Here is a 134,810-nt window from a genome sequence, read left to right as displayed (position 1 = left end):
CTAATAAAATAATGAGTTGTTGTAATAACAAAAACACATATATTAAGAAAATATGGATCATACATCGATTTAAGAAGTAATGAAAAAAATTAAATCTTACAAAAAGAAAATTATATGAAGAAAGAAAACAGTTATATGTGATGAGAGAGAGAAAACTTTCATTATATTTATAAGAAAAATGAAAGACTAAATAAATAAAGAAAAATAAAATTTAAAATCTACTAATTAAATCAGAGATTTACAGAATGGATATTTAAAATAGAAATCATTGATGTCCGAATTATTTATCAATGTTGATCAAATTAATATATCTAAATTCGAGAAAGAACAATGAAAATAATAGATTACATATTTAAGAGAAAAAGAAAGGTTAATTTAGAGTTTTTTTTAACTTTAATAATTATTTATTTTAGGTGTGGTGAACATGTTGAAATGATTACAAGCTTTTGCTATGTCTGGCATTCTGCTTTACCTAATAAGATTTGTGGCCTCAAAGGACCAAAGTCATGTTGTCGATAACTGGCATGTGGGTCTGGTTGCCGGTCAAGGAAAACGAAGCATGCCTCACCTGATGAGATGTACCTTTGACCAATAAATATAATTATCATTATCAATTGATTTTTTTAAAAAATAAAATAGTAGTAACAATTAAAAAGAAAATGTTAAGAACGAAAATCAAATTCATTTATTTTATTGTATTTTGGGAGTTCTGCTTTACGACACTTAAAAAATGCTAAAAAATAACGTGACTGGTTAAATAAGTGATCGGTTAAATAAGTGATCGGTTAAAATTTACATCGATTATGTTATATCATTTAACCGGAAATATTATCAAGTACAATAACATATTAGGTAGCACTTATATAATGTAATAGGTATCGCTTATATAATAAAATAAGCATTTAACCGGAAATATTATCAAGTACAATAACATATTAGGTAACGCTTATATAATGTAATAGGTAGAGCTTATATAATAAAATACGTATTTAACCGTAAATATTATCAAGTACAATAACATATTAGGTAGCGCTTAGGTAGCGCTTATATTGACCTAATTTCTAACTAAACTGGTATATTTATACTGTTAATATTACAAATTTACCTATTACATTATAATTATCGGTTTCGATGTTTTTGGGATCAATACAGTTTTAAATGTATCAACACTTTATGTGTGCACCTCGTTGGACATTCATTCTGAAAAAAAATATCGACACAAATTTAAAACGTGTCGATACATTATGTATACCTATTTTCTCATAAAATCGGTATATTCCTGCCGGGTACATTGTAAATTTACCTATTACATTGTAATTATCGGTTCGATGTTTTTGAGATCGATACTTTTAATAAATGTATCGACACTTTATGTGTGCACCTCGTTTGGCATTCATTCTGGACAAAATGTATCAACAATTTTTAAATTTGTGTCGATACATTATGTTGACCTATTCTATCATAAAACCGGTATATTTATACCGGTTACATTGTAAATTTACCTATTACATTATAATTATCGGTTTCGATATTTTTGGGGTCGATACTTTTAGAAAATGTATCGACACATATGTTTACCTATTCTCTCATTAAACTGGTATATTTTACTTATTATTTTATAATAATTGGCTTCGATGTTTTGATGATCGATATTTACAATAAATGTATCGACACTGTTTTGGAAACTTTATGTTTAAGAACCATACTAGACAAAATGTTGGAAACAAATCTTTGTATTTACTAATTTTGTCATTAAAAAAGTATATTTTTACCGGTTTTGTTATTGTTGGTTATAACAAAACCGGTAAAAATTACCTAAAACATTATTATTTCTACCTAAAACATCAATGTTTTTTAATATTTCCGGTAAAATGCCCAACAATAACAAAACCGGAAAATAAATAACAAAACCGGTAGCACTTTTACCGGTTTTATTAAGAAACCCGATAAAATGCCAAAATAATAACAAAACCGGTAGAAATAATGATATTTTCGGTATTTTTTACCTGTTTTTTATGCACAACAATAACAAAACCGGTAGCGCTTTTACCGATTTTGTTAAGAAACCCGGTTAAATGCCAAAATAATAATAAAACCGGTAGAAATAATGACGTTTTCGATAATTTTTACCGACTTTGTTATGCACAACAATAACAAAACCGGTACCGCCTTTTTTTAACCGTATATTAAGCGCCGCACGTGAGCCTTTAGCATTTTATTGGACACTATTATATACAGTTGGTTCTGTGATGTGATAGTCTAATTTAAGAGTAATTTAAAATAATTATAATTTAATATGCTATTATATTTAACTTTAAATTACATAAATTTATAATATTTTCTATTGCAAGAAAAAAGTTATATTGTGAGGATTTAAAGCTTATAACAGAAAATATTATGAGTAATGTGATATTTTCGGTTGTAAAATGCAACTTTACATACTGGAATGCAAAAGTCGATCCCTTGCGAAAAGGGATCCATCCCTTCGCTATTTGCTCGATGAAGAATGATAAAATTTAATTCATTAGAGGAACTAAGTGTTTTAAGTCTTAGTTTAATCATATGATGTTTATGTGAGATCAAAATGGTCCAAAAAATAAATTGTTAATTAATATCTGGTCTAATTTGATGAAACTTGTCATGTCATCTTTTAATGTACTAAAATACATAATGAAAGCGTCAAGTGCATGCTTGTCGTTCATATGTAACTTTTGTATTATTTACATTTTAGTCTTTGGATGCACATGTTCAATTAGGTCACCGAATTGTGTCCGGTTGATCTAAATTTTTCCATGTATCTAATTGTGTGTTAATAAATATTATTGGTGAGTTCAGTTTATATTATTGACATTGAATCAATAATGGTATGTGAAATGACTGATTTATCCTTATGTTGTGTAATATTGTTTTCTTCGCAATGTATGATTGGATGTTTGTTGAAAGTTTGATTTTGTACTATTATGTTATTGTGTGTTGCATGTTGAATGTTTACATTAATTGTTTTCACTTAGTATGCATGATTATGGTTTTGTCTATCCGATTCGCTTTGGATTCAAATGTGCACTCAGAATGCTTGCGTTATCTTACGTGACCAAGTATAGGGTGTTACAATTATATAATACATATATACTTTGAATTCATCCTTTTTATAATAAATTATATATTTTTAATTTAGTCCCTTAACTTTTATGATTTCCTTATTTCTTCAATTCATCCTTGTTAGGTATGGCTCATAAATATATAGGTAAAGTACAAAGAAAGTCTCGTAGTGAGGATTACGATTATGTGGATTGGGGGTGTGGGGGAGCAGCCCTGTAACATCCTCCATATCGGTTAGTGATTAAATTGTAAAGTTTTAGAATTTGGTGATTAAAGTAGAATGATGGAAAAGTTCAATGACTTATTTGAGCTATTTTGTGTAGGATTAAATTATAAAGAATGAGGATTAGAAGGACAAAATGGTATTTTTATAGTAAGATAATTATTGGGGTTAGTATTATATTAAACCACGTGGAAGTATAGGAAACCAAACAAGCTTCCAGAGTTTTCTTATTCTTCTTCTTCATACGTGAGACCCAAGCTAAAGGTAAGATCTCTTGTTAGTGAATTTCTTGATGAATCTATGGTTGATTTATGACCATTATGTAATAGTTAAGCTTAAAGGAAGTTTAATTTGTTTTAAAACCTCAAGATGAGAAGTATATGAGGATTTGAATAAATGAAGTAGAAAAGTGAAATCTTGGATTAGAGTTCATAATAAGAGTTGAAAGTGAGATTTGACTTGTCATCAAGTTAATTAAGGGATATGAAGTGCTAGAATAGGAATTTGAGCATGGTGCAAAACTAATATAATTTTTCAATTACATAAGAAGGATTAGATTTGGAGTTTAAAGAAGTGATTATGGAGTAGAAATGAGTTTAAGTATGTGTATGAAAATTAGGAATATTAAAGGGAGTAAAATATGAAGGTTTGAGCTGAAATAAGGTGATTTTCTAGCTCAAAATGGGATTTCTGGGCTAGGGGAATCGGTACCCATTCAAGGGGAATTGATACCCCTCAAACGAATATGAAATTCCAGAATGCCAGAGGGGAATCGATACCCCCACAGGGGGGAACCGATTCCCCCTAAAGGAAAAATGAAATATCAATTCCTTAAATTTGTTTAAGCTATTAGAGTTTAATTGCAAGACCTAGGCATCTGATAATCATCTTGAAAATTATGTTTATGTAGATATTGAGCCTAATCGAGTTATGGAACAATCGACAAGTAAGATCGATCGAAGAAAAAACAAGGAAATATAGGTGAGTGCATATGCATAGCATGAATATAGTATTATATTCAGTTCTAGACTTGTGATAAGTCTAGATTCAATATTTGATACATGATCACATTCCATATTATGATACTTGACATGAATTCATATTATATGCATTATGTGACATGAATATGCAGGAAAAGTTATATGAATCATGTGATAAAGGTATGAAAATGATATGTCTATGCGATATAAATTATGTGAATTGTAAAAGCCCATGTTCTGTAGATGAGAACTATAGGTATAGTTGGCATGCCAAGGGTAGAGGGTCTACGCGGTCCTTCGGGATATATATATATATTCTTTGGAACATTTGTGAGGTCTTTTGAGACACATAATTGATCCTTGGCATATGTATATGATTCTTAAGGAATTTATATGTAGTCATTCGGGATAAATTCTACGCGGTCCTTCGGGACAAATTCTACGCGGTCCTTCGGGACAAATTTCTACACAGTACTTCGGTGCAATTTATACGAGCTGTGGTGATAGCATAGTGCACAACCTCATAATACTCACATACCTTAGGTTCTCAGTATGGTATCATGGGCCAATAATTTATTAATACAAATTCGTGAATGCTAATATAATATGCTTACGGGTAAGGATCATGGTGATATAAACTACATTGATTAAGTATATGATTTCATCTCATTTCATATCATTATGGCATTTTCATTACAGTTCATTGCTATTATTATTACATTGCCTCACTAAGTCGATGACTTAGCGTGTGAGTGTTTCATGCGTAGGATCTGAGAAAGTAAAAGATACAGGTTAAGCAGCTGACAACATTACTCCTGCAACTATCAGATCAGAAGCAACCTAATCAGTAGGTCATTTTGTTATGTAAATGGGTGTTGGCATGTAACTAAAGGGTTAAGTTGTGTATGCTCTGAGTATTTTGGTAAACTTGTATTAATATATGTATATTATCATATTTTCTTAATATAATTTTAAGTATTTTTTTATTATTTGTTAAGAGTAATGTTTTAAAAAGGTAATGTGACATCTCGGACTCGTATCCGAGTCGGGTACGGGTTGGGGGTGTTACATTTAATGGTATCAGAGCTATGGTTTAGCCGATTCTAGGCATAAACCAGAGTCTATAGAGTCTTTAAATAAAATACATGCCAACAAAAAAGTGAGAACTTCTGATCTGGTATAGTATGATTATGTTGTTTTGCTAATAGAGCGATATGTTTATTCTTATTAGATGTTCGGACATAGTAGCTCCCGAAGTGAAGCGGGAGAAGATAGGTTTGCTGAAAGCAGTAATTCACCTGCCCTGGCCAGGCAAGGTGAAGAAAATACATCTCAAGGAGTGTCTATGCAAGACCAGGATACGTTCTTCAGAACGTTAGACATTATTCTGACGCGTCTTCAACCTCCTACTCCACCAACTCAAAGAATGAATGTAGCAAAAGAGTTGAGAGGTTTAGGAGCTCCCAAATTTAAGGGAGAAGCCGAGAAAGGTCCGGTTGCAACAGATCTTTGGTTAAATGATTTGAAAATCATGTTGGATGTTCTCCACTGCTCTGAAGTGGAGAAATTAGATGGAGCTGTCTCGTTACTGAGGGGTCAGGCGAGGATATGGTGGATGAACGTCACCATGAGGATGTCAAATGACCAGTTGACTTGGTCCTTGTTTTTAGAAGAATTCAAAAACAAGTACATTGGAGATCAGTTCATTCGGAAAATGAAGCAAGAGTTTTTGAATTTGAAGCAATTGAACCGCTCTGTGTATAAGTATGAATGTGAGTCAACAAGCTTAGTCGGTTTGCATCTGAGCTGGTACCAACTGAAAAAGAGGCTTGTGAATGGTTTGTGGAGGGCTTACGCCCTAGATTAAAAGAGATGCTGATAGTATTGAATTTGTCCTCATTCCAAGAGGTGATTAATCGTGCCAAAGCTCTTGAAAGAGCTCAGAATAAGAGATTCGGGGACTTTAGAGTTCATACATCAAAGAGGACAGGTGTTTCTTCCAGCTCAACACCACCAAAAAGAGGAATAGACTCAGGATTTCGATCACAAGCTAGATTCGAATCAGTTGCATCCTCAACTAGAGGAGCAAGTCAAGTGAGGCCTAGACAGACATAATCAGTAGGATCTGGTGATGGGAGATCCACTCAGAGTCAAGCGAGACAGTGTCAGCATTGTGGGAAGAATCATTTTGGGTCATGTCGGATAGCTTCTGGAGCTTGTTTTTGATGTGGAAACGCCAGACATTTTATTCGGTATTGCCCGTTATTGGTTGGTGAGCCTGCTTCATCTGATAGAGTTGGCTCTACCTCACAGAGAGGACGAGGAAGAGGCAGAGAAAGAAACCAGTCTGAATCCTCTGCACAACATGAAGTTCGCTCAACTGCTCGGGTATACAATTTAAAGACAAGTGAAGATCGGGATGATCATGATATTATAACAGGTACTTTTTAGCTGTATGATAAATTAGTATTGGTATTGATTGATCTGGGTTATAATTATTCCTACATTACAAGTAAATTAGTAAAGAAATTGAGGATTCCCTTAGAAGCCACGAGTAATGAAATTATAGTAACTAATCATTTAGGCCATAGTGCTCGAGTAAACAAAGTCTATAAGGTGTGTTCCATAAAGATTCAGGGAATTGAATTCCCTGCTAATCTGATGGAATTACCCTTTGACGAGTTTGAAGTGATTCTGGGAATGGATTGGTTGTGTTTCTATGGGGATGTTAACTGCAGATCAAAAAAGGTAACCCTGAAGAGTCTAGGAGGAATAGAAATAAGTGTGATCAGTGAAAGGTTTAATCCTTTAGCAAATGTAATATCATTAATGTCTGCTAAGAAGCTATTGTACAAGGATGTCAAGGTTTTCTTGCAAATGTGAAAGATACAAGAGCTATAGAGAAAGGATTATATGAGATTTCAATAGTTCGGGAATTCCCTGATGTTTTCCCTGCTGAGTTGCCAGGATTACCTCCAGATAGAGAGGTAGAATTTTAAATTGAAGTAATGTCGGGAACCGCTCCAATTGCAATGACACCTTATCGGATGGCTCTGAAATAATTGCAAGAGTTAAATAATCAATTGCAAGAGTTGTTGTCTTTGGGAACTCCGGTGTTATTCGTTAATAAGAAAGATGGATCAATGCGTCTCTGCATGGACTATCGACAACTCAATAAGGTGACAATCAAAAATAAATATCCCCTCCCACACATTAATGATTTGTTTGATCAGTTAAAAGGAGCTTCGATATTCTCGAATATTGACTTACGTTCTGGTTATCATCAATTGAAGATTCAGGAAATGGACATTCTAAAGACTGCTTTTAGAACGAGATATGGTCATTATGAATTCATTGTAATGCCTTTCGGAGTAACGAATGCACCTGCTGCTTTCATGGATCTCATAAACATAATTTTTCAGCCCTATTTGAACCAGTTTGTTGTTATCTTTATCGATGACATATTGGTTTACTCGAAGTCCATTGAAGAGCATAGTGTATATTTACAAATAGTTTTACAAATTCTCAGAGATAAGAAGCTTTATGTCAAATGGTCCAAATGTGAATTTTGGCTTAATGAAGTGATTTTCTTGGGGCATGTGATCTCTGTATATGGGATTCGGGTGGACCCTCAAAAGATAAAAGCTATAATGGTCTGGGAAGTTCCAAAGAATGTATCAGAAGTTTGGAGTTTTCTTGGACTTGCCGGTTATTATCGAAGATTCGTTAAGAATTTTTCGATAATAATGCTGCCTTTAACGAAGCTGGTGAGAAAGAATGTACCGTTTGTTTGGAATCCTGAATGTCAAGATAGTTTTGAAGCTTTAAAGAGAATTTTGACAGAAGCTCCTGTATTGGTTCAACCAGAAGAATTTTATAGTATTCAGTGACGCATCTCATAATGGTTTGGGTTGTGTATTAATGCAAGAAGGAAAATAGTAGCGTATGCATCGAGACAGTTGAAACCACATGAAAAGAATTACCCCACCCATGATTTAGAAATGGCTGCAGTGGTGTTTGCTCTCAAGATTTGGCGTCATTATTTGTATGAAGAATGATGTTACTTGTATACAGACCATAAGAGCCTGAAATATCTGATGACTCAAAAAGAGCCTAATTTGAGGCAAAGGAGATGTGTTGAGTTTTTGAGAGATTATGATATAATAATTGACTATCATCATGGGAATGCTAACATGGTAGCAGATGCTTTGAGTAGAAAGACGTTTGTAGCTTTACGAGCGATGGGTGCAAGGTTATATTTGAATAGAGATGGTGGTCTATGTGCAGAGTTAAAACTTATACCAGCATGGTTGGAAAGAATAGGAGAATTGCAAAGTAAAGATGAAAGGTGTTTGGAAATAATTGAGCAAGTAAAAAGTAAAGAGATTAAAGACTTTGAGGTTAAGTCAGATGGAAATTTGTATTATAAAGGAAGAATTGTGATACCAGACGATGAAGAGTTAAAGAAAGATTTATTGGCAGAGGTTCATTGCAGTCCATTGACGATGCACCCGGGTGGAACCAAGATGTATATGGATTTAAAAGATCGGTATTGGTGGCCAGGGATGAAGCGAAGCATTACTGAATTTGTGTCAAAGTGTTTGATATGTCAACAAGTTAAAGTTGAGCATCAAGTTCTGTCAGGATTATTGCAACCGCTTTACATTCTTAAATGGAAATGGGAAAATGTGACGATGGATTTTGTTTTGGGGTTACCCTTGACTCCGAACACAAGAGATTCAATCTAGGTAATTATTGATCGATTGACTAAGTCAGTGCATTTCCTTCCGTTTAGAACATATTTCTCTATGGAAAAATATGCAGAACTGTATATTAGAGAAATTATTATATTGCATGGAGTGCATGTTTCCATAGTTTCTGATCGAGACCCTCGATTCACTTCGAGATTCTGGAAATATTTGTATGGAGCGTTGGGAACTCGTTTAAACTTTAGTACGTTTTTTCATCCTCAGTCTGACAGACAATCAGAGAGAACTATTCATATATTTGAATATATGTTGAGAGCATGCGTAATGGATTTTAAAGGATCATGGGAAAAGTATTTACCTCTGGCAGAGTTCGCTTACAACAATAGTTATCAGTCTAGTATCAAAATGGCCCCATATGAAGCATTATATGAGATGAAATGTCGTACTCCATTAAATTGGTATAACTCAAAGATCGAAGTGTTCTTGGGACGGATTTGATTCAAGATGTAGAAAAGAAAGTTCGAGAAATTCAGCATAACCTCAAAGTGGCATCTGATCGGTAAAAGTCTGAACTTAAAAGAAATGAGATTGAATTTAAAGTTTGGGATAAAGTGTTTTTAAAGGTATCTCCATGGAAGAAGGTACTGAGGTTTGGTCGGAAAGGAAAGTTAAGTCCTCGGTTTATTGGATCATATGAGATTGTAAAAAGAGTGGGATCAGTAGCATACCAATTGACTTTACCACCAGAGATGGAAAAGATTCACAATATATTCCATGTCTCAATGCTTCGGAGATATCGATCGGATCACTCCCATATCGTAACCCTAGAAGAGATCGAGGTACAACCGGATTTGACTTATGAGGAAGAACCGATTCAAATTTTAGCTCATGAGGTTAAGCAATTGAGGAACAAGACTATCTCATTGGTTAAAGTTTTATGGAAGAATCATAAAGTAGATGAAGCAACATGGGAGTGTGAGGAGGATATGAGGAATCAACATCCCCATATATTTTCTTATTGAAAATTCAAGGACGAATTTTCTTAAGGGGGAGATTTGTAACATCCTCCATATCAGGTTAGTGATTAAATTGTAAAGTTTCAGAATTTGGTGATTAAAGTTGAATGATGGAAAAATTCAATGACTTATTTGAGCTATTTTGTGTAGGACTAAATTATAAAGAATGAGGATTAGAAGGACAAAATGGTCTTTTCATAGCAAGATAATTATTGGGGTTAGTATTATATTAAACCACATGGAAGTATAGGAAACCAAAACAAGCTTCCAGAGTTTTCTTCTTCTTCATACGTGAGACCCAAGCTAAAGGTAAGATCTCTTGTTAGTGAATTTCTTGATGAATTTATGGTTGATTTATGACCATTAGGTAATAGTTAAACTTAAAAGAAGTTTAATTTGTTTTAAAACCTCAAGATGAGAAGTATATGAGGATTTGAATAAATGAAGTAGAAAAGTGAAATCTTGGATTAGAGTTCATAATAAGAATTGGAAGTGAGAATTGACTTGTCATCAAGTTAATTAAGGGATGGGAAGTGTTAGAATAGAAATTTGAGCATGTTGTAAAACTAGTATAATTTTTCAATTATATAGGAATGATTAGATTTAGAGTTTAAAGAAGTGTTTATGGAGTAGAAATGAGTTTAAGTATGTGTATGAAAGTTAGGAATATTAAAGGGAGTAAAATATGAAAGTTTGAGCTGAAATAAGGTGATTTTCGAGCTCAAAATGGGATTTCTGGGCTAGGGGAATCGATATTCCTCAAACGAATATGAAATTCTAGAATGCCAGAGGGGAATCGATACCCCCATAGGGGGGAACCGATTCCCCCTAAAGGAAAAATGAAATATCAATTCCTTAAATTTGTTTAAGTTATTAGAGGTTAATTGCAAGACTTAGGCATCTGATAATCATCTTGAAAATTATGTTTATGTAGATATTGTGCCTAATCGAGTTCTGGAACAATCGATAAGTAAGATCGATCGAGGAAAAAGCAAGGAAATATAGGTGAGTGCATATGCATAGCATGATTATAGTATTATATTCATATCTAGACTTGTGATAAGTCTAGATTGAATATTTGATACATTATCACATTCCATATTATGACACTTGACATGAATTCATATTATATACATTATGTGACATGAATATGCAGGAAAAGTTATATGAATCATGCGATAAAGGTATGGAAATGATATGTCTATGCGATATAAATTATGTGAATTGTAAAAGCCCATGTTCTGTAGATGAGAACTATAGGTATAGTTGGCATGCCAAGGGTAGAGGGTCTACGCGGTCATTCGAGATATATATATATATATTCTTTGAAACATTTGTGAGGTCTTTTGAGACACATAATTGATCCTTGGCATATGTATATGATTCTTAAGGAATTTATATGTAGTCATTCGGGATAAATTCTACGCGGTCCTTCAGGACAAATTTCTACACGACACTTCGGTGTAATGTATACGAGCTGTGGTGACAACATAGTGCACAACCTCACAATACTCACGTACCTTAGGTTCTCAGTATGGTATCATGGGCCAATATCTTATTAATACAAATTCGTGAATGCTAATGTAATATGCTTACGGGTAAGGATCATGGTGATATAAACTACATTGATTAAGTATACGATTTCATCTCATTTCATATCATTATGGCATTTTCATTACTGTTCCTTGCTATTATTATTACATTGCCTCACTAAGTCGATGACTTAACATGTGAGTGTTTCACGCGTAGGATCCGAGAAAGTAGAAGATACAGGTTAAGCAGCTGACAGCATTACTCCTGCAACTATCATATTAGAAGCAACCTAATCAGTAGGTCATTTTCTTATGTAAATGGGTGTTGGCATGTAACTAAAGGGTTAAGTTGTGTATGCTCTAAGTATTTTAGTAAACTTGTATTAATATATATATATTATCGTATTTTCTTAATATAATTTTAAGTATTTTTTTATTATTTGTTAAGAGTAATGTTTTAAAAAGGTAATGTGACATCTCGGACTCGTATTCGGGTCGGGTACGGGTTGGGGGTGTTACAAGCCCCGCGATACGGTACAGAGTTATTTCGTAAATATGTATCAGGGTTTATTTATTATAAAAGGAGATGTAACCTAAACATATGAGACATTGAATTGAATAAAATTCTAGCACCGCCTAGGGTACCGAGGATGTAAGCACATTGCTGAACCTCGTTAAAATTATTGTGTTTTTTCCGTTTTCTTTACCCGATTATTCAACAATTGGTATCAGATGTCAGGAGCCAAATTTGAAGTTACGAAATTCAATGGTCAGGGTAACTTCGAATTATGGCAAACAAGGGTGAATGATCTGTTGGCGCAGTAAGGGATCCTAAAGGCTTTGCGACCTACAAAGCCGGCGTCGATAGAGGAGGAAGATTAGGAAGAATTACAGCAACGAGTGGCAGGAACTATACGATTATGTTTGGCGGACGAGGTCATGCATCTTTCGTCATACATCTGTTAGTAAAGTTTGTAAGTACATTTCTATACCTCGTAAGCAACATTGGGAAGCAATTAAGTGGATCTTTAGGTACTTAAAGGGTACTGTAGGACATGGAATTGTTTTTGGTAGTCAGCGAGATAATCCTTTGGTTGTAGGATATGTGGATTCAAACTATGCGGATGACTTGGATAATAGAAGTTCTACGACAGGGTATGTCTTTACTCTTGGTGGATGGTCTATTTGTTGGAAGTCTACTGTTCAATCTGTTGTGGCATTATCTACAACTGAAGTTGAATACATGGCAGCGGCTAAAGCTGCAAAATAAGCTTTATAGCTTACTGGTTTAGTGAAGGAGTTGGGTGTTCAGCAATGGAGTTCAGTTGCTTTGTGAAAAACAAAGTACTATTCACTTAGATAAGAATCATGTATATCGTGCTAGAACTAAGCATATTGATGTAAGGTTTTACAAGATCATAGAGTTGGTTGTATCTGGAGAGATTTTTTTCCAGAAGGTATATACTGATGAGAATGCCGCTGATATGTTCACCAAGCCGGTTACGACAGACAAGTTCATGCATTGCTTGGACTTGTTGAATGTTTCGAGTTGTTAAAGAAGTAAAGTAACCCAACCCACATTGAATGTTTCCTAAGGGGCAGGATATTCGCCAATGTGGTGATTTGTTAGGTATGACTCATAAATATATCGGTAAAGTACAAAGAAAGCCTCGTAGTGGGGGTTACGATTATGTGGGTTGGAGGTGCGGGGGCGCAGCCCTGCGGTATGGTATAGGGTTATTTTGTAAATATGTACTAAGGTTTATTTATTATAAAAGGAGATGTAACCTAAACTTATGAGACATTAAATTAAATAAAATTATAGCGCCGCCTAGGGTACCGATGACGTAAGCACATTGCTGAACCTCGTTAAAATTCTTGTGTTATTTCCGTTATCTTTACCCGATTAATCAACAATCCTTCATTTTAATCCTGTTGTGACCAAATTCGAACCACATGCTCCTCTACCACTGTAGAATGTCTATGTAATTGTTTTTTATTATTAAAAATCTACCTTTTTCAATTTAGTTCCGTTAACTTTGCATTTTACTAAATTTAGAATTTGGTTTTTTTAACTTTAACCGTTTCATTTTTTTCTTCTTATCAATTTCCTCATTCCTTTATACTTTTATCAACACTTTACCCTCAAAATATCTTCTTTGACATGTAATATTCTAAACATATTTTATAAAATTAGATTATGTTTGATTTATTAAATAACATTATAATGTGAAAACAATACGAGTATATATATATATATATTTACATATATATTATATGATTACCTTTTTTTTTGAAAATTTGGAATGAATCGATATCATAATACTATACATAATTACAATTAAAAATTTGTATATAAACTCGAACAACTCTAATCGATTCGACTCGACTCAAAAATTTCAAGTCAAGTTCGAATTACAAAATATGACTCGTAAACTCGAATATCTCAAAATATTTTTACTTGACAGGACTCGACTCAATCGAATATTCATCCCTAAATTGATAGTGGTTGATCGAATGATATACAATTCTAAAAAAAAGAATTAAGATCTTCAAAAGTTTCAATAGACAAAATTTCGAACAGATTGATATACTTCTTAAGTCATATTAGATTGATTAAAAACCGACCCATGGTCGTCCCTATTAAAGCCCAAAATGGAGAATGAAACTTGTGTTACTTGAACTTGAACGCAAGGGCAGTTTTGGAATGTTAGTATTGTTATCAACCAGTCTTCCCGTTCGCTGAAAAATATATCAATTTCGTTTTCTCAAAAAACAAAACAAATAAAATCAACAGCTACATCGTTTTTATATTCTTTTATAATCGCTGTATTCTTTAACCAAAGATTTAAAAAATATCTCATAATTTTCCTGCAATTACTGAAAATCGTATTAGGATCTCGAATTCGATCCAATGGCTTCTCGTCGGCGTATGCTTCTAAAGGTCATAATTCTCGGCGACAGCGGGTAAGCTTTATAATCATTTTCTCTCGTTTTAGTGTTCTTTATTTTACATGTTAGAATTTGAAGATTTTATTAATTATTGTGCATTTCCAATATGATTACAAATATTTTGATGTTATTTTTGTCTAATATACATTTTCTTTTGATTCTTGTTTTTGTTTCTAGGGTTGGGAAGACTTCTCTCATGAATCAGTAAGCTTTGAAACTGGAATCCTTAAATTTCCTTTTTCTCTTTATTTAACTCTTGAATTTTGCATGTTCAATTGCCGGTTCCGATGTATTAGTTGCTGTTAATTTTATTGGAATCAGGTATGTTAATCGTAAGTTCAGTAATCAGTACAAAGCAACGATTGGAGCCGATTTTCTGACAAAAGAGGTTCAGTTTGAAGATAGACTGTTTACATTGCAGGTACAAAAAATTTTAATTTCTTTTTTTTTTAATTATTTGTTGATTGTTTTATGTTTATGTTTATGTTTGCAATAGAATTTGGTTTCTGTTGTGCCTAATGATGATAATGCAATGTGAATTTTAGCAACTGTTTAAGCATATTCTCTGATTTTGCCATCCTTGAGTGGCTATCGTCAATGGTAGAAACTATGCCTACCTTTTTCTGTACTTTTAAAATTTTCTGTTTGGTTGAGAATAGAGGTAATGAGCTTTATATACTCTTCTTAGTGCTGATGCTCGTTTTTCTGCTTGTGTGCATAGATATGGGATACTGCTGGGCAGGAAAGGTTTCAAAGTTTAGGTGTGGCTTTCTATCGGGGTGCTGATTGCTGTGTACTTGTGCATGATGTTAATGTCATGAAGTCCTTTGATAATCTTAACAACTGGCGAGAAGAGTTTCTGATTCAGGTAATTTATATCCAATGGCGTGTAGAATATCATAATTGGAAGAATGACTAATGTTATTTTTTTGGTCGAGTGTTCAGGCGAGTCCATCTGACCCTGAAAACTTTCCGTTTGTTGTGCTGGGAAACAAGGTTGATGTTGATGGTGGCAACAGTCGAGTGGTAAGATGTATTCCAACCTTCTGACATGCCTTTCTCCCCTCCGTTTTTTGCCCTTCAGATTTCTTAGTATCATATGGCAGAGAATGTATTTTCTTAGTGTTGAATGAGGTTATTTCTCTTTGGTTTAGGTTTCTGAAAAGAAAGCAAAGGCATGGTGTGCTTCAAAGGGAGATATTCCTTACTTTGAGACCTCTGCAAAAGAAGGATTCAATGTCGATGCTGCATTTGAGTGCATAGCCAAAAATGCTCTCAAGAATGAACCTGAAGAAGAAATGTAAGTATTTGCATAAATCTATGTTTTCTTAAAAGAAAGAAGCAGCCTTATAAAATGTTTACACGGATGCATCTATCTTCAAAGAAATATAATAAAATATTAAAGCAGCAATTAACAGAGAGTAAATTGACACTAGGAGATGTATCTGACCTTCTATGATGGACAAGCTTACTTCTTCTATTGGAATTGAATGCTTGTTAGATCAAGACATTTGTTTGGAACTTATTTAGTGCACTGAATCTGAACAATGAATGGGGCCTATGTGTAGCAATTGACATCAATATTGGAGTAACATGATTCTGTTTTTGAACTGCTTGGTTGTTAGAGTTTATAGTTCTTCCTTGGAGAGTCTTTGATAATTGTTTTTATTTCAATGCTTGGTCTTTTTGATGATTAAAGCTACCTTCCCGAAACCATCGATGTTGCTAGTGGCGGACGAGCACAGAGATCTACAGGCTGTGAATGTTAAACGAGTCATCAGGTGCAGCTTCATTTTATCAAAATGCACAAACAGCTGCAGTAGATTTCTCATTTCTATCAGTTAAAGTTGCAGGGTCTGACAATTAGTAATAAACTAGTCATGTTAAAAAGTAATTGTACCATGCCTCCCACTTCCCTTGTTATGCATTCTGGAATAAATATGGAACTTCTGTTGTATTCCTTTCAATCCATTCTCTTGAGTTATTCGTATGTTATACATTAACTTTAATTTGGTGCAATTATGAAATACTATACATGAAATTTTGATTTCATTCAAGTTTCACAAGTTATTAAAACTGCTATCGACTTAACATCATTTTGCGTTTATATATTGTGTATACAAAAAATTATATCTTTCTAATATGAAAATAAATGAAACTAATTTATTTTTAAATTGAATATAATTGAATCAAAATCAAGGTTTCATATGTACAATTAAACCAAAATTAAAGTTACATGTATATAATCGCAACAGATCAAAATTTAGGTATCATAGCATGGTATATATTTGAACGAACAGTAACATTCAGTATTAAAAAAATTAAAAAAAATTTCTTCCATCCTACTTCGTCCTTCAGCGTTTATTAAAATAATTATTTTAATTTATATTTTTTAAAGCATTTTACTCTCAATATTTTATTTTATGATAAAAGGCACTTAATATTTGACCAAATAATTATTTTTGACTCTTATTCTTTCTTTTGAACATTTTGCCATCAACGTTTAATTTTAAGATAAAAATCTCTACTTTATAATGTTAATAATTATTATTTATTAAGAAAATATATTGTCTCAAAATAAAATGTTGAGATTAAAATGATTAAAGGAAGGAAAAAAAGTTTTAAGTGAATATAATTAGGCAACTTTTTTTTATGCAAAATCAAAATTTCATTTGTCTTTAAATCAAGGTTTCATGTCATTCTATATTTTCCAATTACAAAATCCCGTTCTTCTCTTTGAAGTTTCAGGCTCATTCTTCTCAAACATTCTGAAAAAGGGTTTCATGGATGCCACGAGAGGGCGAGAATCCACGGGGTTACTCGACGAGATCCTCCCTCCACGCCTCGAAGACGCGGGTCTTGAGGATTGCGCTCTTCCGCCGGATTCCATACACGAGGCCTTCCTCAAAGCTGCCTCCGCCGTCAATTCACGTTCCGATACCCTCTACCATTCCGATGATGAAGTTGAAGCCGGATTCGTAGACGGCGATCCATTCCCTAACGCAGTGGTGGTTGTAGGGTCTTCCCACCCTCCCTCGGACTCGGAGGAAGCGAACGAAAGGGTGGTTCTGGGTGGAGAACCGGTGGTCGGAAAGGGTTGTCTAGATGATGAACTGAAGTGTTTGAAGATCGAAGAGAAAGAGACAAAAGAAGAATAAAAATCAAGAGGATGATGAGAGGAGAAAGGAAAACCCAATTATGGGCCAAGTTTTTTGTGTGTAAGATCCTTCTTGATGCTTAATCTAGCTCCTGTGTTTGTACAATTTTTCCCGAATAGTTTAGATCTAGCTGGTGTCTGCATTAGCTTAAAGCCATGGAAATCTACGCAAACAATGTCTTTGCTCTTACGGTGTACTAGAGTTTCACTCAGATTCGATCACTTTTTATTTAAAATCTTACGTTTATTTTATTGTGTGATCACATTGTTTACTCTATTTTGTTTGAAATCTGTATCGACATTCCTAAGCAAAATCAAGCACAGAGAACCTCTTAGGTCGTCTATACATTTGTTTTATTTCAAGGAACAGCTCAAAAGACCAAGCAAAACACTAAATAAATTACACCCAAACAAAAGGAGATTGCGAATCAACATCTTGACCATGACTTTCAGTCATATGTGCATGCGTTTTTCTTGAACTTAATGAGCTTGGTTTTCATAGAATCGATTACCAGAGGGCAAGAAATTTGTTTCCGGTGCTTCGTTCTCACGAGTTTTCCAACCACGTTCCCTCGTGACCGGACTTCGAACTTCAGTATCAATGGAACTTCAGCAGCACCATTCTGTGTAAACGTCAAGCTTGATCCAGCTCCATAAAGTGGCACCTTTTGACCATGACTTTCATCATTATGTGCATGCGTTTTTCTTGAACTTAATGAGCTTGGTTTTCATAGAATCGATTACCAGAGGGCAAGAAATTTGTTTCCGGTGCTTCGTTCTCACGAGTTTTCCAACCACGTTCCCTCGTGACCGGACTTCGAACTTCAGTATCAATGGAACTTCAGCAGCACCATTCTGTGTAAACGTCAAGCTTGATCCAGCTCCATAAAGTGGCACCTTTTCCCCCTCCAACGCCACTGATACGGTCCTATGGCTCTTCCTTGGCTGATAATATTTCAGCTGCAATCCATTCGATACAGACTTTAATGTCATTGCATTACAAGCTTACAATCGAAACATGCTCGGGATTTCGACGAATCCTACCTGGCCGGTTGCGACGTTGATTTCCGAGTACGCGAGTTTGACGGGGTTGGAACTGACGTGAATGCCGAACAACGTAGCGGGGTTGTATACACTCATCTTCAAGGTGCCATTGATAGTCAGCATTCTTGTTGGAACCCCCGAGAAATCTGAGCCTTCACCAACAAAAACGTTGTGCACTGCAAAGCTCTGCAGGACTCCCATTTTTCTTCATCAATTGTTTTGTTTTTCTAATTCAGATTCGGATAAGATCGGTTGGGCATACATAAGCAAAATTCTACTCCATACAAAAAATAATAATTTTTTTACTCGACTCGATTTTTTTTAAATTCGAGCCAAGTTACAAAATAGAAATTGTATAGCTAAAATTTTTTACTAATTAATTGACTGATTTTTAAGTTCGAGTTGAATTTCTTTAACTCTATATGATATATGTATAACACATTAAAAAATTTATAGAAATATATGTGTATCATATACGGTTATAAAAAAATAGTTAAATTATAATCAAATAGTATCATAGCATTATCAATATTTACAACGAAATTCAAACTCAGACCCGAGCACTTCGACTTGACTCGAATTTCATAAACTTAACTCGACTTGAAAAAATTCAAATAAAGTTTGAGTTATAAAATAAGAACAACTCGACTAATTCAATTTTTTTACCAAACTCGGCTCGATCAAATACTCAACCTCAATTGAATAGAATTGAATTCAAATTTAAAATGAAAAAAATCCGATCCACATAAAATTATAATTATTCATTATATATTTATAGATAATTACAATAATAATATTTTTTATATTATTATTATTAATTACTTATTTTATCTAATAAAAACGAATTTTTATGTATATTTGGGTTGCTCGGATACTTAGTTTTGACTTGTGACCTAAAAAGTCTGATCGAGTTTCAAATTTGATGAATCTCCTACATCGAATTAAATCAAATACAAATGAAGTGGTTTAATTATTGAATTGGATCAACTATAAACTGGACCTAATCTAATCCATGACTATTCTTATTATCAAGTGTAATGAATTTCTTGTAAATGGAATTCGAAATGTGAAGTAGATGATTGTATGATTCACAAATGTTTGAAGATAAAGCATGATTAGCGAATGAACATACCTTGACCAGGATTTCAGCTTTGCAAGGCCTACTGGCGCCCCAAATGATGAGACAAAACACTGTAAACAAAACAACAAAAGTGAAAAGGGAAATCAAGGCCTGGAAACGCCTAATGAAGGCCTTATCCTCAAACTCATCATACGACCCTTCTTCCACTATCACCCCACACTCAGGCCACCCTTTATCATTCCTCTTCCGTCCACCTTTCCTCCCGGACGACGACCGGAATATCCCCGAGAATCGGCTAGCCGACGAGTTCCTCGAATGACGTCCCACGGAGGAAGGGTGCGAAGGCGACTCCATGGGACTCGCTTGCATTGTCGACGACTTGTCGCCGTCGTGAGAGTCTCGAGATGGACTTTGAACATAGTATACTGGACGTTTTGGTGACCTTGACGGCGATGATGGAGCTAGGCTTGTGACATCTGATTCCGATTTCGTAGACAACATCTTGCTTTGGTTAAGGAAAAAAAAACTCTCAGAATTCGAGTTAGAAAAAGATGATGAAAGAAGCAACAAATCAGTTCACTCTGTTTCTGTCTGGCTTTTAAGCTTGCATACATACAATAAAAGTAATCCAGAGAAAGACAACTTTTTTCCTTTTTTTTAAATATTACCCTTAAATATAATTAATTTTTACATTTCCATTACATTTGAATTCATAATATTCAAATAATAAATAACTAAAATTTTATATTATTTATGTAATCAGATTGTTGATATAGAGATGGGCGTGAGTCGGATTTTTGGTCCACCCAATTTATTCAAGAACAAGAGAGTCTCCACCTGAGATCTGACCAAAAAAAATTCACCCGACCCGAAACTAACCCGATATATAGCTTAGAAACCCGACTCAACCAGAAATAATAATAAATATTATTTTTATTCAATAAAAGCAGTGACTTAATTGAAACAATTTATATATAGAGAAGTATTATTGTAATTATTCTATATATATAAGGTAAAAATATATATTTTTGTCGGGTCGGGTTGAGTATTTTTCACCCTAAACCCGACCCGACCCGAACATAACACTTAAAAAAACTCGATCTGACTCAACTCCGATTTCTTTTAAGAAAACTTGACCCGATCGAGTCGGATCGAAACTCGTCGGGTTCGGATCTCATGCCCATCCCTAGTTGAGTATATTAAAATTTATTATATTTAATCATGTTTGTCATATTACTTTTATGTTCATATGTTTTATTCAATATTTTTATATTCGTTAAATATAAGCCTTTTTTATTTAATATTTTTATATGTATTTAAAGCCGTTAGTTTTTTTATATATAAAATTATTTTTTTGAAAAAATATGTAAAATTAAAATAAATAAATAAAGGATGATGAAATTGATGAAGAGGTTTGGGTTTGGGACCGTAGCAAGCACTTCGCACTGCCACTGAGTTGTAGGTTCGGGAATAAGTGTCGGCAGCAAATAGTTTTTGTATTTTGAGATTAAATTAAAATATTGTTTTGGACATATATATATATATATAATCGAGGGTAAATTTCATGTTTAGTATTCTAACTATTACTTTAGTACTGTTTTGGTCACCTAACTAATTTTTTTTAAATCATGCTTAATATTATGTTTTGATTTCATTTTGGTCACTCATCGTTAAAAAATAATAGAACTACCAACATTATATATATATTTTTAAATGATAATATGACATTATCTTATTGTGACATGTCAGCATCACCGTATTTTTTAATGACGGATGATAAAAATGAAACTAAAGCTAAATAATAGGTATGATTTAAAAAAAAAATTAAATGACCAAAAAAAAAAAGTGATAGTTGATGTACTAAATATGTAGTTGTACCCTATAGTTTATTGTATTTGTATATATTAAAGTAGCTGTACCAATATATATTTTATCAATTTGTAAATGTAATTTGATACCAAATTTTTTGTGAGGTTAGGTTTATAAATCTGATAATGTCTAATTTGGTATTTAAATTTTTATAATCTAATAAATATCTAAATTTGATTTTAATTTTATATTGATATTTGATTTTAGCTTTATAATTTAGATATGTATAAGTTATTTACTGTAAATATTAGATTGAACAAAAATGATGTTTAGATACTAATTTAAACAAAGAAACTCAAATTCAATTATCTAATTAGATTAAAAAATTTAAATATTTAATTGTATCAGAAAAGTTTAAGATCTTGTACAATTTTAAAAAAGAATTAAAAGGTATATGAAACATTCAAACTACCTACTTTTGATTAGATTCCTTTACTTAACTACTTTTACCCTTGTTTCTTCTTCCAACTCGAACGAAACTATATTAATTAATTAATTATCTTGACAAATTGCTTTATTATATTATTTTTAGGGTAAAGTTGGTGCATTGATTAATTAATTTTATTCCAGACTTTTAGTCTATTATCGGGTGTTTAATTTAACACCACAAATAAAAAAAATACTCCTCGCCACGCAAACTTTTGATAAAGGTTCTCGAGCCCACTATTATTTTAGGGTAAATTATAAATTTCATCACTTAACTTTATCTCTCCTATTTTGTTCAATGAACTATAAAAGTTTTCAATTTTGTCACTAAACTTAATACATTATTTTTTATCACTCAACCATTTTATCACTAACGGCGTTATAAATGAGTTGTTATATAAATGCAAAACAACATCATTTTGGTGTATTTTTTTTTCAAAACAACGTCATTTAATGCCGTTAACTATTTAACGGTGGAGTGACAAAAAATCCAATGTATTAAATTCAGTGAGGAAATTAAAAACTTTTAAAGTTTAATAAGCAAAGTAGGAGAGAGAGTCAAGTTCAGCAGTGAAATTTGTAATTTACCATTATTTTAATATAAAATTTAAATAATTTATTCTATTCAAATCATTTTTATTTTCTAGAATTAATTATATCACATGTCCTCAAAGTATGACCCCATTTTAAATTGGCCTCTAAAATTTTAAATATTCCAATCTATGATTACCATTATAAATTAGTCCTCAAACTTCTAAACATTTCAATTTCATCCTCATGATATGATCTTCATTTTAAATTGATCCCCAAGCTTTTTTAACATTCCTATTTCATCCCAAACTATATGTATATGATAATCACATCCATTTTTTATTAAATCATTAGGCTAAGTTATATTATTATATGTTTGAAAAAAATTAGGTTAAATTATGGTTGAAACTAATTACATATTTGAATGAATTTGGGAATAAAATTAAAATATTCAAGAGTTTGGTGACCAATTTAAAAAGAGGGTCATAGTTTAGAGATGAAATTATAATGTTTAAAGTTTAAGGACTAATTTAAAATGAGATTCATAATTTAAGGATGAAATTGAAATATTCAAAAGTTTAAAGACCAATTTAAAATGAAGGTTATAGTTTGGAGACATATAAACTATTGATTCTATTTTCTATTAGGGTTCATTTTAATACGCAACCTTGTTTCATTTTTATTTTTTATTTGTTTTAATATGCAACCTTATTTTATAGTTTATAAGTAATATATGTTCAGAATCTTAGTTATTGGTAGTATATACATATTCTGCAGACATAGTTATTCGAATTCAAAATTTAAAAAAAAACAATATATCCTTTTACCATAAAACCGCTTAATAAATTTTATCATCGAGTTAATAACACATGATATCCCCAAAATAGTATTATAGATATATTACATAATTTCAAACGCTTTAATTTATTAAATATTATAAATTTTATTTTACATGTGTAATATATATATATTATGATTAAAGAGTCAATAAATTAAAACTAATCAATATCATAATATTATAAATAATTTATACCAAAAAATAATAATATAAATAATTATATTTAAATATAAATATAAATTCGAATATATATTTGATTTGATTCACTCAAATTTTATAAATTAAATATGACTATTTTTTTAAATAGAATGTGAATAATAAGATAAAACTCGTAAACTATTATTTTAGTTAATTTTTTAAACTTGATTCAATCAAATATTTACCCCTACTTTAATCGACAATTAAATAAAAACAAGTAGGCAATGGGAGAAAAGGGGTTATCCTTGTGGGCAATGAAAAGTAAATAAAAGAAAACGGAAGGATAAAAAAGGGCTTACAGAGGGATAAGCACAAAAGCGTTGGCAAAATGTAGCAGCCTACCACCCTAATATTACCATGTTTGTACTTAATATATGCCCTGAAAAATATTAAAAAAGCCCTTCATCTTTTGCTACTTTTGGAACTGAATTTGAGGCAAAAAATCCCAAAGCAGGAATCTTTGTTTCTTTGTGAGACAAAAGAGAAGTAGAGGAAAGATGGGAAGGGAAGGGAAGGGAAGGCATTGGTGGAAGACACAGATATGCCATTGGAGATGCAAATCCATGCTATGTCTTCTGCTTCTCAAGCTTTGATCACCATGATGTATCTGACTACAAATCAATTGCTGGATACATCAAAAGGTCTTCTTCTTCTTTTTTGTACGTCTTCTGTGTATTTTTTTGCATGGTTTGAAGTTGATTGAATATTTTGGGATGACAGGAGTTTGACAGCAAATATGGGGATGGATGGCAATGTGTGGTGGGTTCAAAATTTGGGTGTTATTTCTCTCATTCTAGAGGGACTTTCATATACTTTTCAAAGGAGATTCTCAACTTCCTTATCTTCAAAATGGCTTCATCGTCAACCTCCTTATCTCATTGATGTTCAGCCGTGTAATTTACATTTTTTCTATCAAAATAAATATAAAGTTTTCAATTAAAGTGTCTAAAATTTTATTTCGTTATCATTTTAAGGTTATACTATCGATGATATTATGAAAATTCGTCAAAAATTCGTCAACCAACAAGTTACTTGACATGTGATATAATAATTTTCTAAAAAATTGAATTTCAAAATTTCTAAAAAACCATAAATTATCTAATTTCTCAAATCCATAATTCATAAATCCATAAATAACCTTAAAGATTAGACCAGGCGACGAAAGGCGGTTAAAGGTTCCGACGACGGTGTAACCTAAACGATGAAAATGAACATGTGATGGGATGAAAAAATGATTTTATATGACAAGATTTATGGGCCGACTATCGATCAATAGGAATCCAACGATAGAAGATTACCGATGGTAGTTGATTCGACTATATCATATGAGATTTAGAGATTTAGGGCTAGAAATTTTAAAATTCTTTAGTAATTTAGGAATTTTAGGATTCCTTAGGATTTTTTGAAAAAATAAAATTAAAAAATGTTACAGGTCCACACTGATTGGATAATGAATTTTTAACGGTTGTTAACGTCCAAACTCCTTAAATAATATATTTGAAAACATTATGCATCCACTTTAATCAGGAAATTTTTAATAACCCAAGATAAAAATAAAATAAAATTATATGGATACTTATTTTTCAATTAATCCTATATATTTTAATATAATATGAAGGGATAAGATATGTTACAATATAAAACTATTTTAGTTTTACACAGATTCAAGACTGTTGGATGAGTGGAAATAAATGGTTGAGATTAACAATAGGAATAAGAAGATATTCAATGGGAAAAAAAGCAAGGAGTCAATCCCAACCATTTGTTTTCACTTATCCAGCAGTCTTAAACCTGTGTAAAACTAAAAAGTTTTACATTGTGTAAGTGGATCCTAACCCTAATATGGATAAAATCCTATTACACAATGTAAAACTATTTTAGTTTTACACATATTTATGACTATTAGATGAGTGGAAATAGATGGTTGAGATTAACAGTAAGAAATGAGAAGATATTCACTGAAAAAAATAAGGAGTCGATCCAACATTTGTTTTCACTTATCCAAAGGCTCTAAATCTATGTAAAACTAAAAGAGTTTTACACTATGTAAGTGGATCCTAACCCTAATAGGGATAAGATCGTATTACACAATGTAAAACTATTTTAGTTTTACAGATATTTAAGACTGTTGGATGAGTGAAAGTAGATGACTGAGATTAACAGTAGGAAATGAGAAGATATTCACTGGAAAAAAACAAAACAATGAGTCAATCCCAACCATTTGTTTTCACTTATCCAAGGATGCTAAATCTGTATAAAGCTAAAAGAATTTTAAATTGTGTAAGTGAACCTAACCCTAATAGAGATAAGATTCTGTTACACAATGTAAAACTATTTTACTGTTACATAGATTTATGACTGTTAAATAAGTTATAACATATGACTGAAATTAACAATAAAAAGTGAGAAAATTGCACTTCATGAACTACCCAATGTTGTCCACATTGAACATTCATATGTTAAATGCTGAGTTTAACTACAAGATCACACAACTTATTCAATGTTTGATTCTAACTCTTCAGTTTACTCCAGTGTCGATATGCATCGATATCGACTCGGCTGTTTGCATTCCGATTGCTTAACCAATGCTGCAAATCAGTCGGAAAAAAAAATAAAACGACATAGTTTCCTCGATCACTAAGGCAATCAATAACACTAAGATTCCGTTTGTTTCATTGAAAACGTTTTCGGAAAATGTTTTCCGTAAAATGAATTATATTTTCTGAAAAATATTTTTTGAAAAACGTTTTACGATGTTTGGCAGATATTGTTTAAACATTTTTTCCGCTAGTTGATGATTTTTTTAAAAAAAATTATTTATTACAAATATTAAATACAATAAATAATATTATTTATCATAAAACTTAATATTATTATTTTAAAATATTAAAATAATTTATTTATTATTAAAATTTTACTTTTATAATTTTATTAATAAAAATATTAATATTGGTATATTTTATTGAAATAAAAATATTATAAATTATATTAATAATTTATTAAAGTAATAGTGTTATATTATATTTTAAAAATATAAATTAATATATTTTAAATATCTTTATTAAAATCTCAAATACCCAATCCATAAATCCTAATCAATAATCGTCAGTCGTCGACGAATATTTGGGTGGAAACAACGAACATGTTATCTCCACATTCATTTTTGCTGTTGGTGGTAGTCGATCGATAACGTTGGTGGCGGGCAAGATCAATAAGGGATTGAAATTAAAAATTTTAAAATGTTTTTGAGTGTTTTTGAGATCTTAGAATTTTTTTAGACTTTTTTAAATAATAATATTTTTATATTTAAAAAAAATAATATTTCAAAAAATATAAACACGACACATGTTTGATAATAGATTTTTTTAACGTATGTTACGATCAAAACACTTAAAATATTAACTTTTGAAATTTACATTAATAAAAATAAATTTAAACCACCTAAATAAAAAATGAAATATAGTTTGAATATTTATTAGAAATAAAGTAGGCAAAGAAAGATATGCTTAAAGACCATATATTTATAAGTGATTAAAAGGAGTATTATTATTATAAATTTTGAGTTTAAACAACTGTGTTTACAAGATATGTATATATTATTAATAATTAAGATATATTTTAAACAAATTCTACATTATAATCTTCTCAAACTATTTAATATTTATACATATATTAATTTCGAGAGGAGATATAGTGATGATGAGACATATTTATTTATTTTATAAATTTACTTATGTAAATATAATATTTTACAGATTGTATTTTCATTATTAATCATTCATCAATTGAGATCTTTAAAAGAATTCGTCTGTTGATCAAAGTCTCTGTAATTTTTGAAGCCTTCATAGTTTTATATTCTTCAAACATCCACAATCGTTTAACATGACCACTAATAGACTCAAGTAATATATTAGAGCAAAATTTGATATATGAAATATATCTATTTGTCATGGTTGGAGAAGAGATTCATAACTCTCGTCAACAATTTCAATATTCACTATCTTTTTTATTTATTTTGTTCTTTATCTCTTTCATAAAATTATTAATTGCGACTCTTCATCTAAATTTTAAAAAGTGAATAGTCAATAATTGTGACAATTATATTTTAATATCAACATCTTAAGGATGTTTATGAAAGTTTTTCATTAACAATATATTAAATAATCATCTTTAATTTATAATAATATTATTTATAAATAAAATAGTTTTTATTTTATAGATTAAATTTAATTATACTTAAACTATTTAAATTCCCGAGTTGAAGAGTTATACTTATGCGTGACCTTTAAATATTTGTGGAATTATTATATTTAGTTTTTTTAATAGTTATTATATTGAATTGAATTATAAAACTTTAAATATTTAAGTTACCAAAAATTATGTAAAATAATTAAAATTTGGCTACTTTGATTAACCTGTTTAATAAATCTAAATAGTTTCAGTTTGATCAGTTTATATTTTATTAAATTTATATTTTTAAAGAAAATTGGTTAATGGTTATTCAATTAATTTACTAATGGAATTAAACAAACGAATACCCATAGTTTTGAGTCACAGGAAATTCTTTAAGAATTCTCCAATTCTTCAGTCTCATGAAAACAAACAACAATATCTCATTTATCTCTCAGCTACACATTTCAAACCAGAATTTTGTTCCCATTGTTCATGTAAACCAAATATCAGTTCAATATCAATCAAATGTTTGGGACAAGTGGTTGAATACTCGAATTCAAATTTCTGTTTTTTCTTTTTAATTTTGGACTTTCAGACTCCCTTACTTAATAAGACCTGTAAATGTGCAACACCAGGCCAAATGCTTATACTAGTTTGTGCCTTGTTTGTCAAGTCAATCGGAGCTGGGGGCATCAGGCCATGTTCGATGCCGTTCGGTGCAGATCAGTTGAGCAACAAAAGCCAAAAGAGCCTCGAGAGCTACGTTGGCTGGTATTATGCCGCTGCATCCCTCGGTGGTTCTCTTGGTTTGACAGTTGTCGTTTATATTATACAGACATATGGGTGGACCGTGGGCTATGGAATATGCACTTTTATAATGTTTCTTGCAGCTGTGGCGTTTTACATTGCTTCTCCGCTCTATGTTAAGCAGAAAGCTAGCACCAGCCTCTTCACTGGTTTTCTGCAAGTTCTTGTGGTTTCTTATAAGAATGGAAAACTCCCAATCCCATCTGAAAATTCAGGTTACCATCATGGAGCCAATTCAAAGATTACCGTGCCGAGTGAGAAACTAAGGTTTTTGAACAAAGCGTGCATCATCAGAGATGCCGATCGCTCGTTTGGATCAACCTTGGATGACCCTTGGAGAGTCTGCACCGCGCAGAAAGTCGAAGAGCTTAAAGCACTTCTTAAGGTCATACCGATATGGTCTACAGGGATCATGATGTCAATAGCCGGAAGCCAACACTCGTTTCCCGTGCTCCAAGCTAGTACTATGAATAGGGAATTTTACGGAGGCTTCAACATACCAGCAGCCTCATTAACCGTCTTCATCTATGTAACAATTATGTTCTGGGTTGTCCTGTATGAACGTGCTATAATTCCGTTCGCGTCGAAGATCAAGGGTAAACAAGTATATCTCAGTGTCTACTTGAGGATGGGATTGGGTCTTTTACTCTCTGTCATAGCCATGGGACTAACTGCAATGGTTGAGAATGTAAGATTACACAAAGCAAACCACGAGGGTCTAGTAAAATATCCTGATGCAATGGTAAACATGTCTGCAATGTGGCTTCTCCCGCAGTACATCGTGATGGGGGATCGCCGAGGCTTGAGTATGCTCGGGCAGTTCGAGTTTTATCACCTAGTGTTCCCGAAGACCATGTCTAGCATTGCTAATTCACTGTTCTTTCTGTCCTTGTCGTTGGCTCACATGTTTAGTGTTCTGTTTAACATAGTGAACCACACTAGCGCAAGAGGTGGGAACCCCGGTTTGGTTGCGGAGAACCTTAACGAGGCTCGATTCGACTATATTACTTGCTTCTTTCAGGGTTGAGTTTCCTCAATGTGTTGTATTACATCATTTGTAGCAGATCTTATGGATCGACCTCGGATGTCGTCGATGAAGATTATGTATAAGAAGAGGAGCAATAAACCTGACACAGTGCTAACATTTGGAGATGGACTAATTTCGGCCTTGGATTTGCCTGCCTCGTTTTTGTTTTGGCAATATCTATTGTCGGAGATTTTTCTTTTTCACCTTTAATTTGAATTGATTTAATTGTCTTTTAAAAAAATTCAACTCGAACCTTTAACTTTATAGAGCAGTGTCGGAACACGTTGAGTGAGGGCCCATGTCCATTCATTGAGGTGAGCATTAATCGAGTTGAGTCGATTGAAAAAAACTGAGTTAGTTAAGTTTACGAATATCAATTTATATTCAAATTTAAATGTAATTATTTATAATATTATGATACTCATTGATTTTAATTTAAACAATCCTCTCTAATCATATAATATATATATATATTGAGTTTTTCACATGTCTAAGCATGATTTGTAATATTTTTTAATAAATCAAATATAATATAAAAACATATAATATATATAATGTTATTTTTCATATGAAAGAAAAATGAAAATTTCAAGATAAGTTATTGATAGGAATATAAAAGAGTCAATGAATTACCGTGGATAAAGGATCAAATTAAACAAAATATAAAGTTGAGAGAATAAATTATAAAAACAGAAAATATGTTGTAAAAAAATTAAAATTACATAGATATTCAATAATGAGAAAGACACGTGTGATACAAATTTGATCAAACAAAAAAAATTTGAAGAAATTAAAAAAAATATTTAAAATAAAAAAATATTATCGAAAAGAAGAAATAAAACTATATAAATATTTTATCTTGAATGTGATTCAATTTGATAAAAAATAAATTATCCTAAAACAAAGAAGGGATCAAAGAGACTAGAAAATCAAGGATTCAAATTATATAGTTACAGACCAAAACAATCAGGGACAAAATTAATATATCAGTTCAAGTAGATAAAGTATATTTTACCGAAAAAAAGTATAAATTATAATTAAACATAAAAATGAAAGGGCAAAATCAAAATAAATTAAAATTAAAAGGTCTAATTTAATTTTACTCGAGTATATTTTTAAATTATAAAAAAATAAGGAGAGTGTTGTAAATTTATGTTTTGCAGAAGAGTAATCCATATCCATAGATTCCATATTCCTATAATCCTATTGTTTTAAACTATAGCAATGACCACATTATTCATGATGGTAGATGTAAAGAAACATAAATATTAAGGGTGGATTCTCAAAGCTTACTGGCAGTAGTGATGGCGAAATTATTCAAAGCCACCCACATTTTTCCCAAAGCAATTAGCTCACCATTTCCTTTCATTCGAGCCTCCATCATCACCTGTACAACCTTGCCGTGATTTCCCACAACCTTCGCTTCCACCACTACCTCATCCTGCACAACCAAAATCTCTTTATGGATGACATGTATAAATTACGGTTACAGTTGTGGTCTTGGATATTATAAACATTACGAATTGATTTATTTCTTAAAATAACTATATCTTTATGTTATATATATGATTCGTGGTATCATGATAATCTTGAAAGATATTACAATAAGATCATTACATAGTGTTACAACCACAATTTAATACTATGACGATATGATACATGCCATATAATAACTTTAGGATGATATGATATGTATTATATCATCATTTTGATTAAATGTAATATATGATTTGTTAATAATTAAGTATATGTGAAAATAAGATGTCAATGATATCATGTATTAACAGTTAGTTAATTAAATTTTTTTATTTAATACGAAATATTTTGACTTAATATTTAAATATTAAAAAATAAATATTAAAGTAATATTTAGATAAACTAAAAAATATGTCTAACCGAATTAACTCACCTGAATCTTAGCCGTCGAGTAATGCGAAATGCTGAAATCAACTGATTTGACGACATGATGGAAAGCTGAATAAACAGCAACCGCTCCCACGGCATCCATCAAGATCGCAATAGCTCCTCCATGCCAATTCCCTTCAACATCCTAAAAAAATGAGAAAAAAAAGGTATAGATACTGAAGAAAACAAATCGAAAGCTATTGTGTAGTTGAGATCGGATTATTTTTACAGCGGCGAGACTGGGTACGGCGAACTCGGATCGTAAAAATCCTTTCCTAGCATGTGTGATGCGCAGTCCTTGGAGAGATCGGGTTTCCAATTCTTGGCCGATGGTTCCGTCGACGATATCCTGAAACCATCCGATGAGTTGCTTCAGGATATCATCGTCTTCGATTTCTTGCAAGGTTTCTCTCAGTTTCTGATGCATTTTTCCCTCTTTGACGATGAGGAGGGAGGTGTTGGAGGGTTCAACGAATTTAACATTAATTTCTTGGATACGTGGTCGGTAAAGACCAAGACTTGTTTGGCAATGGAGTCCATCGTTGAAGCGAAGACCAATGACTTTTCTTGCGAAGGTACTCGATCTATAAGAAGACCATAATCAGTTACGCTATAATCTAATCTATAAAATATAAGGCTTAAATTATACAAATGATCACTTAACTTTGATAAAATAGTCTTTTTAGCTACTGAAGTTTCAGAAGCTATAAAATGATTATTAAACTTATCGAAATTTATTACTATTTCATAATATAATATATTCGTTTCATAACAATTCCATAAATTTAATAATTATTTCAAAACTTTTAAAATTTTAATAACCAAAAAAATCATTTTATTCTAATTTAATTTCTCTATATAAAATTTGTTACACTATTGTATTTAAGTTCACATAATTTTTGAACCCATTGAATGACCTTTGGTAAAAGAAAATATAATTCTTTCTAAGAGATACAAATTCGAGTAGTTTTGCCTACAAAATATATGCGTTGTCAATTAATTAAGAAAGTTACAAACATATATTACATTATAATCATCTCAAACTATTAAAAATTCACATGATTTCTCATAATATTTCGACATACATTTTTTTATATTTTATCAAGATTATTTAATTTTAATTTTATGATTTATTTAAAAAATAATTATTTCATTTGAAAAATTAATATAATATATATCTAAGTTCAAAATTTTACTTTAGTTTTTAAAAAGTAAAACATGCATAATCTAGTTATAATGAATCTCTTGTCCCTATCATCTAAATTAGGATTGTTTATGAAAGTTTCTTTCGACTAATTTTAAATTTAATTCTAATATTATATAGAGGGAATGAAAGAGAAACTTTAGACGAAGAAAGAAGAGCGCTCTTGGTGGATTTAAAACCCATAACCTAAAAAATATGAGAGAATAAAGATGAACAACTTAATCAATTAGTCAAATATGCTTACTCAAATTGAATTAAATACAATATAATATAAAAATGATGATAAAATAATGTTTTTTATGTGAATCATTTGTGTTCTTTATCTATTCATTCAACAATTTTAATATAAAATAATCTTTTTTATTCGAAAATAAAATCCTAAGACTACGAAACTCGATTCATTTGTGTTCCTTGTGTATGATAATTTGTTGAATTACTTTCTATAAAAATATTTCTATATAAAATATTTTCCTTCACCTACTTCACGAATATAAAATAATATAATATAAATAAAACTAAAATTCACTATTAAACTTAAAATTTATAAAATATATTCAAGAAAATTAGTTAAATCGTGTTTAATTTAAATTGGGCTTGAATTATTTTATTGGACTCAAAATACTCGGTTTGTCCTTCTTTGGTGATAAAAGGGGGGATAGTATGGGTATGGAAGCCCAAACTTTATTTTCTTTTAGAGTAAACTACACTCATAGTCACTAAAGTTCTAATGCATTTTCATTTTAGTCATTAAAATTTTAAATGTAAAGCTATTGTCATTAAAATTATTGATAAAAAAAACCAATCAAGTGAATTTAGTGGTTAACACATTTAATCACCAAAATAATCTATATTATATACAAACTAAAAAAATTAAGAATCTATCTTAACTTAAATTTCTTGATTACGTTGGAAAGAGTTGATCAAGAAGATGGCTTCAACTTTGAAAATCCTCTTGTTTGTTCTTTTGATTCAATCTGCCATATTGACTGAATCTTCTCGACACTCCAAATCGAAGAAGAAGAAGATTGATGTCGATACATTTAACGTCATCGACTTTGGAGCTATCGTAGTGGAATTAATGATGATTCTCATGTTTGCTTTTTCGTTTTCTTTTTATGTTTATATGTCTGATACTGAAAGCAACTATCTTATTATAAACTATATGTGTGTTTGTATAAAATATAGAGCTTTATGCAAGCATGGCATGTTGCTTGCGATTCCTCAGCTTCGTCACCAACGCTACTTGTACCTCAAGGAAAGACGTTCCTGCTGCAGCCCTTAAGTTTCAATGCCAAATATTGCAATTCCAATAATATTACTTTCCAGGTACGTATTCCCCTCTCTTGGATTCAATGTGTTAATTACAAACTGTTTCTTAGGATTTGAGAAAACTCTGTGCTGTAGATTGATGGCAAAATCATAACCCCAAGCAAACCGTCTGCATGGCAATGCAGGCCAGATTGTGATCATTGGATTAGCTTCAAAAAATTCGATGGTCTCTCAATTCAAGGATCTGGTATCATCAATGGCCAGGGTTCTAAATGGTGGACAATTTCTTGCAAAAATAAGAATAAAAACTGTCCAAGTCAAAAACCCACAGTAAGTGTTCGAATATCAAGTTTTTAAACATGATTTATGGAAGATAGATTCTGTGGTTACATGAAAATCACGTGGGATTTCTTCCCTTTCTTAGGGTTTAGGGTTTGGTGATATATGACAGATATATTCTCACGTGGGTTTCTTGTTTTTAGGGTTTGGTGATTGCAGACTCTAATAATGTAAAAATTAGTGGATTAACCTTTGAAGACAGTCCACAAAAGCACATAGCATTGGAAAGATCTACTTTGGTTCATGCTACTAAGCTTACTATAGCCCCCAAGACAAGTCCCAACACCGATGGCATTCATATTCAACATTCCACCATTATTTCTATTCAAAATTCCAACATTCAAACTGGTTTGTTTGTTTATTTACTCATTTTATTCCATTATATACATATTCTAGTGTTGGTGTTTTGTCTATTAATATAGGTGACGATTGTATCTCAATCGGAAATGGTTCTAAATACATTAACATTACTAAAATCGAGTGTGGTCCGGGTCATGGAATTAGGTAAGAAAGTTTCAGGTTTCTTTTTGCAATGATCTTTCTTTTCTTAATGAAATTAATTTCTAACATTTTTTTGAGATATGAAGCATTGGAAGTCTTGGGATTAATGGAAGAACCAAAGAAGTTGAATATGTTCACATAAAGAATATTACTTTTCATAAAACAACTAATGGAGTCAGAATAAAAACGTGACAGGTATAAGTAATTACTTTATTGTTTTTTTAGAATGTATTCATAATTATTATATTACTTGGTTAATAGGTTTACAAGAAAACTTGTATGTAATGATTTTTTATGTCGTTTGTGAAGTTAAAATCCTATCATATATGAATTAAATATAAAATACTTTTAATTTTAATGATTATTTGCAGACATCGAATGTGGAGATTAACAATGTAACGTATGAAGACATCCGTGGCACATCAAATAAAAAAATAGCAGTTGAAATTTCATGCAGCGAATCCGTCCCATGCAAAAATATCATCATGAAAGACATCAATTTGAAATATAAAGATGAAAATGCCCACACTTCATGCCTCAATGCTCATGGCTTTAAAAATAGAAGGGTTGAACCAGATGTACCATGTTTACAAAAACATGATAATTTATAGGTTTTTCTTTTTTTATCTTATTTTTGTTATAAATTTTAGGATTCAGTAGTATTTTAAGGATATTTTCTAAATTGTTATATAATTCATGTTATTTAGTATAATAAATTTTAATTTTAGTTGGTATATAATTATAACAATTTAAGTGATAATTAATCGAAAATAATAATGATTAATTAAGTAATTATTGATATGATTTTATCTATATCATAATAATTAAAATTTTAATTATTTATGTTATAAAAAAATTATTAATGTACAAATACATATAATTATATTAAAGTCTTAAATAAGAATTTATTTTAACATAAAATTTGATATATTCATTTTGATCATTACATATCCTATTAGAAATGACCATCCAACTCAGTTGGTAGAGCACAAGGTTCTTAACCTTGAGGTCGTGGTATTGAGTTCCACGGAGGGCATTTCATAATTCAAGGTCTCCTGTAACACCCCAACCGTATCCGACCCGGATCCGAGTCTGAAGTGTCACATTGACTTTTCAAAAACCTTTACTTGTATAAAATAGTGAGTAATTTAAAATTTATTATTACATATAACTTATTCAAAACCTTTATCGAACTATTCATAGCTTATACAATATATTATCTTGAATACATGCCAACTAGAAATTTATGTATTAAAATACATATTATTCACCTTTCTTTGATCTGACCTTTGGTAAGAAGAACTGACATGTCTTGCTCCACATTGCTCTTTACTCTCTCACTTTGGTAACCTACGTGTGAAACAATCACACGCTAAGTCGATGACTTAGTGAGGCAATAAACATAAAATATAAACTATAGCTTGTAATCATGTATGAACCATTACTACTATCACTCATACCCTTATTCATGTAACAAATCCCTATAACACATATGCAATATATATATCATTACATATAAAAACATATACACACATATATTCCTCACTCATCATTTCTATCATTAGCCTTATTTCACTATTCATATTACTATCATTTATCTATGTTGATCATATCCTATTGAACTTAACCTTGTTAACCAACACATGCTTCGTGTAACCAAACAATACACATATCATCATATGACTCGTGCAATACACATATCAACATATATCACAAAAGCATATTTTTCACATGTAATATATTTATTGTTATATCTTTGTCTAGCCCATGTACATTTCTGAGAACTATAGATATGTGAGTTTATAGAGGTTGTGCACTAATGCTCTCACCACAGCTCATATAAATGCACCGAAGTGCCACGTAGAATTTCACCGTAGTGCCATGTAGAAATGCACCGAAGTGCCATATAAGGTTGTCCCTAAGGACCACATATCATTCCTTAAGAATCATATACATATGCCAAGGATCAACTATGTGTCTCAAAAGACCTCACACATGTTCCGAAGAATACATATATGTCCCGAAGGACCGCGTAGACCCTCGACTCTTGGCATGCCAACTATACCTCTAGCTCTCATGACACATAACATGGGCATTAATCTTTATGTTATCACACATTCACATATACACAGTCTTTTTATTACATTTTTATAAGATCACATGTAGTCAAGTAGTTCATTTCCATATAAATCACACATACACGTAGAACATCTTTATATAATCATTTGATTCACTTTCACTTATCATATATACTTTTTCTTTCATATATCTCATGGCATATATCACATGGCTCTTTATTTCATTCTCATATGATCACATAATCATGTAGTTCCCTTCTCCTATCACTTTGCATGGTTTTACATAAACATATATCATACCTTATTCATATATATATATCCTCAAATACATGTAAGCCCATATTTTTTATCTTATAAGTTACGTTACATATGCATGTAATCTTATAACTTATTGTTAAATAACTCAAATAACATTGTATTATTACATACTTTGTTCCATAACCATATATTTACATACCTTATACTTTCCTAGTTTACTCTATTTCACACATAGTCACATAATCACGTAATTTACTTACACCTAGATCATTTCCATACCTAAATCATATAACACTCAATTCTTCCCCATAAAGTTATATTTTATATTCATATAATATCATATTATCCTATAAGTAAATACTTATCTTATGGTTTGGTATCATCATTTATACTCAATTTCCTTCACTAATATATTATTCTTATATTACTCTATAGTCTAATCTTATTTAACTCATCACCTTTCTCATGTAGTCATATAAATCTATTATATTGATTCTTATAATTGATCACGTATACTATTAACATGTATGGTCACCTATCATATAACCTATTTCACATTCCCATGTAATCATATAGACCATTCATATTAATTCCTATACTTATCACAATACATGTATTCACACAATCATTTAACACATATTGTAATATATATCACATATACCCAAATCAAACATATGCCTATGATCATAAATTAATGCATTCTAATATAGGTAATAGACTCGTCGCAAGTCTTATTTCCATTAAACATCATAAACTAACTTGTATGCACTCACCTGAGCCTCACTAAGTTCCAATCCACTTTTATGCTTTCATCTCTTTCGATCGAATCTTGACTTGATAATCGTTCTGGGACTTGTTCGTGCTCGATATCTATATGATCATACATTGATACATATCAGTATCCAATTGATATACTCCAATCTATCATTTTGTAGACCAAAAGAAAGGTATAATTCTATTTCCCTTGAAGTGCATCGATGCATTCCTTATACATCGATGCATAAATTGCATTCGATGTTTCCATTTTTAAGGGTGCATCGATGCACTTCCTGTGCATCGATACACACTGAACAATTTCTGGAAATTTACCCTTGATGCATCGGTGCACCTTGAATGTGCATCGATGCACATAGCCCATAAATCCAATTTATGTCCGAAAATCCCCTCTTTTCAACTTAATTACTTCATATATCATTCCATTTCGTATTCTTAACTTACTTACTCCTATTTAAACTCATTTATATTCATTTATCTCGTCTTGAACCTTAATATCCTCTCCTCTTTATTAACTTCAGGAATTATACCAGATTTCCAACATGTTTCAAAACTCATTTTATCACTTCATATATCTTAATTTAACCCTTGACAAGTCAAATTTATCTTCCAATTTGAGTAATGAACTTTATTTCAAGATTTTATCCAAGAACCCCAAATCTTTAATCCCTCCTAACTCCATCATACTTTGATTTTAAGATAACTTAAGCTTTCCTTAAGCTTAGTTATCATCTAATAATCAAAACCTAACCTTAAAATCAACAATTAACCCATAAACAAAGAAACTCACTTTTGAGCTTGGAGATACGGGAGGAGGAAGAAGAAGAAAGAAAACTCTGGATAATTCTCATTTTCCACGTGGTTTCTTATCTTATAAAAGAAATATAAAAATTTTACTTGTCAATTGATCATTTTACCCTTTAATTCATTCCATAATTACTAAATAACCTTCATCATATTTCCAATAAATCATTAAACTATTCAATTATCCTACTTTAATCACCAATTTCTAAAACTTTACAATTTGGTCACTAACCCGGTATTGAGATGTTATATCTCCTACGAAAGTTGCTCTCAACCTGGTATTGGGGGCAACCTACTATCTTACCTCCCCTACCCTATACATATGGGAAAAAAGGGACAGCCAGCCAGCCACAATGGTATGGCCGACGCTATGGCAAAAGCGGGATTGACAAGTTATTCTCTAGATGGTGGTCATTTATTTTTTATGCCGCACGGGCACGGCCTTTGGTGAGGTGCATTGCTGCTGATCCGATGAATGCTGCATCACTTTTGAGACGAGAATGCGGATCCAATGAATGGAAATGGGTCGGTTGAGTTAGGAATTCCATCAATTCGATCTAACTGATAAAATTGCATCTTTTACCCAAAATTTAATTTAATTTAATTTAAATTTAGTGTAGTTTCACCAGTGTTGTAAATGAGACGAGACAGATCGCAAGTTATTCAATATTAACTCGTTCAAATCTCAGTCAACTCTCAGTCTCGATTTGAGTTCGAACTCAATTCGAATTCTTAACGAGCCGAAGTGAGCTATTTGATACCCGACTCGAAAAAAATTGTAAACAACTCGAAAAACAAAATAATAAATTTTTATATTTTTTAAATTAAATTATTATCAATATTAACATTTATATGTTATTTTAAAAAAATATAATATAAGGCTTTTATATATTGAAATTGAGCTTTAATCAAACAAAGTCTTTTGAGTTTAAGTTTTTTGAGCTTAAAACGAACTTCAATTTTTTATTTTGAGTTCGAGTCGAGCTTGACAATTTTAAACTCGTAGATTTTTAGTTGAGTCGAGCTTAATTTTATACTTTTCGAGTCAAGTCAACTCAACATACTCAAACTCAGCTCGACTCGTCTATGGCCCTAGCTTCACCTGACCCAAAATCTTACCTATCTTTTAAAATAAAATTTGCATCCGATCCAAACTTTTTTTAATTAAAAAGAGCAACCCAGTAAAATCGAATTGAGTCAAAACTTATCCATTTCGAATTCTGTGTACATCCCTAGTTCTGTGTCTGTCTATTCATAGTGCAGTGTGGTTCTGTTTATTGGTGTATCAGTCAGCTCATTTATGTATTCACCTATTTTGTATTCATCTTGTATAGTGGTAAATTTCTAATAACACAACTTCTAGATTTGTACTTTCATCAATTAAAAGTTTTTTTTTAATTTACATGAAAATTGATATCAAATTCAATAATTTAATTTGATGAAATGAAAAGTTAACGATTTATGAAATGACCATCCAAGTTGGTAGAGCACAAGGTTCTTAACCTTGAGGTCGTGAGATCGAGTCTCATGGAGAGCATTTCATAATTTGGAGGTCTCCTACGGAAGCTGCTTTCAACCTAGTGTTGGGACATCCTACTATCTTACATCTCCTTACCCATTACATATGAGAACAAAGGACATTCATTTTTTTTAAAAGTTAACGATTTATACAAAAAGTTGATATTAAATTTAGTGACTTTAATGTAAATTATTGAATACCATTCAAATCATTTAATTGTATCATAATGGATGTTAAACGATTAAGTGTTTGATTGATATATATATTATACCGAATTCTTTACTGTCGCACAAAATTTCATCGCTACAGTATTTAACCATTTTCATAAAAAAAAAAAAGTTACATTTGATCCTTTATTTTTTTAAAAAAATCAAATCGATATTTTTAAATATAAATACAAATTAAAACGCTACAAGTAGTATGGTATACAACATGATAGTTCATATATACTTTAAATATTTTGTTTTGATTTTTTTAAATTTAAATTATTTATTAATGTGATCATAAAATAAATACTGTATTATTAATATAAAATATATATATATTATAACATGAATGATCACCTCAAAAAATTTAAAATACTTTAATAAATATTTTGGTTAAATAAATCATTAGAGCCAAAATTTGGTATTACGCGAAAGAATGAATCCATAGTAAATTGTTAGAGCTTAGCTTGAGGCTGAGGTGATCGATAGTCATTAGCAGCCGTCCACTGAGTAGCAATTGCAATCAACCGTCCATTGTTCGACTTGTTTCGAACCTCGATCACCACTGATGTCAGCTTTCCTCTGTCTCCGTTTACCTTTGCTTCTATCTCTACTTCTTCCTGCATTTAATTATTCATTAAAACCAACGTTTGTTTTACGTTAAACTGAGATTAATCTTAATGGTCACAAGTAAGATAGAAGAAAATGAAACCTGAATCTTAGCCGTAGAATGATATTGAATGTTGAAATTGACGGTGACTTTTAGATGGTGACCGGTGGAGTATATGGCGGCGCCACCAACGTTGTCGATTATTGTGGCTATGGCTCCTATATGCCGATTCCCATTCATATCCTGCATAATAAACGAGTCATTTTTTCTTTACTTGGAAAAACAGGAATTAAAATGGAAACTCAATGAGGCGAAATGAAATCATCTCTAAATTTGAAATAGACAGAAGAGTATTTGTTACGTATACGTAATTCAAAGTCATAAGAAAAAGAGAAGAGAGATTACGGAAGCGGTGGCGGGAACGATGAAGCTACAACGTAAGAAACCGGTCTGAGCTTTGATGACCTGAAGACCACGAAGGCTTCGAGCCTCGAGCTCGTAACCGATGGCACCATTCGTGACTTCATCGAGCCATTTTAGAGATCTCTGTAACTGCAAATGCGTCCGCGCAATGCTTTGATCTTCTTCCATCGAGTTCTCGGCCATGGTCTTTCTCTAGTCACTCTCTCTCTCACGAACAAGACTCTCTTGTTACAATATATATGTAATTGAGTATGACAGCTAAGGAAAAAATCGATGGGAGAAGCCACCGAATTCGAAACGATAGCGCCGGCGGTGGACGCGATAAAAGTCATTTTCTTACGTACCTTATTTGATTAGAAGCATAGAAGAGTTTGCGTACCTTATTTGACTTTGTTTTCATTCATGTGGAATTCCAATGTGCTTTTTCCATTTTCTAAAACCAAGTGTTTAATGGCGGGGGTTACCGTGTTCTATTTTGAATTCAACATTGCTTATCCGGTTCATCAGTATTGGAATTGATTGTCCCATTTTGACTTTATGGAAAGCATTATGCTATATTAGCTACTTGTATTCTAATAGGTAGTATATAATGATCATTTAATCATATAGAAATTTCAATTCAATTATTAATTCATTAATTTCATTAATCAAATAATTTAAATATTTAAATTATATCAATTAAATAATCTATTAAAATGCTAACGGAAAACAAATATATCATATTTTAAAATTTAATATATATATATATTTTATTCTTTACATATTTATTGATTTAATTTTAATTTAATAATTATATATATATATACAAAATTATATTAAAAATAGGATTGTATTAAAAATAAAATTAACAAACCCAAACTCACTAACATAACATAAATCACAATAAATTTATAATTTGAATGTTAGATTTATGTACAAGTAATAATCAAAATCTACTATACCAGTTTCAGTTATCCATTAAATGTTGATGACAAGTAATTTAATTTATATTATTTAAATAATTAACTTGATTAATAAAATTAATAAATTAGTAATGAAATTAGAACCTCGAATGTAGGGATATTTATCAAACGAGTCGATCGCGAATTGGACAATGGTCGACTCGTGCTCATTAAAAAAATTTATTTCTCGACTCTACTCTATGCTCATTAAAATTTTGCTTGACTCGTACTCATTAAAAAACTTTTTACTCTACTCATTGCTCATTAAGCTCGTTAAACTCAGTAAAATTTTTACCATATTTTTTAACTATAGGTAAAATATGTTAATACTATATAGAATATAAACATAAGTTAATAAATTTAATCAAAATTTATCAAAAGAGTATATGAAGTAATTTTAAAACCTAAACTTCAAAGCAACAATACACAAATACATTAAAATAATAATTATAATTTGATTTAAATAATAATTATTAATTAATAAGTTAACATTTTTATTATTATTTATTAGAAAATCAATAGATTAATAATTTATCATCTTTTTTACTACCTAATAATAAATTAATAATTTTTTAAATGAAATAAATTTTTAGGATAATTACTAAAAAAATAACGAACGCTTGCGAACTTATGGGTCGAGTTGACCTTTACCCGTGTTAACTCGTTAAGATCTCAAGTCGAACTCGAGTTTGAGTTGCTACTTACGAGCTGCTCAACTCATTAAGCACCTTACTCGAATGTAGTTCTCTCTGGCTCTCTCTCTCTCTAAACATGGATGTTTTATTTCTAACAATGCTAATGCACCATAAAATGGAATAATTAGTAGTATTTGGTTAACTCAAATTTAAAATTTAAAAAATAAAATAAAATAAAATTGGAGAACAAATAATAATACGATTAAGAAATTGAACCGATCGAATAAAAATTAATCAGTGCGTCTCAAATTAATCATTTCAAGTCCGATCATCGATATGTAATTATTGCGTTCAGAATAAAGATTGCTTACTTTTCATCACCCAACTGTCTCTTCAGCTCTTTCTTATTCACCTGCAAATTTAACAAAAGCATATATGTCAAATAAATAATAATAAAAAACTCATTGTGATTCTTGCCTAACACGTTAACCAGCATAATGATAATGTTAAACGATTTACTTGCTTGCAACAAAAGTCAAAGAAGAAACTCACTTTTCCCATCGCATTACGAGGAAGAGAATCCCACAACATTAATCGTGTTGGAAGCTGGAAAAGAGACAATTGTGATTATTATGTTAATGCTCAGGCCATGGTTCACAAAATGCAATCAGTTCATATCACACATTAATCCACGAGAGGGAGAATGAGGTCATCGATCGATCTACAATTGATTTTTAGCTCATATAAAGATATAGAGAGGGAGTCTCTGGTGTGCTTGGCTTGCATTGAATCGACAGACCCAGATTGCATGATTCGGTATTCAGCATTAGAAACTGAATTCGTGAAAGATAGAAATGTGCTATTGTACCTTGTATGGAGCAAGTTTATCTTTAGCCCAGTTGCAAAGATCCTCCAAACTGAAAGCAGAGTTCGACTCTTCTAGTTTCCTTTTTCGTTCGGACTCCAGCACCACTATTGCAGATACAGCTTCTCCATAAAACTTGTCCGGTAAGCCAAACACACAGCATTCTGCTATATCAGGGTGCTGCACAAAAAATTAATTCAGCCTACCGATGATCGTTTAATCATCCCCCCCTGTCCCCGTCAAGGGCGGTCTTTTGTTTCAGTTTTCCCGGAAAGGAAATCAAAGAACAAATGTTTAAAAAAAAAAGGGGTTTCATGACTTGGAATAGGAATATAGAGAGGACGAGTTTACCTGTAGAAGTACTGATTCAATTTCCAAGGCAGACAATTTGTATCCACCAACCTTCATTATATCAGCACTTGTACCTGAAAATTACACATGAATACATAAAGGACATGATCTGAACATGAAATTTGAAGCTAAACTGCTGGAGTTCAACCAAACAGAGAAAGCAATTGAACATATTCCATATCCAACAGGACGTAAGGCAAAATGTATTGGCAGTAACAACCAGAAGGATCATATGATGAGGAACATTGAGTGTTCTGAAAGTGCTTAAATGCATGTCATTATCACCAATTTTTTATACGAAAGAGAAATGACGAAGATTACAAAGGGTATGTCGGCATAAGTCATCACAAACAAATGAACACTGAAAAATCAACAAAAAAACTAGATCTCCTTACGTCCCAAAATGACATAGTATCCATCTTCATCCACTCTACAAGCATCCCCAGTCTTGAAGAACCCATCATCCGTAAACGATTCCTTGGTTACCTATTTTTAGGAAATTAATGAATTTAGCATTTACTGTCAGTGAATTTAATGCATAATATGCATAACATATCTAGGATATGTCTCTACCCCAAAATTTGAATACAGGTCTTAGTCCTTGACTAAGAGAAAAGGAAGGGAGCACCATTTCCCTAAATTCAAGAACAGAAAAGAAACAGCACTGAGAACTAAATTCCAGCAAAGCATAAAATCCTAAAAAGACAATTTTTTTTGAAAGACCTAACAAGACATTTTAGTATAAAAACAATTGAGATTTGTTTTTTCATGATTCAAGAGCAATGACTAGATTTGATAAATTTGAGCAATTTTTTCATGATTCCAAGGCAATTACAATATTTGATAAAATAGAAATGCAAAACTGGAGCCTCGGAGATTATTCCATTAGATTACAAGAAAATTTCAGATGATAAAAGGAGATACCTGAGGAAGTTTCCAGTATTCCTTAAACAATGAAGGACTTTTAACACAAAGCTCACCCTCACCCGTTGTACCACCCCCGCTTTTATCTTCAGCAATCCTGACCTATTAGAAATAAATAAACGAAAAAGAATTCTCTAAACATGTCAAGGAATAAAAGTTGTACAGTCACCCTTTTGAAAGGGGAAAAAATATTCCACTATAATACTTATTCTGTGCTCAGTACTGGAAAAACGTTTTTTAACTATCATATGTGTTCTGGTCAACATTCTCTACTTCATTGTCCATATATGAAACAATGTTTTCTCTAGTAATATAGAAAAGTATATAATATGGGGGGGGGGGAATCAAATATATTCCCTGGAACATGCAAAACAGGTTTTCTATGAGGCAAAAAGTTGTTTCTCAAACAAGTTTCTACTCGATGTCTATTTTTTGAAAACATTTTTGGAGAAAAATCTAACTTTTTTTGGCTATATTCAAGAGTTCAATGGCAAGAAGCGACCATTTTCAAATGACATATCTAAAGGCCCCGACCATAACCAATGAAACCCTGCTAACCTGCACACCAGGAAATGGCTTGCCAACCGTGCCTGCCTTCCGAGCACCCCTTAATGGATTTGAAATTGCCATGACAAACTGAATTTATCCAATACAACAAAACAGCATAACCACCACATTTCCGACAGACAGCATAAATAAGATGTAGCATGAAGCAAAGAAATAACTAAAAAATTGGTCTTAGTTTGAGTTTGCTCACCTCAGTCATTCCATATCGTTCTAAAAGGTAATGTCCAGTGATGGTTTCCCATTCGTGCATGACAGGCTGAGGAAGTGCAGAAGAGCCACACATCTGAAAAATATAAACAGTTTACCTTCTTTTAGAATATTATCACAATGTTTAGCCATATTCTGTGCCATAAACAGATTGTCAAGCATTAATCAGACGGCAGAAAGAAAACCTTACAAATCTACCCACATTTTTATGAACATGTTATGACAAAAATTTCCAGAAAGTTTACCATAAGACGCAGCTGTCGTGCAGCAGAGGCAGATGCAGCTTGTTGCTCTGGATCCATTGCATGATAACCTTGTATCAATCTGGTATACATTGTTGGAACCTTGATCATAACAAAGACAACATAAATTATTAGCATTCTACTGAGACTATTTTTCCTGAATAAGAATGAAAAACTAGAATGTTATATGACACACATGGTCATGCAACGAAAAAAATGCCATTGTCCCTAAAACTAGCATGCTACGGATATAATGGTCCAAGAAAAAGCAGTGTATGAATTAAGATTCTGAAGAACTTAAAAAGGGAGCAGCATTTTCACAATTGGACTTGAGTATGGATGTTGAGCACATGGCTACATCCAACCACAGATCTATTCAATTCCTCGTATTTAAATGACGATAACTAAATAACATTAAATTTAGGTGTTTTACATTTTTTTGATACAGGTAATCTAAAATAAAATCAGGAGTCAGCACCATGAGCTTCTACATTCTATTCAGGCAAGATTAAACCATATAAGACTTAAAATACAAAAATGTTTAAGGTGCAAATCACACTTACCCCTGTAAAAACAGTAATGGCATCATCAGCCTTATTCCCATTTATCGGGTATGATTCACGCCATCTTTGCCAAATACTCCTTACACTAAACTTTGGCATAAATTCAACCTTCAACAAAAGAACAAGTTGTATTAAAACAATAATGCTTGTTAAATAATCTGTCCCAAAATAATACAATAAGAACTACTATACTCCAGCTGAAGAACAACAGTCAAATAGCACTTTTGTTGTTTAAATAAGTGGTTGAACGAGAAATATATAACTTAACGAAGAAAAGAACAAGGAACTCCACAAATCAGAAAATGGGAAATAAATTAGTATTGCTTACTGATGCGCCAGCATACAGAGGGGCAAGTAGAGCATTAAAAAGCCCATGAACATGTATGGTATGAGTTAAGGAGATCAAAGTAAAGAATATTCTCAAATTAGGTATTCAGCATCGGCACTAAGAAGGTAAAACAGCTTCAAGGAAGAATGCTAGACCCATGGCCATAATATCCAGGAATTCATTCTATTATGATTATATAAATGCTTGTTGATGGATATGATGTAGTGGTAGACAATGCAGAAACTGATCAGTAGATGTATACTCCCAGGCATCAGCCAGCATTTTCACCTGAAATAAAGAAAAACTTGTCAAAAGGTAAATCCAATTCAAGAGTTAAAAAAAGAACAGAATAATAAGGAAATCCAGAATGTCAAGAAGTTCACTATTGCATTATCTACTACTCTGCTCATTGCATATGGTAGTAGTTTCAAAAAATATTAATATTATTATTTCCAAATATATATCATTCGCAACTTACATGCAAAGATAGTTAGGAGTCTCTGATCTAAGAATTGATTTGGAAAACAGTTAGACGAAGGAAAAATGTTCCTCTTTTATTTTAATTGCATAGGATATTGTATAGGATATTAATATATACATCTCATTAATTAAGCTTCTATATTGTATTGGATATTATAATTGAGGACCTAAATAAAGAACAGATACAAAATTTTAGAAGAATACCTGCGCAGAGATGCTCTTGTGGGTATGAACTACCCCTTTAGGTTTACCTGTTGTACCACTGGTATAGACTATCAATGCCGGATTTTCATCTGCACATTGAAAACGAAAACAAGGAGTATGAACAGAAAGATTTGTCCAAAAAAAAGGACAATACTTCTGCAAATTATCATAAAGATTAACCATTAGCACAACCAGAGTTCTATATATTACCCATCTCTCCAATTTGTGATTCATCAGTCGTATTTGAGGACGAGGAAGTGCTGGAAACAGGAGGAATAAGAGAGTACGGTGCTGCACATCTAGTGGCAACACTTTGCATAGATTCACTGTAGTCTTCAGTACTCAATACAACCGATATATCCTGATACAGTAACAAAAAACAAATTGAGTAACATTACGCATTTAAAAAATAAAAAGTTAATAAATTCCAAGTGAGAGAATGCACCGGGCACAAAAGGAAATAACTCCCAGCATTCATAGGGTATTTAGCACTAGTCATCTGCCATTAAATGGATACTGCGTCTAATACTTTAAGTCTATTACAAGTATATTAAAGTCGTATACAATCTAACACCAATAATTATTCTGAATCCAGCTACAGAATACTATTTGGAAAGCTTACAAAGACCACGGTTAGAGACTAAATGCAAATGAGAGCTGAAGAAAGATACCCGATCTGGGTTCCTAGTTTATGGACAAAGACACAAGTTCTTTAAGCTAAAGGACTAGTTTATTCTCAATAAAGTAGATTAAATTTGAAAAACAAAAATCGATAAGCAATTTAAAGAAATGGAAAATACAGATAACTACAGGGGATACCGAATCATTCATAACATGCATGAGCTCAGCCTCAGGATGGCTGAGAGCTAGTGGAACAACAACACCTCCACCAAGCCAAGTACCCAGCACTCCAGCCACGAACTCAGCAGAAGGTTTAGCAACAATACCAACTCTAGCTCCACCAAGCTTTCCATGTCCACTAGCGCCTTTATTATTCTGAAATCACCAAAAAAAGTATGAAAAAACTACCCAAAAATTCAATAGATATATTTGTTCAAATGAAATGGCACCAAGCGCATACAATTTCGATGTTGGTGCTGGATAACAGTCTAGATATGTTGCATGCAGAGGAAAGGAGCTGCGTGTAAGTATAGCTCTTTTGATCAGCTCGAATTGCTATTCTATCTGCAACAGATGGCCTCCAAGCAGCTTTGATCACCTCCATGAATGAACCCAGTTCTGATTCCACTTCCAAAAGACAACCCGAAACAAAACAATTTAAAGGGTATTTAATAACAGAACAACAACGAACAAAAGCTTAGCCACCCATTTCCTCGAACAAAAAAAAGGCAATCAACACAAAGCAAAAAGAAAAACCCAACAAATAAAAAGAGAGAGAACTTACATGATTGAGAGGGGGACGAGGAAGAGAAGGAAGCGTTGATGAAAGGGGGTCTGAGAAAAGGATTAAAATAATAGAAGCGATGGCCATTAAAAGCCGAGGGGCGAAGTAGCAAGACATAGTTGAGACCTTTAAATGAGTAGTTGATGATTGTTGGCATTTTTTACCCACTTTTTCTTCCTGTATTAAATTCGGATGCCGAATCTGTGTCCTGCTAATGTACATTTCTTTTTTAATGAACTGACAAATCTGTTACGGTATAAATTCCAAGTGGTAATTTTCGAAAACTACTGCTTACAGATAATACGAGAAATGACGACGAGTTTTTGGTTTCTAGCGGCGGATTGTGATCCCACGGAAGACTTTGGACGACGATGGTGACGGTGACCGGTAATTAATAAGCTTAGAAAAAGGCTCCTAACGCCTAGCTAATGCTCGGAGTTCATCCAATTAAGAAAAATAGAAAATTAGATCAAGTTTTAAATTTAAAAAACTGAATATCAAAACATGGTTTTGATATTAAATATAATAATTAGTTAATAAAAATAAACAAATATGTTTATTTATCGAATGTGAGCAACTGAATAAAAATCAAATTTTATTATTTATTTATATTAAAATTAATTTTTTTTAAGACGACACATCTTCTAATTACATCTAAAAATATGTATAAAGAATTGTTCACCACTCAAGTAGAGCAACTCCCCAACGCTATCTCCATCTTTAACCACTTTGATAATTTTGTATGACATTTAATTCACATAATATAATATTATTTTTAAAAGTATAATTAAAATTAAATATATAAAATTACCTTTTACATTTTAAAACTTACATTTGAAAATTACTTAAAATTAAAAATTTAGATAATATTATATTTTGTGAATCAAATATAGATAAATATAATATTATTTTTAAAAATATGATAAATTTATCAAAAATTTAACGAGAACACTTTTAAAACTTATATTAAAATTATTAATTTTTTTTAATTGTCCTTAGAAAATGTTAAAACGAAATATTCTTTTAAAAAATTATTTTTCAAATTGGCAATGTTGCAAAAGTTGAATCTCCAATGATAGAGCGGTAGTTCCATTTCACAAGCAGATTAACATAGTTTGATTTTAAGTTAATCTGATAGTTACTAATGATGGATTGAAAAATATGAATTTTTGATTTTTAATGCATGCATGCATGCTATGTATATATGCAGTTAATCATTTGGTGGAGCGAAAACAAGAGAGATTAACATTCATATATGGATGTATTAGTAGAGTGGTCATCATAGTATAGTTGGTAGATAAGAAAGTTGTCCATTTTATTTCTTTGCAATGATTTGTGGGGGAATACATATAAAATCAGAAACGCTTTCATTGAAAACACAAAAGCACATGAAAAATGAAATTGGAGAAAGGCTCATTGCCTGCCCACTAATGGAACATATCATCTCAAGTGACAAAACCTGTTAATTGCTCTTAGAATTTTACATGAAGGTGTTCAAATCTATGACAGTTGACATCATTTACCAAAGTCTGTATCTTTCGGATTAGATGCAAGACACATTGGTGCAAGCAATGGCATACTTGCATTCAGCAGAGCCCTGAAAAATAATCATATGGCCAACAAAATCAGGTTGAATGATAAACTACTGCAAGAAGAAACTTATAGTATGTTTATAAATTCAGAATGCAAGAAGAAACTTGTATACCTCTATTCTTATTGAAGAAGTGACATTTCGATCTCTTGAAGTGATTTTCCTTTGGTTTCCAACACATTTTTCCTTACAAAAACTACTGCCACCAGACAAAACATACCGAAAATTGAATTCAGGACTAACGGTCCGATCTGCTCCAGCAACCGCAAAAATAACAGGCCAACAAAGAAATTTACCATCTGTTACAAACACCAAAGTCAAAGATAAGGAAATCCGGACAAACAAAAGAGAAATTGCCCAATATTCAAGTGCTTGTTACCCAATGGAAAGCCATGCAAATTGACACAGCATTTGCCCTAACCCGACCAGGAAACATTTCTGATAGGAGAATACTAGGGACTGGTCCAGCTCCAATAGCAAAGGCCAAGACAAACCTGCATTGACGCATCATTAAGACTTCGGTTGACAGAATGCCACCATGCAAACTGAAGTTACTAAATATAGAATGCTTTCTTCTGTAACTTTCATACAAGTACGTAATAAAGGACACCTTAAACAGAGTCTACGGAACCAAACTGAATTAGAAAAAAATATATTAGGCAGATTCATTTTTCTCAGGTAGCATATTGTATTTTGCAATTTATGATGGATTAAGCGGAAATCCTCAATATGTATACTGACACTAAGCCACACAAGTTTAATAAACTTATCTCCACTCTGAAAACAAACATTTTGAAATTCAAAGGATTAACTACTTACAAAAGCATGCCTCCAACAGAGAGATAAACCGCACTGCTTCTTGACACTAAGGAAGTGGCTGAAATTGCCTGAAGACCCATTGCCACTACCTGAAGCACCAAAGCATACATTGAAAATTGACTAGTGCGTCAAAATTGTATTGAAAATTATACAAGTTGTTAGGGTGAAGTCCAAAGTCAGAAATATATGTACCGCGATATTAGCACGATACGAAAATGGTTAGGTTCAAGTATAATAGGGAAAATGTGTACCACACAAACAACACAATATTAGCATATTAGGAACTTTGATATCATATATATGCTCATGGCATGAACCAAATACTAAAATACCAGCAAAAAACTTTCTTCCTTACCATGCCTGAAAAACTTCCAATAAGAAGTACCTTCCTTCCCAGTTTATCAATCAAAATCATTGCAACAAATGATCCTGAAGACATAAATAACATAGTTAGTGTAACACTCCACAATGATGCACAAGTTGGATACTTGATAATGTAGCCATTTATACCTAACAAATTAGCAACTCCCACGCACATGTTTGCAGACTCTGAAGGTACACCAGCGCTTTTAAAGACGGTCGATGAGAAATAGAAAACAGCATTTATACCAGAGAGCTGTTGTAAAGCAAAAAGGGTAGACCCCATGAAAACAACTGCAAATGGAGAAGTTAACAAGTAATCGTTCAGAAAGTATATATAATACAACTGAAATCTTTAGTGAAAATTATTAGTATGTTCACCTTTACGATGATGGCCATAAAGTAGCTCTGAGAACTTGAATGTATCAGCATCTTCCCCTCTATCTGACTTTGACAATTCAGCCATAGCACTTTTGACATATGGTCCTCCCAAAAGTTTTTCATACTCAGCTTCAGCTTCAACACCTCTTCCTCTCTGAAGCAAGTTTATAAAGCTTATAATAGTTCATTGAGAAAAAAAGATACTTGAAGATAATCAAAGGGAAAGGATATGAAACTGTTCATATATTTTTCCCTATTATAGATAATGGTGAAGTAAGAATATGTTGAGATGATGTTAGGGTATATTAGCCGTAAGAATAATCCACAACTCAGCAATGAACCTAGCTTTCCATGTTAGTATGTTACATTCTCCATAAAATTAAAATTTCAGGCTCAGAAGAGATTTTTAAAACAATATGATGAGTCTTTTGTCCTATCTCAGTTTGTAGATGCTTCTAAAATCTAAAATATCCAATTCATCTAGACTATATCCATGCACTGAAATTTGATTGTTATACGATTGAATATTTCTTTACAGAAATGCTCAACTGCATAACAACTTCATATTCAGATCTTAACTCAAATTGCACTAGAAATCTTAGTATTTTAAATGGTTGAAGTTAATGCATGGTATAATTAAAGCTAATTGTTCAAAATTCCAGAGAATATAACAATATAAAATTTGAACTTTTTTTTTTTTTTGCTTTTTCATAATTTTTAATATCATTAGTCTACCCGGGTCTAAATTTTATTAGGAGAAGGTGAAACTTAACTGATGCTGACCATGTAAATGGAAAGTGTAAAATTATTATTGCTTTTCTATTTGTGAAAAAATATTATTACTGAGTATGAAGGAAGAGCAAATCACCTTGAAAAGCCAATGGGGACTCTCCGCACAGAACTCCATAAAAAGAGCAAGAATGGCAGCAGGAGCAACAGATGCCCAGAAACACATGCGCCACCTGGGAACATCATCAAGTTATGAAATATGTTATCACTTTATGAATCCGCAAAGCACAATCTCGAGTTGCTAAAATTGCTGTTTTGATGGCACTTTAGAAACAGAAAGTAACAACCATGCACATCATCCAACGGTGGTGACGTCTTAAAATTTGCTTCAAATAAAAATGAAAAACATATTAAAACAACTTTTTATTGATTATCATTTTCAAAGCATTTCTTACCAACCCTCAATTTCCTTGGCAGGGAATCCAATGAATAGAGAACCCAGCAATCCTAGCCCTGTTGCAATTTGAGTGAAGCTTCCATATGTACCTCTTACATAAGCTGGAGAAACCTGTACATGGATCATCTTACTATGTGAAAAAGGGAGGAAAAAGAAGATGTTGAAAATCACAGAAAAATAGTCTATTAATCATCTCTTAGATACCTCTGTCACGTAAAGAGCTGCCACAGGCGGGCCAGTACCCATTCCAGTCCCTACAAATAACCTCCCTAGAAGCATGCCCCAAAGGTTTTGTGCGGTTGCACTGCAATAATAATTTTGGAATTATATATGTAAAAGGAAAAACTTATTAAGATTATCAGTTTAAAAGACTACAACCGTGATGCCAAAGAGAACCCCTAAATTAATCTCTAAAACTTAATTTTCTTATGAAAACTATAAGAGAAAGGTAGAAGGAAGTCAATATCTCTTAACAAAATGGCTCAGGGACCCTAAAATTAACAAGATAGATGTATCAGCTGAACTCAATTTTTTCCTTGTGAAAATTAGTATGTGCTAAAATCCAAAAAGGAAAACTTTTGAACAAACCCTCAAAGACATTAGCATATAAAAACATTTAAACATAATGGAACAGCCTGTTTGAGATAAATTCAAAAGGAAAAGTTCTAGAACTTAAAGTAGATGAAATAATATTGCAATTACCTCATTGAAGCCCCAATTATCATAGGCAAAGCACATAGCTGGAATGCCCTGCGACGCCCAACCCCATCTGCAATCAAACCACCTAACAACGATCCAACAAAGGCACCCCCTAAACATGTACTTACAACTAGACCTTGATTTAAACAGAATACAACACATTAGAACACTTTCTAAAATAAGACAAGAACAACAAGTTTATTGGCTTCAGTACCTTCAGCCATGGTATCCCCATGAAAACCAAGGTCACGTGAAATACTTTCTAGTGTTTCATTAACTACTCTGCATTAATAACAACAAGCATTAAGAATACCTTATAGCCAGAATTCCAATAAATAACGAGAAAAAGGATTCCCAAGAGGAACACACCCAAGATGATAACCATAGAGGAATGAAGATAATATTGCCACGAGTACATGCGGGAGTGAACGCTTCCAAGAAGGGTTTCCAATATCTTTGCCCACTCCAGTCAGCAAACGATCTTAAAAGCCCATATAAAGATTCAGCAAAATGTCAAACTTAATATTATCTGTGTTTTAAAAGGCGCGAGGCGCTCCAAGGCGATTAGCTACCCGAAAGCCTCAATTTTTGAGGCGCTTTGAGGCGAGGGATTCACGTACACGAGGCGCTTAATTTTACAAAACATTTGTAAATATTTTATAACTATATCTCAAACACAAAACAACTTAATAATTAACTTAATAAGCAAAAACACCAAGAAGCATATGTCATATTGTATCTCAAAAAGACAAATAAAAAACATCATCAATAATCAAAATGCCTAAAACTCATCTTCATCATCATCGTCATCAACATCAATCCCAAGCAGCTCCTCCTCCCCATCATCTTCGGAAAGTCCAATATCTTGTTCTATCTCTTCATCGTCTTCATCAATCAAATTTAGTCCAGTAGGACCTTCTACGAGTGGAGGTTTGGGCAACACCCTTTCCTCTATCTCTTGATGACTTGATGTAGATGTTCTTCTAGTGGAATAAGTAGCTTGAGATGCCCCGGAAGCTTTAGCAACAGCATACCATGTTAAATCATCTCCATCAAAGACAAAGTCGTCCTCCTCACCATCTTCATCGTCCATATGGCCCATCAACCACTCGTTGCTTTCATCTATTTCCTTCAAAGAATAGGATCTGTGGTGTCCTTTCTTTGATATCTCCGTCGCAAAGCACAATTAAACTTGGCATACACCATGCCATTTAAACGACTTTGTGCCAATCTATTTCTTCTTTTTGAATGAAGTTGTTGAAAAACGCTCCAGTTCCTCTCGCAACCCGTAGCACTACAAGTTAGGCTAAGAACTCGGATTGCAAATTTCTGTAACTCCGGTGCTGAGGCTCCATATACAAACCACCAATCCGCTATTAACATATAAATAAATCAAGATTTAATTTTGTGAGGTATGATATATATATAATATATATATATATATATAATATACTGTTGTGTAAAATAAAGCAAGATTTAATTTTACACAACATCAATGATTGTTTAATCCGTAATATAAATAAATTAATCTTAATTTCCAAAATAAAAATAAGAATCATGAATATTATTTTAGTGTAAATTATATTATATAGTTTTTATACTATAAAAAATAACCTCGTAAGCCATCATTTAATTTTTTTAACAAGATAAAAACTGTTAATTTATTAAAAATAAAAAAATTAAATTATAATAAAAATTTTTAATCACAGCCGTTTAAAATATAAAAAAATTATAATTACAATCGCAAATTAAAACACATGACAATTAATATTTTTTTATAATTATTAACCCTTAACATCACACACAGATTATATAAGAAAAACATTAAAAAATTAATTAAATAGACTCGAATAAAATATACGAACAGATTTGGTGTGAATCACCATCTTTGAAACAGAGTTACCCAGATAAATCATTACCACTTTTTTTTATTTTTGCTTTTAGTATTCTCGCTCTCTTCCATCACAATCCCGGTAGGAGGCACTAGGGGTTCAGCCTCTGGTCTCTTGAAAGTGAAACCAACAGTTCCTTGTGTGTGGGTTCCCCTTCTTTGCTTTTAAAGTATCAGCAACACTACAAATCTAAAAAATGGAGTCTCCCCAATCTCAACAACAACAACAACCAAAGAAGAGAGGTCGAAAACCCAAGCCAAAGGATGAGAAAGAACAGCAACAGCAAAGCGCTGCTAAAATGAAAGAAGGAAAGAAATGGGTCATTGTACGTGAATCGCCAAAAGCATCGCCTCGTCGCCTCTCGCCGCCTCTGACAACTGAATCGCCGCCTCATGTACTCGCCGCCGCCTTAGTGGTCGGAGGCTTTCTTCTAAACGCCTCGCCTCGCCTAGCGCCTCAAAGCGCCTCAGGCGCGCTTTTTAAAACACAGAATATTATTGAAACTAATAAAGAGTGCCTTCACTCATTTAAAAATGACTTCGAAACTGTCAAACGTATAAATGCTCCCCGTCTTAATTGGTTTGAATCAAAAATGACTTTTATATTACTTGGAAGAGGCATTAGCCTGATACAAATATGTTCAATATTTTCTGAGTTTTCCATGTATTTGGAAAGCGCTCACTGGTACTTCACGAAAAACGAAGGGTTGAGACATCATAGCTGTCAAGCGCAGGAAATTATTTGGCCTTGAATCGGTATATTCAGGAAGAACAGGCTCAACCAGAGAAAATAATGCATGCTAGCGATGAGGTACTAAAACCCAGAACATAAGAATGCAAAAACATAGCTTTCACGTTTCAACTTCATGCAACTTGCACTTTTTTTTAAAAGGTTATTATATAAAATATAAATTGCTTCCTAATTAGTTTTTATTAACTATTTTTATCATCTCAATCACAGAAAAAAAATATACAACTTGCAGCTTCCAAATTAAGAGACAGAATAATAATGAGAACTTTATTTGCATGCCTCACAAATAAATTCATGACCTAAACCCAAAATTAACCTCATAAAAGGAGAGAGAAAAATATAAAATGAAGAATACCTGAACCCTGCTCCTTGTCATAGGCATCGAAAGAATGGTCTCTGATACCGCGCTTGTACATGGAATAAGCATCGTGTCGTCCCCGCATTGGCACTGCCACAGATTATTATAAACACCCACTCAAGAATTGAAACAGAAAATAGAAAATTTTGCTCCGACTGCTCTGCAAAATTAATTGAAATAGAAGTTGATCTAATTAATCCAAGTTTTTTTAATCTTTAAATAATGTAAGTAAAGGACTAAATTGAGAGATCAACAAATTACGGAGCTTAGAAATTTAAAACATATATATTTAACTCTACTTGATATGCGGCGGTTAGAAACAACCAGAACGTCGACGTTTCTCATGGATCAAGCAATGGAGAAAAAAAGATAACAGGTCAAATAGATCAATGATTGAGAAACAGAGCAGAGGAGGATTTAGCTGAGAAACGGAAACGTATTGGAAAGATCAAGTGTTAAAGAACTTAATATTTAGGGATTCGGCATTAAAGAAGGAGACAGATTTCAGATTCAAGAAGACCATGGAAATTGGAAAGCACTAATGGAACGGCATCGTTTGCGAAGGATCGATGAATATAGATAGAACGCAATCAATGGTTGAGAAACAGAGCAGAGGTGGATTTAGCAATTGAAAAGATCGGAAGGTTAAAGAAATCGCCATTTAGTGGTTCGGCATTGAAAGAAAGAAACAGATTCAAGGAGAAGAAAATAAGCATAACAGAAACGCCACGTCGTCTAAGGAAGAACAAAGAGAATACCTGTAATTAGCTACGAGAGCATTAGTTTTTGAAGGATGATCCGATAATGGCGAAAATTATTAGAGATTATAGAGCTTTGAGAAAAGAGAGATGGTAACAGAGTAACAGACAGGAGAGTAAAATGAGCCGAGAAGGGATGTGTCTGATGATTGTTGCTAACGTACGCACTTTCAACCTTTTTGTATTTTTAGATTTTTTTGGGGGAGAAAAGTGTCAGCTTCTTTCTGAGTGAGAACAAAGCAAAGGAAATCCACGCAACTATTTCGAATCGAAAACGCCTTCTTTTCTGGAGACATATGAAAGTCTACGATGCTAACGCGCGCGTTTGAAATGCCACGTGTCAGAACGTATAACACAAAACACTCCAAATGTATTCTTTTATTGGTTTATTTTTTTAATAGATTCCCAGAGTTCTCACTGGCAAAATCAACGAGATAATGCGTTGAAATTTTTTTTTTCACGAGATAGTGCCCTCGCCAGATTAATTGCTCAGATAGGGTGATCTCTACAGTCCCTGGGTAGGTCGCCATGCACGCCCAACGACCTACCAGGTCGCCATGCACGCCCCAACACGCTGGGCATCCGAGGCCATCCGACCGAGGCCATCCGAACGAGCTATGCGAGAGAATCCGAGGGCAACCGAGCGAGCTATGCGAGGGAATCCGAGGGCAACCGAGCGAGGGTAGGTCGCCCGGAGTACATGGCGACCTTGTACTCATGGCGACCTACCCTCGCTCGGTTGCTCGGATTCCCTCGCATAGCTCGCTCGGTTGTCCTCGGATGCCCTCGCATAGCTCGTTCGGATGCCCTCACATAGCTCGTTCGGATGGCCTCGGATGCTCTCGGATGGCATCGGATGCTTTCGGATGGCCTCGGTCGGATGGCCTCAGATGCCCAACGTGTTGGGACGTGCATGGCGACCTACAACAACGTTTCACGCTGGACATTCCAATACAAATGCTAGACTTCATAATTAATCTTTTTTCTCTAAATTCAATAATAAATTTCTATATATACACACAACTCTGTTAATCTTAAAAATTAAACAGAGAAACAAATATGCCTAAAGGTATATTATAAATAAATGTAAATAAAATACAATAATAGACTAAAAATGCTTTAAAAATTGAATCTGAAAACACCACACTATTTGATTGTATGACGACCTACACCTGGTCCTTTGCAAAACACCTCACAGGTCGCTCGGATGCCATGACGACCTCCAAGGTCGCCCGGATGTCATGGCGACCTCCAAGGTCGCCCGGATGCCATGGCGACCTCCAAGGTCGCCCGGATGCCATGGCGACCTCCAAGTTCACTGTAGAATTCACCCCATTTCAGCAATTAATCTGGGATGTGCATTATCTCGTGAATAAAAAAGTTCGAGAACATTATCTCGTGGGATTCACCCCTTCTCACTATGTATGTAATAATAAATGTAAGGGTGAAATACACTCGTGGTACTTTTTATTTTTAGTCTGTTTTATTTAAGTCACCCATTTTGAAAAGTTACGTTTTGGATACTATATTTTTTATATCTCTTATTTTAGTCATTGAGACGTTAACTCTCGTTAGTTTAGTTACATGTAAGTCAATAAAAATATTTTAATTTTAATTTGATCTCTGAATTTTAGATAGAATATTAATTTGAACTTACACTTTAGTTAAAATACTAATTTGACCATTGAACTTTAGATAAAATATCAAATTGATCTCTAAATTCATTCAAAATCCCCTGTCATCAATTGTTGGTTACCGTTACCGGTCACCGCTATCAAGATGGTTGTTGGATCTTAATTTTTTTAGTTCATTCCTTTCTAACCTTCTGAACGCGAATCTGATGTTTGTTTCACCGAAAATGTATCAAAATCCACAAACTAAGTCTATAACTTTTTTTGCATGAACCAAGAGACCTTAGTGTAAAAGGAATTGTTATCATATCTAGAGATCTCAAGTTCGAGAAGACGCCTACAAGGGGGTTTGAGCATTCATTGTCAAATGGTTGAGAGTCTTCCGAGCACATACTACCTTATAATCATTCTAGAGCAATAGGAAAAAAGCCTAGAACTTTAAAAATCTTTTAAAAATAAATTACAATAATAAATTTATCATTAAATTCCTTTAAAAATAAGGACAACAAAAATCTAAATTTGTATCATACCATGTTCATATTATACTGATAAATAATTTAATTGATATAGATTTTAGTAAATAGTATATTACATATAACCTCAACTTCACATTAACATGAAATTAGAAATTAACATATTCAACTTTCTCGGTTTTTCTGTTAATCCCAAGACTTCCAATGCTTCATATCACACACAAAAAAATAGAAATTAAGACTAGTACACGTTTAATTTCATCAATAAAAGAAAGACCATTGCAAAAGAAACATGAAATTTTCTTACCTAATTCCATGACGAGGACCGCATTCGATTTTGGTAATGTTAATATATTTAGAACCATTTCCGATAGAGATACAATCAACACCTATATTAATAGATAAAACAATAATGTTAAAAAGTATATATAATGAAATAAAAAACAACATATAAATAACAAACAAACCGGTTTGAATGTTGGAGTTGTGAATAAAAACATTGGTGGAATGTTGAATATGAATGCCATCGGTGTTGGGACTTGTCTTGGGGGCTATGATAGTAAGCTTAGTAGCATGAACCGAAGTAGACCTTTCCAATGCAATGTGCTTTTGTGGACTGTCTTCAAAGGTTAATCCATTATTTTTTACATTGTTGGAGTCTGCTATCACCAAACACTAAAAACAAGAAACCACACATGAGAATATATCTCTCACATATCACCAAACCCTAAACCCTAAAAAAGGGAAGAAACCCCACATGATTTTCATGTAACCGGAGAATATATCTGCCATAAATCATGTTTAAGAACATGAAATTCGAACACTTACTGTGGGTTTTCGACTTGGACAGTTTTTATTCTTATTTTTGCAAGAAATTGTCCACCATTTAGAACCCTGGCCATTGATGATACCAGATCCTTGAATGGAGAGACCATCAAATCTTTTGAAGCTAATCCAATGCTCACAATCTGGTCTGCATTGCCATGCTGAAGGTTTGCTTGGAGCTATGATTTTGCCATCAATCTGCAGCACAGAGTTTTCTCAAAAACTAATAATATAAGAAACAGTTTGTAATTAACACATTTGAATCCAAGAGAAAGATGGGAATACCTGGAAAGTAATGTTATGAATACCATACATGCACAAATAGTGCCAAAAGTACACAAGGGTACTGATACAGAAATGCAACATATGTATTAAACAAAATTTATCGATAACCACACATAATGCCGAAAGTACACAAAGGTACTTATACGAAAATGCAACATATGCATTAAACAAAATCGACCGATAACCATAATCCTCCAAGTATGTCAAAATGCATCTATGACTCTCAATGCACATACAATAGGCCTTTAAATCAAATTCACATACTAAACATTTATTCTGAAACGTTGATAGATGTTAAAATAATATAAAAGTTTATCCATCTATTTTAAGGCAGTTAATACCCTAAAATCACCATAAATCATTTTCATAAATCTTATGAAAATATTTCAATATACGGTAAAACATGTTTTTATAAAAACATTCGAGGTTGACTTATCGCAAGTCGTCCTCATATTATATATGAACATAATAAATGCACTCACCTGGTATACCTCACTATTATACTTTACTATCGAAATCCGATTATTCTTGAACTTTTTCTATTGGAATTACAATATTTGGCATTGAAACTTAAGGGTTGCAGCAGAAATGTCTTTCCTTGAGGTACAAGTACCGTTGGTGACGAAGCTGAGGAATCGCAAGCAGCATCCCATGCCTGCATAAAGCTCTAAAATTTATACAAACGCACAAATAGTTTATAATAAGATAGTTGATGTCAGTATCAGATATATAAACATAAAAAGAAAAACGAAAAACCAAACCTGAGAATCATCATTAGCTCCATCTCCGATAGCTCCAAAGTCGATGACGTTAAATATAACCATCAATCTTCTTCTTCGACTTGGAGTGTTGAGAAGATTCAGTCAATATGGCAGATTGAATCAAAAGAACAAACAAGAGGATTTTCAAAGTTGAAGCCATCTTCTTGATCAACTCTTTCCAACGTATGTATAACAGGATAGATAGATATGTATACAGATACAGAGAGACTAGGTATATAAATATTGAATTCTTTTCCTAATTCGACAATGGAAAAGAGTTCCTTTATTCAATGAGTTTGAATATATTTATTATTATTATTGTTGTTTAGTAATTATAAGCTAAATCAAAGACTAAAACATGATTTGTTTATAATAACCGAGTTAAATATTATAAACATCTTTGAAGAGATACCATTTCAATCTCAATTTAATTTGTTTCATTCATAATATCAATATCAAAATTAAAATTTTTAAATTTTATTTAAAAGATCTACCGACTTACGATATTAAAACAAGTTACATTATAAAAATTAAAAATCTCAAATTTTAACATTTTATTTAAAAATTAAAAAACTCAATTTTTAATAGTTGGTACTTTTAAAAACAAGTTATCAAACACATATCTACTTTGATTTTTGATGAAGATGCTCGATGTGATTAAAGGTTTAAGCAAAAAGATAACATATGGTCGAATTTTTTTTTTACCATACTCAAATATGTTTATAGAATCTGTATAAATTTCGACAAGTTACATTAGCCACTGCTTATAGTTCTTTTCTGTTTTATTTTTTTAAAGGTGTGTTTGAGTATTGCACTATTTTGAAAAATATAATTACTAAAATAATAATTACATTAATTTTTTTATACATATCTAGTATACAAATTGAAATTATACAATTTAATAAAAAATATTAATTAAAAATAAAGAAATAAATAGAAGACATCATAATTAAATACTGGTGAAATTACTCCAATTCGCACCCTTCTAAAAAGTAAAGTGCGTTATTAAGATGAATAAAATTAAATTGTTTCCACCTTTTATTAAGATGAATAAAAAGAAATATAAGATAGAGACCAAACTATAAATTAAGATGTAAAATTAAATATGTTTATAAATAATATATTATTAGTAAAAGAATGGAGACCAAAATGCTCCCCAAAGAAAAATAGAGGTCAAAATGACCATTTTCACAAATGTTAGGGGCTAATTTTGACAACATTCCTTGGAAAAATTAGAGAAAACTCAAGTACAAAATTAATAAATATTCAAAATAAACAATATTTATTCCTTCTATTTATGTAATTGATTGGGAAAAAATAGGAAATAGAATCAATTTTATTGTTGGCTAATGGAACAAAACAGATTCCAGATGGAAGAATTGTTGTTTACACCAAACCAAAGAAGAAAAATCATTGAAGGGGTAGGCTCCTCATCAACAAAACACATGTTTCAACTAGTTTGAGTTTTAACAACAAAATTTCTTTATAACCAACACTTGACCATAAAGTATATCGTGCACATCCTTTATTTTTGGAAATTACCCCACCAAACAAAGAAGAAAATAATCGCTTACGAAGAATTACCCGACGAAGAACTCATTATTTGGATCTGTCAAACACCGACAGGAAATACAAATTATAATGTTATACATGAATTGAGATAAAGTTTTGAAAACAAAATAAAATACCTTATTCACAAGTAAGTTTACTTGCTCTCTGTACATTTCCTTCAAGTCTACAATGTCAGCTCGGAGTTCCTCCAGCTGGAAAGTGGAAACCACATAAATGTAAGAACATTATTGATAACGTCGATATCATATGATATTCTAATTTTCCTATAGGGAAACCATAATGAGTCGGACGTACATTAACACGAGGATATAAGATATTCGAAACACTGTCAAGATTCTGAACATTCATTTTCTATCCTCATATTACTTCAGCAAAGCTAATATTGTCTCTTGCTCAAGTGATAGATTGATAACATACATCAACATAACATATATAAGCTCCAACACATCCTTGAAAATAAAATTTAGTTAGCTAGAAAAGAGAGAATCCAAAATTAGAAACGCACGTACCTCTTCATCCCGTTCACCCATTAGCTCCAGCGCAGCAGTGTGTCTCCGCCTCAAGGCTTCTAGCTCTGCCCGGATTCCTGGCACTGTGGCGGCTTCTGCCTTCAACTTTTCACACTGCGGCAAATGTAGAAGGCAATGATTTGAGAAGAACACAGTAGAAAATAATCACTCCCATTTAACTAGGTACCAGATGGAAAACTCACCTGTGCAGTCATTTTGACCAACTCCTCGGCTAGAGAGTCACGGATAGATTCCATGGAAGCCTGAAGTAAACACCAAATAAAGCTAGTTGATATAAGCTAATTAAACAGAACAGATACGGCCCACAGCTTGAAATTTATTCAGCACAGTTTATACATGCAGTCAAGGACTCGATGGTTATACTTGAATTCAGGAGCTCAAAGAAGAAGAATGCATACCAAACGAGACATGTAGGAAGCAAGTTCACCCTCCTTCTGACGAAGGGCCGATTCAAACGCACTGGGTGTCATGCTTTTCATGTAGAGTGGACTTAAGGTTGCCTCTCCAATATTTCTCTTTCCGGATACACCATCAGATGAGTCCAAAGATGCTTGCAGAAAATAGCTTTCCTCCATACTTCCTAGGCTGCTAGCAGTAGAGAGTCTCCGGGACAAGCTTCCTGCACCAAAGTCGCATGATAAGTAAAAAGCAGCATAAGATCATCTACATCATAATATGAAGCACCATACCATATTCCGAAATGGAATTACGCCTTGCTACTGGAGCTTGCTCAGATACAGCCGTAGAATGCACATGCACAGTCTTTTCCAAGTCTGATCGAGCAGCTCTCTCCCTTTCTACTTCCTGTGACAAACGAAAAGATTCTTTCAGTCAATGGAACCAAGAGATCGGATCTAAATACCAACAGTTCCGTTAAAATGGTTCCTATGTTCATATAGGTGTAAGAAACTCTTAAAAGAATGCCTCATCTACTTCAGCAGATGACTTGAGAGAATTTTACAACTACTAAGTTTTCTGTAATCATGTGAAGAATAAAAAAGGGAATTCTTTTTCATCGTCAAAGTTAAAGAAAAAAGCATTTTCAAATGAAGATGGTTTTATATATTATTTAAAAACTAAGCCTATCAATCAAAAAGCTAGTGAGAGAAGGTCCCGTCTCTCTCTTGGTGTACTCTTTTTTTCAAACTTGATTCCCTCTCCCTTCTATCTAGGTTGGGAATTTCGGTGGCCGTACCACCGTTATCACCGTTTCGTTGTCCACTGTCACCGTTCGCCATCCGTCGTCCGCCGCCGCACTCCGATCTTAGTTCGACGCCGTTTTTCTCAGGGAAGATCGTCTGCTTACGGAGATTCCAAATCTGAGATTAGATTTGCGATAAAGTCTTTCAATCGGCACAGATCTTAACTTTGTTCACTGCCGATTTTCGCAGCCAACCGCCGTCCGTGTTTGGCACCGTCTCACCACCAAGCTCTGCGTCTTTTGGCGATCACAACCCCCTTATCATAGAATCGAGTTTCGTTGTTGCTCTCCGGGACTACCATTTTTATTAAAACCTGGTCTCGCAGACACCTATCTGAAACATCGTCGTCTTTGGTTTTGTCTCGTCGATTGTGTTTGCAGTCTGCTCAAGGTTTTTGAGAGATGGGGAAGTACTCAAAATCGAAGGAAGCCAAGGGGAAAGGCAAGCAAGCTGGAGGTGGAAGTGATGAGACTGCTTCAAAGGGTAAAGGGAAAGCCGGGAAGGGAGATGGCCTTGGCACTTGCACTTATGTTAAAGCGAGGCACATCTTGTGCGAGAAGCAAGGGAAGATAAATGAAGCGTACAAGAAGCTGCAAGATGGTTGGCTTAGCAACAGTGATAAGGTCCCACCGACTGAATTTGCAAAGAAATATATGGAGATTGAGAGCTCTAACGGGATTTTGCCATTACCACAGTTTCCTTCGCAGAATTATGGAATTACAAAATCTATATCCCTCGCGGGATCATCTCGGATCCGAGGTATGGTGTTCCCGGGGAGTTTCTACGCCCACTCACCTTTGGGTTTAGCCAAATGAGAGGCAAGATTAAGGTTAAAGGCTCCGTCCGAGAACTTTGTTTCAAGGTCGGCAGCTACAAGCCGATTACAGTTTGTGTTGACTGAAAAATAAAAATCCACAGTGGGCTTCGGTAACCTACGGTGTTTTCATGTGCTCAGAATGTTCCTGCAAACACCAAGGCTTAGGTTTACATATCTCGTCCGTTCAATCTGTTAACATGAACTCGTGGTCAGACATCCAGATCAAGAAAATGGAATCAGGTACCAACGACAAGCTCAACTCTTTTTTGGCACAATATGGTATTCCCAAAGAAACTGATATCGCTACCAAGTATAACACTACTGCTGCGAGGATTTACCGTGATTGTATGCAAGCTCTCGCTGAGGGCCATGTATGGAAGAATCCACCAGTTGTGAAGGAATCTGTCAATGGTGGATCTGGTGGTAATCAGAAGCAATCGGCAAGTGCTTTTAGATCAGGAAATTATCAAGGTGGTACAATGGGAGGTGTTATGGTGAAGTTGAGGTCGAGTGAGGACAAGCATACCAGATCCCGATTGGACGTTTCGTCGGCGAATAAGGAGACTTTTTTGGCCAGCAGAAAGGCATACAATAAATTTAGGCCTGAAGGTTTCCCTCCTTCACAACGAAGGAATTATGGGATTGGGAAGCAAGCTTTAGTAGAGGCATCAGCAGCTCAACCTGCCGAAGATGTTGTCCACATTGGAATCAAGGAGTTTAGCACAAAGGGGTGTAGTGGTAACAACTCTGGTGAAGGAGCAAGAACTGAGAGATTCGAATTTAATAATTGGTGGAAGGAAGGCCATACAAATGTTAGTAATGGGTACAGAAGTGGATGCTTCACGTTATTCATTGAAAACCTACAAGAGAAAATCCATTGGAAGAGACTTGGATCTTTATTTTGCACTCACGGTCATGTTATTGATGACATCATTCCTAACAAAAGAAATTCGAAAGCAGTTCGTTTTAGGTTCATTCGTTTTGCAACAATTGAAGAATCAAGGAAAGCGATATCAAATATGAATGGTGCTCATATTTACGGCAGCAAAATTAGAGTCTCTTTGGCTAAATATAAACCTCGACAGTCTTATTGGATAAAGTCCTCGACGCTTGTTCAACGTAAGTCTGGGATGGAAGATATTTCGAGAAATAAACACTGTGAAGTTGAGGGTTTTGTGGACGAAGATAAACTTCACGTGTTGAATAACTGTCTTGTGGGGTGGTGCAAGAACTTTATCAAAATCGGTGATCTTGCTAACCAAATGCAAGCCAAAGGACTAGTTGGTTTTACGCTAATGAGAGCTGCTGGAAATGTAGTTCTAATGGTTTTTAAAGACTCTGATTCGTTGAGAAGCGTAAAGGATGATAAATTAGAGACTCTTGCAAAATGGTTTTCCAGAGTTGAAACTTGGTCAGAGAATCTGGTGGTGGAGTGTCGTCGCGTGTGGTTAGTTTGCGAATGTATTTCTTTTCACGCTTGGAATTGGGATATTTTCAAAAACATTGCAGCCAAGTGGGGCAAATTATTAGCAATTGACAACAGCTGTGAGTTTTCATCGTCCTTTGATCGGGCTAAAATTCAAATACTCACAAAGGCTCAAGTGAAAATTGATGAGTTGATGGAGTTGAAGGTCAGTGCTAATTTATTCGAGAGCTGCAAATTGGGAAACGAATGAATTAGCACAAGCTGGTATAGGTTGATTTTTAGGTTTCTATTGTGGTTAAAGGGATGGAGATTTATTTAAGGCAGATCTTGAGGGCTGCCAACTGGGAAGCTGACAGATGGACTAAAGATGGGATAGACTGATTATGTGTCTTGTGGTGGCTGTGTTGAGGTGTTGGAATTGTTTCCTTTTATGTAGGGAATGTTGTTTTCAGTCCTATTGTGTTTTCTGTCTTATATTATTTCGGTTAGGGTGTTTTAGCAGGAGGTTAGGGTTCTGGTTATACTGCTGATGTTTGTATCAGGTGTGTAAATCTTATGTAAAGCAGTATATTATTAGGAGTTGGTTGTACGTTATGATTCAGAGTAATAAAATTCAGAGGTGCTCTTTTCCTCCTTCCTATGTCCTTCATGTTACTGTTATAACATGAAGGATATGAAGGGGGTTTTAATGAGGCCTATTTCCTATCAAAAAAAATCATGGTGCATGAAGTTGATCCTTACTTCAAACCAAATTCTTGGTTCCCTGAAGATTGCGATATTTCATTAGAACTTATTCCTTCAATTGGATCGTAATTGTTCGGCAGCTTTATTCAGAGGCGTTTCTTTTAGTTTTTTTTTTTGTTGCAAGTGTTGGTTTTATTTTGTTATGTTCTTTTGCAACTTGAGGTGTATTTTAGAAATCGGGTTACTGTCTTTGGGGTTTTTTGTTTGACGATGGGAGATTTTTAGGTGATATGGTTTTTTGTAATGGTGTATATTCCAGTATGTGGGTATTCGGTGTTTTCACAAATACTTGGCGTTCTAATTAATAAATTATGAGGCACTCTTTTCTTTCTTCCAATGTTCTTCAACATACTTCTAAGTATGTTGAAGAATACGAAGGGAGTTTTTAATGAGACCTCCAACTTTTATAAAAAAAAAAGATAGTTTTATTTGAAGCTACATGTGCAAAGAGAGTAATAGTAATTTTATCCTAACAATGGATCAAAAGCAACACCTGCTGTAGACGTTCCCGGTGCACAAGAGCATCTTGTAACTCTTGCTTATGTTTCCGTCTTAGTTCCCTAATTTGTTCCTCAAGCAGGTTTGCCCGACCTTCTTGTGTATCAGCTTCCTCCTTTGCTGCAAGGTATTCTTGTCTATTCTCAGCAGCTCTCTGCCGTTCTTTCTCAAGGGACTTGCTTATCTGTGTTTGTTCAGCTCTAAGACAAGAAATCTGAACCAAACCAAAACAAGGATTAAGTTGATATCTAGAAATGTTTCCGCAAATGAAACATAACTTAGTCACAGATGAAGAACCTGAGCTTCAAGAACATTAATTCGTGATAAGGTTTGAGATAGGCGTTCATTCACAGATCGCTCTCTCTCTTCAGCAGCTGCTGCTTTTGCCTCTGCTTCCTGTAAATTCAATAGAATAGATAGTTATGAGAATAGGACTCTAGAAGCTTCACATGAGATGTCATAACATGGAATAACATTATACACACCTGGAGACGAGAGTTTAGAGATCTCTCCACAGCAGCCCAAGCTTCTGCTCTTCTGGCAGTGGTTTCCTATTGAGAATAGAGCAACAATCCATATCCACACAAATATATGAAGAGCAATAGTCTTTGAAGACTGTTAAGAATGCATTAGAACCACAAATTTCACCTGCATGGCTTCAATCTGCCTTAAAAGAGGTCTTGTAGACTCAGGCACTTGTGCAATCAATTCCTCACACCGGCGTTCGCTTGCCTAGAAAACAAAATTTGAGCCATGACCTACTAGAAACATTCCTGAAAGTGAAGGTATCAAGGAAAGATTTAATATCTATATAGGCCAGTACAAACTCAGTGCACCTGATAACGTTTTTGAAGATCTTCGATGTCCCTGCGAAACATGTCTTCTTGATAAACAGCCTACATTGTTAGAAAATGACAATAACATCATGCTGTTCATTCATTAGCATGATAGAATCTGGAATCTCAACTAATACAATGCAAAACCTGCTGCTCCTTTCTGCTTAAGGTTTGTCTCAACTCTTCAAGTGTCTGTACAAGCAGTGCTTCACGTTCTTCAGCCTCGCTTAATCGACTCTCCAATTCAGTTCTAGCTTCATTGTTGGCACGGGCCTCTGCTAGTGCTTCAGCCTCCTTTGCAGCATATAGAGCATTTGTATAGAAGTCTTTCTGAGCCGCAAGTTCTGCTTGATGTTTTTCAATTGTTTCTTGTAGCAAATTCTCTGTAGCTGTTTTGTCCTTTCTTATGCTCTCTACCTTGTTCTCTTCAACCTGAAAGGATAGCAAGGAGCATGACCATGAAGAAGTTGAAATAAATGACACAATTCTTTCTCTGTGATGCAAACAGAAATAAAACCAAAGTGACAACACTAAATAGAGTAAAATATCCCCCAGGTAGAGAACTTGAGGAATTTCATCTTCATCCCAGTACTCAAGGAATAGAGAATATGAAATAAATGGTCTATACAGACAAGTATTTACAATTTAGCAAATCCATATGATTTATTAATACCGAGTTTAAGCCAATTATTACTGTGGAAAACCAATTAATTTGAATGATACTGTTTTGTCCAGCAGAGGTAAGAGATCGAATACAACATGAAGTCTCATATTACAGCACATATCATTTTGAATTCTAGATATAAAAGGAAGGAGAAAAGTAATAAACAAACAATGTCCAGTTCAAAGACATGCACTTGCCTCTAGCTTTGTAGTCAGGCCTTTCTTCTCCTCTTCGAGCTCTCTAATCTATAATAAACAAAATGCAAGGAAAAAGAATAGTAATAAGAAAGTGAAGAGAAAGAACAGTTTATTTGTCAGAAACTTAGAGAACTCAAACAAAAACCGAGCATATTGTCATACCTGAGCTCTTAATTTCCTGATCTGAGCCTCTTGAGCAGCCTGCTTCTTTGAAAGCTCTTCACCTGAGAGAAGAGACAAATATCTAGAAATAAGAACTCATGGACAACTAGGGGTCAGGTTTTCTCGAATCTCGATAATCATCTAGCCAACTAAAATCTCAATCAGACACAGAAGTAGATGCACCAAGAATTCTTTTTTTACACTAAATTTCCATATTAAATTATAGAAGCCTCCAATATTGTAGCCCCAAGCAAGGGTCAGGTGGGCAAGGGATTGATGATAAATACAGAAAACTTTAACCACTCCCATTGAGGGAGTTCTCTATATATACAATCGATACCCCCACCCACCTAATCCTCCTCTTAAAAGTATTGCACATAATCCGGTTCAAGTTATTTCTTGATAATGAAGTGTGTCCATATACTCTCCATTATAGTTGGGATCCTTTTACAGGAACTCCGTTACAAAGAAATTACATGAGGACTATTGAAAAAGTTCCAAGATATCTGATAGAAGAAAATAATATGTTTTGGAATAAGATAAAGAAATGTTATAGCACATCAAATGTCTATAGGAGTTTGCAGATCTCACCTTCAGCCATGACTTGATTAATTATTTCATCTTTTTCCTTTAAAAGAGCAGCAGCATCACTTTTTTTATTCTGCTCTCTTCGAAGAGTATCCCTTTCTTTAGTCAAAGCATAAACCTGGAAAAACATACACCAAGAGACAAATTTAAAATGCATAATAATTGAGCTAAAAAAACAACCTTTTTCCTGAAATGAATCAGATCTCAAGCAAGAAAATTCTTCTAAGGCAATGAAGATAATCACACAGCATAGTAAGATGAAAGCCGAATATTATTGTGCGGTAACATTTGAATTCTATGTAGGCAACTTAAAAGCATTAGATCACCTCATTGTTGTTGCTCTTATAAGAGTGAGAAAGAGAGGCAAAGTATTCAAAAACCACAGATCATCATCACCCAGGTAACAACCACATATCTTACTTAATCTCATAGATCTAGTTAATAATACCATTTAACCCAATACACTCCTAAAAGATAATACAAACATTTTCCTTCAAAGTCAACATATTGAGATAATTGAAAAGTGGAAGTCTTATTGGGAACCTATTCAACATACTTATAAACTTTAGTATGTAGATACATACATTACAAAATGTTACTAAAGGATTTCCATACCACAAGATGCAATTACAATTAGGGGTGTGCATTGGGTCGGTTCGGCTTGTATATATCAAAAACCAAATAAACCGATCAAATCATTAAAAGCAAATAAACCGAACAGACTTTATTGTCAAAGCCAAAATAACCGAACCAAATTTCACCCTGAACGAACTAAAATAACCTACTAAACCAATTAAATCAAATTGATAGTTTTCTTTTTTACTTTTTTTAGATTTATTCATAAAATAAAAAATTATCATTGTAACTTTAAACATTTATACCCAATTAATTAAATAATTTGATTGAGTTATTTCATGGTTGAGTATTTAATTTCATATTTAAATTAAATTAATTAAACATATACATGTAATTTATTACTTGAAAACTTTTAATTGGTGTATTTGGTTTGGATTCCCAAAACTTCAGAAGGAAGAACTAACATTTCTCAATGACAATAACACAAGGAATATAAATAAGAAATTAACATTAGAAATCAAGAAAGAAAAGGAGGAATGCTTGGAACATACCTTCCTTTCAAGAGTTGAAACCCTTTGATGATATTCCTCTCTCAGAGACTCCATTTCTGCTTCATTGGATTTTCTCTGTTCCAAGATTTCAGCTGTTAATTTGCAATCTTGTTTCATTGTTATGGGGATAGAGACAGTAGGGTATCTTCCTAACAATATAGTTTTAACTAGTAATTACTCATCTTTAACCATTGGATAATTAAGCTCAAACAATAAAAGAAAAAGGACACTGGTAGAAAGTGGTCGAATTATATTAAGGGAAGAAATTGATGATTTCAAGGTTCATATTAAGCTATTAACTTTTACACATGGAAGTGAAACCACATGCGAAACAAGAGAGCTTGACCAAAGACAATAAAACATAGGGGTATATCAAATGGAAACAAATAGAACAATTTATCCATCAATTTTTTATCATACATATGCCATGTAACACTGCTAATATCATTATATTAACATCTGAGTGGTTGAGCGGAATCTTCTAATTGATATCGTGGAATTTGTTCATTTTCATCTCTATAAAGATGTGCATTTTTATTCAAGAAAACACCAAAAGTTAACAGACAAGAATAAAATATATTAGGTATGACTAGTATAGAGACAAACCAAACCATGTTAAATCATCTAGAGCGAATACCTTCAAATCCTCAATTGCAACTTTAAGCTGCTCATTCTCATTCATCAGCTTAGAGATTTCATCAGCTTTAGCCTGAAAATGAAACAAAATGAAATTGGAGATTCAAGATCCATAAAACTTCAATTTTCATACAATATTTTTTGATAAAAATAGGAGGCCTCGTTAAAAAACCCCTTCATAACCTTTTTTTTTATAAGATTGGAAGGCCTCGTTAAAAACCCCCTTCTTGGTTAAAGGAGTTTAGGGGTAAGCTCCTTAATCAACGGAAGGAGGAAAAGAGCGCCTTAAAAGTTTTATTGATAATAAAAGTTTACATAAGATTTAAACACTACACCAAATTACATCACATAAAACTTAACAACTACTTTCAACTAGACCTCCTCGCTGGATCAGAAAATCCAGTGATAGAGCCTTACAGTCAACCTATCCCTTTCTTAGCTAAGCTATCAGCCTCCCCATTGCTTGCCCTTGAAATCCACCTCACTGAATGAACCATACCATTTGAAATAGACAAAATCTGATTAACTAAAGGCGAGTAGAAAGCAGGAGCCAAAGTCGGTGATTGGATCCATTCCACTACCGACTTGCAATCACACTCAACAATCAATCTCCCAACAGATACCCAATGTGATGCCAGAAAAATTTCAATGCCTCTTTGAATAGCCTTTAATTCAGCTAGAGGAGGAGTACCTTGGCCAACCTTCTCTGAAAAAGTCAAAAGTGTGCGACACTCCCAATCTCTCAAAATACCTCCAATACCTCCACCCGAGCCATCAAGCCTAGCAGCTCCATCAACATTCATCTTAAGAAAATCAACAGGGGGTGGAATCCAACGCAAGATATGACAAACTTTGGCTTTGGATAAAGAAAACCCATCTGCTAGGGATGGATTACCAATCAGCAAATCCTCTTGAATATGAACCGTAGGAAACTTGGCTAAAAACCATTTTGAAAGTCTGAATCTAACTGTAAAGAACAAAGACATGTTGTCACGATTAGATCCTTCAAACACCATAGCATTCCTAGCTTTCCAGATTGACCAGAAGATAACACCCGGAATAAACTTCCAGAACAATACAAACAATAACATCCAGAATACACCTCAACCCAAAACTGACCAAAACATACAAACCCACACTTAGACAACCAGCATAACACCCAGAACCTAACATAATCACCCAGACCCGAAAACACAGGAATCACCCAATTCCTACTTTAGCCAACCCATCCGCCTCCCAATTGGCGGATCTCAAAATATGCCTAACGATAACATCCTGTTCTACCACTAAAGAAGCAATATCTTTCACCAATGACTCGAACAACGGAGTGCAGCAACCCGGATTTTTTATCCACTCCAAAGCAGTGGAACAATCCGATTCTAGAATAAGCCTCCCCCTTGAATCAAAACCGGACTCCACAAATTAAAGCAGACCCCTTTTAATAGCCAATAATTCAACAAGGATAGGAGGCCCAAGACCAACACTCTTTGAGAATGAACAGAGCAGCACATCGTCACTGTCCCTGAGCAAACCACCAATACCTCCTCTTGACCACCCCTTAACAATGGCACCATCCACGTTGACTTTGTTGAAGCCAGAAGGAGGAGGAACCCAGCGCGCCAAGGAAGAACTGACCTTAGAACACACAGCAGAATCTGTTACTTTTGGATCACCCACTAAAGAGTCAAAAGGAATTACCAAGTTCGGAAATCTAGCTACAAACCATGTTGCAATCCTATATCTTACAAGAAAAATTAACAGCTTTGAGTCCAACTTTCCTTTCTAAAAATAATCTCATTCCTACACTTCCAAACCGACCACAATACCGCCCCTGGAATGAAAGTCCAAATAGTCGAGCGCGGAACTAGATCTGCCCAAACAGAGATCAAAGCACCCGGACTCTCCAAAACAACAAAGGAAACGTTCCAAAAGTGCAAAAATCTAGATCATAAGCCCCAAACCACAACACAATGCACAAATAAGTGAGAAACAGACTTCAAAAAGAGCCCTACTTAATAGGTCCAGGTTAGGAATTCCTAAACCCCCCAAAGTTCTAAGGAATTTCCCCAAAAGAGCCCTATTTTCATACAATATAAAATTATTTCTTCCCTATGGTGCCCTTTGTCTTGGAAAGCTGTAGCAGAAGATACCATCTCAAAGTCAAACACATGGAAGTGAAAGTAAAGCTCATAACCAAATAAATAAAAGGTATAAGATTCCCATCTATTGTTAGTAGTAAAAGCATGTTCTTGTAGGATACTAAGTTCTAATCCCAGAAAACCTGCCTTGCAACATACAAACCACTTAACCCCCCTCCCAACTTCTTAAAGTAAGAAATAAAGAACATTAAACATAAGCCTTCTGGTGTTATAGAGAACCACAAAGAATCTAGCCTATGTTATGTTATTTTTCCATATAGGAGAAGTGATGTGCATGTGAAGGACAAATAAAAAGACAAAAGAAGGAATTATGCTCTTGTAGATTGTATCCATGTGTAAATAGTAATTAGTGTCCTAATTAGTCTGTAACAGAATTATTTATTGTTTAATTTGTACTGAAGATCTTATCTAGGTAGAAAATTAGACAGGATATTGACTAAACTAGTTAAACCCTAGTAGGACTCTAAGTTAGTATCATTTTAGAATTTTATCTCTATTGTAATCTGCCTATATTAAGGCTTAAATCTATGTGTTCGAATACCAAGAAAAAAACTTAGAATAACATTAGTGAACTTCTAATCTAAACAGCACAGCAAAACAATGGAAGACGTTAGGTACCTGAGCCTGTCTTGCAGCACCTTGCAATGCAGATTCCATCATTTTCATTTCCATCTTCACCTTCTCCAATTCATGGATAGAATCCGCATAGTTAGATAAGGCACTGGCAGAACTCAAGCGTATATCTTCTTTAGCATCAGTTTCATTATCATTAATCTGCCGGTCCACTTCAACACTTGTAGCATTTTCATCATTTTCAAGAACTGATTCAGTGGACAGCAGAAGTTCTTGAGCACTGTTAGTCTCCTCTACTATAACAGAATCTGAACTTGACGACATTGGCTCATCAGGGCCATTGCCAGTATCAGCTTGGCTATCAATTGATTCCTCAGATTTAACTTGAGAACCTTTCTCTAAAATCTCTTCTGTTTGTGTCTTTCGTTCATCATTAGTTCCATGCATGTCTACAGCATCCCTTGACTCGGACGGCACAGGCTCAGTAACTTCAACTATGTCTACCTCTGCAGTATCTAGTTTGGCTCCCTTGGAGTCATAATCTGCAGAGGGTACTACATCTAAAATCTCTTTCTGTTGTTCATTTTCTGGAGAATCTGATGACTTAACATTATTAAAGGCAGATTCAGAAGGCTCTGCATAAATTGTTTCTGATTCTGATTCAGATTCAGCTTTACCAGGGTCCGAAGTCACAATATCTGCTCTCTCCATAGCCTCTGAATGCTCATTATTTTTTCCTACCTTGACAGCTTCTTTATCTTCTTCAACAGCAGTTTTCACGCGAGAATGAACTGACTTGTCAGTTTCAGCCTTTTCTTTTTCCTCAACTTTGGGTGGACTCTCTGAAGATTCAAGTTTTTCTGATGATTCGACCTCAGTCTCCTCACTTTTCTGACCCATAAAGGCCATAACTGGGTCAAATAGTGGTTTTCTGTCTGAAGACCACAATCCTGAAGCTGGAAAGAATACAGACAGGAAGCCATAAGTATGACTGGTTCAAAACCTGCATTATAACTTCCATGTACTCGTAATCAACATTTGTTCAACTTTGAAAATATTAGAAATGATAAGCCATTAGAAGCATCATCTTTTTTGGGACTTCGTACACAAAAAAAGTTCAAAAACAAGTCACCGGCATGTAGTGTTTCTTTAAGCATGAGATCAGCATTGACCTATTTATGCAAGGAATGTGACAAAATAAGGTAACATGGATATAACTTCATTTCAAAGAAAACAAAGAAGTAACCTAATTTAGGGTTCACTGGATTCCACGGAATGTGAAATAAAGCAGATGCAGATAAAAAACAGGCTGTATTTTTTTTTTCAAAAATAAAACCGAAGAAAAGTTAACCCTTCACAGGATAATTCAGGAATGGAAAATATGAACAATTCATTATATATATATATATATCACATTTCTACCTTCAAACTACAATAGGCAGTAGAGGCAAACTACAACTTAGGCTACCTAATTGGCATCCTATAACATGGAAGTTAAGCAGTGTGCATTACTTGCAACATGTCACTTGCCTAACAAACTTTACAACTCTAGTTTAGTAACCTGATGATTCATACAAGCTACAACAGCATCTTTTACTATTTACCAAAATGAACAGTATATCTTAATGCAAAACCTAACATAGGTTTATACTAGACATTTGCATCTAAATGCTTGAATATTACACAAAATACTAACAATGTAAGCAATGTAAAAAAAAAAGTACCTTCATTGTTGCTTGATTCAGTCTTCTCCTCAAACCCAAGAGCTGTATCAAAATTCTTCTCAATATTCTTCACGCTCTCTTGCAGTTTATTGACTGCCCCCGCAAGATCAGGAAAGCCCCCAAGGGATACCTTCCCGCTGAACCAAGCCATCCTTTTTTAACTATATAAACCTAAAACAGCTCGACCCAGAAACTCAAATCTACCAATTCAAGCACATCAAAAACCCTACATTGACATGCCACAAATAAATTGATTAAAAGAAAAATACCATGATCCAACTTGTTTAAATCATAACCCAACAAGATCTATATCCAACCCTGCATATCAATGAAAAATTACGAATTAACAATCCATTCAAAAGAATATGAACGCTGAGAATTGAGAAACTGAACTTGATAAAAGAAAAAGGGAAATCTGAAGAAAAAACCACGAAAATTGATGTTGCGATTAATTAAATTTATCTTCATAACTCATAAGTAAAATCAAATAAAGTGAAAAAGACACCAGAACTAAGAAGAATGCGCATTTAAATTGATTCGAGATAAAATTATATATACATGTACATAATCCATAATCCAAAGATAACGCAAGATTCAAATTATCGGGGGGGAAGCATGACTGAGAAACGAAACCTGATAGAAAATGCGCGAAATTCAGATAAAAGAAGAGTTAGTTTATAGTGTGAAAGAGAAGCTCGGTAGATCGAGGAAAGAAGCCGAAAGAAATGAGGTCGATCTACCTTGCTTCTTTTTTCTTTGTTTCATTAGGTGGATGAAAATGGCTAATCTGAGGTAGTACGTCGTCGTTTTCCATAGGGATTGAAGTCTTTAGAGTTTGGAATAGAAACGAGGTTTCAATCTTTTTAATGTTTTTTATTTTATAATTAGGAGAAATATATAATTAGATATAAATTTTAAGGAATATATTTTTGTTAAACAATAATATTTTAAATAAAAAATAAGTGAATAATTATTTATAAGATAAATTATATCATTAATCATTAAATTTTAATTTTTATTGATTTAAATTTGATCGTTGTTTTCTAAAAATAATTTGATTTGTATTTTTGGATTTAAAACTTTAATAGTTTAATTTGTATATAAATTATTTTATTGTATTTTTGTATCTTAAACTTTAATTTATTCAAAAATTCAATCAGTAAAAAACATTTTTTTGAAAAATCAAAAAATATATCTCAAAACTAAACTCATCAAATGACCAGATAGCAACATTAGAACATTGAAACTTTATATGTATTTTTGTCGATTTTAAATAGATTTTTTAGAAAATCAATATAAAGAGAAGAAAGAGATGTATAATACAAACATTTTAGGACTAATTTTATTGTAAATGACGACTGACCAATAATAACAACTAAAAGAGTTGACGATTTTCTATAGAAAAATGACTAAACGTCTAAATGGAAACATATGCTTGAACACTGGAAAATGGAGGCCCATGGGTCAACTTTCAGGTGATTTATAATTAGGTGGTGTTTTGAAGTTGAACAGCATCACACATCACAGTAATACTGTTAAAGATTACACCATAAAAACAGATGCCATATTTAGACGCCACTGCAACAAACTGCATTCGAATTGCAGGGTTGATCCTCATTCCTCGATCACATCTTTAGCACCATAATTCACTGTCCAAATATTTCTGATATCGTCTTGTTAATGATTTGGTACAGTTCTTCCCTGCAAAATGGGGTGGTTCAGAGTTAGGTTGTTGAAGATTCACTAAATCACCTATGGTGGTGCTCTCTTCTTCAACGTCGAAGAAATATCATTATCTAAACGAGGAATTCTACTTACCGATTTGGTTTTAACAAGAGATACCGGTAAACAAACCACTGAGAAAGGAAAATATGAGTTAGTAATCGAAGCCTCCGGAGATGGAGAAAAAATATGTTCGGGTGACATGTTAGGATGGTTGAAAGCTAGTGTTCAGGCAACTTACTGTAGAAAACAATATTCCAATGATTTCTAGCACAACTGGGATAATTGGCAATTTGTCAACAGCCTGTTCATATCAAAGGAGGCTTGAAGTCATGTCTGAGTTAAATGTTACAATTCTAATAGTTAAAATCTACAAATATGGTTTGAAACTCGAAAGGGATCGATCGATTACCGAAATCACATCCGTCGATGTCCGCAGGGCCACTATAGCTGCAAATCCCAGACCAATGAGACCTACCTTATCTTCATCAGATTTATCCCACTGTTCCAAACAAATCAAACCAAAATCAGGGGGGAAATGAGGAAGATGAGGACTTTCCCTTGCTTTACTGAAATCAAACTAGAAGACAGCATTGGAAAATGCAGGAGGAGAATTGAAAATATAAAAGTTATATGAAATTCAAGCATAGAAATTCCGTTATTTCTTGAACAAAGTACCTACTATCCCCCTGCCATGATCATGATACACAAGTATTTGTCTGTGAGAATGAAACTTACAACATTTCGCACAGACTTGACAATACTAAGCAAGGTTGAAGACTCTGAGCTATCAACTGTAGCCTTCACAATAACAGCACAGTTCCGCCTTGCTGCAATGCAAGGAAATCAGGCAACAAGAGGAAAGAATGAAGTACCGGAAGCACGGAATATTGCAACTAATACAGAACCTAATTGCTAAACATTTTCAGCTACGAATCAAGTTTCCCATCAACATCAGTGAAAACTAAAAACTACAACTCTATAGTCCCCCACTGATAAGTCTTAAACACCTAAATCCAATTTCAAGTAATTGTTCTGTACCTAAACTGCAACAGCCACATGATTAACATAGTTGAATCCCATTCTGGCCTCGTAGCATGAAGGATAATCAGACAATTAAATACGGTCGTCAATAGATTTGGTCCTAGTAGATTTCATAGGCCTGTCAGTAATCCTGTAGGATTGTAATTGACGGGATATGAAGCTCGGGAGATCTCGATTAATGGAAGTATTCTTTCGGAGGCTTTGATAGGCATGCAGGGTGTGGGTGCGTGAAAGTTCTATAGCTAAGAGCATCATCTACCTCATAAAAATCTATAACTACCATAAAGAAGTTCAAAATTTTTATTAAAATATAGACTCAAACTCAACTATGAACTAACCAACGACCACCCAAAGTGAAAATTGAGCCATAATATTCAATTTACTGTAAAATCTTAAAAGGCAGTTTCTTAAGGATAAATGAAGTGAATAACACACCTCCAGTATAAGAAACTAAGGGTTTCCGACAAGTCCTGAAAAGGGTCTTTGTATCTTGTAAAAGCAATGGCGGGAGCAGACTTGCAGTAAGGGAAGCCATGAAAATACCTGCCAAAAGGGACAAAAAAAGAAGCAATTCGGGTTATTTGGGTTGGAGTCCAAAAGGGTTCGGATTTACCATGAAAAACAACAAAGGTAATACGATGAGAACGGAGTTCAAGGTTTCTACCTCAGTTGCAGCTAACAGAGAAACTGAGAGCGAGAGGACACTTTTTTGTAGTAAGAACAATATAATATAATTTGTGGTCAGGCAGCGAAAATAGAAAATCATGGTAATGAAACTGGACCTCAAAATCAAAGGAGGCGAAATCGAGTGTAGCAGCGTCTTTTTTATCAGTATGATCTATGGCTCTCATCTCTCCTCAAAATTTACAAGAAGTTAATTTTGTAGATATTTGTACGAGTTAGAAGTTAGAAGTTAGAACTAATTGAAATTTAATATATATCTTTAAAAATTCCATTACTCATTAGTTAATTTGTAGTTGAGAGAAAATAATATTTGATTTTCTTAAATATCTTTCTCGTATCTTTCTCGAATGTTGGATGTATTAAAGTTAAAAGTAATTATCAACAATAAGTTTGTTAAGTTGGTTTAGTGGGATGAGGTGATAAATTTCTTAAGTTTGGTTTAGCGGGATGAGGTGATAAGTTCCGTAAGGGGTTCGAATCTTGGTTTTTGTGAATGAAGCAAACTGTGTTGAGGGGGTCGCTCTCGCCTCTCCAGTATACGATATGGATTAGTCGATCAATAAATCAGATACAAGTTATTAATTCAAATAAAAAAAAGTTAAAAGTAATTCTTTTTATTTAAGATTTAAAATAAAATCTGTAAAACAATCGTGTTACATGTAAAGAAAACATGAATTCTAAAGATACAAATCATATTCAATGGCTATCAAACTACAAACTCGGTTCTTTGTTCTTATATGACAGAAATATATGGAAGGCTTTAAAGCTCCATTGTTTTAGTTTTTTATCTCTTCCTATTTACAAAAGGAAGCCATGGGAAAAATACAGAATGTAGCAGGCAGCCTACAAAAAGTGTCTATATGTTGAATATCTTCATCTTTCAAACTCTTTTCAGTCTCTCTATCACTATGCTTCCATTTAATGGCGTTCTTGTGGGCTTTTCACCTCGTCCAAGCTCTCAAGATATGTCTTCTTGGTACTCACTGCGTTCAGTTTTTTCATCTGGTTTTCATCAATCTCTTTGGATATCGCTTCCTTGCATTCCTCAGTTTCCTCGTCGATCTCGAGCTGTTCCGCACTCCATGTAAGTAAGTCCGAGAGTGTCATCAAGTTCCCTTTCTCCCCGTCGGTTTCGGAGACCGGATTCGCCGAGTTAGGCAGGCTCTTGGATGTTGGTTGATTCGGATTTCGAACAATAGAATTGGCATAGAGGACATCTACTCTGTACAAGACGGTAAAGGCCAAGCTTTCCAGTATCCTTGAATAGCTCTCTAGGAGAGCTTGTCCTACATCCTGTCATACCAACAAGATACTAACCTTAAACAAGTCAAAAAATGCATAGGTTATATATATATATATATGCGTAGGTGGTGTAATTACCCTGTTATATTGGATTTTGCAGATGTCGAGTGCAGATTGAGGTATTCCGGGGTACTGGTGTTTGATAATGCGTAAAATCGTCTCGGCTCTCTCTTCGAACAGTTCTCTCTTTTCGTAACTAACGCCGGAGCCCCAAGCCGATTTTCCGTCCTTCTGGACCATCTTCCTTTTCCATATCACAACAGATGCCTCTATCCTGTTCTTGAGGTCTAATATCTTGAGTTCTGATGATAAGTCCATAGTTGACAGGAATTGATTAGGGTCAAAGAACTCTACTGTGATACTCCTATAGATTGAATCGCCAAGAGTAGCTCTCCCATTCTAAAAATAAATAAATAAATCATCAATGGATCATTCATGACAGTAGATTTCATGGAAAATCATGCAACTTTTCGGTTGTTCATCTTTTGTTTTACCTTTGGGAGAGAGTTGATGTAGTTTTCGGGGATCTCCATCTCCGACAGAACTTGAGCGTTGATCGACATCGCCGCTTTAAGCACTTGCGTAACGGATTCCTTCTGGCTCTCGGATAAACCTCTTTCAGGGACTTTAACGGTAGGCAGCCACCATTTATCTTCCATTCTTCTGCTGTTCCCTTTCTCTTCACTTGAGGCATCTTTCGACAGATAATGGAACTCATTTTGGTCCTTGAAAGAATCCAGACAATCCTGAACATTGTAAATTCAATTAGATTATTACATGATGTACTTGAAGATAATCTAAGATCAATACAGAAATAACACTTACAAGAAGCATTGAATCAAGTGTCCGAAGGGCAGGAATGTTCATTAGAAGATCTGCTCGTTGCTTTGTGATCATTATCTGAAAATCAAACAAGATATAGATATAGATATATAGGCGTTCAATTTGCTCTGATGCAGAGAGACAAAAGAGTAGCAGAGACTAGATACCTCCATGTTCGATCCATCCTTGTTTTTCTGTTGAGAGGGAACAAATTCAACAATGCAATTACCTACAGACAAGAGCCAATCTATCTCTTTTCTCCACCTCGATCTCCTTTCGGCCGTCATCGGCTCGAGACGCTATTGTTCGCTGAACACCGAAGCTAGCGAATCGCAGAAGACATTGATAAAACGTTGGTGAGAAATTTTCTACAGATTAGATCAAAAATCTATTGTTATATTAGCAGGAAAAACAAGCAATACCAGCAAGGTTTGTAATGGCATTCGACAGTGCCAAAGCTGATGAAACACCCTTTCCTCCACCTGACATATCCTCTCCCAGGAGTAATTTGGCAAACTTTTCCTTCATCTGCTCCATATCTGAATACAAAACAAATTAACAAACACAGTGCAGGCAATGAAACCTAGTCTAAATAAGAAAGCGTGCATGAATGAAACTCACCTGTTAACAGCTGTTTTCTCTGGCTTCGCAGGCGGCAATCATGTTCTCCATGGCCTGCCTCGCCTCGGCGTCATCTTGATCCGACGACGCCGGATCACCCGCGTGATCCGATCCCTGGTTTTCACCTTCATCCTCGGCCTCCTCCTCTAACCCGCCACGTCCTTTGTCGACGCTCATACTCTTCGCACGTCTCCTCGTCTTCTGCCCCTTACCCCGGAAATTAAAGAACCTACCAAGCTTCAAACTGTCTTGTTCTTGATCAACAGCGCCAACCATCTTTAAGTTTGTTGATAGCTTTGACTGTATTTGCTGCATGCTGGAAACGGGAAAAGAACTAAGAACAAAGAAACAATGGCGAAAACGAAAAACAAAGTGTTTTTTTGAGAATCCCCTCTTCCAAATAATGAAGTGTGTATTGAGAGAGATGAATGGATGCGTAAAAATGGGGATTTTAGTGAGATTGAGATGAATGTAAAGTTGTGTTGAATTTTCCATTTTTTAGACATGGGTGCATGTTGCTAGACAAATGAGCTGGGACTTGAAAGGAGAATAATAATATTAAGCACATCAAATTTAGATTATTCTATATATATGTTGAAAATGTCTATTTTCCATTTTTTTCATTTCAGTAAAATGATCAACAACTAATGGTTCAAGTTTAATTTCATAGTCAAACACCGCTGCAAAAGAAAATAGATAAATATTATCGACAATCAATTGATCTAATGAGATAGAGACATTAAATCCCTTAAGAAAGATCAAGAATTTGAATACTCATATTTACGAATGGAACAAATTGAATAAGGAGAGTCCTCCTCGTATCTCTAGTACCCAATTTAAATTAAACGATTAATAAATCAAATACCGATGAATATACTATCATTGTCAACATGCCGGTCTTAAAAAAAAGTACGATAAAGTTTCAACATTTGTTATTTCATATCTATCACCTCTTTGGTAAATTATTCTTGTGTATCTTTTCGAGGTTGTTCTAATCTGTGCATCTTTTCCTCCACGATTCTAGTCCTGCATAGTATATTACGAGGATGATTACTTGTTGATTTTCTCTATATTTTGGAATCACTTTCATTGAATCTCGTATTACACTTGATAATAACTAGACATCCTCATGAAAATGACAATATACATGAATAAATGTATGCTTCTAAATTAATGTAATGATGATGTTTAAAATGCATGAAGGTATTAATTGAAGGAAGATCATGTGGAACAATTTTCACGAGCGCTTAAAAGTTTGTTTATTATTGTGATCTATATATGAAATAATCTCTTGATTTGAGGTTGTTTATCTTGTTAAAAGTATGTTGTATTCGACTAATCCTTTCGATTCATCTCGTTACGAGTGTCTTCTTTTTCTAGTGACCAAATATCCTTTTATTATATGGTATGTTAAATATGTACGAAGAAATCAATATCTTTTTATTACATGGTATGATAAATAATATGTATGAAAAAAAAGGAAAACAGACAAAAAAAAACAATCCTTTTTATCATTTGGAATAGTCTAAGGGATAGTTATGACCCCGTAAAATAATTATACATTCTAAAGTTTGTTACGATTGATTATATTTAAGATTATAAAATTTTAAATGATGATGTTGTCACGTTTGATGAGCACATATGAACACTGATCATCATTAAATTAATTTATAAAACGTTAAATTATAAATTACTAAACATATAATTATTAATTAGTTAAAAATATAAATGTAATTTAATTAAAATACAAAATTTATAAACATTGTTTTTTAGAGTAAATTATACTATTAACCATCTAACTATTTACCCTTTTTACTTTAACCACCGATTTTTAAATTTTGTCAATCGGGTCACCTAATTATTTAAATATTGTCAATCAAGCTACATATCGTTAAATATTAAAGGATGAGATGATGTAGCAGTTAATAAAATTTGTATAATTTACATTTAGTTCTCATTACTTACACATTCTATTAATTTAGTCCTAACCTTTATTTAATTTAATAAATTTAATCCTCAATATGATGGTTACATGTAGTGATGGGCATAGGACCCGAATCCGATGGTTTTCAACTCAATCTGACTCAGTCGGGTTGGGTTTTTTAGAGGTTGTGTTCGGTCGGGTCGTGTACGGGTTTATGGTGAAAAATTACACTTAGATTTTTAACTAATTTATAATTATACTTTAATACTTTATAATTTAATATTTTATAAATTAATTTAATGTTGTTCATCTATGTTCGACGAACGTTATAGAATTTTTCTTAAAAAAATATTTTAAGTTAATATCTCGTCTATGAAGTAAAATAATAATAAACTATTAATACAAAATCACGAGTCTTGTCCAATCAGTTCTACTATATTCCTTAAAGTAAATGTAACATCATATAACGAAAAATATAAGGGTCATGCTAGCAGTAACAATCGTGGTTGCGATCATAGTAGCAGACGTGGACATAGACGTAGAAGGGTAGTCATTCTAGACACTTTTGTTTCCATTAAGAGTGAGATCATAAACATAAGCAGAGTGATAAATAATCAATTAACAAATTTTAATTCTCGTATTATCGATACAAAGGTAAAAATCATTGGCCTTGTTTCTGTTCTAAGCGTACGCATTTTGTGTACCTACATCATTAATCTTTGAATGATAAAAGAAAGAAAATAAAAAAAAAATTGTGAAAAATACGAATGTGATTATGACCTTGTTGATCCATATTATTTAGAAGTTACTAATTTCTTTACATCTTCTAAGAAAACAATTGATCTTGATTTATCTTTATCCTTTGAAAATAATGATTTATCCTTAAATTTTATATTATTTTATTTTTTTTAATTAACACCACAACTATTTATTTGTTTTATCTTTAACCCCTAAAGTTACTTGTTTCTTTACTTCCATAGAGGGAATGATTATTTAATGTGTGTACATATATATTAAATTATGCCATGATAGAAAAGAACAACTAAGCTAACATAAATTTAAGGGTAAATTCTATGGGTGAACCCTTATATTTTTAGTCTATTTGATTTTGGTCACCGATTTAAAAAAAAGAGTGGTTTTGATCCCTTACGTCAGGGCGTAGAAGGAGTAGTTCTTTGATATGTTCAGTTTTAGTCCCTCTTTTATAGCTTTTTTTTTATATTTTAATTGTTAACTCAGATTTTTGGTATCAGGTTAACATGAGTTAACGATTGAAGATAAAAAAATGAATGGACTAATAATGTAAGGGACCAAAATCATTTTTTTTGAATTAATGACCAAAATCGGACGAACTAAAAACATAAATACCACTCATATAGTTTACCACTTTACCTTAAATTTAATGACGTTTTTTTGTTTTTAATAAACGTTGTTATTGTTCAATGTAGATTGATTTGACATCAAATAAAAGCTTGAGAGACAAAGGAGGGCAAAATCAGGCTAACAATATAGGCGGGATAAAATTTTGAAAAATTAGGTTGGTTGATAATTATTTTAAAGTTTAAATTATTTGATATAGTAAACGTAAAACTCGTCATTTAAAGTTTAAATCTTAAAATAAATTTAAATATGTCTTATTTTACTAATTAGTTATTACGTTGCATTATTTACCTCACTTTATCTCAAAAAGATAAATAAAAAGTATAATATTTAACTAGTAACATTTGGTGGGGGATAAGGTCATTCTACCTTTAAAATATTATTGATCGAATACCAATTTAATTAACACTGTTATTTATTATTGTAATATCTTTAAGGTCGTAGGTTTAAATTTGTATAAATTCTTAATATTCCTCCAACTTATGAGTTTAAAGAAGTCATACTTATTTATGTATCGTATAAAAAATTATCTAGATAAATTTTGATATACTAAAAGAACCTTATATAATAACAAAATATTTTAGAGAAAAAAAACTTGTTCAGAAATTAAATTCGAGATGGATATAAATTAAAATAATAAAATTAGATGCTAATTGTTACTTATGCAAATATGATTAGATTCAAATCTCCAAGTAACATCCTGTATGAACAGAGCCAGAGTATTTATGAGGGATCGCCAATTTTGTCCAATCATACGTCTGCAAATTCAACACGAAAGCATTGTGGGGCTCATCCAATTTTGAAGAACCAACCACCATTAACTTGTCCTGCCACCTTGTCACGTAAGAATACTTGAACACATCACCTGGTAGCTTGGCAACAACTTGCCACTTGGCATCTTTACATGCCACCACATCGCCTTCGTAAATCATATATAAATCCACGTCATGACCAGATACGCAAGTGCTTGGACACGTGCTGGCTTCCAAGAAGTCTTCCTGCACGTGATTCCACCGCCACGTCGCGACGTCGAACACCTCGACAGTTCTCTCGAACTGGCCCTGCGTATCGGTTCCGTAGCCCCCGATCCCGTGGAACTTGCCGCAGCGGAAAACTCCCTTAACCTCGTCGCGCTCGGTTGCCATGTCGGGCAACGGAATCCATTCATCCTTGACCAAATCGTACGCCAATGCCAATTTCAAGGCATTCTTCTCCTCGTCATGACCACCGACAACGTAAACCATCCTACCATCTCCGGAAGCGCAACCGAACATCGACCGCCGTACGCCGGGCATATCAGCCCCTCTACGCCACTTGGCAGTCAAGAAACTGAATACAAAGACAGAAGCGGTGGCCTCCCAAGTCACCGGATCCAATCCACCAATCAGCACAAGATCATACCCGACAGCAACCATGTGGAAAAAATATGGTAACCCGTTATGGTACTCACCGGGAAGTACCGGAAAGTCAACCCAATCACCCGTATCCAGCTCTAAAACAGACAGCCCGAAGACAGGTTTAAGGGAGCAGCCTTTTTGAAGAGCCTGTTTCAAATCCGGGTCAACCCGAGCTTGAGCCATGACTACGAGCTTTTGGCCATGGGAACTGGCCTTCCTTAGCTGAAAAAACTCGGGTTGCTCAATCTGGTTTTTCCAGCCTTTGCATGTTGACAAAAGTGTGGCGAATTGATCGTACTTAACTCGAACTAAACAGTCAAGGGCAACATCATTGGGGAGATTTGGGATCAGCAGCTCCATCGTTAAATGTAGAAAAGGAAAAATCTGGGTTGATTCAAGAACTCAATGTACCTTATATATATAGAGAAGGAAAGGGGATAAAGTGAGATAAAATGTTAACGTTGTTGAGGTCGTGTCTTTTTAGAACAGAAAAGACCATGGGGAGACCTTGGAATAGCCGAACGGCCTGACGTTTAATTCTCAGATTTGACCTTTATTTTTTATATTGAGTGTGAGGTTGTCGTGTCAACGTGTCTCCTACGTTATTTTACCAAAACTTCCAATCACTTTTCATGGATTATTATAATATTTAAAGAATTTCATTTTTTTTACTTAATAAAAAAATAAGTGTTCAAATTATATATCGAAAAATATTAGTACTTAAATATTTTTTTGTTAAAAATAAGTGTCTAATATTTTTTCTGTTATCATTGTTGGTGCCCGGACATTAACTTAGTTAAAAATCTCTGTTAAGTGATACATATTACTTTCTGATAATTTTGAGAATTTTTATTTTAAATAAAAAACTTATTTTTTTTCAAATCTTAGAAGAAACCCACAGCTTTTAAAACTTTAATTTTAATCTATTTGTCACCGCTGTCAATCGGTTGAACACCCAACGACGTGTGACCGACCAACCACCCACAACGAAAACCCCCATATTTTCCTAACCGATCAAACATCAAATCTCCCTAAATCTATAAATTCCTAAACATAAATCCTTCAAAACCCTAAAATAAAATATTTTATTTACATCATTTTTTGGTATTTGATCGGTTGCAAAAGTATGGGGATTTTGGTCGTAGGTGGCTGACAGATTACATGTCGTTGAGTGTTCGGCCGATTAACGGCTTTGGTGGCGACCGACGGTGGCAACGGGATTAAAATTATAGTTTTAAAAGTTTTGGATTTTTTTTAAGATTTGAAAAAAATTAAGTTTTTTAAAATATTTTTTTTAAATAATTTTTTTTAAAATTACCAAAAAGTGACATGTATCACTTAACATAGATTTTTAATGGCAGTTGACGTATAGACTCCTAAAATTGTAACGAAAAAAAATTCAACACCTATTTTTAACAAAAAAATTCTTTACGTATTAAAACATTTTTCGAGATATAATTTATTCACTTATTTACATACTAAAACGTATTAAATCTAGTCGTGTTCTTCATCCTTTATGAACACTTAATAAGATGAAGCAAAGGAGGGGGTCTCGGCATGTGAAGAGGAGAAATGAGCATTTAATTTTTTTTCGACTTTTATACAAAAGCCCATGACCGACCCGACCCGAGCGGATCCCTATCCCGTGTGTTTTCAAATTAAAATAGGGTAATTCCCATTTGGTCCCCGGTTTTTTAAATGGTTAGCTTTATCCCCTAAATTGAATTTAAACCAGAATTTCTTTAAAATTGACCCTCCAATTTAACTTTTATTTCAATTCCGTCCTTTTATTATTAATATATATATATATATATTTGTTTCTTTTATTATTTTTATTATTTTTATTATTTTCTTTAATTTTTATATTATCATTATTCTTATTTATTATTTATTTTATCTTATTTTTTATCCTTACTATATTTTTTCTAATATTTTATTTCATATATATATATATATTATTTCATTTCTTATTATTATTTTTTCCCTAATATTTATTTATACGCTAATATATATATATATTACTTTATTTATTTTTTGTTTATCTTTTTTCATTTTTTTCTTTATTTATCTCTTTTTTTTATTTTGTTTTATTTATGTATATTTTTATATATTTGTCTTTGTCTTTTTATTTCATTTTCTCCATCTTTATTTTAATTATGTTATTTACTTTTTTATTATTTATTTCATCTATTTTTTCCTTATTTATTTTATATTATTTATTCTTATTTATTTTCATCACATTTTTTCTAACACCTTTCATGACTTCTTATGGGTACACTTTCGAATTAGTCGGAGGTGAATAATTGGGATCGTTATTTTTGTCTTTTTAATTTAAACTTTTAATTTTCTTAATTAAAGACGACTGAAAATTACGTAGTACCGAAAGGGCAGTTAATGGGTAATAATCCTTCCTTGACTGTAACCAACTCCTAAACCCAACATATTTATGGTGAAACGCAGATTAAGTAAGATGGTATCCGATCTATCTAAATATCGTTTTAAAATTATCGGTGACAACTCTAACCTAATTATTCAAGTCAAAATCTAATTCCAGACCCAACCAAATGACGGCCGCGACATATATATATATATATATATATATATATATATATATATATATATATATATATAATGGAGCGACGTATTTTTTATCAAAAAAATGGACGGATGATTTGATATTTTACTTTAAATAATAAATAAACAAATTGGAAAAAGCCAAAACCGTAGAGACATTGCAGACGTGCTGTCCTCACTTTCTTAGCGTTCCAAAATTTCAGAACAATGAGCAAAAGTATTTTTTATCTCATTTCTTCAACTGTATTTGTTGGTATTGTTAGGCTTTGGATAAAGTAAACGTTTAGTATTCAAACTATCACTTTTGTTCCATTTTAGTCATTCAGTTATTTTTTTTTCAAAATCATGTCTAACGTTTACATTTTAGTCACCCGTCGTTAAAAAAATAAATGAATTATCGACATGGTATTTTCTTTTTTAAATGATGACGTGTCATTACCTTATAATGACATGCCAACGTTATCTTCAATTTTTTATGACGGATGACCAAAATGAAACTAAAACTAAACGTTGTGTATAAATTTAAAAAAGTTAATTGGATGACCAAAACAAAATAAAAGCGTAGCTTGGATACTAAACATATAGTTTATACTTAAGCTTTTTGAAAGCTTCTAGAAGCTTTTGTTCTTCAAACTTCTAACTAAACAAAAAAGGAAAAAGAAAAAGAGAAAATAACCTCAGTGACCAAAAATGCCTTATAATATACGATTTTAACTAATTTTTTTTGGATTTGCTAAAATGACCAACTAAATCGCAATGCGATCGATAATTCGCAACGCGATCTCCGGTATCACAAATCAGTTTCCAGATTCGCAACGCGAACATGGAATAAACCGCAACGCGAACTTCGACTATCGCAACGAATTTGGAATAAATCGCAACACGAACTTCGACTATCGCAACGAATTTGTAATAAATCGCAACGCGAACTTCGACTATCGCAAATCAATTTCTAGATTCGCAACCTGAACTTCGACTATCGTATTGCGATACGAATCTGGAAACTGATTTGCGATACCGGAGATCGCGTTGCGAATTATCGATCGTATTGCGATTTAGTTGGTCATTTTGGTAAATCCAAAAAAAATTGGTTAAAATCGTATATTATAAGGCATTTTTTGTTAGGTTATTTTCTCAAAGAAAAATATGAAATATAAATACTCTGCTGAACCATCTGACAGCTACGTTTCTTTACAACTTGTTTATTTAACTCATGAATTTGGTTTAAGTTAGATTACGCTTGACAACAATTTATTAATATAAATGTTTAAAAAATATTAATTATATTTAGATTAATTATAAAAATATTAAAGCTTAATGTAAAATATGTACCTAAAGTTTAAGTGCTTAAAGTTTTTTTCCGTTAAAATATGTACCTAAAGTTTACGGCGTTATATTTTTAGGTGTCTGTCGTTAAATTCGTTCATTAAGTGACATGTGTAAGACTTATAAAAATCTAAAATTTTACATATTTATTTTTTTGTTGCCCTCCTAATTTCAAGGCTTCGCCTTGTATAATTCGGACTTTAGTGGGTGTCTCCCAACAATAATTTTCTGCATACAAAAAAACTCGATCTTGAGATCTTATTTAAACGACATCAAGTTGCTTACCACTTGAACCAATCCCTATTGGTTTATTTACGTTAAGTCAAATATTAATAAAAAAAATGTATAATTGATCGATTTAATTATTCTTTTGAACAAAATAAAAAATCAACTTTTAATTAATATATCATAAATGATTAAGATTTAGAAATATGGATTAAATCAATCTTTCTTTTTTCTTTTTGAATTTACAATTCATGTATCTTTATTTATTTAGACGTGATACATTGATATTAAATTGGTGCGTGTTTGTTCGGTTGTCTATTCCATGAAAAACCTACCAACTAAACTAACTGAAATGTCTAAACCTGTAAAATTAATTTGAAAAAAAAAAAGAGAGGATAAACCACAATTAATATTATTTAACATTTAAAACCAATGCACAACATACATAAATCGAACTTAAAATGTAAAAAAAAAAAAAAGATCCCGGGAACTAATGTCTACTGGTCAGTTCATCGAAGGATGCTAAACTCGCCTCACGATCCGGGGATTCATGATGAGTCCATAAACAATTATGGTCATCTGGCAGCCTGTTCAATCAGTTCTTTGTACTCGTCACTTACGAAAGACTTCACTTTGAGACCATCACCCTTCCCTGGAGACTCGTACTTTATTCCAATTACGGTTGCCAAACCTGTACAAACACAATAATTTCACTCATTGCAGATCAAATTGAAAATTAGCCATGTTTGAGATAGTGCTTGAGGCCAAATGAAGGGATTTAACATACGATTAAGTAAATTCTCTGTGAAGCATAGTTTCTCATTGGTAGAACTCAGATTAGACATAAGGTGTGTTATAAATTTGATAGAACTAAATGATGAAATGACACCAGGTCGAGGGATACCAAAAATATGATTGCCTGAAGTTTTGTGATAAGCTTCTATCTCCATAACTTCCATAAACTATGGAGCCAAACTTAGGGCTTATATAATTTAGGCACTGATCTAAAATAATTTGAGATTGAGGGCTCGTGCAACATAAGTTCAGTACAAATTATAGTAATGAACTGAACTCAAAGTCACAAACTATAACAGACTGAATACTTGTCATGAATAACTAAAACAAACTCTTGAAGTAAACATCCACCTTTAAAGAACAGTTTTCAGTGAAATTAGCAATTCTTCAGAAGGCACGGCAGTTGATGTTTTAGTTTATAATGGCATAATGAACTACTAGCATAGTAAAAAACCATAAGGGAGGGAAGGTACTCACTTGAATGTACACGTCCATATAAGAATCTTTCACCTTTCCAGAATTCCAAAGGTCTTGACCTGATCCTTGTGCTTCTTCTCCTCCCTTCATCATCAAATGTTGTACCGGAACCTAGAAAGAAATAACTCAGCTATTCATTCCAACAGAATTCCCAAATAGTTTTAAAGATGCAAGTTGAGCTTTTGGTATCAGTAGCACCTGCAAGGCTTTGTCTTCGATAATGTGCTTTCCCCTTATGTTTATTGCATGGCTGTGGTTGTATTTTGGCTTTCTTATTCTGTTGCTAAATAAGCAAATTAAAAGTAGAAAAGAAAAAACAGATAAATATGATAAATTTTCAAAAGAAAGGAAATAAACCACAAATAGGCATCCGTTTTACTTATTTTTCTTCAGCAAATGCATGAAATGATTCCATTCATAGGTCTATAGGCAAGACTAATAAAATCTGAAGGTAGTCCATACAGCAAATTGAAGCATTCTAAATACAAGCATCTAAAAGAAACTGCCACTAACCCACAACCTTGCAACATTTTTTATTCAAAATGACAATTAGCCATTGCTCTGCAATACAGATGCATCATTTTCAGTATGTGAAGTTTCCTACCAAGACTTCTAGATCAAGTTTCAGGCTTTACCTTCCTGGTGGTTTTAAACATTTTCAATTTTTTTTAATAAAACCCATAAGTAGTTAACAGTCCAAAACTAGGTTGAGATTCAGAATGATTTGATATAATGCTTATTCTTAGATACTATAGTAGATCAAAGTGCTTGTCATTCCTCAAATAGAGTTAACAACTTTGTGTCAGTCAACTGTCAATTTTAATTATTTATCATGAACTGATGACAGCCAACAGAACACAAAATGTTTAATGTTACAGTTGTAGAAAAGGCAATAAACATTAATCCTACTATAGTCTAGGTGGAAATGTATACAATTTCATTTCCGCAAAATCAATCTTTGAGCTGCAACTTTTAGAAGACTGGTAAATTAGAGTAAACATTTTGAGTTGATATAAAATTGTTATATGGCTCTTTCAGCATTGAGAGAGAGATAGGAAATGGAAGAACAAAGTATGCACGGATTCGCAAAAATCCAGTGGTAGACCAGAGAATACAAGACTCATAAAATTAAGCAAAATCAGAGAAATAATCAATATTCCGAAGATACAAAGGTAATAGTATAGCTTCTATATGGACGCCCAAAAGAGCACTACAGAACTCCCTATTCATGGAGGTTGACAGCTAGATTAAGCAGAAAAATAAACAAGATAAAGAATCTTGGAAAGTACAAACCTCGTGCAGCTGCTCAGCACTTTCAGCAGCTTTTAAAAATCCATTCATGGAGTGGTCCTCATCAATAGCTGCATTATATTCATCTGTTAGGGGAATGGAAATGTTATTCAAGATTGTACCACGCCCAAGGCAACTAAAAGAAGAAATTTATAATCTACCGTGCAGGAATGTGAATGTCACAGTTCAAATCCGACAATATTAGATTTTGAAAATATATTTCAATGAAAATTTATTTAAAGCAAAACAACGGGTAAAATTGGCTCAAATTAGGTTATACTTCAAAGGCAGAAAATTACTGCCTGAACTATCTTTGGTCTATAAGATGGGATTTCTGATTTATAACACAACCAGAAATGTGCTGCATATGTTAAACTGATTAGCTAAATGGGTATATCAAATATAAATTTGTATCTCTAATGCAATTTGTTTATTCAATGGTACAAGGAAATTAGTCTTCACTAGCTATACAAGGCAAAGCATGAAAATAGGAGATCCCATCTGACAAGAATCAGCAAGGCTTCCGGAAAGTTGTCAAATGGTCAGCATGAATATGGAAGGCTTTAGGATAGGCATCTTAAAATTCTACATCTTGCAGCAGTGACTTGAAGATCTCTTGGTGGAATAAATACCCCAGGACATTAACAGGTAAGACCAACCAAAAGCACTAGATCTTTAATACATTAGCAATTAGCATAAGCAGCAAGAGTTTTCATGGACTGTCAACTGAAACTCAGGTTTATTTCCCTTCGCATAATCAGATAATAAAAGGAAAGCCATAACCTAAAAGAAAGCAAATAAAAACCATGATAAAGCTCATAAAACCACTTGGCATTCTCCCTCCAGGGTTACCCAATAGCACAATAGGACATATCAGGTCATAATACCACTTGGCATTCTCCATCCATCCACACATTTATAGGTGATAAAAGGTAAAAGGCTAATAAGTAATAAGGAAGAAACTTTCTTTCTAGTTTGTAAAAATCATAATAATACAACTTTGAAAGATAACAAGTATGCTAATATGCAACAACAAAATAAACCTTATAATTCAGACATTTTAGTATCGGTCATTTGTTCACCATCCCACAACAATATCTCATTGACAACAGAGAAAATATTCATACCCGACTCTCTCTGAATGGCACCTGAGTTATCAATGGTTGAACCTTCCACGTTAACTTGGATCTGAGAAGAAACAACTGCTTCCAGGGGTATATCTTCCACCTGCATTTTTTTCACAATACCTCGGAGTATAACAATCAGAAACAAATATTTCCACAAGCTGCAAATGAGTCTATTGAAAAATCGATAGGAAAGCTCACCCTTCCAAATTCATTTGGTTGGATTGTACGACTATCTGATTCAGTTTCAGGCCTTCTTAAACTGTTATTCTCTAAGTAGGTCTGAGATCCACTAGATGCATTTATACCAGAATCAAACCTTCTTGCATTATCATTTACAAATTTGTCAAAGAAACCAGCAAAATCTCCACCATTGAGCTCAGAACTTGCATTAGCAGTTGCAATTTGATTTGCCTCTAATAATGGAGACCTTACCAGATGAGACATGTCAAGATTCATTTCATCAGCCTGACTAGATTGTTTATTGACACTTTCAATAGGAGATGCATTCCCCCTAGGTGATTGATCAATATTGTCAGTTGAAAAAGCATTGAATTCTGGATCTGACTGCAACAACTGTTTTTGCTGCAATGATATTGAAGCAAATGGATTTCTTGGAGGTGTAGGAGAAACTAATTTAAGAATTGAACTTTCTGGCTGCTGTTGCGGTGTTTGTCTATCATTATTGTCAGACACACTTAGTCCCTTCTCTGTAATAACCTGATCAGATTGTTTACTGTTACATTCAATTCCAGATGCATTTCTCACTGGTGATCGGTTAGCATCATCAGTTGAAAATGGATCAGTTAGTACATCAGACTGCAATAGTAGTTTCTTCAGCAATGAAATTGAAGTCAATGGACTTCTTGGTGGAATGGGAGAAGCTAACTGATTAACTGAAGTTTCAGGATTTTGTTTCTGTGTCCTTTTACTGAACCCTTTCATGAAACTTTGCAAGTCCGATAACGAGTTTCTAGGCTTTGCCAAGCTTTCTCTAGAATCCTTCAAATCAATCTTTCGAATATCTTGCAAGTCAGGAAGGCATATATTCTCCAGATCAAGAGGTTTGATCTGAAAACGCTCTTGAAGAAGATTGACTGTGTCATCCCCATCACAGGTACTGGTAAGTAAATGGTCCAAAAGTTCACTAACCTTGTTCTCTACATTGGCCACTGAGACAGCACATAGCATTATGTTATTGCATGTACGTAGCGGGGGTAACTTGCAACATAATGAAAACAAACATATACAACAATCAAGTTATATGGCAGGTCAGTTTTAGTCTTTTAAATAAGACATCAAGAATGGGATAGCAGAGACAGAATAAAGCAAAACATTAGGGCAAATCAACCTTTCCTGACTTACCGCTCAATTCCTTCTCTTCTAATTCAACATTCGGGTCAGAATTTTCTGGTTGCAAATTGCAAGCTGGACTGGGAATTTCCTCCTCAAAGCTTTCCAGAGGGGAGAAAGCAGTAGAATAGCAATGTTTATATTTAACGGATCTCCTGAACATAAATTTATAAGGCTAAGTCAGATAACAAGTATGTCCAAGAAAAAATTGGATGCAACAGAAATTTGGTAACAAGAAACATTGATCAAACCGCAACAATCCAGGACGACGAGGCCGTGCAAACATGGATTGATTATTCTGATCCAAATCCTTCAGAACAGTGCCTGTCTGCTTCTCTATTTCTCTTTTGGCATCTATATAAAACAATACATACAAACATGGAAAAGCTAAGTTCATAGAAATATTAGAAGACTATATTTCCACATAAAACAAAATTGAAATCGAGCAGCAAACTTACTCTCAGCCCTTTCAAATGCTAGAAAGAATTCTTCGGGATCTGTCAATTTATCCATATCTAAACTCGGTTCCAAATTCACAGTAGGCTGACTATAAAAAATAATATGAAGAAATGCAATGAAATTCAACATACGTTACCATCAAACTAAAATAAAATCAAGAAAAACAAGCAGTTTCAAATAAGATTAACCTTGAATTATCTTTCAAAAAGAAACGAGATCGTTTACGACCTAAAGCTGGTCTCCGTTCTCGAGGATGTTCCATATGTTCAGCATCAGAGTTAGACACTTCCAACTTCAAGAGCTCTGAACTATTATCTACAATCGCTTTGGCTTGCTCTAGAAGCTTATTAGGACTTTGAACCGGCTGAAAATTTATCAAAAAAAAAAACAAAAACAAATCAGTAAATTAGTATTTTTCTTATAGTACAAAAGAACAGTGAAGTAATTTTAGGGCAAGGAACATAATTCAAGAAACAAAAGAAGAGGATAAACCATGGATCTGAGAAAATCGTGAGAGAGTTGAAGATCGGCCGAGTCGTGAGGTGGAAGAGGGTTTGGGAAGGAAGCGAAGGTCCGAGGGAAGAGCGAGAGACCCGAATAGGCCTCAAGCGGGTCCGAAGGTTGAGATTGGAGAGGCATTTCTTTGAGTTGATGGGATTGAGATTGGGCCGAGTGTTGAGAGAGGGGAGACTGCAACTCTTGGAAAGGGAGTTTTCAGTTTGTTATTTGAAAAAAATAAACTGAGTGGGATTCGAATGCGATGGGATTACTGTGGGTCTACGGCGCTCTATTGTTTTCTGTTTGCAAATTCATTTACAGCTTTTCCCACTTCATCTACCGCTTTCTTTAAAAATTGTAGCCACTTTGTTAGAACTGTCCGAATTAGATATGGATATTGATTGGCTAAGTATGGTGTTTTTTTTCCAATTTGATTTGATAAAAATATATTTTTATTTAAAATTTGATTTAATTTGAGTTTAAAATTAATTTTATTTAGCTTGTCTTTTGAGATATACTTTATATTAAACTCAACTCAATTCGACATAAATATATAATATTTTTAATTTTATTTGATAAAATAATTATATAATTAAAAAATAATATATATTGAATTATTAATTCAATTATCATAAATAAATAAGATATAATTATATTATCTTTTATGTCGAATTTGATATTTTTATCTTAAACTCATTTGACCTACACTTGTAATCTAAAAAATCACATGAACTTTGATTTTTTTTAAATATTCACTCAATAAAATCGAATCAAGTTAAAACCTATCGAATTTGGATCTCTTGTCTACTCTTAATTCAAATGGATCGATTGTATGTTTTGATTTATTATTCATTCTAGCAAACTTGTACCAATATAAATAATAAAATTTTATGTCTTTATAATTAAAGTATGCAAATTTTAATTAACAATATAAAATTTAACTAAATATAAAGTGATTAATTTATAAATTGATAATAAATAACTAAATAAAGCATAAGATATATGTTTATCTAAAAATAAAGAAGATAAAGATCATAAAATCTCATAAATTTTTAAATTAAAAGTCTTAAAATAACCTTAATCTACCACTTTGTCTTTTTCCTTTAGACTTTAATTCCACCCTCTATTTTAATACCTTTATACAACAATATTGATAACACAAATTATTAAACTTTGTATAGGATTATTCTACACTACTCAATTTAAACATAAATTAAACTTGAGAAATATGTTTTCTCACTCATTTTATTGTTGTTTAAAAAAATCGAACTTTATAAACTTTCATTCTTTACACGTAAACACTAAGCTTGTACTTGATTTATGGGCTACTTAAAAAAAGAGATTAGAAAATATATAGTTTTTGTTATAATAACATTTATTATCAACTTAAAAGGTATTTTCTTGTTTATTTATTATTTAAATTGATAGAAGATAGTTATTAACTTGCATTTCGTAAAAGATATAAAAAAGGCACCTAAAATATCTAAAAGGACAAATATTATTTGCTTGTTTTATTTGTTGGAACAATAGTTTATTTATTTACTAATTTGAAGTGATCGCATATAATATTATATTAAAAAGATTCTTAATCATTTGATAATGAGTATTTTAGTACTCATTTAAATCTAAGACTTTTAAGAATAACAATAATCCGTTTAAATATCAGAGTTGCTTAGTTCATACACAGTTTATTTATTTTAAATTCATCTTTTATTTTTAGAATAAATTATACAATTAATCATTAAGTTTTAGTCTATAGTCGATTTGATCACTAACAATTAGATGAGGTATCAATTTGGTGTTGACATGGAAACCTTTTTTTATTATTTTACTTCGTCATCTTCTTCATAAAAAATAGTAATTTTTTCACAATTCATTCGCAATTATAAACTCACTCTCTCGCGTATTTTGTTACCACTTTAGACATTGACAATTTTATCTCATCTTTCTCTAACAATTTTATTAATTTAGTTTTTTAATAAAAAACTAATTTTATTAATAATAAAAATCTCAAATTACAATGAGAGTTTATATAATCCTAAACTAAAACATAATTAGGATATTATCTCATAACTATTAACAAAAATATAATAGACACTTAAAGATCATATAAGGGCCATACAATGAAAAGGTGAAAAACTTATCCAAAGACCTCGAACAATAGATAGATACAAACAAATCTGATCGCTACGATAAACAAATCAAAATAGAGGATTTGACTACTGAAAGACCACCAATAAACACAAATAAAAGCCAATCATCGTAATAAAACTATATACGAATGCATGTTGCGTATCAAACTCCAATTCAAGGGTCCAAAATAGGGAATATCATTGGGATAACAAATAAACGCCATCTTAATCAGTCGCGACAACGTCAATTTTAACCTTGAGAAAAATAAATGACAAGATCAACTAAAAAACTCAAGAAACACCCAAAAAATATATACCATAAAGGCTGAGAAAATCGTGTCATAAAGACAACATTATTATGAAGAAAAGATGCAATATATAGAAATAAAAAAACAAACAAAGAAATATCAGTGACAACAATCAACACTAAAGCTGATGACGCCACCAACCAACCAAAGATGAAAAGACACAAACAAACAATAGTTTAGAAAAAAATAGAAGAATAATATAATATTTTTTAATATATTTTTAAAAATCTATTTAAAATAACAAATTTAAACATAAAAAATTATTATGTTTGGAGTTTTTCGAATTTAAGCGATTTAAGATGTTTGTTTGAAAATCCAGTGGTGAGGAGCATTATTTCGAAAATACAATCAACATACATTAAAATTGGCCTCATCACACGGTTGCTAAAGAATAGTAGATCATTAGAATGTCAAACTTTTAGATGATATTTTTATTGGTTTTGAGTGAATTTTTTGAAAAACCAATATAGTGAGAGGGAGTAATAGTGAAATGCAAATATTTTGATACTGATCTTATTAAAAATGACAACAAGTAGTGACAATTAATTAATATCAACGATCGAAAGAGTTGACAATTTTCTAAAAAAATATGAGAAATAAAATCATACCATCACTCTATTAATAATTTAATGGTCAAATGATTTATCAAAATAATAATAATAATAATAATAATAATAAAATTTAATGGTCTAATGACAGAAAAACCAATACATAAAGTTTAGTGGCAAAATTAGAACTTTTTTAACCTTTAGTGTCCAAATTAATACATAGACTAAAGTTTAGTCACAGATGCTGTAGTTACCCTTGTTCATAGTAGGGTTGAAGGAGCAGATAAACGCCACCACTCTTCTTCCACTCTTATTCTCTCTTGCAAACCGCAACTCTCCCTTTCTCTCTCAATCTTTTCGTTTATCTTAAAACCCTTTTTTTCCGTCGTACGAATCTTAATTTTTTTTCCTCAGAGAAAACAATGGGAGCTTCCTTGCCTCCGAAAGAAGCTAACCTCTTCAAACTCATTGTCGTAAGCCTTTGATTCTCTTTTGTCGCTTATTCTCAACTTGTATTTCTAATAGCTATCGATTATCGTATTGTGTTTTTTTTCTCTATTTTATGTTCATCGGATCGCACTTCTTTTATCGTTTTGTTCATTGCTTGTGAAACCCTATCTGGATGCTGATATGTTTGGTTGCTGAGGGAATCTACGGGTATCGAATGATAAATAGAAATTTGGACTAGATGTGCTTGTTTATTAATTAGGTTTTAGCTGGTTTTTGTTTTTGTATAAACTAAGTTCATTTTCCGGTTTAGCTATTGAATCTTAATTAAGTTAATCGGCTTTGCTTAAATTAGGTCAGGGAGTTCAGATTTTTCCAAAAGAAAATGTAAAATAAAAATTTCTTTGAACATTTTTTGAATGATGCTCCTCTTTTTTGTTTTTATCTTTTGTTCTATTTGGCTTTGACACATAACCATTCAAGACATACATGACCTTTGAGAAGCAATCTATTTTAGGATTTGATAAATAAACCAATTCGATACTTGATGGATATTTTTTTTAGCTTCACAGGTTAAAATGTGAATATTTATATGTTTTAAGAACTTTGTATTAGATATAAAATAATTACGTAAAAACGGAAAAAACTTGTTCCGAATAAATCATGTTTATTTCTGCTGAATATGGCTGACTTAAATAAAGTTTACAATGTAACAATTTTACATAAAAAGATGCATAAAATTAACAACAGAATAAAAATGATTCTATCTAATTAAAAATGATCCTATCTAATAACTAATAGAATAAAAGACTGATTCTATCTAATTAAAAATGATCTTATCTAATAACTAATAGAAAAAAAAACTGATTCTATCTAATTAAAACTGATCCTATCTAATATTTAATTTAGATATACTCGACACCCCCAAGATGGAGAATAGATATTGATCATTCCCAGCTTGGACAGAAATCCTTCGAACATCGTAGTAAACAGTCCCTTGGTGAGAACATCGGCGAGCTGCTATGATGATGGAACAAACGGTATGCAGATATCACCATTTTTTAGCCTCTCCTTGATGAAATGTCGATCTATTTCGACATGTTTGGTCATGTCATGCTGTACAGGATTCTGAGCAATACTGATTGCCGATTTGTTGTCGCAATACAACTTCATCGGTTTATCTCCTTCAACCTTCAGCTCCTCCAAGATCCTCCTATGCCATAACAACTCACATACTCCTTGCGCCATGGCTCTGAACTCAGCCTCTGCACTGCTTCTAGAGACAACTGGTTGCTTCTTGCTCCTCCAAGTAACTAAGTTGCCCCAGACAAAGGAGCAATAACCGGTAGTAGATCTTCTGTCTGTAGAACTTCCGCCCCAATCAGCATCAGTGAAGATCTCCACTCTTTTCGAAAACATGATTCCTTTACCAGGACTCCCTTTCAAGTAATGAAGAATCCGGTAAACAGCCTTGGAGTGTTTTTTTGAGGGACAATGCATAAACTGACTAACCAAGCTCACAGCAAATGCAATATCTGGTCTCGTATGAGTCAAATAAATCAATTTCCCCACCAGCTTCTGATACCGATTCTTGTCCACAGGCTCAGCACCATCTTCTTTTTCGAGTTTTTGATTCGGATCAATAGGAGTCGCCACTGGTTTACATCCGAGTAATCCGGTCTCTTTCAAGATATCGAGGACATATTTCCTTTGCGAGATAATTATACCTTTTGAGGATCTAGCCACCTCCATTCCAAGGAAATATTTGAGTTGTCCTAGATCCTTGACTTCAAACTGGTTGGATAAGAAGTTCTTCAACGACTCCAACTCTACTGTGTCATCTCCTGTCATAACAATGTCATCTACATAATTAAAATAGCAATTTTACCATTATTGTGTTTGTAGAACATAGTATGATCAGACTGGGCCTGAGTGTAACCATGTTGTTTCACAGCTCTCGTGAATCTCTCGAACCAGGCTCTCGGAGGTTGTTTCAATCCATAAATGGATTTCTGTAGCTTGCAGACCCTGCCATCCTTCTTCAATTCATCAAAGCCTAGAGGAACTTCCATAAACACCTCTTCCTCTAGCTCATCGTTTAGGAACGCATTCTTCACATCAAACTGTCTGAGAGTCCAATCCAGATTGGCGGCTAGTGAGAGTAGAACACGTACGGTGTTTAGTTTGGCCACAGGTGCGAAGGTCTCCTCGTAGTCAAGGCCGTATGTCTGAGTGAAGCCTCGTGCTACGAGTCTTGCCTTGTATCTCTCGACTGAGCCATCTGCATGGTATTTGATGGTGAACACCCACTTGCTGCCTACAGATCGTTTCCCCTCAGGTAAAGGAGTTAGATCCCACGTGTCATTCTTCTTCAGGGCCTTTAACTCCTCAAAAACTGCCTCTCTCCATCTCGGAACTTCTAGAGCTTCATGTATCGACTTAGGTAGTGCATCATCCATAATCCTGGTGGAAAAAGCTTTGAAATCTAGAGAGAGTTTATTATAAGATAAGAAATTGGATATTGGATGTTTTGTGGTACATGATCTAACACCTTTGCGCAAGGCTATGGGTTCAAAGAATTCTGTAGAAGGCTCTAAATTTGGAGAAGAAATAGGAGAAAGAGAAGTCGTACCTTGGACCATAGTCGAGTCCGATGGTTGGCATACCTTGGGGGCCGGTGGAACATTACTTGGTCGAGTCATCCGTCTAGAATAAACACGAAGTTCAGTAGGTGGTTCCAAGTTGGTTTCTACCTGAGTCTCACGAGGTTGTGAATTTATAGGTTGTGAAATCCTAGGATTAGTTACGAAAATATGAATTGGTTCCACTGAGCTATTTACAACCGATTTTGGCAAGGATGTTTGTTCCCAAAAACTCATTTCAGAGTCATTCTCCCCCGGAAGAGAGTTTTTGTCAAAAAAAGGTTGTTTTTCAAAAAACGTGACATCCATACTCACATAATACTTCCCAGATTTAGGATCAAAGCATTTATACCCTTTTTGTGTTGGTGAAAAACCTAGAAATATGCATTTATGTGCTCGGGGATCGAGTTTTCCTCTATTTTGGCCGTGTATATGAACAAATTTTCAGGAAACATATTCTTTAGAGCTTGCAAAGGAGTAATATAATTAAGAACTCTTGTAGGCATTCAATTTATCAAATAAGACGCTGTTAAGAGTGCTTCATTCCAAAAACGATTAGGAATATTCATGGCAAACAGTAAAGCCCTAGTCACCTCTAATAAATGCCTATTTTTTCTTTCAGCAACTTCATTTTGTTGGGGAGTATCAACGCAAGAACTGTGATGAATAATTCCTTTTTGTTTCAAAAAATCACCTAAGATTGCATTAAAATATTCTCGACCATTATCGGTTCTAAGAACTTGAATATTTGCTTGAAACTGAGTATTGATCAGTGAGTGAATTTTTTTGAAAACACTTGCTGCCTCAGATTTTTCTTTTAGTAAATAAATCCACGCGACTCTAGTGTGATCATCAATGAATGTGATGAACCATCTAGATCCTGAGGCTGTTTTTACTCGTGAAGGGCCCCAAATATCACTATGCACAAGAGAAAAAGGTTTTGATGGCATATACTTTAAAGATGGATAAACAAATCTATGATATTTTGCCAATTCACAAGCTTCACACTGAAAAGAAAAACCGTCCTTTTTTTTAAAAAGATTTGGAAACAAATATTTCAAGTAATTAAAACTAGGATGGCCTAACCTATAATGCCACAACATTATTTCATTCTCACAAGACAAGGTAGTAAAGCATCTCGGTTTCTGAACTTGTTTATCTGAAGGATTGTCCGTGACCAAGTGATAGAGTCCATCAACCTCCTTAGCATTGCCAATCATCTTCCCCGAACAAGGGTCCTGAAATTCAAATCCAGCAAATGTTATTGTAGCAATGCATTTGCAATCATGAATAATACGATTAACAGAGATGAGATTGCAAGAGAGCTTTGGGACATGTAGGACATTTAGTAATGTGAGAGATGGAGAAATAATGATAGAGCCTTTTCCAGCTATAGAGGTTAGGGAGCCATCAGCAATTTTTACCTTCAGATTACCAGATAAAGGAAAATAAGATGAGAATATGGAGGAATTACCGGTCATGTGATCTGTTGCCCCTGAATCTATGATCCAAGGGTTTGATTTAGAACTGGCTATGAAAGCTGTAGGATATGTACCTTTCTGGGCTAATGATGAAGAGGCAATATAAGATGATGGGTTAGGAGTGTTGGATATGGAATGAGAACTCATTAGTTGATACAATTGCTCTAGCTGTTCTTTGCTGAAGGCAGACAGTTCTGAGGCAGGTTTCGCTCTTCAGAAGCATCTTCAGATGAGGCATGGAATCCCTTTGCATTACGAGAATTTCGATTGGCTGAAAATTCTCGACTGGCTTCCTGTGTAGCTTCCAACACTTGGCTTTAGTGTGTCCCGGCTTGTTGCAGTGCTCGCAGATTGGCCGATCTCTGTCGTTTCGACGATCGTTGCGACGTGGTGGCTGACCCGAGAACAAGGCAGAAGACTCGGTGGGATTTGGTGAGTGGCCTCCAAGCATGACTGTCCGCCGGCTCTCCTCTCGTCTGACTTCGGAGAAGACTTCTCTTGTGCTTGGTAGTGGTTCACGACCAAGAATGCGCCCTCTGACTTCATCCAATTCCTTGTTAAGGTCGACAAGGAATTCGAAGACGCGTTCTTTTTCCACTATCTTCTGGAATAGAGCCCTGTTCTTAGCACAACTCCATTCGTAGTCGCTGAACATGTCAATCTCTTGCCACAAGGTCTTGAGTTCAGTGTAGTATTGAGTGACAGTTTTTTCTCATTGTTTTAGCCTCCATAACCGAGTTTTTAGTTCAAATCATTGTCCTGCGTTCCCGAGATCAGAATAGGTCTCGTTCACAGCATTCCAAATGTCATGAGCAGTAGGTAGGAAGAGATAAGTTCTCCCTACACTCGGATCCATGGAATTTATGAGCCAAGACATAATCATCGAGTTTTCTGCCTCCCATCTTTCAGATTCTTCATCTTATTCGACAGATTTCGTAGTGATACCTGACAGATAGCCGAATTTTCCACGGCCACGAATAAACAGTTTCACAGATTGTGACCACTGTAAGAAATTATTTCCATTCAACTTGTGAGAAGTGATGGATATGTTTTGGAAGGATTCAGTGTTTAGGGTGATTGAAGGTGAGCGAGTATAACTCATAGAGTCAATACCAGAGGTATCATCGTAGGGTTTGGCCATTTTTGGCTCTGATACCATAAAAACGGAAAAAACTTGTTCCGAATAAATCATGTTTATTTCTGCTGAATATGGCTGATTTAAATAGAGTTTACAATGTAACAACTTTACATAAAAAGATGCATAAAATTAGCAACAGAATAAAAATGATTCTATCTAATTAAAAATGATCATATCTAATAACTAATACAATAAAAGACTGATTCTATCTAATTAAAAATGATCCTATCTAATAACTAATAGAAAAAAAAACTAATTCTATCTAATTAAAACTGATCCTATCTAATATTTAATTTAGATATTCTCGACATTACACATGGAAGTTTTCTGGATACCACTGCGAGTTCCTCTCTCTTCTATAATATTAGTGAAAACTAGAATTTTCTGGTGATTCCTTCCCCTTTTAAATTCTTATGGTAAATTAACTCTAGAGTCTTGACAAGTTTTTTTTTCTCTTGGCATGATTTCGATGCAATTATTTTTTTATGTTACTATATACTCTACCAAATCCTCACTATTGATTTTATATTATTGACTTGGAGGTTCATGTGCTCTTGCTAAAGCTCTTGTATAATTTTTTTTTCATTGTAGAAATCATATGAAAGTAAGCAATACAAAAAAGGATTGAAGGCTGCAGACCAGATACTGAAAAAGTTTCCTGATCATGGAGGTAGTTTAATTGATGCATTTTCCCCGCATAGATGCAACTGTTTAGTGTTTATATTGACATGGTTTTTCTGATGCACCTGTGTAAAGATGCAAGAAATCCGAAAACAAAAAATTACTTTATGGTTACAAGGAAAAGGGACTATTGGTGTTGGTGTCCATGTTATCCGTTTGGATTATATTTACAAAGATAACCCCCAACTTTACATGATTGTTTCTTTGGGTTTGTTTCTTATGTCTTATGATAGCTTTCATTTGCATTTTTGAAAGCACTAGCTCTATAGTGATGCTTGACCTCGGTTGGTCTTTATTTGATATTCATTAATGTCTTAACTATTATTGATGTAGTATAAGTTGTTTTCCCACTTTGCACTTTATATAATATATCCATCTATTTAAATAAGCAGCTTCAAAGTAGTATTTTATTTGTTTACTAGTCAACCTTTGAATGTAATAGTTGGTCTGGGTAGTTATGTTAAAAAAAAGGTGTTCAAGTTAACCAATATCTACTGCTTTATTTTATTTTGCTTGGTATTCATGGTAGGAATCCTAAAATTGACAGAGATAATTTTATATTATTAAAAAAGTAGTATTATATACTCTATAGTCTTACTACCTGTTATTTATTGTTTTTGTATATTGTTTTTATGGGGTTTTATTCCATATTGTCAGAAACATTGTCGATGAAGGGGTTGACTTTAAATTGCATGGATCGTAAATCTGAAGCATATGAACTTGTCCGGCTAGGTTTGAAGGTTGTCTTGTTTCTTTTCTTTCAACCCATGTAATGTCAAAGCACTGTCAATCTTTCCTAACATTGTTTTATTGTTTGTCTTAATGTAGAATGATTTAAAAAGTCATGTTTGTTGGCATGTTTATGGTCTTCTCTATCGCTCTGATCGAGAATACAGGGAGGCTATCAAATGCTATAGAAATGCTCTGCGAATAGATCCAGACAACATTGAAATACTACGGGATTTGTCCCTCTTGCAGGTGTAACTGAGTTACATTCCTTCCTTTTGATTTTTTTTCTTCTAGACTCGGTATTTAATCTGTAAGAATTATGCTTGATACTGAAGAACACCTGATTGCACAAGTTCCTAAGATCAATGCCTCAGGATGAAACAGTTGAAGGAGTTCCTAAAAGGTTTTTTTATTCTATTGTGGAATTTAACAATCTTAAGCATTGGGTTCTAATAGACAAGTCAAGATTGCAACTGAAATAGTTTGGTGCCAACATTTTTACAGCTATAACGTTGATGGTAAAGGCAGGTTCATTGTGGTCACTTCGTATAATTGGATGAAAACCCCAATATCAGACAAAAAATACCCGTTAAAATAAATTCTAAGAAATTGAAACTGTTTAAGTTTGCTTGAAGGAATTTTCTAGTAGATAGAAAGAATCAAGTTACTTTAAGATGGTAACAAAACAATTATGGCACGTTTCAAAAAAAAGAACTTATAAAAGTAACGAATTAACCAGAGAAGCTGAGTTGGACTATAAAAGTCTTCTTAAGCTTAGATAAGTTGTCTTGTTTTTATCAACTTTTCAAATTTGGATAATAGCTTTTATAGAAAAGTTTATCGCTTTAATGGGAGTAAAAGTATTTGATGGACATCATCTGATATATGTTGGCATATTTTTGAGTGATGGTTCAGATTTAGCATCTTAACAGAAAGCTTTGTTGTGATGTTCTAACAAAATAAAGTAGTTTACTGAAGCAACCAGTTTATTTTATCCTTTCATTCTTTTTATACTGCAATTGTCTTTGTACTAAGATATTATGTTTGATAGTATTATTTGGTCATGGTTTTGTATTTTGAATTTTCTCATATTTTTCATTTCTGGCTGTGCCAGAAATTGTCTTATTTTTATTTTATCTTTTTATTGCAGGCACAAATGCGAGATTTGACAGGATTTGTTGAGACAAGACAACAACTTTTGACTTTGAAACCAAATCATCGCATGAACTGGATTGGCTTTGCCGTAGCCCACCATTTAATCTCCAAGTATTTGCCATTCTTTATCTTTCTTCAAAAAAATGATCCATGCTTTTGCTTACATTTCAGTTTCTGCGACTTTTATTGTGAAACTTGTTTAAGAATATTATTGTTATGCCATATTTGGAGGTTGGAATTGAAGGGCCTGTTATTATTATAGATTTGAAACATTTGTTCATATAATTAAAGTCTTTAGATTAAATGTGTTGAGATCAGAACGCTATGTTTCTAATTACATAATTAGAAGGGTGCTAACATGGGTGGATTTACTACCGATTTTTATAACATGAAAGGTTGAAAAAAACAGGGTTCTTTTGAAGGCATTTGAATCTTTTTCTGGCAATGTATGGTGAGTGTATATCATGTTAAAGGTGTTAATATTATGTATAGGTAAGTGGGCTTATAGAAGTTATGTCCTGCTACTCTCCCAGAAAGATGAGGACATGTCCATTTGTAAAATTTTGTTGCAGATTAAATTAGCATTTTACAAACAATGCTTAAACTGTACCTTCAATAATCTAGTTAACTGCGGAGTTCTGTTGTTTTATCCAATGTTGCTATCTGTGAGCAATGATTATGCTATATTTTCTTCTATCTTTTCCCTGTTGATATCAAATGATTCTATGTTGGGTATTTGATTGAATTATTGCATTGGCAGATCTGTTATCGAGGTTTTTCCATAGCTTTTCTGTCCTTTCATAGCCTAGTTCCAAGTTAACGAAGCTTATTAATTTCTTATTCTTTAGATATATATGCTAAATGTTTTTTATTGTTCAATGTCAGTGGTGCAAAAGCAGTTGAAATTTTGGAAGCATATGAAGGGACATTAGAAGATGATTATCCACCGGATAATGAACGTTGTGAGCATGGTGAAATGCTTTTATATAAGGTCTTGTTCATTACTGCTTCTTTGGGCTGGCTAACACTTGTTAATTATTTGGACTTTTCAAATTTAGAATTTCTACCAATATATAATTTGAGTAACTGACTTGGTGTCATTATGACCCCAACTGGGCATGGTTTGGATTATCCATAACCAAATAAATTAATAAACGTGCAAAATTTAAAGATACCAATGTCTTTTTACCTTTTTTATGAACAGGGTTCTGTCTTGAATTAAGTTTAGTTTTCATATGCAAACATAAAATTACCAATTTCTTCTTGCGTCCGGTTTTCCTTCTGCTTATATTTTTGTCCAAGTCTAGTATACTTCTATTTAAAATTAGCCTAATATAAGGAAGCCTAATTTTCTACTTTTAGCTTGGGTTTTCATGATTCTGTTTATATAGCAGATAACTAAAATTAAGTAGCTCCAAGTTGACCTTATTCTATGGTAGATGACTAATGGTGCTTTTCCGGTTTAACACCAGCAGCAAGAATTCAAAATAGCTTAATCAATTTGGTAATTCACCTATATCTAGAAGCCCCTACAAAAGATGTTATATCTGCTCAGATACATACTAACTGCATTGCATAATACATATAATAACAGACAAATGTAGACCTGTTTCTGGGTGTTTATATGTTATGGTATCTTTCTCCAGATCTCTTTGCTAGAGGAATGTGGGTTTCTTGAGAGAGCACTTGAGGAATTGCACAAAAAGGAGCCAAAAATAGTGAGTGCCAACATGCATAATGCTAGAACACTTGCTCAATTTTTAAAATTTTAGAAAGTTCTTAAGTTTTGACATTAAAAATCCAACCAATTATGTTCTTCTAGGTTGATAAATTGACTTACAAAGAACAAGAAGTTTCTCTCCTGGTGAAGCTTGGGCGCATGGAAGAAGGTGCCAACCTTTACAAGGCTTTGCTCGCCATGAATCCTGACAATTACAGGTGAACCTTATGTATATGATATCTCTTTGATAGACCTTGTTAAACTCAATGAAAATTTCATGGCTAATGAATTTATTTTATTATCTAGCACTTCTTGAGGATAGACTTATTTTCCCATTGCCAATATTATTGTAAAGAACTAATAGCTTGTGCCCATCCTGCTTGTGGGATTGCTCACAATTCCTTTACCTTTAAAATTTTTTATGGAGGATTCTAAGAACTAGAAAAATAATGTTATTTTTGATATTCCATAATTGATGTTGCTGTAAGCTTGAACCTAATTAGTATATCTCTTATGTCTCAGTTCACACATTCGATCTTTTTGTATCTTTGAACTTTGTTTTATCAAACTTTGCTAATAGTCTCTTAGGTGTTTTCTCAGATTGGAAAATGAAGGGAACTCATAAGGCAATTGTTAAATTCCACCCCCTTAATATAACCTTGTATATCTGTGTAATTTATTGCTTTTAGGGATGGTTAGCAGGAAGCCAACCAACTTATAACTTCTATATTGTATATGTATATTTCCAGATATCATGAAGGCTTGCAGAAATGTTGTGTTCTGCATTCTGAAAATGGCAAATATTCTTCTGATGAAACTGATCAATTGGATGCATTATACAAATCACTTGCAAAAGAGTACACTTGGTCATCTACAGTTAAGGTGATGATCTTGCGTTGTGCTTCTATTTTCATATATATGGATGGTTATGATATGTTCATATTGCAAAATCTTTCTAGTTGTGAATATGCTAGTATCAAATGCTTTATTTTGTCCTAGCTGTTCTTTTCATTTTACGAGTTCCATATCCGTACCTTCGGATGTTCTTTTCATGATTTATTGCTCTAGTTCGCTTCTCTTTATTTCTTTCGCTTTACATATGTTTATAGAATAATACTATGAATTTGAACGAAAACCTTTGCTTTTCTGAGGATCTATCAAACTTTCTCCTGTCTTATAGAGAGGAGGGGAGCTACGTTTTCTTATACTTGTATGGATCATTTTTTCTTGAAGGTTTGAATAAGAACTGATGTGATGAGACGAATCTAGTATATTGTCACTATCAAATCTTTATTCATAAATGACGTGCAATATTCTTAAATAACCTGCAAAAAGATGGTTGTGTAATACTGAAATATTCAATCGATCTTTTGGTGCGACAACAGTAAGAACTCTAGGTGGTTAAAATTCTACTTTCGCATGCTTCACCTTTAGAAGTTGATGTGGTGGCGGCATAGCAAACTTGATTGCTAACTCTTTACTAATGACTATCTTTTCCTTCGCTTCGGTTAAGTTGCCAATTTATTTTCCTCTATCAACCTTTTAAGGGTGGAGACATGACCACATGTTTACCAGATCTTGCTACTGCATAATTGGAGTAAATTGTTACTGTAGGGATTTTAGGAATTTGATTCTGAGGAAAATTAAATTGTTTTCATCCTCTATCCATTTTGTTACATATAAATGCATGATCTAATTGTATTTATTGCTGTTAGTATGCACATCATTGTCAATGAATGCGTACTTTCTTCATGATGTATGATGAATTTTCCGGGACTTATATTGGAATTTTGTTTTCCCAAATTTTAGAGGATACCACTTGATTTTCTGCAAGGAGACAAGTTCCGTGATGCAGCAGTTAATTATATAAAGCCTCTTCTGACGAAGGTATATATGCAAATGATACTTTTTTTGGTGCTAGATTGACTGGTCTGTATATTTTCTTGGGTGAAATAATGATATATTTTCTCTGCACTCTCAGGGGGTACCATCTTTATTCTCAGATCTTTCTCCTTTGTATGATCACCCTGGCAAGGCAAGTTTACTTACGTACACGTCTTCTAAATGTAGAATTGTCTCTTTAAAATTGAGTTACCCTAAACTGGTCGGCAACTTGTTTGGTGCTTGATTTAATTAGGACTGATTTTCCTTCCCCGTTTGAACTTAAACAGGCAGACATAATAGAGCAACTTGTTCTTCAGTTGGAGCATTCTGTTAGGAATGATGGGAGATATCCTGAAAGGTACTATATGCTTTCAACCTTTACTGTGCTACAATAAGTCTTTAAAGTAAATAAATATTTAGATTTGCCTACCCTTGGAGGTAATATGTACTTTCAGCCCTTATGTAATGTTGTTGGATGCCTTGACAGTGTCAAAGTATTTAGATACTTGGTGGGTTAGAGTGCATATTTATCTATCACTGCTTATTTTATATTATTTTTTTTTTGAAAGGATGCTTGTTCTATATTCAAGTCATCGTTTATGTGTTATTTCTCAAGTACATATTGGTTATTCAATATGGTTGTGTGTGTTTTTGTGTTGCCTTGCTAACGCACAAGAATGCATTTGCTACTATGCTGAGTTATTTGTTTCCTATCGAGTGCAGGACAGAGAAGGAGCCCCCTTCAACACTTCTATGGATTTTGTTCTTTTTGGCCCAGGTAGGTAATCATCACTCAGTTTTCTGTACCCCATTGGCCATGGTCCTTCTTTCCTTGCTTAAAATATTTGTTGCTTTCTTTGCATCTCGATTTGCTTACGTTTTGACTTATTGCCAATTGCTGCAGCATTATGATAGAAGAGGACAATATGATGTTGCCCTTTCTAAGATTGATGAGGCTATACAGCACACACCAACTGTAATTGATTTATATTCTGTCAAGGTTTGTTCTGGTCATCAATTTTAAATTTTTTATATTGGCTTCATCTGCTGGGTTTTTTATTTGTGTTAGCTGGACCCTCCTCTCTTCTTCCGGTATCGTATAGTTCGTCTCACATCTAATGAGACATAGCATTGCCTGAAAACACTTCAAGATGTATTTCCTTGGGCTTATTACTAGTTTTTGCTAAGTTGAATTTGATATACATATTCATATAAAATGGATACTAGTTTTTCATTTTTGAACAGAAGTCTTGATGGCCATTGGCAAGCATATGATATCCTTTCATATGTTCAGTATTTTGATACATGGCTATTGCTTCTTTTGTGAACTTTTTCCCGTTAAGTATCATTTGGAAAAATTCTTGGAATTTTCTCGAAGCTGGTTAGGTTTATATTAGTTCCTTCTTCTTTGGTGACAGAGCCGGATATTGAAACATGCTGGTGATTTCTCAGCTGCGGCTTCATTGGCAGATGAAGCTAGGTGTATGGATCTTGCAGATCGTTATATTAACAGTGAATGTGTCAAGCGAATGTTGCAGGCTGATCAGGTGCTAAAGCTTTTCTCCCCCATCTTTTCTTTTATTTGTTATTTGTCACTGCTGAAATTTCTCACTAGTTCTGTAATATCCCCGAATTTTCCCACTCTTGAAGGTGGCTCTGGCTGAAAAAACTGCTGTATTGTTCACTAAAGATGGGGACCAGCACAACAACCTTCATGACATGCAATGCATGTGGTACTTTCTCCTCCTATACATGCTTTATTTCCTTGGGCATGTTATCTCTGATTGTAATTTGGATACTCTCACTGAGTGTTCATCTTTGGAAGGTATGAACTTGCTTCGGGTGAAAGTTACTTTCGGCAAGGTGATCTTGGATGGGCCTTGAAGAAATTTCTAGCTGTAGAGAAGCACTATGCTGATATTACTGAAGATCAATTTGATTTCCATTCATATTGTTTACGGAAAATGACACTCCGTGCATATGTTGAAATGCTAAAATTTCAAGATCGGTTGCATTCACATGCTTATTTTCACAAAGCAGCAGCTAGTGCCATCAGGTGAAGCATCTTTCTTTTTTTTTTTTATAGGAATTAGGCCTCATTAAAAAACCCCTTCTTAACTATTGTGTTTTGTAGAATACAATAATCATTGGAAGGGGAAAAGAGTGCCCATAATTTTATTGCCAAACATAAGAAATACAACCAAAACCAAACAAACAATACAACAACATCCATTACAACAACCCACCAACCCCATTGTCACCAAAGCACAACCTCACCTCTCACTAACCTATTCCTGATTCAGCTAAACAGTCAGCTTCCCCATTAATACATCTGTTGACATGCCTAGCAATAACATTAAAATGCAGCACAGTCTTCTGAATGTCTGTGACCAAATCAACATAGTGAACCAGGCAATGTTCCGGGTTGTTGATCCACTTCAAATGATTCAAAATAGACTTATTCTGTTTGATATGCAAGTTTTAAATGATTCAAAATAGACTTATTCTGTTTGATTTTGGTTGGTTTAAAATGCCACGTAATCTCTGTTGTCTTTTTATTAGGGTTCTTTTAGTGTCTTGCCGCTTATTGTTGATTAATACATGCAAGTGGTGCTTCATTTTGGGTTGGGTTCATCTTTGCATCCCTTTTTTCCTTTTGTTTTTCTGGGGAAATGATTACATAGATTTCAGGTGTGTTCATCATGTGTTAGTTGAAGTCAACAACCATGCGACCTTTGGTTGAGTGTTTAACTCTAAGTTCCACTGGCTAGAGCTGAAACACTAGCAACCTCATATAAAATAAATACCACATGTTGGTCGACAGTTGCAATTATGCTTGCTGAACCTTGTTTTAGAAGTATAGAAAACTTATTTGTTCATTACATCATTATGTAACATTAGAAAGTATATTTTCCTGGCTTGACACATACCTTAGTTGCAATTTCTCCACTTGTTCAGTAAAGAGGACTCAAGATCAAATCTTTCTTCCTCAATATTTTTATAACTGTTAATCGCTGAAAGGTGTAAATATTTATATTTGCTTAAAAAGTGTGTTCTGATGATGCCTGGTTAAACTTTTATTTAGCAAATATTATTGACTATAGTATCTGCTTTTTATCAGGCATTCTACTTCTATACTCTGCAGAGTGTTGTCTTTAGAAAATTCACATGATGACAAGACCTAGGATATTCGAACAAAATAAAGTATTTTGCATGGTAGTGTCAATTTCTTTTGTTCTATTTTGTCTGTTTATATTCTCATAATATTATTAGTGAAAGAGTTACGTGTCCCTTGTGTGAATATTGTAAATTTAGATTGTAGCTAATTAAATAGGAGGATGGTGGTTCCTGGCTTGCTATTGGTTCAAGGATAGAGTTGTATGTACTGGGGTATTTGTTGGTGCAACGTTGAGCAACTCAACAATTAAGTTCCTTTTGTGGGTGATCCATTGTACATTGTGCGTGCCAATGTTTCTATTTCAGAAACTTTCTTTGAAATTGTTAATGACTTACAGTTTCAAATTTATTCTGCTTTGTGATAGCTGTTGGATTTTGAATGCAGATGTTATCTAAAGTTGTACGATTCTCCTTTAAATTCACCAGCTGAAGAAGAGGATAACACATCAAAGACACCCTCTCAGAAAAAGAAAATGAAGAAGCTGAGAAAGGCAGAACGAGCTAAGAAAGTATATCAGTTTGTTTCCATGATTATTGGTTAACTCTCTTTGAATTATTTCATCTAAAGCTCTGCTTTATTTCAGGAGGAGAGGAGAAAAATGAAGAATCAAGTGCCAGTGGCAACTCCAAGTTTGGGAAACGGCATATTAAACCTGTAGATCCAGATCCTCATGGAGAGAAGTTATTGAAGGTTACCTATTATTATCTCGTGTTATGTTTTAGATACCTGATTAAAGGCCTTTTGCGTTTTATAGACATGTTTCTTTACTGCCTATTAAGCTACTACTCTTTTTAATGTGACTTTTATAGACGGAGGATCCCTTGGCAGAAACATCTAAGTATTTGAAATTGCTTCAGAAGCACTCACCTGATTCTTTGGAGACACACTTGCTCTCTTTTGAAGCAAATATGAGAAAGCAGAAGATTTTGCTTGCCTTTCAGGTATATATATTTTCCTAAAACTGAAACGAGTCTGCTTCTCTTCACTGTACTTTTATTAGTTGAAGAACGATGGTTTTTCTCAGTTGTCCTTTTATTAGTTCATGATCTGATTTTAATTTATGGGTTGTTTTCATTTTCTTTCTCGTGAAGGCTGTGAAGCAACTGTTAAGGTTGGATGCTGAGAATCCGGATTCTCATCGCTGCTTGGTATTTGACATCTGCTATTTTGCATTATCATACTGTGCACAATCATGCACAAATATGTTTTTTTTCTTTTTCGTTTCGACTTTGATACAACAACCATCTAGTCATTATGCTTCTCATTTGAATTTAATACAATGCACAGATTAAATTTTTCCATAAGGTGGAATCAATGCCTGCTCCAGTGACTGATGCAGAAAAGCTTGTTAGGAGCGTTTTGGAAGCTGAGCGCCCATCTATCAGGTTCTCTTTGAAATGGCCTTATGATAGTTATTCTATCAACTGGAATTTCTTTTTATTATTAGTATTACCATTTTGACGTTTTGATCCTTGATGCATTAAATTGTTTTATTTTATATCTCTGCAGTCAATTGCAGAACAAAACTCTTAGTGAGGCAAACAAAGTTTTCCTTGGTAAATATGAAGGTAATTGCGATTACTCAATGCGATGTATTTTAGGCTCCATGAGGTAGTTTGTATAGTTGTTCAATATACACTTCTTTGTCCTGCAGATTCTTTGATGCATAGAGTGGCAGTTGCTGAAATGTTGAATATCTTGGACCCTGCTAGGAAACTCGAAGCTGTTAAGTTAATTGAAGATTCATCGAATAAAGTCATGCCAACGTAATGCTTTTAGTGTATCAACTTTTGTGACCTTTGATGTTGATTCCATGCTATGCAACTTGCTCTAGAATTAATTGTTTCTCTTACTTATCCAGGAATGGAGCTCTTGGACCAGTAATGGAGTGGAAACTCAAGGACTGTATTGCAGTCCATAAACTCTTAGACAAGGTCCTTATTGATCAAGATGCTGCTTTGAGTAAGTACATTTCTCCACTAAAATAGGGGTTCACTAAAATTTTGACCGACTCCATTAACAACTGAAATTAATTGCTGTTATTTTCTCAAGTGTTTTAGCAAGAATCTTAATGGTATTGAAATTTTGGCATATTGTTATTATATATTGTAGGATTAGCTCCCCAAATTTAATACATTAAATTATGTCTTATTTTTATATATGGTGCCAACATTATTCAGTGCTTTTTTTATGTTTTCAAGATTCTCTGATTAGACCCTGTTTATACATTGCCATAAACTTCAGTTTACAGTTTGTAGTAGCAGTCTGTGCTTAGGTTTTGATATTTCTTGTTTCTGTTCTCACTTGCTGACTCGTATTTTGGCCTGCATCCTTTTGCACATTCTCGTTAGAAGAGTCGTCAGCTCTTATGATTATATGACAAATTGTCCTACAGATAGTGGAAATTTGCATATCTGGTGCTATTGATGAAAGGCAATTTGTTTAATGTAAAGATAGCACTGGCCGAAAGAATTAATGATTTTGGTATGATAACTTTTGCTTTACGCTGCAGGATGGAAAGTGAGATGTGCGGAGTACTTCCCTTACTCCACATATTTTGAAGGTAGTCGCAGCTCTGCTGTGCACAACTCACTGAACAATCTGGACATCAATACCACCGTGAATGGTGGTGCAAGCTATCCCGGAATCAGTGGAAGTGAAAATTCAGTCGCATCAAATGGAAAGCTGGAAGCATTTAAGAACCTTACCATTTGAACATGGTAATGCTTAAGTGCGTTGAGTGGCATCAGAGCTCAATGTTTGTACTGATGGATTGAATCGCATTAATTTACACTGCAAAGAGTGCCTTTGCAGCTGCTGCTGGGAAAGAGAATATTGTGTTGGTTGTCAAAGGCATTCCTTAGCAAATGTGTATAATTTATTTGCAGTTAATGATTTTAGGGTTGAAGATATATATATTCCTTTTTAATTTCCTTACCCATTTGGTTTAGTAGGTCTGGCTCCATGGCTGTGCCCCAAAACTTGGGGGCTGGCCATATAGAGATTTTTTTTGTAATGGTTCTGAAATCTTGTGGCTTAGCCTAGAAAAAAAAAACAGATTTTTACTATTTCAGAGCTAAATGTTTGGAGCAGCATGTTGTTTCATTAGTTTTCTTGTCATGTATAAACACGCTGCATAAATTTGGAAAATTTTGCTACATTGTTGAAAGGAGTGGTATCATAATTTCACATTTTTTCATTTATGGCTTGCTATGTCAAATCTCTTTCTACTCGAGTAGTAGTTGATTACAACATAATGTTTTAGTTTTCATGATTTACGCTAGAGATTATTCAGTCGATGTCTTTGATGCATTGTAGGTTATGTTTTATTTTTCATGATTTACGCTAGAGATTATGCAGTCGATGTCTTTGACGCATTGTAGGTTACTCATTTTGAGAGATTTTTCAGACTCAAATGTCAATGTTGGGATAATAGAATCTGCATGTGAATTTGTTTTCCTTATTGCAGGCCAACATGCAAATATTTCATGTATTATACGGCAAAATATGCATGTGATGTTTGGAAGACCAGCGGAAGAGATGCATGCTTATTATATCTGGACTGAGGAATGAGGATTACTAAATTAGGCAAAAAGGATTATTACTTCATGTTGCATTGATGAGAGCAGTTAGTTTGATTGTAAAGCAGCAGAGGCCCCAAATATTCTCAATAGATTTAGACAATACATGTTTTCTTACAAGATGGTAAAGTACATACGGCATTGAGCAATAAACGCAAATTTCGTGGCAAAAATAGTTGAGGAAAAAAGAACATGTGAAACAATCTGTGTTATTTACGTAGAATTACAAACCTTTCTTTCATAATATACTCCTTGCATATACGAGTCTGGCGCATGGGATACCGTCACTTTGCCGAACGCAACCAAGTATTGCTCTTCAAGGATTTTGCATGTCACGTTAACCATAGCATAAATTGCAACAGCAGCTGGAGTTGAGCACCAAAAGCATTGAAGATACTGTCCCCTCCTCAAGTGATCCCTTGCCCATCCTCTTCCTTTGCTTTCATTGATTTGTCTCTTCAGTCGATGGTGAAGCACTGGTGCTCTCACCAATCTCGCTTTTACATAGAGGACAAGTCGCATTGATTTTCAACCACTTATCTACACACTCAACATGGAAGACATGTTCGCATGGCAGCTCCCTCAGCTCGTCATCATCAGCGTAGTCTACCAAGCAAATGCAACAAGTCTGTAGTACCTCAACTGAGTTAGCTGAATTATTTATCTAAAGAAATCCGAAAATACTCTAATAACCACCTCAAGATTAATATACCAGATCTATCGAATGAATCCAACAAAAATTATCGTCAACCTCAACACACTATACTTCAGAAGTCAAGGTAGAGTAACTAGAGTAAAATTCAGCAAGTAAAACCAAAAGATCATTTTATATATGGTTTGTTCACTTCCATCCAATTAAGATCTAGAAATGCATGTTTAAGTGAGTGGCTGAGTGCAGCTTACATGTAAAGGCCAAGTAAACTGTCAGCAATTCTTAGTCTTATGCTTACCGCATCTTCTCCTGATATCACACGTTCCTTTTCTGTCCCAGCAGCCAGGATTCCGCCTTCACCAGCTGAATCTTCCTCATCATCGACGCTTCCAGTTTTCTTGGATTTAAACTTGTAGATTGGCAATGCGTTTATAGATTCCGTGGTGGCTCCTCTAGTTGATGAAAAATCTTCCCGAGCACCAAGGATAGTAATTATGCAAGGCAAGCAGCAACAGATGGTTGCACATAGAATGAATGGCATTGCATATCCAATACAGCTAAAAGTAAGGAACACTACACATAGTCTGCAATGAAACCAATAGACAGTTCATAACCGTCAAAAAATTGGTAATCTCAATCAAAGCAGAATAATCAAGATTTTAGTCCACGTCATACCTGTACAATTTAGGAGCATCAGAAGGAGATGCGTGACCTCCAAATATCCAAACACTGCCGATAACAAACCACACAGCAAAAAAAAAATCTAGGGCTATCTTCCAATGGTCAACTAATCCATTGATCCTGCATATATGTTGCCAAATCTTCAATCAGTGACATCTAAATGATGATACACAGTGTACAGAAACTTCTGAGATATTATAACAACAGCTAACATTATCATTTATATGCATACCAATATCTTTTAATCATATTGCCTTTTTTATTGTGGCCATGAGAGCTCCTAAACTTTATTCTGCTAAAAGTTTCAGCTTCACTATTTTTTATGATCAACAGGTTTTAAATTTTCATGTTCTCCGTTTGAGCAATAATTTACAAATAAGCTCAAATACTAACAGAAGCGTACAATGGGATTGTTTCACTTGCATGTCATCGAAAAATTAAAAATATTGGTTCTTGAAATAATACTAAATGAGCTGATATAAGTCTACAAATAATCTTAAATTTGTGTTCATTTGTCTTAGTTGACAAGATAACTAGGCTACTTTTGCTCACTCCAGCTTACATTTCAACAGTCACATTAATCCAAAACATATCAGTAATTTATCACACAAGAACAACAATTTTGCTAACCATCAAAATTATTTTCCAGTTAACTATGTTTCTTAATTTTATCAAGTACAAAATGCAAAATTGAAGTTCTAATGTAAAAGGAGGGGGGGGGGAACTAAATAAAAATAGATTCACAGATAGCAAAAGGCATAGTTTTCTTTTGTGTAACTGAAATGAAATACCAAATAGTGTAAAATATTGTGCCACATATATATCAATCTAAATTACCCATGCCACTAAAGAGTAACCACCTCCAAGTCTCCCATTCCAGGACTCAACCACACAATCAGCATTGATAACATGGAACTTCACAGTATTAAAATAAATATGAAACTGAATCATCATTATCTAATACTATTTTCCACCACCTTCACTTCTACCAAGTGCATCGTCATTTCTTTTGCTTCCACCACCATCACAACATTTTCTCTTAGATTCCACCTTAGCTTTAGAACATATGCAAGACGGATAGAGAAGACAATTTGAAGATCTTTCATCTAAAAGTCTCAAGTGCTCTCAATTTCATTCAAGATAGTCTGAATCTATTCGGAATATACTATGAACAACTCTTGGCAGTCAACAAGTCACAGTCTAACATAACGGAACTCAAAATGCATCAGCTATACAATTGTTTTCAACTTTAACTTGAAAATTAAATTGGGTTAAACCTTCAAATTCTTCCAAAAGTGTAACTATGTTTTTTATGCCATATTACTGAAGCTAAACCTTTGTCCAACAAAGATTCTAAACCAAACCAACCAAAAAATAGCGGGAGCCAAAACATTTTTTTATACTACTATAAAATATACTATTAATTAGCATATTCATTAATAAAGGTAAATCCAAGGAAGTTTATGATGCAAAGTATTTTCTAATCCACTCTATAACTTTCTTGTATATAAAGTTAGAACAATGTGGAGATTTTTAACCCAAAAGTAGATGTAAAAATTAAATGGAAACACACCTTGTGCTTGAGGTTCCTGTAATCTGAGTGTTCCCATTATTCTCCTCATCTGAAGCATGAGTAACTGAGATAGGTGTATAGGCTGTAGACTCATCGGGATTGCCAAGAGAAGAATCTTGATGCGAGTGTGATACATCTTGCTCACTACCCCGATTGCGGTTCAGAAAGCGCCAATAAAGAATAGGAAGTGTTGCAACACAACCAGCTGCATAACCAACAATCCATGCAAACAATGGAGTTTGTGGCTTTTCATTTCTTGACAAGGACAGAACAACAACAGATGCTACAATCTGACTGAGAGTGACAACTAACTCAACAGAAATCCATAATCCTGAATTTAAAGGGTTCCTGCGATGACGGCCATACCCATCACTATTCCTCGGGAATGATGCTGTCCTTGAGTTTAATCTGTGTGAGTCAAAAGACGTCCGATTTGTGGGAGTTTGCGAGCTGCTTGATGGCCTATCTTCACTCTGTGTCAAGTCCACTCCCAAAGATTGCTCGTCATGAGACCTGCTTGATGAAGCGTCACCATGCCTCATGATGTCAATTACATGCTCTTGATCATTATGGTTTTCCACACGTTCCATCAGCAATGGATATTGGTCAGTTTGCTCTGTGCATTCTTTTGGAGAGGAACTGCCCATCTAACTCTGGCGACCCAATTAGAAGGTATAAAAGCGTAGATCGCTTATAGACTTTCTAGACCTATACAGTTTCCCCTCTCCAGACTTTGTAAGCTGTGCCAAGCAACTTAAAACACTTGGCACTGCAAAAGCTACAACAAATCTACCAACTTTATTCCCTCTTTATACACAAAAGCTGCCACGGAATAAAGTGCAAAATCAATCATACTAATCAAGTCAACAATACACGTGTCATGAAATTTCAGGGAGAGCCATTGCATGTATGTAACTACTATGAGGTTATAACATGGCTACAACATTGCATAACTGATAAGTAAAACTAAGCAGTAGGAGACCAAAACGAAGCAACGATATCATAACCAGACAACAAATCAACCATAGTATACAAAAGATTGCATTTATTACAATGTATCAATAAAATCACTTCAAATCACTTTGTGAGGTCACTGCAACATAAACAAAAGAAGCAAGATCCTTAAAGAGCAAAGCATGGTGCAATGACATTAAGCACTAGCAGGACTTTCTGAATAAAGGACCATTCATACCAAAGTAAACTAAAACTACTCATAAATAAAAATCCAAGCAAAATAATTCAACTTTTTAAGCAATCAATATAAAGTAGCCAGATATTACATTTCCCATTATAATTTCGACATCTCAAGATGTTATTAGCATTATATTTCCATCATTACTTGACCTCAACCAAAGAACAAATAAAATTTCAAATATTTATTATTCAACAAATTCAATCAATCCATTGATGAACCATAGCAAAAGAAAACGAAAAAACATTTATAATTTTGCAGAATCACGATAGATGACCAGGAAAGTAAAGCCGTGTACAGGGAAAAAAAATTAGAGAAAAACATAGGAACATTATTCGAATGATAAATATCCGATAATGAATGCAAGTAAACCAAAAATTCGAGATTTTCAAAGGATCATGATTAGTGTAAACCAAACATTACATTTGCAGTTATAATTTTGATGACCCCAGACATTATTAACATAATATTTTCAGAATACCTTAACGTCAACCGAAAACAAATAAAATTTCAATATCTATGCAATTGTTCAAGAAAATTAAATCGACCCATTGATTAACAACAGAATAAAAATAAACCATTCTTAATTTTGCAGAATCAAGATAAATTAATACCAAAACAAATTCCTATTTGAGAAAATACGGAGACAATAATTAGAGGAAAATGTTAGGAAACTTACCTAAGATTTTGAAAATTGAAAATCGGATAGTTTATCGAAGAAAATGAAAAGAGAAACTCCGATAAACTGAAAGAGCTTTAGAATTCTAAGCCCAATTATTTTTCTTCCCTTTTCTCTCGTTTTTCTTGAGAAAATATAACGTCAGCTTTTCTGCTCCATTGCTTACGCCAACACGGAGAGAAAGAAGCGTTTCTTCCTTTTGATTTATACTTGTGTTTTTTTAGAAAGAAGAGAGAAAGGGGAAATGAAAGAAAATTCGTGGACCGTTTGACTAATTCAACTGGTTGAATTTTCTTTTGCCATCAACACTTCAACAGCTTGGATCTGTTTGAGATTGGCCAAAAATGAAACTCAAAATCCACAACCCAAAATTCCATGTGTTTTCCTTCTTCAATTTTCCCTCTATTTCTAGCATTTGACTAATCCACAACAATGGTTGTCAATGGCTCCGATTTTCTTTTTCCAAAGATATTATAAGTAAAATTATATTACGATTAAAAGAAATCATTATAACTAACAACCAGTTAGTCTAGTGAGGCGAAGTACTAAGTTTTTTTAGTAAGGTTAGGAGTTTGAATCTTGACCTTTGCGAATTGAACAACTGAGTTTGGAGAGTTGCCCTCGTCTCTGTAATACTCGAACTAAATTAGTTAATCAATAAATTAGATATTAATAATTAATTAAAAAAATCATAATAAAAAAGGATGATCAACGTAACACATTGAAATATACAACGACACATCGAAATATACCACCTAATAAATTGTTCTTATTAAGGAAAATATTAAAAAACTCAAAGACTACTCCGTTGTTCAACCCATTTTAAGAATTTAATTTAGTTGTAATTTTTTAAATTATAAACTAATTAAAAACCAATGTATTTTGAAAGACTACTCCGTTTCACCTCTATTATCTCCTTTCATTTTGATCACATATAACAAAGTATTGACGTGATAATTAATGAAATTGATATAATTATATATTTAATTTTTAATATTTATATATTCTATCAATTCGATCATAATTTTTATACGTATCGCCTCTTATTAGATAAGAAATAAGCTAAAGATAAATTGTTTATGAGGGATTCAACTATCTGATAATCAAGTACCAGCCACTGGACCAAATGCCTCATTTAATTAGTTAAGTACATCAACATCTATTTATTTCATAATATTTTTAATGATAAAAAACAAAGAAATAAAACATTCAAATGATATTTAACTTTAAAAACTTTTACATTTTAAAATATAATAAAATAAGTTTAATATTTGTAAATTTTTTAATCTAAATTCAATATTTTCAAACAAAATTTATGAAAGAAATCAAGAAATATAAAAATATTTTTTTATAAACTTTTAAAAACAAGTTTACTATTTTTGCACGACTATAAGACAACTATAACAAGGAATGAATTTTCTAAAAAATCAATGAGAAGATAACTGAAAAGAAGTTCTAATATTAAACTGCAACCATTAAATATCAAAACAATTAAAAAGACCGTAATATACACACAAAAATGAAGTTTAAATTGAAAGTATAATAGCACGAACTTCAAGTAATATCGATAATAAAAAAGTTATTGATATTATTTGAGATCTCGAATTTAAACATCAAGAATATTCGGTTACGAGTTTTCCAACATGGAGATTGTTGGTTCAGCTTTAAGGGTGTTTTCACTTTGGATGAAGAGATGTGTTCGAGATTTTTTAATGGGGATTGAGAGTACGGAAATTATGGGTTTTTTGTATCAACATAAATACCCATAATGGCTTGAATTCACAACGAAATGAACCAAAATCTTCTGCCCCACCAATAGTTTAATGCCATGTGTATTCATTAATATCATTTATCTTGACAAAAATATTCCGTCAATTTATCTATATTTTTGCTTTTACCTTTTCTGCCCCCAGACTAGTTAATAGTGACCATGTCTTACCAGAGTTTCTTGGCTGCTCATATTGGTGCCATTTCTAGGCTCAACCACTAACCAGGCCCCTTTTTGAGATTTTAATGGCTTGGAGATAAAATAAAAAATTAGATTCATAATAATAAATATCAAAAAAATTAAATCATATGAACAAGTAAAACTAAGTAAATTTACTTGTAAATTATTTTTTTTATTATGTTTAATAGATTATCTAATAAATAAATTAAATTTTAAATAAAAAACATCAAGAAAATTTATTAAACACCCGATTACTCACACAAAACAAACATGATTCTCTTTTAAAGGGGTACACATTAGATTTTAACTTTATCTATCTTGTCAAAAAAATAATAAAAGAATAATAATTTAAAAATATCACATCAATATTACCGTTAATTTTTTAATGGTGCATAATAAAAAAACAAAATATTACGTAAAATATGATTTTGAAAAAAAAATTAATGACTAAAATAGAAATAAAATAATAGGTGAATGACTAAATAAATAATTTATTACTTTTAATTATATATAAATTTACAATTTTGAGGGCCGGGCAAGATGGGACCCTGGGCAAGTGCCTCTTGCCCATGCTCAGGGACGGGCCTGGGCTGAACGCCACAAAGGTCTAAACCATGAAACCATAAAGCCTGGCTTTTTCTTTCTTTCTTTCTTTTTTTAGAAATCAACGAAAGATTTCCAATGGGAAGTTCGATTATTCATGAAAGAGAAGGTGGTCGACTCAGTTGTTCCGGCCCAAATGGATAAGAGTGTAGTAACTGATGGATTCTTTAGTTTACAGTATTGTTGAAATCAGAAACATGTTGATTTTAGGAGTTGATAAAAGGCTGATAGGAGGTTGAGTTTACGAAAGCAAAAACCGCAAAATAGATGAGTGAAAAGAGCAGATTTTATATCAGAAATAGGAAGGGTACCGCCAGATACCCACTAACCAGCTTTGATCCATGTTTGTGAGCTTGAGCTTTGATGTTTAAACGAGAGAAACAGCAAGAGGACGAAGAAGAAGTAAAAGAGATGACTAGTCTGCGGCAAAAAACTAGAAGCCAAAATATTAGGTAAATTGACGGAAACTTCTATAAGTTAAATATTATTCATTAATACACATTGCATTAAATTATAAGTGGACACACACACACACACATATATATATTATTTTTAAATTAAAAAAATATACGAGTTATTATATTTTAAATTAATAATAATTATTATTATATTTTAAAATGTATAAAAGTTATTTAAATTTAGTTAAAGATATGAATTATTGAATTTGTTTGATTTATGAGGAATATGAATTCTGATATTATGAAAATTATTGTTTATGGAGCATGATTATTTTGTAGTATGTTGTGACTTGATATATTATTAATATTATGTCTTGTTTTTCTATACTACTGAGCTTAAAACTCATTGAGCAGTTCTTGCTGTGCGCGTATACAGATTGTTGATAGCTATCGGGTACTTTTAAGCTGCATTAGATGATCGAGTTAGTAGCTGAGTGCAGAATATAAATTTTATATACTTGATCAACTAGTGACAGGATTATATAGATTTAAATCTTTTTTGCTCTTAATGACGTTTTAAAATGTATATATGGATTTGACAAAATAGTTCTTAGAGATGTCAAGCTTTATTATATTATCATATTTTGATTCAAAGTTCAGATTGAAATAAAAAATTTACGACTTTTTATAGATGAAACTTGTTCAAATAGACAAATTTGAAAGCTTATAAGCTTTGGCCTAGTAAAGAAACTAGGAAGAAACGTCATCTCTTTCCATTCAGAGGCTACATCTGCCAACATTACATGTAAAGCCTATTACGTGAGAGTTTGTTATCTATTCAGTTTTTTCCCCCTCTTCTATTACAAAGATACAGTTTTGGAAGAACCAAAACATGAGAGTTTGTTATGGACAAGATTTCGAGGAATACTAAGCATTAGCATGAACATGAATGAAGATGTCAGATTATGAACATTAGATATTAGGCAAAGTTCAGAGGGAAATTCCACCTGAAAATCTAAGTGTTATCGACTAATTGCTCGTTGAAGTCATCGGTAAGTAGCCTTTTCCCTTTTTCAGAATAGTGTTTCGAGCAGTTTCGGAGACGTAAAGGCTGACACTGATTTGAACTGGAATGAAAACATGACCATTAGAGATCATATAGGAAGCCACAGTTCATATAGCAAATTCTTATAAGCTGTTACCTTTTGTTGTCCATATTTCACACGGATAGCGGTTAGAGGACAACGGTTGGTGTTCAACTGTAAATCTTGCAATGCGAGAACTGTGGTTTTGAGATCGGATGCATTGTACGCAGTGTAGTGCTCGAGCGTTGGATTCTGCCAAGACAAAAAATAAAGTTAAGGTCTACATGTAGAGGTCATGGAACCTACACCAAGGACCAATGAAAAGAATACAGACCCATGGATGACATTCTTGATCCAAAGTCCATCTTGCAAGAAATACAGCCGACGCAGCGACCATAGAAGGAGCGAAATTTAAGAAACCGTAGTCAACTAGTGTCAGTTCTGCTAGATAATCTGTCAGGTATTCCAGTTCTAAACTAGGGGTCTGCAATTGGCAATTAGATGTACAAAGTTCAGCCATGCTAAATCAAAGGAGATAAGCACTGCAAGAACCGAGGCGAGTTCTATACCGAACTAAATATGTTACCGTGTAAGAAGCTTGTGCTGCTCTCAGAAATCTCCTGAAAAACAGAAATTTGTGCAAGAAAGAGAATTAGGATAATAACAGAGTTTTCTAAGCCTGCCAGTATTTCACATGCATGCCTTGGATATCCGGGATTGAGCTGAAATACCTGAGAAAAGATTTTGCAGTAGGTGCAAAAAGTTGAAAACCGAAACACTTCAATACTTCACTCTCCATTTTCAGCATCTGCCAAGTATAAAAGAAAGTATACTGACAAGGGAAGAAAGGAACAAAATAGAAGAAGCCAGATTCTAAACTTTAGTACGCTCTTAAACAATGTCAATATGGATAGGACAATATTTTGTACAAAGTATACTACATAGCTGCAATTGGCAACAAAAAGCACTTATAGAACTAAGTAAGAACTGTGAGCAAAATTCGACAAATGTTGAAGTAGATGTCTGTTAATGAGATAACAATGGCATACCTCCTCTCGAACGTAAGTGTTGTCTGTGATGAAGCAAAATTCTTCTACACGAGGTGCACATATTTCTTCATACTTGCTTCAAGTATATAAAGAGAAACTAATGTCAGATACAATAGGAAAGCAAATGCAGAGGTTATTTCATGATCAATGCACCGTTGTAACCATTGTGATTAAATACTATTCATTGGAGAAGTTTGGACTGTTTCTCTGGTAATGCCCTGACACTATAGTGCTTATCGCAAAAGAGGGTCATTTAGATTCATTGCTGTTCATCTTCATTTTCCAATTGCAGCACCTATTGTATTTGCCATGGTTAATGCAGACTAGAAGTTTGAATTTTTGAATGAAAGAAATCATGCAACAAACTCTGCTACCGATGCAAAAACTTACGAGGCTATCAGCATGCAGGTGATCCCAAGAAGTTGAAGTCTCTTTCTTTCAATGTAGTTTTGAGAGAGAAACCAATCGATTAGATACACTGTAAGGTACAGTGTGTCAGGGACCAACTTATATTCTTCAGATACCTGAAACCAAATTGGAACTTGCTTTGAACATTTGTACAGGACACAAAGAAAAAAGAGCCATTATAAAGAGCCAAAAACATATCAGTAGGAAAAAGTCGATAGCTATAATGTTGATATGCATCAGGAACAATACATTTCTCAAAACCACATCATGAACACTGGTTCCTCAAGACGTAACAATGTATTTACAATCACCAGGAATGTTTCTGGTGAGAAATAACATTGGGAATAGACTAACCTCCACAAGCCAATCAACCAAAATTGCCCTCATGCTTTGAGTGATATCTTGTTGTATTGTCTCCATAAAATTAGGACGCGGCCTGCGAACAAGCTGAAGAAATAAATAGATTAAACAAATGCAAAGATTAAATGTTCTAGACAAGAAGACAGTAGATTTAACTAGAGCCAAAGGCAGTTACGCATGTTACTGGTTTTTGCAAGTTCAGGAAATGACATTTATTAGATCCTTAGTCAACGTAAAATGAATGATAATGGATGCTGGGAACATGAAATGGACAAATATAAGATGACATCTATAGCACATACCTCAGCAACACGCAAGTTGTTATAGATTTCCAGGGCATAGAGACTGCAGAATTGAGGGTTCTTACTGGAATCAATGTCTTTACAGTCTAGGTCACTAGAAGTTGTTGACGTCCCTGAAAAGTTAACCGTCTCTGCTGTAACCATTTCAAAACAAAAAATAAAAGCAAGCATATGTTATCCAATATATCTCCATCTTAGAACCATTACTAATACAAGAAAGTAGGCTATGCAATGTAAATTTGGTTCTGCAATCGGGGGGACACATCGTTTGCTAACCGTTTCTTCGAGGACTTTGATGTTGAAAAGTTACTGTGGAATTGTCATTTGCAAGCCAGTCGTATTGTACACCGTCATCCTTTTTGCTATCTAGTGGAAGAGCATGATCACCTCTAACATTAACCGAGCGAGTATGATCTACTATTTTCATCTCTTGGATGCCTTCTTTATGTAACTCGGATTCAGTTGACTGGACTCGAGGTGCTGCATCTGGGGCCACTTTGGATGTATTGGCATGTGCCTTTCTAGCCTGCTTACTGCCCTTAGACTGGAAGTGTCGAAATCATAAATAAGTAATAGGTGTTATTGTGCTTCTTATAATTTTGCAATAAAAATGTATAATAATATCTGAAATTAAAACATTTAAGTTTATCTTTTCATCGAAAAGTTTAACAATCATACCATAATACTATAAAATGTAAGACCATAGTCGATATTATAATTGACTAAGCACCGCATATTAACCTGGATTTTGGTTGCATTAAAGCACTTTCTATATGAATTATTGCAGCAAACATTGGTGACATCCTGAAGCATTGCTCTCTTCTTAGAATGATGACCTGCATTCTCAGCTGCATTGGCGTCGTTTTCGTCTAAGGCTGTTCTTTTTGTATTTGCTCGCAAAATCCGTTTCAGATCTGGTTGAGTAGGTGGCTTTAGAGGAGGCAACTCTCGAGAAGAACGCAACGCAGCTGCTCGAGCACGTGTGAGTCGACCACTAAATTCTCCAACTTTAGTAGAAACTACATTTTCCTTCCTCATCTTTGCTAGTCTTGGAAAATTACAAGACAGGGCACTAAAACGAAGCTAGAAAAGTGAAGCCTGCATCAATGGTCAAAATCATACCAAGTGAACATCAAGTAAGGAGATTAAGCAACAGTATCCATTAAAACTTCAGATTAGGTCAAAATGGCAATGTCGGATAACAGATCTCGCCGGCAGATAGTCTAACATACTAAAAACATAGTGGAAGCTAATGATGCCACCAAAAAAATGTTTTGATACTTCAAACTTAATAATTCACGTTGGGAATTCATCCAAGATAATGTTTCTTCATTACTTATTTGTCATTTGATCTATCAGATTTGAACATGAAAATGCTATAAATTCACCAAACCATACACCATCTAATAAATCAAGCAATGCATTTAGGGAACTTTAGCTCCTTTCAAGTTGTTTCTAAGAAAAAGTCGCCACGTCAGAGTGCCTTGTTATATGAGAATCCCATTTCACTTAACATTGCAGAAACATTTCATGCAATTAACAAGCAACAAAATTTGACAAGAAGTACACAGTAAAAGGAAACAAATTTTTTAGTCTAAAAATTGTTTCCAAACGTAAAATAGTTCGAAAATAGATTTCATCTCACAAAGTTAGTATCTTTAAAGCCACATTTTCTTAAACAATCATTTCCCTCAAAGCCTTTAAATTTTTAAAAAATTGAAGTGAACCAAATAATCCCCAAACCCATCTGGTAGCTTATAAACCATTAGAAATGGAAATTCAACCGCATAAAATGGAAAAAGAAAAGGAAAGTGAAAATGGGTATGATAGAGATTAAACGAAGGTTCATAAAGATTGAAAATTTGACCTTATTTTTATCCTTTCTGAGCCCCAAGAAAATAGCTTAGAGCTTCGAAGGAAAAAAAGTAGAACTGGAAGAGAAAGCAAGAGTAAGGTGAGCGGGACAGTGTGTGTTTAAACTTAAAAACTTTTTTTTTAAATAAAATAGTTTTAAAAAGTAAAGTAATCCACATCCACAATCATGGACTATTAGTAAGACTATATTTTTGTCACCTAAGTTTAAAAGCACATATTTCTGTCACTAAATTAATTTAAATAATTAACATTAATCCATCTCTATTATTTATATATTTTATCATTTTGATATATAATTATAAAAAATTATCTTCAGTCCCTAAAAATCAAACAAAATTTTCTTCTATTTTCATGATATTACCGACTGATCTCTCTGATTAAATATTTAATTTACTCCCTTTATTTCTCTTCAAACCAATTAAAATTTGAATTAAAAACACTTTTAATGCTTTTCTATTTTCAAACCTTTCAAAAGCATTGGAAATATCTTTTTTGAATAGAAGCCGCCAGTCTTATCAACTATCATCGTAGACTAAAGATATAATTTGGAGTTTTTTATAATACTAAAACTAGTCATTTAGATCATATAAGCATCATATTTGGAAAAGTTACAAACCCAACCAAAAGACTCGAACAAAAAATAGATACGAACAAATCTGACTGTATCGACAAACGAACTAAAAAAAGAATTAAGTAATTGAAAGGCCATAGATAACCGCAAATTAGAGCCAAGGGTCGTGAGAACTATTCACGAACGTAAAATCGCGTATCTATTGAAAGATTAAACGGTTAACCTCCATCAACATACTAGCCGTTGAAAATGGGATGGTACTCGTTGTGGGTGTAAACAAATCCATCGAAGGATTTTAAAACTCTTGTTTTTAGTTTTGAATTCTGTTTGATTTGAAGAGGACTGAAGTGAGAAAATTGGAGATTTGTTTTGAGATATTTGTTTATAATGTCATGGAGATGAGAGAGAGATTTGTTTAGGGATCAAAATAGAAAAAATGAAAATATCGAGAGTTACTTTTATAATTATGGAATAAAATTGATAAACTATATAAATACTGAGGGGTAAATATATTAGTATACCAATTTTATAGCAGTCGTAAAATTCTTCTAGATAAATTAATTAGGCAATGATTGGCAAAAGTGTTTGAATAATGCAATAGAAAAAAATTCTTCGTATAGTGCAGTCGAACAATTATTTGCTTAAGTAGGGTGATTGCTACAATGACCACCATAAGTCTCCAGGAGCACATGACGACCTCCATAGGTCTCCAATAGCACACGGCGACCTATGGAGCACTAACACCGAGGGAAGAGAGAAGAGTTGCTTCAGTAGAGGAGGATTTGTTGCAAGGAGCACTTGGCGACCTATGGAGCAATTGGCGATCAATGAGGTCACTGTAGCAAACACCCCAGTTCAAGAAATAATTTGAGTAGAGCCCTATATGGGAAATTTTTTTTTCCAACGCCCTGCATGGGGAGGAAGCCGGCAATGACTTAATGATATAGCGATTATTCCAATGATAAAATCGTAATTATTAAAACTGAATATCGAAAATATAATCTCAATAATAATTTAGTGACCGTAATTGTAGTTTAACCTAAGCATGTTTAAATGTGTCAACGATATAACAAGAAATATGAAAGGCAAACATACAATCATGATATAGTTTGTAAATTTAGTTACTATGCTTTGATTTATTGCCATTTTAGGCATTAATGTTAAAATTAGTTTCTAACATTTGTTAGCATTTTAGTTTCGACGTTTTAATTTTGGGTAAAAATAACCTTTTATGGGTGAAAGTGTTAGTTAACATATAATTAATGTTATAAAATAGAGATATTTTTACTTAAGGTGGCGTTTGGT

General features: G+C 33.4%; 16 protein-coding genes, 1 long non-coding RNA gene and 1 pseudogene across 26 annotated transcripts; 5 read left to right on the top strand and 13 right to left on the bottom strand.

Moving 5' to 3' along the window:
- Window positions 1–14,104: 14,104 nt before the first annotated feature.
- Window positions 14,105–16,393, top strand: LOC120125460 (ras-related protein Rab7). 2 transcript variants are annotated; one of them, XM_039143898.1, is made up of 8 exons: window positions 14,105–14,117; window positions 14,406–14,526; window positions 14,689–14,715; window positions 14,833–14,932; window positions 15,233–15,379; window positions 15,457–15,537; window positions 15,666–15,811; window positions 16,211–16,393. In XM_039143898.1, exons 2-8 carry the CDS (start codon window positions 14,474–14,476, stop codon window positions 16,278–16,280), a joined length of 624 nt encoding a protein of 207 aa, XP_038999829.1. In that variant the 5' UTR covers window positions 14,105–14,117; window positions 14,406–14,473; the 3' UTR covers window positions 16,281–16,393. The 2 variants fall into 2 exon arrangements, with proteins under 2 accessions (XP_038999829.1, XP_038999828.1); XM_039143897.1 differs by lacking the exon at window positions 14,105–14,117 and having other exon boundaries at window positions 14,374–14,526.
- An 830-nt stretch (window positions 16,394–17,223) lies between these two features.
- Window positions 17,224–17,845, top strand: LOC120125464. The gene has a single exon (XM_039143901.1). The coding sequence runs from the start codon at window positions 17,295–17,297 to the stop codon at window positions 17,667–17,669; it is 375 nt and encodes a 124-aa protein (XP_038999832.1). The 5' UTR covers window positions 17,224–17,294; the 3' UTR covers window positions 17,670–17,845.
- Window positions 17,846–17,952: 107 nt separating this feature from the next.
- Window positions 17,953–20,346, bottom strand: LOC120125459. 2 transcript variants are annotated; one of them, XM_039143895.1, is made up of 4 exons: window positions 19,845–20,346; window positions 18,713–18,898; window positions 18,566–18,628; window positions 17,953–18,333 (listed from the first exon to the last, which is right to left on the bottom strand). In XM_039143895.1, exons 1-4 carry the CDS (start codon window positions 20,292–20,294, stop codon window positions 18,118–18,120), a joined length of 915 nt encoding a protein of 304 aa, XP_038999826.1. In that variant the 5' UTR covers window positions 20,295–20,346; the 3' UTR covers window positions 17,953–18,117. The 2 variants fall into 2 exon arrangements, with proteins under 2 accessions (XP_038999826.1, XP_038999827.1); XM_039143896.1 differs by lacking the exon at window positions 17,953–18,333 and having other exon boundaries at window positions 18,348–18,628; window positions 19,845–20,343.
- Window positions 20,347–28,468: 8,122 nt separating this feature from the next.
- Window positions 28,469–29,662, top strand: LOC120125347 (protein NRT1/ PTR FAMILY 1.2-like). The gene has a single exon (XM_039143784.1). It carries the CDS (start codon window positions 28,469–28,471, stop codon window positions 29,660–29,662), a length of 1,194 nt encoding a protein of 397 aa, XP_038999715.1.
- A 1,244-nt stretch (window positions 29,663–30,906) lies between these two features.
- Window positions 30,907–32,043, bottom strand: LOC120125463. Its single transcript, XM_039143900.1, has 3 exons — window positions 31,797–32,043; window positions 31,572–31,712; window positions 30,907–31,103 (listed from the first exon to the last, which is right to left on the bottom strand). The coding sequence occupies exons 1-3, from the start codon at window positions 31,992–31,994 to the stop codon at window positions 30,945–30,947; spliced, it is 498 nt and encodes a 165-aa protein (XP_038999831.1). The 5' UTR covers window positions 31,995–32,043; the 3' UTR covers window positions 30,907–30,944.
- An 8,916-nt stretch (window positions 32,044–40,959) lies between these two features.
- LOC120125461 lies at window positions 40,960–41,789 on the bottom strand. The gene is made up of 3 exons (XM_039143899.1): window positions 41,535–41,789; window positions 41,232–41,372; window positions 40,960–41,139 (listed from the first exon to the last, which is right to left on the bottom strand). The coding sequence occupies exons 1-3, from the start codon at window positions 41,733–41,735 to the stop codon at window positions 40,975–40,977; spliced, it is 507 nt and encodes a 168-aa protein (XP_038999830.1). The 5' UTR covers window positions 41,736–41,789; the 3' UTR covers window positions 40,960–40,974.
- Window positions 41,790–43,367: 1,578 nt separating this feature from the next.
- On the bottom strand, window positions 43,368–49,445 carry LOC120125458 (malonate--CoA ligase-like). 2 transcript variants are annotated; one of them, XM_039143893.1, is made up of 17 exons: window positions 49,265–49,445; window positions 48,941–49,107; window positions 48,679–48,855; window positions 48,070–48,220; window positions 47,860–47,948; window positions 47,394–47,463; window positions 47,176–47,228; window positions 46,848–46,955; window positions 46,288–46,386; window positions 46,026–46,118; window positions 45,827–45,904; window positions 45,269–45,370; window positions 44,740–44,830; window positions 44,345–44,418; window positions 43,997–44,173; window positions 43,681–43,734; window positions 43,368–43,540 (listed from the first exon to the last, which is right to left on the bottom strand). In XM_039143893.1, exons 1-17 carry the CDS (start codon window positions 49,419–49,421, stop codon window positions 43,496–43,498), a joined length of 1,785 nt encoding a protein of 594 aa, XP_038999824.1. In that variant the 5' UTR covers window positions 49,422–49,445; the 3' UTR covers window positions 43,368–43,495. The 2 variants fall into 2 exon arrangements, with proteins under 2 accessions (XP_038999824.1, XP_038999825.1); XM_039143894.1 differs by having other exon boundaries at window positions 49,391–49,434.
- LOC120125465 lies at window positions 47,180–47,490 on the top strand. The gene is made up of 2 exons (XR_005516363.1): window positions 47,180–47,300; window positions 47,350–47,490. It is a non-coding gene; the product is annotated as an uncharacterized LOC120125465 (long non-coding RNA).
- Window positions 49,446–50,614: 1,169 nt separating the features above from the next.
- LOC120125456 (probable plastidic glucose transporter 3) lies at window positions 50,615–58,224 on the bottom strand. Of its 3 annotated transcripts, none has more exons than XM_039143889.1 (14): window positions 57,298–57,385; window positions 54,670–54,781; window positions 54,515–54,582; window positions 54,304–54,436; window positions 53,806–53,905; window positions 53,600–53,712; window positions 53,284–53,377; window positions 52,416–52,569; window positions 52,185–52,328; window positions 52,030–52,103; window positions 51,675–51,763; window positions 51,235–51,349; window positions 50,970–51,154; window positions 50,615–50,861 (listed from the first exon to the last, which is right to left on the bottom strand). In XM_039143889.1, the coding sequence occupies exons 1-13, from the start codon at window positions 57,383–57,385 to the stop codon at window positions 50,978–50,980; spliced, it is 1,461 nt and encodes a 486-aa protein (XP_038999820.1). In that variant the 3' UTR covers window positions 50,615–50,861; window positions 50,970–50,977. The 3 variants fall into 3 exon arrangements, with proteins under 3 accessions (XP_038999820.1, XP_038999819.1, XP_038999821.1); XM_039143888.1 differs by lacking the exon at window positions 50,615–50,861 and adding an exon at window positions 58,059–58,224 and having other exon boundaries at window positions 50,978–51,154; window positions 57,298–57,460; XM_039143890.1 differs by lacking the exon at window positions 50,615–50,861 and having other exon boundaries at window positions 50,978–51,154; window positions 57,304–57,460.
- Window positions 58,225–60,311: 2,087 nt separating this feature from the next.
- Window positions 60,312–62,096, bottom strand: LOC120125346 (probable polygalacturonase At3g15720). Its single transcript, XM_039143783.1, has 6 exons — window positions 62,034–62,096; window positions 61,886–61,939; window positions 60,991–61,185; window positions 60,630–60,837; window positions 60,470–60,551; window positions 60,312–60,369 (listed from the first exon to the last, which is right to left on the bottom strand). The coding sequence occupies exons 1-6, from the start codon at window positions 62,094–62,096 to the stop codon at window positions 60,312–60,314; spliced, it is 660 nt and encodes a 219-aa protein (XP_038999714.1).
- A 1,465-nt stretch (window positions 62,097–63,561) lies between these two features.
- LOC120125455 (golgin candidate 5-like) lies at window positions 63,562–78,245 on the bottom strand. The gene is made up of 20 exons (XM_039143887.1): window positions 78,122–78,245; window positions 77,489–77,714; window positions 75,810–76,720; window positions 73,034–73,105; window positions 72,397–72,471; window positions 71,273–71,387; window positions 70,682–70,743; window positions 70,520–70,567; window positions 69,806–70,090; window positions 69,659–69,718; window positions 69,471–69,554; window positions 69,308–69,373; window positions 69,120–69,218; window positions 68,818–69,036; window positions 64,825–64,939; window positions 64,534–64,754; window positions 64,318–64,377; window positions 64,115–64,228; window positions 63,722–63,796; window positions 63,562–63,642 (listed from the first exon to the last, which is right to left on the bottom strand). Exons 2-20 carry the CDS (start codon window positions 77,637–77,639, stop codon window positions 63,604–63,606), a joined length of 2,871 nt encoding a protein of 956 aa, XP_038999818.1. The 5' UTR covers window positions 77,640–77,714; window positions 78,122–78,245; the 3' UTR covers window positions 63,562–63,603.
- A 693-nt stretch (window positions 78,246–78,938) lies between these two features.
- On the bottom strand, window positions 78,939–81,013 carry LOC120125457 (protein CURVATURE THYLAKOID 1C, chloroplastic-like). Its single transcript, XM_039143892.1, has 7 exons — window positions 80,919–81,013; window positions 80,690–80,797; window positions 79,949–80,040; window positions 79,623–79,712; window positions 79,452–79,514; window positions 79,307–79,344; window positions 78,939–79,189 (listed from the first exon to the last, which is right to left on the bottom strand). Exons 2-7 carry the CDS (start codon window positions 80,787–80,789, stop codon window positions 79,135–79,137), a joined length of 438 nt encoding a protein of 145 aa, XP_038999823.1. The 5' UTR covers window positions 80,790–80,797; window positions 80,919–81,013; the 3' UTR covers window positions 78,939–79,134.
- Window positions 81,014–81,824: 811 nt separating this feature from the next.
- On the bottom strand, window positions 81,825–83,959 carry LOC120125345 (annotated as a pseudogene).
- A 3,708-nt stretch (window positions 83,960–87,667) lies between these two features.
- On the bottom strand, window positions 87,668–88,744 carry LOC120125375 (F-box/kelch-repeat protein At1g80440-like). The gene has a single exon (XM_039143802.1). The coding sequence runs from the start codon at window positions 88,742–88,744 to the stop codon at window positions 87,668–87,670; it is 1,077 nt and encodes a 358-aa protein (XP_038999733.1).
- A 4,161-nt stretch (window positions 88,745–92,905) lies between these two features.
- Window positions 92,906–98,822, bottom strand: LOC120125228 (centromere protein C-like). 4 transcript variants are annotated; one of them, XM_039143710.1, is made up of 11 exons: window positions 98,500–98,822; window positions 98,196–98,371; window positions 98,007–98,095; window positions 97,800–97,902; window positions 97,561–97,703; window positions 96,397–97,367; window positions 96,199–96,298; window positions 95,075–95,157; window positions 93,980–94,064; window positions 93,782–93,892; window positions 92,906–93,200 (listed from the first exon to the last, which is right to left on the bottom strand). In XM_039143710.1, the coding sequence occupies exons 1-11, from the start codon at window positions 98,644–98,646 to the stop codon at window positions 93,085–93,087; spliced, it is 2,124 nt and encodes a 707-aa protein (XP_038999641.1). In that variant the 5' UTR covers window positions 98,647–98,822; the 3' UTR covers window positions 92,906–93,084. The 4 variants fall into 4 exon arrangements, with proteins under 4 accessions (XP_038999641.1, XP_038999642.1, XP_038999643.1 ...); XM_039143711.1 differs by having other exon boundaries at window positions 93,980–94,058; XM_039143712.1 differs by having other exon boundaries at window positions 95,075–95,142.
- A 2,933-nt stretch (window positions 98,823–101,755) lies between these two features.
- LOC120125453 (N-terminal acetyltransferase A complex auxiliary subunit NAA15-like) lies at window positions 101,756–119,713 on the top strand. The gene is made up of 26 exons (XM_039143886.1): window positions 101,756–101,966; window positions 107,793–107,871; window positions 108,540–108,622; window positions 108,711–108,860; window positions 109,762–109,877; window positions 110,652–110,757; window positions 111,413–111,484; window positions 111,589–111,704; window positions 112,236–112,368; window positions 113,296–113,373; window positions 113,468–113,521; window positions 113,658–113,728; window positions 114,094–114,148; window positions 114,275–114,370; window positions 114,789–114,917; window positions 115,021–115,103; window positions 115,196–115,426; window positions 116,933–117,068; window positions 117,143–117,238; window positions 117,358–117,489; window positions 117,640–117,696; window positions 117,836–117,933; window positions 118,058–118,116; window positions 118,203–118,314; window positions 118,410–118,510; window positions 119,061–119,713. The coding sequence occupies exons 1-26, from the start codon at window positions 101,916–101,918 to the stop codon at window positions 119,261–119,263; spliced, it is 2,697 nt and encodes an 898-aa protein (XP_038999817.1). The 5' UTR covers window positions 101,756–101,915; the 3' UTR covers window positions 119,264–119,713.
- A 562-nt stretch (window positions 119,714–120,275) lies between these two features.
- LOC120125452 (E3 ubiquitin-protein ligase At1g63170-like) lies at window positions 120,276–125,087 on the bottom strand. 2 transcript variants are annotated; one of them, XM_039143885.1, is made up of 5 exons: window positions 124,907–125,087; window positions 123,036–123,857; window positions 121,457–121,582; window positions 121,080–121,365; window positions 120,276–120,757 (listed from the first exon to the last, which is right to left on the bottom strand). In XM_039143885.1, the coding sequence occupies exons 2-5, from the start codon at window positions 123,680–123,682 to the stop codon at window positions 120,572–120,574; spliced, it is 1,245 nt and encodes a 414-aa protein (XP_038999816.1). In that variant the 5' UTR covers window positions 123,683–123,857; window positions 124,907–125,087; the 3' UTR covers window positions 120,276–120,571. The 2 variants fall into 2 exon arrangements, with proteins under 2 accessions (XP_038999816.1, XP_038999815.1); XM_039143884.1 differs by lacking the exon at window positions 124,907–125,087 and having other exon boundaries at window positions 123,036–124,058.
- A 3,828-nt stretch (window positions 125,088–128,915) lies between these two features.
- LOC120125278 (cyclin-A2-4-like) lies at window positions 128,916–132,283 on the bottom strand. Its single transcript, XM_039143751.1, has 11 exons — window positions 131,801–132,283; window positions 131,336–131,603; window positions 131,060–131,193; window positions 130,752–130,844; window positions 130,380–130,513; window positions 129,990–130,065; window positions 129,672–129,748; window positions 129,527–129,560; window positions 129,275–129,424; window positions 129,058–129,192; window positions 128,916–128,982 (listed from the first exon to the last, which is right to left on the bottom strand). The coding sequence occupies exons 1-11, from the start codon at window positions 132,095–132,097 to the stop codon at window positions 128,929–128,931; spliced, it is 1,452 nt and encodes a 483-aa protein (XP_038999682.1). The 5' UTR covers window positions 132,098–132,283; the 3' UTR covers window positions 128,916–128,928.
- Between the last annotated feature and the right edge of the window lie 2,527 nt (window positions 132,284–134,810).

Source organism: Hibiscus syriacus, unplaced genomic scaffold, assembly GCF_006381635.1.
Source record: "Hibiscus syriacus cultivar Baekdansim isolate YM2019G1 unplaced genomic scaffold, ASM638163v2 tig00110430_pilon, whole genome shotgun sequence".
Lineage (NCBI taxonomy): Eukaryota > Viridiplantae > Streptophyta > Magnoliopsida > Malvales > Malvaceae > Hibiscus > Hibiscus syriacus.
Note: the sequence above shows the minus strand (reverse complement) of the source record. Positions and strands in the feature narration are given on the sequence as shown.

Excerpts from the sequence above, each read along its gene's own strand:
- LOC120125460 (XM_039143898.1), top strand. The coding sequence starts at position 14,474 with ATGGCTTCTCGTCGGCGTATGCTTCTAAAGGTCATAATTCTCGGCGAC. Across the intron at positions 14,527-14,688 it reads ATAATTCTCGGCGACAGCGG|GGTTGGGAAGACTTCTCTCA; the intron begins GTAAGCTTTATA and ends TTTTGTTTCTAG. Across the intron at positions 15,380-15,456 it reads GAGAAGAGTTTCTGATTCAG|GCGAGTCCATCTGACCCTGA; the intron begins GTAATTTATATC and ends TCGAGTGTTCAG.
- LOC120125464 (XM_039143901.1), top strand. The coding sequence starts at position 17,295 with ATGGATGCCACGAGAGGGCGAGAATCCACGGGGTTACTCGACGAGATC.
- LOC120125459 (XM_039143895.1), bottom strand. The coding sequence starts at position 20,294 with ATGTTGTCTACGAAATCGGAATCAGATGTCACAAGCCTAGCTCCATCA. Across the intron at positions 18,629-18,712 it reads TCAACGTCGCAACCGGCCAG|CTGAAATATTATCAGCCAAG; the intron begins GTAGGATTCGTC and ends AATGGATTGCAG. Across the intron at positions 18,334-18,565 it reads TGGCGTTGGAGGGGGAAAAG|GTGCCACTTTATGGAGCTGG; the intron begins GTGCCACTTTAT and ends CATGGTCAAAAG.
- LOC120125347 (XM_039143784.1), top strand. The coding sequence starts at position 28,469 with ATGCTTATACTAGTTTGTGCCTTGTTTGTCAAGTCAATCGGAGCTGGG.
- LOC120125463 (XM_039143900.1), bottom strand. The coding sequence starts at position 31,994 with ATGCATCAGAAACTGAGAGAAACCTTGCAAGAAATCGAAGACGATGAT. Across the intron at positions 31,713-31,796 it reads CCGTACCCAGTCTCGCCGCT|GATGTTGAAGGGAATTGGCA; the intron begins GTAAAAATAATC and ends TCATTTTTTTAG. Across the intron at positions 31,104-31,571 it reads ACTCGACGGCTAAGATTCAG|GATGAGGTAGTGGTGGAAGC; the intron begins GTGAGTTAATTC and ends TTGGTTGTGCAG.
- LOC120125461 (XM_039143899.1), bottom strand. The coding sequence starts at position 41,735 with ATGGCCGAGAACTCGATGGAAGAAGATCAAAGCATTGCGCGGACGCAT. Across the intron at positions 41,373-41,534 it reads TCGTTCCCGCCACCGCTTCC|GATATGAATGGGAATCGGCA; the intron begins GTAATCTCTCTT and ends TTTATTATGCAG. Across the intron at positions 41,140-41,231 it reads ATTCTACGGCTAAGATTCAG|GAAGAAGTAGAGATAGAAGC; the intron begins GTTTCATTTTCT and ends AATTAAATGCAG.
- LOC120125458 (XM_039143893.1), bottom strand. The coding sequence starts at position 49,421 with ATGCCAACAATCATCAACTACTCATTTAAAGGTCTCAACTATGTCTTG. Across the intron at positions 49,108-49,264 it reads CTCGTCCCCCTCTCAATCAT|TGGAATCAGAACTGGGTTCA; the intron begins GTAAGTTCTCTC and ends GTCTTTTGGAAG. Across the intron at positions 44,831-45,268 it reads AATACTGGAAACTTCCTCAG|GTAACCAAGGAATCGTTTAC; the intron begins GTATCTCCTTTT and ends TCCTAAAAATAG.
- LOC120125456 (XM_039143888.1), bottom strand. The coding sequence starts at position 57,385 with ATGCGGGGACGACACGATGCTTATTCCATGTACAAGCGCGGTATCAGA. Across the intron at positions 53,378-53,599 it reads GCCAAGGAAATTGAGGGTTG|GTGGCGCATGTGTTTCTGGG; the intron begins GTAAGAAATGCT and ends TGATGTTCCCAG. Across the intron at positions 51,350-51,674 it reads TCTGTTGGAGGCATGCTTTT|GTTTGTCTTGGCCTTTGCTA; the intron begins GTAAGTAGTTAA and ends GCGTCAATGCAG.
- LOC120125346 (XM_039143783.1), bottom strand. The coding sequence starts at position 62,096 with ATGGTTATATTTAACGTCATCGACTTTGGAGCTATCGGAGATGGAGCT. Across the intron at positions 61,940-62,033 it reads GAGCTAATGATGATTCTCAG|AGCTTTATGCAGGCATGGGA; the intron begins GTTTGGTTTTTC and ends TATAAATTTTAG. Across the intron at positions 60,552-60,629 it reads CAACTCCAACATTCAAACCG|GTGTTGATTGTATCTCTATC; the intron begins GTTTGTTTGTTA and ends CTATTAATATAG.
- LOC120125455 (XM_039143887.1), bottom strand. The coding sequence starts at position 77,639 with ATGGCTTGGTTCAGCGGGAAGGTATCCCTTGGGGGCTTTCCTGATCTT. Across the intron at positions 71,388-72,396 it reads TTTCAACTCTTGAAAGGAAG|GTTTATGCTTTGACTAAAGA; the intron begins GTATGTTCCAAG and ends ATGTTTTTCCAG. Across the intron at positions 64,229-64,317 it reads TGGTCAAAATGACTGCACAG|TGTGAAAAGTTGAAGGCAGA; the intron begins GTGAGTTTTCCA and ends CATTTGCCGCAG.
- LOC120125457 (XM_039143892.1), bottom strand. The coding sequence starts at position 80,789 with ATGGCTTCCCTTACTGCAAGTCTGCTCCCGCCATTGCTTTTACAAGAT. Across the intron at positions 80,041-80,689 it reads CTTAGTTTCTTATACTGGAG|CAAGGCGGAACTGTGCTGTT; the intron begins GTGTGTTATTCA and ends CTTGCATTGCAG. Across the intron at positions 79,515-79,622 it reads CATCGACGGATGTGATTTCG|GCTGTTGACAAATTGCCAAT; the intron begins GTAATCGATCGA and ends TGATATGAACAG.
- LOC120125375 (XM_039143802.1), bottom strand. The coding sequence starts at position 88,744 with ATGGAGCTGCTGATCCCAAATCTCCCCAATGATGTTGCCCTTGACTGT.
- LOC120125228 (XM_039143710.1), bottom strand. The coding sequence starts at position 98,646 with ATGCCTCTCCAATCTCAACCTTCGGACCCGCTTGAGGCCTATTCGGGT. Across the intron at positions 97,704-97,799 it reads CGTCGTCCTGGATTGTTGCG|GAGATCCGTTAAATATAAAC; the intron begins GTTTGATCAATG and ends ATTTATGTTCAG. Across the intron at positions 97,368-97,560 it reads AGAAGAGAAGGAATTGAGCG|TGGCCAATGTAGAGAACAAG; the intron begins GTAAGTCAGGAA and ends GTGCTGTCTCAG.
- LOC120125453 (XM_039143886.1), top strand. The coding sequence starts at position 101,916 with ATGGGAGCTTCCTTGCCTCCGAAAGAAGCTAACCTCTTCAAACTCATT. Across the intron at positions 110,758-111,412 it reads GTGAAATGCTTTTATATAAG|ATCTCTTTGCTAGAGGAATG; the intron begins GTCTTGTTCATT and ends ATCTTTCTCCAG. Across the intron at positions 118,117-118,202 it reads TTTCCTTGGTAAATATGAAG|ATTCTTTGATGCATAGAGTG; the intron begins GTAATTGCGATT and ends TTTGTCCTGCAG.
- LOC120125452 (XM_039143885.1), bottom strand. The coding sequence starts at position 123,682 with ATGGGCAGTTCCTCTCCAAAAGAATGCACAGAGCAAACTGACCAATAT. Across the intron at positions 121,583-123,035 it reads ACAGGAACCTCAAGCACAAG|GATCAATGGATTAGTTGACC; the intron begins GTGTGTTTCCAT and ends ACATATATGCAG. Across the intron at positions 120,758-121,079 it reads TGATATCAGGAGAAGATGCG|ACTTGTTGCATTTGCTTGGT; the intron begins GTAAGCATAAGA and ends GAGGTACTACAG.
- LOC120125278 (XM_039143751.1), bottom strand. The coding sequence starts at position 132,097 with ATGAGGAAGGAAAATGTAGTTTCTACTAAAGTTGGAGAATTTAGTGGT. Across the intron at positions 129,193-129,274 it reads ATCAAGAATGTCATCCATGG|AATCCAACGCTCGAGCACTA; the intron begins GTCTGTATTCTT and ends TTGTCTTGGCAG. Across the intron at positions 128,983-129,057 it reads TGAAATATGGACAACAAAAG|TTCAAATCAGTGTCAGCCTT; the intron begins GTAACAGCTTAT and ends TTTTCATTCCAG.